The sequence below is a fragment of the Bos indicus genome, chromosome 28 (genome assembly GCF_029378745.1).
Source record: "Bos indicus isolate NIAB-ARS_2022 breed Sahiwal x Tharparkar chromosome 28, NIAB-ARS_B.indTharparkar_mat_pri_1.0, whole genome shotgun sequence".
Taxonomy (NCBI): domain Eukaryota; kingdom Metazoa; phylum Chordata; class Mammalia; order Artiodactyla; family Bovidae; genus Bos; species Bos indicus.
The window spans coordinates 18,786,228-18,930,406 of NC_091787.1; the positions used below are offsets into that span (position 1 = coordinate 18,786,228).

The window sequence follows — 144,179 nt, forward strand, 5'->3', positions numbered from 1 at the left end:
GGAGACAGATCCAGCCAGTAATCAGTTCCCTAAGTGTTCTCCACCATCTGGAACTCACAGAAATTCACAGAGTTGGGTAGAGTAGAGAGGGATTAGGGAGGAGACACAGGTGACCTGGTGGAGAAAAAGGAGAGTCCAAAGGGAGAGAGAGCAGTTAAGCCAGTAATCTCGTTCCCTAGTGAAAAATGGGTACTGAAGATTGGGTTCTTAAAGGCACAAAATTGGTAACAAATACATAAAAGCAAAAATTAAAGACAGTAGAGTTTTGAATTTTAAAAATATGATGTTAAAGAAAAGAAGAAGGAAAAGAAAGAGAGAAAAAACGAACAAACAAAAACAAACAAGGTCGCAAAAATTATAAAGAAAATATAGGTACAAAATTGATAACTAATACCAAAAAGCAAAAGTTAAACATCTAGAGTAGAGTTTGGAATTTCAAAAATACAATGTTAAAAAAAAGAAGAAGAAAAAGAAAGAGAAAACAAAAACAAACAATGTCGCAAAAATTATAAAGAAAATACAGGTACAAAATTGATATCAAATACCAAAAAGCATAAATTAAAAATCTAGAGTAGAGTTTGGAATTTCAGATATACAATGTTATATAAAAGAAGAAGAGAAAGAAACAGAGAAAAAAAAAAGTCACTGAAACTATAAAAAAACTATAGGTACAAAATTGATAACAAATACCAAAAAGCTAAAATTAAAAATCTAGATTAGAGTTTGGAATTTCAAAAATACAATGTTAAAGAAAAGAAGAAGAAAAAAAAAAAAAAACAAGGTCATAAAATTATAAAAAGTATATATGTGAAGTTTGCTGAAGAAAAAACAAATAGGGTCTTTTTTTTTTTTTTTTGCAAAGTAATAGGTTATAAAAGTGAAAATTAAAGGAATAATAGAGGACTTAAATTTTTTTTTTAAATTAAAAAAAAAAGAAAAGAAAGAAAGAATGTTCGTAAAAATAGTAAAAATATATTGAGGACTTTCTCTGGTTTTTTGTATTTTGTATTGTGGGTTCAGCTCATTTTTGGCTAGTTCCTTGGTCCAACTTTTATTTCTCAACATCTATAGGCCCCTTCCTATGTAGACGGTACTAACCACAGGGTTTTAATCTATTGCCTGTAGCTTCCAAGGCGGTTCCCTCTATTATAGCTTCTTCTGTTTGCTGGTCTCTTCAGTGTCTGGTTTCCGCCCTGACACAAAGGGGACAGTGGAGGACACCTTTTTTTTTTTTTTCTTTTTAGGCTCACTTGTTCAGTCGCGCTGAGGGGAGGTAGGGAGGGATGCTGCAAACAAGTAACACTGGCGTGAGCTCGCAATGCCTCAGCCACACTGGGTCTGCCCCCGCTCACGGCACGTGTAGCCTCCCTGCCCACACTGCTCAGGCTCTAGGTTGTTCCGCCAGAAACCATCCGTGGCTGGCCCTGGGTTGCCTGCACCTCCCAGGTCCAAGCCGCTCAGGTTCAGGCACTCGGGTACTCCTCAGAGGCGCAGACTCGGTTGGGCCTGCGTTTTGTGCCCTTCCCAGGTCCGAGCAGCTCAGGTGATGAGGTGTTTAGCGAGCACGATTGCTGCGACTTATCGCCTCCCCGCCACTCGGTTATCTAGGTGTACAACTGGTGCACCTTCTCAGGGAGATGTTGACCGTCCAGACTCCCAAGAAGTTTTAGTTAGCAAAGAAGCCTGCTTACAGTTTTATAGATAATGTCTCTCTGGGGCTGCGATTGCCCCCTTCCGGCTCTGGCTGTGTGTCACCAGAGGGGGAAGGTCTGCAGCCGGCTATCTCTGTTCCGTCCTTTGTTCTGAGCGTGGGCCTGGTGGTGTCTTAGGTCAGGGCTGGCTTTTCACGTGATAGATATCCCACAGTCTGGTTTGCTAGCCCAGATTATTTCGCTCAGATAGCGCTCAGGGTATTCAGACCAGGTCCTTACTCTAAGCGATGCAGCCCACGCCGTGCCTCCCTGCCCAGCCCCCGCTTGCTAATGGCGTGTGCAGGCGTCTGCGCTGCTTCTCCGCTGGGGGTGTTACCGTAGGGCTCGCAATCTGTGAGTTTTAATTGTTTATTTATTTTTTCTCCCTGTTATGTTGCCCTCTGTGCTTCCAAAGCTCAGCACAGATTCGGCAGTGAGAAGGTTTCCTGATGTTTGGAAACTTCTCTCTTTTTAAGACTCCCTTCCTGGGACGGAACTCCGTCCCTCCCTCTATTGTCTCTTTTTTTTGTCTTTTATATTTTTTCCTACCTCCTTTCGAAGACTTGGGTTGCTTTTCTGGGTGCCTGATGTCCTCTGCCGGCATTCAGAAGTTGTTTTGTAGAATTTACTCGGCTTTTAAATGCTCTTTTAATGAATTTGTAGGGGAGAAAGTGTTCTCCCCGTCCTACTCCTCCACCATCTTGGCTCCTCCCCCATACCCATTAGTTTTTTTAAAGTCCCTGAAAATATGAAGTGCTTCTAAGTATGTCAAACAACTGGAACTCTTATATATTTATAGTACAGCCTATTTGCAAGACAATTTGGCCATTTTTTGTATAAAGTTAAACATATGCTTACCATTCAGCACAACAAACCTACTTTAATGTGTTTACCCCAAAGAAATGAACACTTATGTTCACACAAAAACCTGTACACAAAGATTTACAGTGGCCCTGTTCATAATAAACAAAACCAGAAAAAAATCCAAATGCTCTTCAACTGATGAGTGAATAAGCAAATTCTGATGCATCATACAATGAGATACTACTCAGCAACAAAAAGGAAATATTATTACATACTACAGCATGGATTAATCACCAAAACTTTATGCTAACAAATTTATAAATACAGAAAGTAGATTGGTGGTTGCCTGAGGCTGGGGGTAAGAATGGAGGCTGATGGCAAACAAAAATGAAGAATAATTTTGGGGTGATAGAAATGTTCTGAAATTGGATAATGGAGATGGTTGAACAACTCTGCAAATTTACTAAAAATCACTTACACTTTAATGCTGTACACTTACGATGGATGAATTTGTCGATATTTCATATAAATAGAATTATACAATTATAGTTTCGTGAAGCTTTTTAAAAAAGCTACCACTGGAATTAATATGGAAATTTTTGACCTTGAAATTCTGCCAAATTAGACAAATAACTAATGCTTTGCTTTTGTCTTCTATTATTAGTCATACAACAGTTCAAGATAAGATTATTGGTATAGTCATGTACCAGTGTAATACTAATTTTGGAGGTGCAAAACATGTAAATCTTATCTAAGGATTTTTTTTTTTGAAATTATCAAACAACTGTAGCATAACATTGGTGAGAATAGATGCCAATAGCATAAGCTCAAAAGAATTACATGAATAACACATCTGAAGTTCTTCCACTTGATGCGGAAGTTGATATGATAAAATATTAAAATGTTTTATTTATACACTATAACTAGATACACTGAACCATTTTGTGATTTTATCCAACTACCTTGCAAATAAACTCAATTATTTTTGAATATAAGATTTTCAAGACTAATGCCTATCCTTGAAGGATTTGTTGTTCAGTCACTCAGTTGTGTCCAGCTCTTTGCAACCGCATGGACTACAGCATGCCAGGCTTCCCTGTCCTTCACCATCTCCCAGAATTTGCTCAAACTCATGTCCATTGAGTCAGTGATGCCATCCAACCATCTCATCCTCTGTCATCCTCTTCTGCTCTTGCCTTCACTCTTTCCCAGCATCAGAGTCTTTTCTAATGAGTTGGCTCTTTGCATCAGGTGGCCAAAGTATTGGAGCTTCAGCTTCAGCATCAGTCCCTCTAGTGAATATTCAGGATTGATTTCCTTTAGGATTGACTGGTTTGATCTCCTTGCAGTCCAAGGGACTGTCAAGTGTCTTCTCCAACACCACAGCTCAAAAGCATCAATTCTTTAGCATTCAGCCTTCTTTATGGTCCAACTCTCACACCCATACATGACCACTGGAAAAACCATAGCTTTGACTATACGGACCTTTGTCCTTGAAGGACAGCAATATTTCAACTTCTTTAAGGTTAACTTTATCAGATAAAAATAACTGAATGGGTCATAAGAAAATTTTCAGAGATCCTGAGTCATAATTTTTGGATTTGTTGCATTGATTAGATCAAGCTAAGTGTTGTAACAGTCTCCAAATCTCAATAGCTAAAGACAACAAAGGGGCTTCCTAGGTGGCACAGTGATAAAGAATCCGCCGGTCATTATAGGAGATGAAAGAGACATGGGTTTGATCCCTGGGTGGGGAAGATCCCTGGAGTAGGAAATGGCAACCCACTCTAGTATTCTTGCCTGGAAAATCCCATGGATGGAAGATCAGGCTACTGTCCAGAGGGTTGCTAAGAGATGGACATGACTGAGCACACACACACAAAGACAATAAAAGTTTCTCACTCATGTCATGGTTCAGGGGAGGTCACTTCTTTGAGATAAAATTAACATTCCATGAAATTTATCCTTTTAGAGTGTACAATTCAGTGTTTTTTGTTTTCAGTATATCCACAAAGTTATACAATCATCATCACTATCTAATTTCAAAGCCCCCAAGAAACCCCATATCCATTACCCCTCAGACCCTGGCAACTACTAATATATCCTCTGTTTCTACAGATTTGACTATTTTGAATGTTTCATATAAATGGAATTACACAATATATAGCTTTATGTAACTGACTTCTTTCACTTATTCCATGTTTTTTAAGTTCATACATGTTGTAGCTGTAATATGTGTACTTGTATATTTCTTTATTATTTTTATTGCAAAATAATATTCTATTATATGGATATACCACATTTTGTTTATCCAGTCCTCAGTTTATGGACATTTGGATTGTTTTTACTTTTCAACCATTATTAATTACATTGCTATGGATGTTCTTTTACAAGCTTTTGAGTGGACATTTGTTTTCAAGTCTCTTGGATATATATCAAAGAATGGAATTGCTGGGTCATATGGTAACTCTATTTTCACAGTTTGAGAAGAAACTGCAAATTGTTTTCCAAAGTGGTTGCACCATTTTACAATCACACCTGCAATGTATGAAGATTCTAAAACTTCCATAACCATAACAACATTTACTGTGTTTTTTAAATTTCAGCCACTCTAGTGGGTGTAAGTGGTATCTTGTGGTGCTGCTGATTTACATTTCACTGATGCTAATGATGTTGAGAGTCATTTCATGTACTAATTGTTCATTTGTTTATCTTCTTTGGAAAAAATGGCTATTCAAATCTTTTGCCAACTTTTGAATTGGGTTATTTTTCTTTGTATTGTTGACTTGTAAGATTTTACATATTCTGCAAATAAGTTACTTACCAACTTCTTTGACTTGTAGATATTTCCTTCCATTCTGTAATGGTCTTTTCACTTTCTTGATGGTGTCTCTTTTAAAAATTTATTTTATTTATTTATTTTAATTGGAGTATAATTGCTTTACAATGTTATGTTGGTTTCTGCTATACAACAATGTGAATCAGCTATATGTTACACATATATCACCTCCCTCTTGAGCCTCCCTCCCATCTCCCCTCATCGCACTCCTCTAGGTCATCATAGAGCACTGAGCTGAGCTCCCTGTGCTGTACAGCAGCTTCCCACCAGCTGTTTTATACATGGTAGCGTGTATATATATATATATATATATATATCAATGCCACTCTCTCAGTTTGTCCCACCCTCTGCTTCCCCCTACCTTGTCCACAAGTCCATTCTCTACATCTGTATCTCTAGTCCTGTCCTAATTGGCTCATCAGTACCAATTTTCTAGATTCCATACATATGCGTTAATATACGATATTTGTTTTTCTCTTTTTGACATACTTCATTCTATATGACAGACTCTAGGTTCATCCACATCACTACAAATGACCCAATTTTATTCCTTTTTATGTCTGAGTAATATCCCATTATATGGGATATTATATATATATATAAAATTATATATATATAATGGGATAATATATATATATATATATATATATATATATATCTTCTTTATCTATTCATCTGTTGATGGACATTTAGGTTCTTCTGTGTCCTGGCTATTGTAAATAGTGCTGCAATGAACACCGGGGTACATGTGTCTTTTTGAATTATGGTTTTCTCAGAGCATATGTCCAGTAGTGGGATTGCTGGGTATATGGTAGTTTTATTTATTTTTAGTGTTTTAAGGAACCTCCATACTATTCTCCATTGTGATTGTATCAATTTACATTCCCCCTACGGTACAAGAGGGTTCCTTTTTCTCCACATTCTCTCCAGCATTTATGGTTTGTAGATGGTGTCTTTTGAAGGACAAAAATTCTAATTTTATTAAAGTGCAATTTATTTATTTTTGTCCTTTGTGCTTTTAAAAACCAGTGCCTAAATCCAAGGTCACAAATATTAACTGTTATGTTTTCTTCTAGGAATGTTATAGTTTTAGCTTTTACATTTAGGCGTATGATCCACTTTGAGTTAATTTTCATATAAGCATGAGTTAGGAGTCCAACTTAATTATTTTGCAGGTGGTTATCCCAGCATTATTTACTGAAAAGGTTATTCTTTCTCCATTAAATTTTCATGGTATTCTTGTCAAAAATTTTGTGGTCATAAACGTATAAGTGTTTCTTTGTAGACCCTCAATTCCATTCTATTGATCTCTGTGTCTGTATCTATGTCAGTACCACACTATCTTGATTATTATAGTTTTATTGTAGGTTTGGAAACAAAGAAATGTGAGTCCTCCAAGTTTGTACTTTTTCAACATTGTTTAGATGAGTCTGCATCTTTACCATTCATTTTTACAGTCCAATTCACAAAATTAAAGAGGGAAAAGGGCAGTAAGGCAATGTTCAGATGGAAAACAGAAAATGTTGACCCTGGAAGCCAAATATAAGTATGTATGCTGGTATAAGAATTTTGAAGAGAGAAGCTTATTTTTGTTTTACAAAGTAAAAATTCTCTAAGAAATTTTTTTTTTAATTTTCAAAAACATTTTAATTAGTACATAGTATGAGCTGTGATCTATATGAGGTGATAGAAATACAAAGATGAATTGTGAAAAGGTGATTAATACACAGCTCCTTAAATATGTCACTCTGTCTCTTTGATGTCTTTGCTTTGAATGTTCTCCCCTATAATAATCCATACCCATTTCAAGTGCGTCCTCCTCTGAGAGGCTTTCTTTAACAGCAGGACCTAGTTGGATGGAGTTTATTTTTTAATTATACAAATATATATGTGTGTGTGTGTGTATTTAATTGGAGGATAATTACTTTACAATGTTGTATTGGTTTCTGTAAATATCCTTGAAAAGAGCTGTAAAATTCCAGATTTCATGGTGATTACTCTCAATAACAATCTCCTCAAGAAAGAGGGGATATATGTATACTTAAGAAAATTGTTATTGATAATAACCACCATGATCTTGAATTTTACAGCTCTTTTCAAAGATATTTTATATTAATAGTTTTAATTATGAAGACCTTGAGGCCATAAAACTTACTGCTGCTGCTGCTAAGTCACTTCAGTCGTGTCCAACTCTGTACAACCCCATAGACGGCAGCCCACCAGGCTCCCCGGTCCCCGGGATTCTCCAGGCAAGAACACTGGAGTGGGCCATTTCCTTCTCCAGTGAATGAAAGTGAAAAATGAAAGTGAAGTCACTCAGTTGTGTCGGACTCTTATCGACCCCAAGGACTGCAGCCTACCAGGCTCCTCCATCCATGGATTTTCCAGGCAAGAATACTGGAGTGGGGTGCCATTGCCTTCTCCAATAAAACTTACTAGTCTTCATCAATTATCCTTGTTTTATTTGGATGCAAAAAGCCCTGAATGGAATAATCTAAAGGAAAAAAAAATTGTTTTTCTTGCAAATCTTAAACTGCTTTATTGTAAAAATCCTACTGTTAAAAGACTTTGTGTCCTTAATATAAGGCAACATGGTAGTCAATTTGCACAAGATAACATTATCAACAGAACAGAAGATATTAGCACCTAAAATACTGGCATTCCAATATTCCTGAATGCTAAATCAGGTAATGTACACACTTGTTGCTTCAGTTCTGAACAGAGAGTCAGATAACTCCCTGGTGACCTTTGAAGTGATAAAATATCACTTTGGTTTTCCTAATGATTACTCAGAGATGTGCCCAAAGGTGATTGCAAAGAACTATGAGCAAATAATATTGGGCAAGTGGAGAGGCTGCACCAAGTGGTAGGGAAAATACAGATGGGCTTTAGGATTAGACAGCTGTGTATTTCAAATGTGAACTTCTTACTGGCTCTATGAACTTTGGGAAGATATTAACCTTTGATTTTGCTATCTTTAAAAATTGATAAATAGCTCTTGCAGGATTGCTCCGAAGCGTAAGTGATTAAGTGAAGCAAGAGATGAAAATGAATGTGCCCAGAAGAATACCTGTCACAGAACAGGCCCTCAATCTTAGTTTCTTTGTTTCAAATACAAACAAGTGGATGGAAGATGAAAAAGACCATACAAATAATATGTTAACTGAATGATTACAATAAATTTTTAATTTCTTCCTGTGAAATATAATTCTTTTAAATTAAAAAAAAATCTGTCAAGTAAGATTCACAAAACATGATACTATTTTTATATATTTCAGAAGAATTTTCCTATAAATAAGTTATTTTTAAAAAGCTTATTTTGTCAGCTCAATTGCCCTAATTCCTGATTAGGAAAATTACATTCCTTATGGCAGAAAGTGAAGAGGAACTAAAAAGCCTCCTGATGAAAGTGAAAGAGGAGAATGAAAAAGTTGGCTTAAAGCTCAACATTCAGAAAATGAAGATCATGGCATCTGGTCCCATCACTTCATGGGAAATAGATGGGGAAACAGTGGAAACAGTGTCAGACTTTATTTTGGGGGGCTCCAAAATCACTGCAGATGGTGACTGCAGCCATTAAATTAAAAGATGCTTACTCCTTGGAAGGAAAGTTATGACCAACCTAGATAACATATTCAAAAGCAGAGACATTACTTTGCCAACAAAGGTCCATCTAGTCAAGGCTATGGTTTTTCCAGTAGTCATGAATGGATGTGAGAGTTGAACTGTGAAGAAGGCTGAGCGCCGAAGAATTGATGCTTTTGAACTGTGGTGTTGGAGAAGACTCTTGAGAGTCCCTTGGACTGCAAGGAGATCCAACCAGTCCAGTCTAAAGGAGATCAGCCCTGGGATTTCTTTGGAAGAAATGATGCTAAAGCTGAAACTCCAGTACTTTGGCCACCTCATGCTAAGAGTTGACTTATTGGAAAAGACTCTGATGCTGGGAGGGATTGGGGGCAGGAGGAAAGGGGGACGAAAGAGGATGAGATGGCTGGATGGCATCACCAACTCGATGGATGTGAGTTTGAGTGAACTCCAGGAGTTGGTAATGGACAGGGAGGCCTGGCGTGCTGCAATTCATGGGGTCTCAAAGAGTTGGACATGACTGAGCAACTGAACTGAACTAGCTGAACACTTTGGGAGTCTTTGGACACCATATATTTAACAATTAGGCTTCAAGTTCTTACAAGGAAATGAGACTACCAGAAAACAGGAAGTTAAGTGTGTATGAAAGTATACATCTCAGTTGCCCATCTGAAGATTAAGATATGGTCTCTGTGTCCAAGGCCAAGTCTATGGTGGAAGGTCGAATGCCACTGATATTAAATTATAGCTTATACAGCAAAGAAATTTGTTTTGTTTGTTACTTGTTAATTTTTGGCCATGCCACATGGCTTGTGGGATCTTAGTTCCTCAATCAAGGATGGAACTCAGGGCCCGGCAGTGAGAGCACCAGGTCCTAACCACTGGACCTCCAGGGAATTCCCAGGAAATGTTTTTCCTTTCCGCACCACTGTTTTCTTGACAACAATACCTGGCATATAGCAAATGGTCAACAAATATTGTAGATGATATAGCCAGTATCATCTGGTCCAGTAGTTTTTAAACATGTTTTTAGCTGTGGGCTCTTTGTTCAAATAAAATATTCAGTGGACCCCCAGTATGATACACATATGTAAGAGAAGACTTGCTGGTCCATGAGACAGACTGAGGGGACCTCAGCCCAAGATCCTCTAGATTCTGCAGGGCATTCCTGAGAAGCCCTAATGTTGCGAACTTCTCATTTCAGAAATGGAAAGAGTGAGACTATGGAGGAGCAGGATTTTCCCAGTGCTACACAGCGGAGCCCCAAAGTTTACCCTCAACTTCAGGAATCCCTGTGCTATGGGGAAAAGGGCACATTCCACTGAGATTCAGACTTATGGGAAGGGCATGTAGACACCCTTAGGCCATCCAGGTAACCTCAAGATAGAAGCTAGTACTGACTGCATATTCAATTTTTGGAAGTATGACTCATTATCTGGTGCAATCAAGGGCTTCAAGCTGTATCACTTGAGGGCCCTCTGACAGTAAAATTCTGCTTCTTGGCTATAACTGTATAACCTCCCAGCTCTCCACATAGGAAGGAAAGTGGTCCCCAATACATACATACTAAAGTTATCCCTACAACAAAGAGAATATGAATTATTTGGAGACTGCTTGGTCTCAGATGAGTGGATGAGAATTTAGGAGCTGAACTAGGAACTGGATTTGGTAACTCCAGACTTCTTCCTCAAAAGCGATTTCATGCACATTCAGCCAATGATATGAATTAAAGTGTGAATGAGATATCTCAACCTGTGCTCTTCCCCTTGGGTCTCGTATTTGCTCAGGTCATGCCATATTTGCTCCTCCACCCTCTCACCCCTCCCCTTCCAGTCCTGTTCCTTATATGCAGCGGAGGGTCTGCCCTACAGAGAGCCCACACCCAACCACTTCTCTTCTTTCTCTGTTTGGTCAGCAGTGGGCCAACCTGCCCCAGTCTGCCCCTTCCCTTTAGTCTGACACTTACTCCCTCCCTCTACAATCATATCCCGCCCCTCCTTCTTATTCTCCATTACCATGGAGAAAGAGAGAAAGACACAATCTTATTCCCTCACATGTGGGCATTACAATGTCACTGAGCTGATATTAACGCGTGACTTAATCCTAGCCAGCTAAGTCATTTTTCGACTGCACAGTCCTAAATAATATATGACCTTTTAATAGACACACAACAACACCCTAAGTCAAGCTGTTTGGAGGTATCCACAAGGTACCTGGGAGAGTTTTACCATACCTGCTGTAGTTGGAGCTTGGGGGCTGTGAGTCACTGCTGTTCCTCCTGTTGGCCTAAAGGGGGAGCTGTTTCCTTAGAATGCCTGAGGCAGAGGCTTGGCCAGCCAGCCTGGGGGTTTACAGGACCAAAGCAGCTGGGGCCATTTCTAAACTTCCTATGTCACCAAACAAACTTCATCTGAGGTTTTCTTATCTTTTTCTTAAAAAAAAAAAAAATTGTGTCCACTAAACTGACAGGAATTCTAGTAAATCTAGTAGACTGCTGAGTCAGGAGACAGATCAGGAGATCTGAAGTCCTGTCCCAGTGGTACTAAGCAGGTGTCTTTGGGCGAGTTCTGATACCACTCAGGCTTAGTATCCTCCTTTGTGAACTAGGAACATGGGAACAAGCCCAGCCTATTTTACTGAGTAATTAAGAGGACTGATTGTGCTTAGAAAGGGTGTCATGTTTTAATTAAGAGGGTGAGCACTAGAGGCTGAAAGATCAATCTTGAAGCAATTACTAGCCACTTGGCTTTGGCTTGTTTTCTAGCATTTTCACCTCAGGTTTCGCATTTGTAAATCTAACTTGCACTAAACTCTTAGGATTGTTTCATAAGGAATAGAGGTTAATAGAGCTGGTACTTTAGTAACCGTTTGATAAATGCTAACTTTATTTTTTTTTTAAAAGGAAAAAATTCTTCATACATCAGTGACAAAAACAGGTGAAGTATACCTCTGCTTGCTTTAGCTCTTATGTTTTTTAAAAACTTTATTTATTTTTAATTGGAGGATAATTGCTTTACAATATTGTGTTGGTTTCTGCCATATATACACATGAATCAGCCACAGGTGGAAGGTGGGAGTTTCAAGAGGAGGGGGACATATATGTACCAATAAATAGTAACTTTAAAAATATACAACTATTGGAGCAAAAATGTTTTCTAATCCTGTTAACTAATGCACAGGTGAGGTACATTTTCTACTCCCTGATTTGGTTCTCCCACAAAATCTCAGAAGGAAAAAGCTATTTGCTATACAAATGGAAACATTACTTGGACATATCTCTTCAGGGTGTTTCACTGGAGGAATGTTTCACTGGGCCACGTGTGTGTGAAAGGGGGAAACTGATATTCCAGTCTCTACATCTTGAAGAGAGTCACTATCAATGTGTTTTCTCTACCAGCACCGATCTTTCCTCTAATTTATAACAAAGTATTAATTTATTCATTCAATAAACATGCATGGAGCAATGACCAAACATACACTATTAGAGTCTGTAGAAATAGAAAGCTGAATAAGGCTCAGTCTTTGCCCTCAGGAATTTAGTCTACCTGAGGAAGATGAAAAAGCAAATAAAAAGTAGTCATAATACAGAGAGATAATAAACATGGGGTGCTGTGAGGACACAGAGAAGGGGCCCCTGGGCTTTATAGAAGGGGTGTCCCAAATCTTGCTGGAAGAGATGATGAGCTGAATTTTAATAGGGAAAACCTTATATTTGCTATTTGAAGTGGGAAGGGAAGGTGTTTAAGATGCGAGTCCTCCAATTCCCTCATCTATAAAATGGAGTTGGTTCCCTGGAGAAGGGGTAGTGGGAAATGGTGAACAAGGAGTCTCCCTGCAACAAATCCTGCTTATGGAATCCTCATGGTTCACGAGGACGTGAAGGAACATTAACACTTCAGGCAACTGCTGGGTTATAAGAACAGGTTTAAAAACAAAGATGAAACTGGACTGTGATGTGGTCATAAGTATTTCTGGGCTTCCCAGTTGGCTCAGCAGTAAAGAATCCGCCTGCCAAGCAGGAGACAGAGAAGATATGGTTTTGATCCCTGGGTTGGGAAGATCCCCTGGAAAAGGGAATGGCAACCCACTATAGTATTCTTCCCTGGGAAATCCCACGGACAGAGGAGCCTGGCAGGCTACAGTCCCTGGAGTCACAAAGACTCGGACCTGACTTAGCAACTAAACAATGACAACAACATAGGCATTTAGAAAAATCAATCTAAAATCAATCTGGCATGGAGAATGGGTTGAGGGACAGAAGAAAAGAAATGGGTGGCAAAGCAGTCAATCGAGGGAAATGATGAGGACATGACAAAGACAGGGTCAGAGGCAGATGAAAAGGTGATTTAGAAGAGGAGGCTGACTGCAAAGATGTTTAGAAGGTCAGACACATTTGCAGTCAAACACCTTGACAGGATTTGGTAACCTGATGGAGAACAATACAGAGATGTCAAGAATAACCCCCAGGATCATAGCTAGATCCCCAGAACCATCTCAGAGTTCCCTCATCAAACATTTAATGAATGCTTCCTTTATGCACACAGAATCTGTGTTTCCTGTTCTTTCCAGAGTGAAACTTAAGATTAAGTAGGGGAACCAAGACACATTCGCATCAGATGGCCTCTATCTTTGTTTCCAGTTGGGAGTTGTTCTGCTGTTGTTCTGGAAAGGAGGGCAGGCTAGGCCCTTGGAATGACTGGCTCACAACTGAAACCTTCAGAAGGAGAGAGCACGCACCACTGGAAAGATGTAGGCTTTCTGTTTGTGACTGATGGAAGCATAGAGCAACATGCCTTTCTGACAGTTAGACAACACTCACGGGAAACCTTAAGAATGAGCATAGCCTTACACCTAGCATTTCTACTTTTTGGAATTTAGACTAAGGAAATAATCATTAAAATGCAAAGGATGAACCCAAAGATTTATTTCAATGAGGTTCATTGCAAAGTTGTTCATAATAATGGAAAGCTTGATAGCACAAGCATGACATACAGGAATAGTGTGTGTGTGCTAAGTCACTTCAGTAGTGTCTGACTCTTTGCGAGGCTTTGCCAGGCTCCTCTGTCCATGGGATTCTCCAGGCAAGAATACTGGAGTGGGTTGCCAATGCCCTCCTCCAGGGGATCTTCCCAACCCAGGGAGCGAACCCATGTGTTTACTTCTACCTGCATTGGTAGGCCGGAGAAGGCAATGGCACCCCACTCCAGTCCTCTTGCCTGGAAAATCCCATGGAGGGAGGAGCCTGGTGGGCTGCAGTCCATGGGGTCGCTAAGAGTCGGACACGACTGAGCAACTTCACTTTCACTTTTCACTTCCATGCATTGGAGAAGGAAATGGCAACCCACTCCAGTGTTCTTGCCTGGAGAATCTCGGGGACGGGGGAGCCTGGTGGGCTGCCGTCTATGGGGTCGCACAGAGTCGGACATGACTGAAGCGACTTAGCAGCAGCAGCATTGGTAGGCAGTTCTTTACCACTAGCGCCACCTGGGAAGCCCACGGAAATAGTGCCTGGCCTTAAAGGAAGCAAGACTGAGTCCAGCCTTGTGGCTGAGGATTCTCAACTGGAAAAGGAGAAAGAGATGTCCCAGGAACCTGGTGATACTTTTGAAGTGTAGTGACTAACGTGCTTTTTTTGAGTTAGGAATAGGCGTCCCAAGGACAACGTACATGCCAAGAAGGACCCTACTATACCTTCCTCCTAGCTCCGAGGCATTGCTAAGCTGAGAGTTGCCAGCTGGGCAGTAAGCATCTGTCTGAGACCCCGCCGATCACTTCTCCCTCTGTCGTTCCTTCACACACCCAGGAAGCCTTGCTTCATGTCTGAAAGGTCAAAGATGTGCTAAGTCATACTGGGAAAACATCATTGGTTGAGGAGTCAGAAAACTTCCTTTCTTTCTTAGACTTTTATTTACTGAGTATCTACTATGAGCCATGCCCTATGCTAAGCCCCAGAGAGAATGCTAAGTGAAACATAATCTCTGTGTATGGTTAAACAATGATACTTGTCTACTCAATATTAATTCTCCCCGTTCTGCCTTACTAACCAAACCCCAATTATATTGTGAGTTTCAATACGTCCAATTAAACAAATATGTCTCCCATTCTTTTTTGATACTATGGGTTATCCTTCAAATATCATTCTGACCAAGGAGATAAAAGAGTCACTAAGTGGGACTTCTAGAAATGCTCTGTAAAACGAGCAGACTTGATTAGTGAATACATCATTATCCTTTACCTCTACTTTTTTTTCAGCCTGGAATATAGACACAGTGAAACAGCAGCCATTTTGTGACCACTGGGTGACAAGCATGAGGGAAAAAAAGCCACAGTAAAGACGGGAAAACTGGGTCTCTAGTGGTATCATGGAGTTCTCATGGCCAAAAAGAAAAATTAATTCTCTAATTTGTCTAAGCTATGAATTAAGTGCGCTTTTTGTTACTTGCAAGTGAACATAGCCCTTACTGATGCTTGACTCCATGGCCTATGAAAGCAAATACTAGACTTCTAACAAGTGATGTAATCCCAGGCACTGGGAGTGATGGGAGTACGGCGCAGGCAGCACAGAGAACAAAGTGAACAGCTCTGCTCTGATGAGGAAGGGGGCGTGCTGGGGTGTGACAGCTGGTCAGGCTTTGTGAAAGGACAGGACGCTTGAGCTGGACCTTGTAGAGTGAGTTGTCCGCTACCCTGGAGGAGCAGAAACAGCATTTCACGGCGAGGGAACACACGTGCAAAGGCAAGAGAAGTGAAGTAACATCGTGCACTCAAGGAGCTATCGTGACTGAATTTGACTGGGAAAGAGGATACATGTGGGACGAGGTGGGGGATAAGTTAGGAGAGGGTAGGAGCCAGGAGTTTCATGAAAAAGCTTGTGAGACCATGTGCAAGTCACTGAACCAGCTCACCCTCGATTTCCTCAGCTATAAAGAGAGGGATTTACCTAGGAGATGGGGTAACTATGAACAGGGAGCTGTCTGCAACCATCCTTTGCCGAACCCTGGCTGAGGCTCTGGCTCCCTTGTAGGACATGGATGTTTCCACGGGAAGTGCCATCCCACCCAGCCCCACCTCCTCTGGTTTCACACTGCATGGTGTATTCCAAGGACCTGCACTGGCATTTCAGTTTGAACACTAAGTGGTGACTCAGAACGAACAGAAGTGTGGACAACTGTTTACTAAGAAGGCAGCCTTTGGTGTGACAAATCAGAGTGGGCTGCTGGATTGTGCAGTACTCATGAGCTAGGCAGCTTAGAAATAGCACATACCATTTCACTGGGCAATTGATTCATTTCTTGTCCTGTCTTGCCAGGCAGGGTGTCACATGCCAAGCCAGTCACAGCCAGAGTCCATCCAAGCCAGGGAAAATGTTTGTCCTTCTGGACAGTACCCCCAAATACCCCGGGATGTCCCCCCAGCATCCCTTGAAGCTTATAACTCTATCATGCAGGAATACAACACTTTCTTGAGATTATTCATCCTTTGAGTTTACTTAACCTCTCAGAGCCAAGAGACTGTAGTCTGTAGAGAATACCATAATATTTTACAGTCAGAAAATGAGCTTCCAGATCAAAAGCCCCAATACTGTTTTTTTAATAGAGTGTTAAACAACCAACAAATGTATTGATGTCTGTTGGGGACAAAGAAGCAAGGGACTAGATTCTCTTAAAGACACAGATAAGTAAGACATCCTTCCTGTCTAAAATATTAGAATTCATAGAAACAGAGAGTAGAATGGTGGTTGCCAGGGGCTGAGGGCAGGAGGAAATGAGGAAATTTTGGTCAAGGGTACACACAGTTTCAGTTATGCAAGATGAATAAGTTCTGGAGATCTAATGGCATGGTGACTACAAATAACAGTGCTGTATTGTATACTTGAAATTTGCTTAGAGGGTAGATCTTAAGTGTTCTTACCACAAAAAAAGAGAAAGAAAAAAAGAAAATTGTAACTATGTGAAGTGATGGATCTGTTAACTAGTTTGATTGTGCTGATCATTTCCCCATGAGTACATACATAAAACCATCAAGTTGCATACTATATATATATATATATATATGATTGCTAGTTGTCAATACACCCCAAGAAAGCTGAAAATAAAACAAGAGAAATAAAACATAGCAAAACCTTAAAAAAGTGTGATTCCTGGCCTTGAGCATAATCTTAAGAGCGTAGCCTAAGCTTTGCTGGAGGCTAGGAGGCCAGCAAAGCTGCATGGCAGACAAATCAGGATTCAATTTGTGTTTTTGACAAAAGAAGCATCCCAAATGGCAGTGCAAGATAATTACTGAATTTGTGGTTTAAAGTGCCAGGGACGTCCATGCCTATATGCTTGTCCTGTGGTTCTCAGTACAAACCTGGGAGGAGTATTTCCATTTGCAGACAAGAAAATTGAGAGTGGAAAGAGACTAAATGACTTGGAAACATGATAAAAGGCAGAGCCAAGATTTCATTCTGTGTGCTTTCCATAGTGGAAAAGCCTCCTGCCAGGTCACTAAGGGCTTCAGTTCAGAGGAGAAATCATGAAGCTGAGCTGGGCTGGAAGGCTTCAGAGGGCAAGCCCATCATTGGGTCCACCCATAATTATTAAGCACCCACTCTTTGCAAAGTACTATTCTGAGCAAGACAGAGAAGATCCCTGTCCAGGTCGGGCTTGTGGAGGAAGATTTAAAGAAACAGGGGGAGAGGAAGAAGGGAAAGGATACTGCAGGAGTATAACTTGTTCCCTTAAGGATCTCTGAGGATCTTGGCTCATCCTCATGTACCTGCCTGAAATGCCATCACCTCTCTGTCTCCCGTCCCGTCTGGGACAGCTTTCCATTTGCTGTTCTACCACTCCTTGCTGTGCTGTCCTGGTTTCTGGACTTCCACTTTCCACGCTACCCTACGGCACTTTCTTTTCCTCAGCCTCTCAGATGGTCGTCTCATTTGGGTCTGCTGTGTGCCTCCTGACCACATTCCGTTGCAGCGCCTGCAAGTAAGAGGCCCCGGGACAGTGCACTCCCTAAGAGCCTCATGGGAATCACACCTCACCCCCGCCCCGCCGCCAGCTAAGCTGGCTCCACTCACTCGCCATCTCACAGGGGCAGAGCAGTTAGATGAAGAAAATGCCAGACAGATTTGTTAAGAATGACTGAACTTACATGCTGGAGTGAGAATGACAGAGTGGCCTGTTAATTTACACACACACATGCACGCAAATCAGTCACCAAGCATGTGTGTGCACATGTGTGTATCACATAAAACTTTATTTCCCCCTATTAGAATGGAAGCCCTAAGAGCAGAGATTTTTATCTGTTTTGTTTTCCAGAAGAGGGTCCTAGCACACACTCTGAATGATGGAATCTGTGCAGCCTGAGGAAGCCTTTCAAGGGAGAGATGCCTGCACTGACACCTGCTTTGATGAACTTACTTTGGAGCAGAAGAGAGCCTCCTGGGCTGGGCACCAAGCTGATACCCCAACTCCATGAAGTAGTGGGGAGCCGCTCTTCAAAATAAGGGAAGGGGAGGATTTGGATGTTACAGGAAAAAAAAAAAAAATTATCCAGGAGAGAAGGAAGGAGGTACAAGTTGGGCTGAGAACTGCTTTGGAGAAGAATCACAGGAAAAGAAGGGCTCATAGAGGGCCCTGAAGGAAAGGGGTTAAGAGGAGAAGACATCTGTCTAACACATTTTATGAAGCAGGTTTCTAGTATTGTGTGGTGTAAACCTCTTCTTGTGACTCCCTTGGACCACCTGGCACGCCTCCCTCTGCTTCCTGCTCTTGTGCAGGTGGAGTTGTCATCAGTGGAGAGTGGAGAAGAGCTCAGAGTGGAAGGCAGTGACAGCTGACAGTGGGGTCCCATCATTGCTCTGGGTTCTGCTGTAAACTCAGAAGTGCTCCCCCCAGGGGGCAGGGACCACGAGTCAGTGTTTACAGAGCAGACTCTGTCAGAGCCCAGCTTGACCCTCTTCTTCCACACTCTTCTCTGTGTTCCATACTGTTCTTGTTCAGTGCTGTTAGACTGGGGTGGATATTGTTCTTGTGTTAGAACCCTTATTAATATTTAAATTCATTAACTCAGTCTCTGTTAATGTGGTTGGGGCTTCCCTGGTGGCTCAGTGGTAAAGAGTCTGCCTGCTAATGCGGGCTACAAGGGTTCGATCACTGGGTTGGCAAGATCCCCTGGAAGAGGAAATGGCAACCCTCTCCAGTACTCTTGCTGGGAAATCCCATGGACAGGGGAACCTGGCAGCATACAATCCACAGGGTCGCAAAAGAGTCAGATGTGTCTTAGCAACTAAACGACAACAACAATGTGGTTACTCTCAGGAATCAAGTGTTTATCAACTCGATTTGAGGTTTAGATGGTTCTTCAAATATATTCTGAAAGACACTGGCTGGTAGTCTGTTATATAACCCAGGAATGGTTTCTCTCTCTAAGAGGACTTCCCTGTGTCTTTTCATTGCCTGCCGTCTTGCAATGGTTAGAGAGAAGATACTGTCTTATTTTGGCAGAAAGAGTCCTCTCCAGATCAGAGTCCAGTGGAAACCTGGACCTCCATGATACAGCTCTATAACTCTTCCTGCTTAAGCTCGGAAATGTATTGGGTTGGCCAAAAGATTCATTGAAAAGTTTGGAAAAATCCAAACGAACCTTTTGACTAACCCAGGATGTCCCCAGAGCATAAGCCGAGGGGAGGTACCCTAACCATTGCAGGCTCAATAAGGAGTGAGGCCTTCAGAACCTGCTTCAAAGAATACCTGAAGATTCACCACTTTACTTTGGCGCACTTCTGGGACTGAACACCAAATGATAACTGAGTAGGCCAACTCAAGTTATAAACTTAAGTTTTAGAAAGGAGTAAATGTTGAATTAATAGGTAACTTGGATTAGAAGTTCTACTGTTCTTGCGCTGGCCTTCATTTTTCCTGTGAGTGTGGGGTGTCATGGTCTGAGATGTCACTGAATAGGCGTCCCACCCCACTAGTCTCTGGATCTAGACCTGAGCCAGCATGCGTAACTGCCAAGCAGAGCCTTCTCAGAATTCATACTCCAGTCTCTTCAACATGATAAAACCCTGCAGTAAGAAGAACGGAACCCCAGAGGAAGCCACTTGACTTTCCAAGTGTGGCAGGCCAGAAAAAATGGGGTGTCTTCCACAGAAAGATAATGGATGAGGTGTCTGCATTTATCCTTCCTGTGTTCTAACTTGTAGAAATTGCTCTTTTTTTCTTCCTTCTGAGAGTTACTTAAATGAACTTCATTTTCCAAGTAGGCAGAGTCTGGCTGCCTCTTTTATTAGGCCAGATTATTTCATTGCCAGGACTCTGAATAGCCAGGGCAAAAGGTTAGCTTTCGCCTTCAGAGTCTTAGTAATGTGTTGGCAGCTGGCAGAGATGCTTCACATACATGGGGAACTCAAAGCGTCATCTTGCGATGAATTCAGACAGTGGGTTAGTCTTCATTCCGGAGTGGCTGGAGCCTCCTTGCCTTACAAAGCTTCAGGTACATTGTCCATTATAGCTAGTGGCCTTCAGCTGAAGTCTATCTAACCCCCAGGGAGTCTGTGTGTGTGTGAGGAGCATTTAAAAAGCTCCCAGTAAGCTCCCTTAACTGCTATGGAAACCTGGACTCTCATTAGACTGGCTTCTAACTATTCTGTCTGAAGAAACCAATCAGACCAACTCTTCTCTGCTGTTGAGAAACAGCTCTTGGCTTTGGGTCCTTTAGGTCCATCCTTTCTCCTCCCTTATCTTAGGTTAGGTAACATTTTCATTTATGAGGACTTGAGAACCACAGTTTATGATGACAATACTGAATCATTACAAGACAACCACTGTCATGGGTAGACAGCCCTTCCAAAGAACCCAGGGAATGCTTTCAGAAAAATAATGACTAACATGCATTGAACACGTACTGTATGTCAGGTATAAATGCTCTATTGGAGTTATCTCATTTAATTCTCACAAGTCATACAAGTTGAGCTGTTGCCTGAGACCAAGAAAGATTGAGTAGCATTCCCACAATCACAAGGCTAGTCACTGGAACTCTAACACCCAATTTCTTTTATTCTAGATTTTGCATTCTTTTTAAAAAAAAAAAAAAAACAAAACTTTTTATTTTGTATTGGGGTTAAGCCAATGAACAAACAAGTTAATTGTGATACATCTAAGAGTTGTGATAGTTTTAGGTGAACAAGGAAGAGATTCAGGCATACATATGCATGTATCCATTCTTCCCCCAAACTCCCTTCTCATACAGGCTTCCACATAACATTGAGCAGAGTCCCATGTGCTACACAGTAGGTTCTTTCTGGTTATCCATTTTAAATATAGCAGTGTGTACATGTCAATCCCAAACTCCCTAATTATCCCTTCCCCCCATCCTTCCTGCCCTGGGCAACCAAAAGTTGGTTCTCTACGTTTGTGAGTCCCTTTTTGTTTTGTAAGTAAGTTCATTTGCATCATTCATTTTCAGATTCAACATATAAGGGATGTCATGATATTTCTCCTTCTCTGTCTGACTTACTTCACACAGTGTGACAATCTCTAGGTCCATCCATGTTGCTGCAAATGGCATTATTTCATTCTTTTTAATGGCTGGGCAATATTCCATTGTATATACGTACCACATCTTCTTTATCTATTCGTCTGTCGATGGATATTTAGGTTGCTTCCATGTCTTAGCTATTGTAAACAGTGCTTCAGTGAGCATTGGGGGTGTATGTATCCCTTTGGATCATGGTTTTCTTTAGCTGTATGTCCAGGAGTGAGATTGTACGGTCATATGGTAGCTCTAATTTTAGTTTTGGTGTTTTTTTTTTAAGGAACTTCTACACTGTTCTCTGCTTCCCCGACAGCTCAGTTGGTAAAGAATCTGCCGGCAATGCAGGAGACCCTGGTTCGATTCCTGGGGTCAGGAGGATCCACTGGAGAAGGGATAGGCTACCTACTCCATATTCTTGGGCTTCCCTTGTGGCTCAGCTGGTAAAGAATCTGCCTGCAATGAGGGAAACCTGGATTTGATCCCTGGGTTGGGAAGATCCCCTGGAGAAGGGAAAGGCTACCCACTCCAGTATTTTGGCCTGGATAATTCAGGCCAAAATATACAGTCTATACAGTCCATGGGGTCACAAAGAGTCGGACACAAGTGAGCGACTTTCACTTTCACTTTCATACCATTCTCCATAGTGGCTGTACCAATGAACATTCCCACCAACAGTGTAGGAGAGTTCCCTTCTCTCCACATCTCACCAGCATTTATTTTTTGTGGATTTTTTAAAAATTATTATGGCCATTCTGGGTGATGTGAGGTGACAGCTCATTGTGGTTTGCATTCATTTAATAATTAGCGATGTTAAACATCTTTTCCTGTGCCTCTTGGCCATCTGTATATCGTTTTTTGAGAAACACACTGGACCTACTTAAACTCAAAAGTTTTTTGTACAGCAAAGTAAACAATAAACAAAATGAAAAGACAACCCACATGTCAGGAGAAAATATTTGCAAACGATATGATTGACAAGGGATTCAGATCAGATCAGATCAGTCGCTCAGTCATGTCCGACTCTTTGCGACCCCATGAATCGCAGCACGCCAGGCCTCCCTGTCCATCACCAACTCCCGGAGTTCACTCAGACTCACGTCCATCGAGTCAGTGATGCCATCCAGCCATCTCATCCTCTGTCATCCCCTTCTCCTCCTGCCCCCAATCCCTCCCAGCATCAGAGTCTTTTCCAATGAGTCAACTCTTAGCATGAGGTGGCCAAAGTATTGGAGTTTTAGCTTTAGCAGCATTCCTTCCAAAGAAATCCCAGGGCTGATCTCCTTCAGAATGGACTGGTTGGATCTCCTTGTTGTCCAAGGGACTCTCAAGAGTCTTCTCCAACACCACAGTTCAAAAGCATCAATTCTTCGGCGCTCAGCCTTCTTCACAGTCCAACTCTCACATCCATACATGACCACAGGAAAAACCATAGCCTTGACTAGACGAACCATTGTTGGCAAAGTAATGTCTCTGCTTTTGAATATGCTATCTAGGTTGGTCATAACTTTCCTTCCAAGGAGTAAGCGTCTTTTAATTTCATGGCTGCAGTCACTATCTCCAGTGATTCACTGGAAGATGCACCACTGCATCTTCCAGTGAATCTGGAGCCCAGAAAAATAAAGTCTGACACTGTTTCCCCATCTATTTCCCATGAAGTGGTGGGACCGGATGCCATGATCTTCGTTTTCTGAATGTTGAGCTTTAAGCCAACTTTTTCACTCTCCACTTTCACTTTCATCAAGAGGCCTTTGAGTTCCTCTTCACTTTCTGCCATAAGGGTGGTGTCATCTGCATATCTGAGGTTGTTGATATTTCTCCTGGCAATCTGGATTCCAGTTTGTGTTTCTTCCAGCCCAGCGTTTCTCATGATGTACTCTGCATATAAGTTAAATAAACAGGGTGACAATATACAGCCTTGACGTACTCCTTTTCCTATTTGGAACCAGTCTGTTGTTCCATGTCCAGTTCTAACTGTTGCTTCCTGACCTGCACACAAGTTTCTCAAGAGGCAGATCAGGTGGTCTGGTATTCCCATCTCTTTCAGAATTTTCCACAGTTGATTGTGATCCACACAGTCAAAGGCTTTGGCATAGTCAATAAAGCAGAAATAGATGTTTTTCTGGAACTCTCTTGCTTTTCCCATGATACAGCGGATGTTGGCAATTTGATCTCTGGTTCCTCTGCCTTTTCTAAAACCAGCTTGAACATCAGGAAGTTCATGGTTCACATATTGCTGAAGCCTGGCTTGGAGAATTTTGAGCATTACTTTACTAGCGTGTGAGATGAGTGTAGTATCCAAAATTTACAAAGAACTCATGATGCTTAACAGTATCAAAACAAACAACACAGTTTAAAAAATGGGCAGAACCTATATAGATCCTGCATTCTTGCTCTCATTTCTGGGAGATGGGCTGCTGCCACTATGAAATCTCTTTTATAGATAAGGGAACTCGGGGTAAATGACCAGGCTGACAGATAAGGTCAACCAATCTTTGTTGCTCATTAGAATCAACTAGAGAGTTAAAAACACAGCAACAACAAAATGTCCAGGCTGCATTCTTAACAAATCTGATTTTCATCTGGGAAGGGGCCTCAATATTTGTATTTTTAGAAAGTTTCCCATGGCAGTATAAATAATACAGTCAGGTTTGAGAATCTCTGACAGATCCACCAACTCTCAGTGCAGAGTTTAACCAACCAAAAAGCTTCACTGATTTCACATCCCCACCAGTCCAGCTGGAACGTGCCTAGGGGGTGCAGTTAGGTCACCCTAACATACCTCTGAGAGAGCTGAGAACATTTACTACTCAGTGAATGACAGTGGGGAGGAGACAGTTATAACCGTCTTAGGGTCAGTGGTTTCTGAGCCTAGTCCAGATCTCACAGCCCAGGGACAGAAAGAACCACATCAGCCAAAAGCTCTTGGAACAAGTGCCATCACTTCAGTCAAACACTGACTGCTTCAAGTCAGTCCTGAAAACACACGCACACACTCTCACATCCCAGCATCTTCACACCTACGTATGTGTGCAGGAAGTGGCCCCCTCAGAGACGTTCTGTGTGGATAAGCCATGATGACAGATAAGTGAGGCATCCTGGGGTTATCAGTGCAATTATCGCAATTTGCACTGTAGGTCTGAGTGTGCAGAGGTCCATGGCAGAACCTCCCAATACAGAGGAAACACAGAGAGGAATCTCTTACTACCCGCTTGCCTAATCATTTCCACTTAACACACAGTGAAAGCAGAACTTTGTGACACACTTGCCCTGTCTGGGTGAAGGTTCTGCTTTTTCTGGAAGATCTTGGAAAAATAAAAAGCCCCAAAAACTTGACCGTGAGGGAGGGAGAGATGCTCAACCTTTCATCCACTCCACAAGCGCCCATGGTCGGTTTCCTCTCCTGTGTGCCAGTCGTCTGTGTGCCTGGCACTGCCCTTGGGACCAGACCCAAGCACGAGTTAGAGGTGTCACTGCCCTGGAGTTACCAACGATCCTGGGGAGAAAACAGGTGAAGAGGCCACCCCAAGCCTAGCAATTAGGGTCCCTTTTTCTGGATACCAAAAGATTTTCCATTTTGTCAATGAGCACCCTGTTTCAGGAAGCTTGTGGCAATGTTGATATTCAGGCAGTATGCCAGAATGCTTACTGAACTATATTTGACAGTTAACTATTGTCCTGACCACTTCCATAGCCCACCTGCCGCCATCCCCTCGAGAGTGCAACATGGAAAGGGTTAACTCCTGACACAAGCGGTCTCCAGGACACTGCTCCAGCTCCGCCCCCACCAAGCCTCTCTATTGGTTACTGTCTGTGGTGCAGGTGTTGTTCTAGATTCAGAGCTTGACCCCTGCCTCTTGGAATGTGGCAGCTCTAGAGAGACAGAGCTCTAGAGAGCTTATAGAGAGAGTTCTTAAGGGCTGTAATTTACTTGCAAGTTAGAGTTAGGGACCTGTCTTGAAGCTGCACACACACAGCAAGTTCAAGGATTTGATTATATGTTTATTTGGGATAGTTTAGGGTTGCTGGTGGCTATTTTAAGGGACTAAAGTCCTTATCTCTACAAACCACTTCTGGGGAATGCTTTCATCCTAAATTAAAAATTTTAGCATGCCAATATAGTTCCAGGAAGAGCCCCCCACCCCACCCAGCCTCCAAAGACAAAGAAAACTAACTCAATATATGGAAATCCAAGCAAACATACTAAGAAAATGTTTGCCATTTAGAAAGATTGCTAATGGGTTTCTATTAAATATAAACCATTCTCTGACGGGAAAACCGATCAGGAATTAGCAAACTATGACACAGCCCCGATAGTTTGCACATGAGAGGCAGCTCTGATGGGTGCCTCCAAAGATTACTATGTCCTACCAGGACAGTACCATTGCCCAGGGGAGTGCCCAGGAAATGATTGTTTAATGATGGATGCTGTGGTCCTCAAGTCTGAACTCTCAGGCCCACTCCTTACTCTTTCTCTGCTCTGCTCTGTGTCACATCCCCTCTCCCTACAGTGTCTCCTGGCTTCCTACTGGGCCTATTTTGGGAAGTCAACTGAAGGTACTTAAGACAGCAGAGTAAGAAATAAGCCAAGGTATTTCTCTCCTTCCTTTCTGCCTCGGGCAATACCACAGGCTACAATCTATAACAGGGGAGGTACCAGCTCCCACAGGACAAAGCTGCCACTTTCTATAAGGGGAACGGTCGCAAGGTTCTTGCAGTTCTACGTCCCCTGCCTTGTCCTCTCTGGCTTTCTGCTGTTGGTAATCTTGGCGTGCCTCACTGGCTGGCTCCTGCTGACTTTTCTGCATACGCATCATATGTCCAGTCAATTCCCTGAATAAAATTCCCTCTATTCCCTTCTGTGTGGTTTCTCTTCCCAGATGGACTCTGACTGATACATTGACTAGCTGGGCTCTTCAATGTTCCTTCCCCTCCCTAGTCCTCAGTTTCCTTGTTTCTAAATGAGACTGGAGGAAATACTTAGCAAGTTTTATTTCAGCCCCCTGGTTTCTAGCAATGTGGGGCCCTGAAACACTGGGGGACCTCCAAGACTGAAATGCCCTTTGCAGTTTAGAATGGTCTAGAAAGAGGTACCTCATTTCGTTTTTCCTTAAATAGTTTTCATTTTGAACTGCAGCTTTAAGTCTTTTCTCTGGAAACAGGGTGAAAATACTAAAGAATATATTTTGAATTACACCATTTTAAAAGCAATAGATTCATTGTCTCTTTCTTATGCATTTGTCATTTGGTATTTCCTTATCTTTTCTTTAAGTGCTAGAAGTTTAAATGGTTTTCCTCTAGTCTTAATACTCTGTCATTTGGTGATGTGATATGCTGTGGTTATGTTTCCAAATTTTCTTTTTGCTTAAAAATATTTTTTTTTTTTTTTACCATTTTAGATTTTGGCCATATAAGTTATCATCTTTCTGGATTAAGAGATTCTCATCATTTAGTTTTGCGTCAAGTCCTCCTTTGTGTCCTGGATCATTTTAACTGTCTTTCTCTACATCCTTGAAAATCCTTAGAAGTCTTCTGAGGCTGCTGTACAGGTGAACACTCAGAAGGTATGCATGGCCATGTGGTTTAGGTGGAAAGCGCTTCTGCTGGTTTCCCATTTTCCTTCTCTAAACACTATGTGGTATGCGGCCCCTCACCTCTACATGGACCCCATTCCCCAGGCGAGGTCCCACTAAGCCTGGAGTGGAACAGCCCCTGTGGTCCTTGTTGGACCCTCTTGAGCAATCTTGGTGGCAAGGCCTGAAGCAACCAGAGAGCAAGAAGCACATGTTGTTCATAGCAGATCCCTGTCGGGAGTGATTCAGCAGGCAGTGACGCATCAGCTTCTTAGAACTGTATTCTGAGAGGAAGGTTGGAGGGCTGCACATGTGGCCTCATAGAAGCATCCCAAGGGCTTTGGAATCGAATATGGTTCCAATGAATACTCTATGTGAAAACTTCTGCAGTGATAATGGTTCATAGTATTTATTAAGCTCTGACTATGTGACATGAACTGTGCAAAGTTTTCCTGCATACGTTATCTTATTTAATTTGAATGTCATTGGCATTAATTTTATAAATGAGGAAATAGGCTGAGAGCAATTAAGCAACTTGACCAATATCATATAACTAGAAAGTGATGAGGCAGGAAATCCCCCAAGTCTATCTGCTTTGGCTGTCTCTCTGCCACACTTCAAGTGAATTACATTTTCCAAGCATCACCTTGTTATCTTATCTTTCATATTAGGATATTAATATGACTATCTTACAGTATTATTTCACATCTCCACCCCCTTCCTCTCCCCTTTCACATTTATTGAGTTTCTATTTTACCTATGCACCAAGTTACATCTGGGTAACAAGAAGATTCACTAGCCAAAAAACTGAAAAACAAACAAACAAAATCAGTATAGCTTCAAATAATTCAATAAGTGTGCAAAATTTCCCGGCTGGGTGGAAACTGTTTTGGAAGTCTGTCTTAGGTGGTATGTGGGCCTGGACTCAAACAGGTCCTCAAAATACACATAAAGAATTAAAAACAGGTTCATATGGTAGGTCTATTGTTAGTTTTTTAAGGAACCTCCATACTGTTCTCCATAGTGGCTGTACTAATTTACATTCCCACCAACAGTGTAGGAGGGTTCCCTTTTCTCCTCACCTTCTCCAGAGTGTATTTTTTGCAGTCTTCTTGATGATGGCCATTCTGACCAGTGTGAGATGATACCTCAGCGTAGTTTTGATTTGCATTTCTCTAATAATTAATGACGGAGAAGGCAATGGCACCCCACTTCAGTACTCTTGCCTGGAAAATCCCATGGATGGAGGAGCCTGGTATGATGTTGAGCATCTTTTCATGTGCTTTTTGGCCATCTGTATTTCTTCTTTGGAGAAATGTCTATTTAGATCTTCCACCCACTTTTTGATTAGGTTGTTTTTCTTTCATTTTGAGTTGTATGAGCTATTTGTATATTTTTGAGATTAATTTCTTGTCTGTCACTTCATTTGCAAATATTTTCTCCCATTCTGCAGGCTGTCTTTTTGTTTAGGTGATGGTTTCCTGTGCTGTGCAAAAGCTTTTAAGTTTACATAGGTCCCATTTGCTTACATTTGTTTTTATTTTCATTACTCTAGGAGGAAGATCAAAAAAGATCTGGCTGCAATTTATGTCAGAGAGTTATGCCTATGTTTTCCTCTTCACTTGTGCCTCTTGTATATATGTACTTCTAAGTGGTACATATATACAGTGGAATATTACTTAGCCATAAAAAAAAAAAAAAATAATGTCATTTGCAGCAACATGGATGGCCCTAGAGATTGTCATATTGAATGAGGTAAGTCAGACACAGAAAGACAAATATCATATGACAGCACTTATATGTGGAATCTAAAAAAATGGTACTGCTGCTGCTAAGTCACTTTAATCATGTCCGACTCTGTGCAACCCCATAGACGGCAGCCCACCAGGCACCCCCGCCCCTGGGATTCTCCAGGCAAGAACGCTGGAGTGGGTTGCCATTTCCTCCTCCAATGCATGAAAGTGCAAAGTGAAAGTGAAGTCGCTCAGTCGTGTCCGACCCTCAGCGACCCCATGGACTGCAGCCCACCAGGCTCCTCCGTCCATGGGATTTTCCAGGCAAGAGTACTGGAGTGGGGTGCCATTGCCTTCTCCAAAAAAATGGTACTAATGAACTTATTTACAAAACAGAAATAGAGTCACAGATGTAGAAAACAAACTTACGATTACCAGCGGGGGAAGCTGGGGTGGGTGGGAGGGATAAACTGGGAGACTGGAATTGATATACACATACTACTATATATAAAATAAACTAGTAAAGACCTACTATGTAGCACAGGGAACACTTTTGAATACTCTGTAATGACCTGTATGGGAAAAGAATCTAAAAGAGTTGACATAGGGATATGTATGACTGATATACTTTGCTGTATAGGAGAAACTAATGCAACATTGTAAATCAACTGTATTCTAATTTAAAAAAATTAAAGAATTCAAAACACTGTAAAACAATGGAGGCGGAAACAATGTCCCCTTCTCAGATACACATTGTTTGCACCGGTGGAACAGAGAACAGCTTCAGGACAGGGTCCTAGTCAGCAACTCTCAGCAACTCACAAGTGAAGACATCTTGTCTGTGTCTTATTCAATCCAAAGCTTGATGAAGAAATAGTTAGGAGCAGGTCCTGAGGAAGCAGGCTGGCACCAGTAAGTTATTTGGAGGTCGTTGGGACCAGGCCAACTGTAGCAAGATAATCCTCCCTTTCCAGTTGAGGATTTATCACTCAAGATCTTGAGAGTTCAAGGGGCATGCTGAGGGGTCTTGAGGGAGAGGGATGGGAGGTTTGGCAGAGTTTGTTAGCAGTATTTTCAAGGCCATCATTTGACTCACTCTCACTTGAACATAAGTGCATCTCCTGGTTGTCTATGCAGAGGAAACCTTTAGATATGTAAAACCAAAACTGCGTATTAGTAGGGGGAAAAGCCACTGAGAAAAGAGATATAACCTGAATGAGGGAACTTGAAACAGACGTTGACAAGGGGGGTTAATGGATCCAGTGGGAGATGAGCTTGACAATGACTGGGGCTATAGCAGAGGCCAATGAAACATTTCTGTACTTAACTCTCTAGGCTTTGCTGCCTTTTCTGATTATCTGGGGGATGTTCCACTATTCTGCAGGAGAATGAGGGACATCTAGTTGCTTTCAGGATAGATGTGTCCCAGTGGGTGGTCACAGCTCTAGAACACAGACTGTAAATCCCTCTAAGCCCAAACCAGAGAAAAAGCATATTCAGTTTCTCTTCTCTGATCTTTGGAGATGGAGGTCTTCAAAGGGAAATGGCAATCAATTCACAGCTTTGGGAGCACAGTCAATGATACACTAACATGTGATGGTTTGACATTCATCTTATGGTGAACAGCATCACCACTTGAATTTCTTAAGCATTTTATCTTATTTGCTTTGCATCCAGCTCATAGAAGACAGAAACTGGAAGGAGAAGGCTTTTAAAAACAACCACGACCACCACCACAGCAAAAACTGAATAGGCTCTAGAAAGAATAGAAGCTAGGAAAAACAACATTTTAGGCAGGCTTTAACAACGTTTAGGCTATTGTCCACCAGTCTTCAAAGTAAACCCACCTTTCCACAACAGAAAATGGGAGTCTTTGGAAGGGTTATTGGGGGGCGGGGGGTGGTGAGAAAAGTGGGGACTCATAGAAACAGAAGATGAGAGGCATTATTCAGGGAAATATTCCTAGATTAGCAAACACATTCATATTCATACTAGCTCCCCTAAATGCCTCCTTCTCTGAGGAAACTTCCTGGAGTCTCTGGGGTCACTACTGCTTTCTTTAAAGGCCCTTAGCCCTCTCTCTCCAGTACTCTTGCCTGGAAAATCCCATGGACAGAGGAGCCTGGTAGGCTGCAGTCCATGGGGTCACTAAGAGTCGGGCACGACTGAGCGGCTTCACTTTCACTTTTCACTTTCATGCACTGGAGAAGGAAATGGCAACCCACTCCAGTATTCTTGCCTGTAGGAGAATCCCAGGGACAGAGGAGCCTAGTGGGCTGCCGTCTCTGGGGTCGCACAGAGTCAGACACGACTGAAGCGACTTAGCAGCAGCAGCAGCCCTCTCTCCAGTCCTCTATTCTCTACTGAATTGAAGCAGCTGATTCCAACTTCTGTCCTCATGTTCAGAGTCTGAACCTTCCAAGAACAGAGAAACACACTCTCCATGTGCCTGTGCCCATCACTGTGCCTGACACTAAAAAGGGCTCCCAGGTTGCCTGCTGGGTGTGCTCTTGCCGAGTGCAAATGACAAGACTATAATGTGTCAGTATGGAACAGGAAGGGCCACTGTCCTAGCTAAGTGAATACTCTCACCCAGGGAGATCTTTTATTTTCTCTGGAGTTCTTATCTTTGTGGCTTTAACTTCTTCATTAACATAAGCTACAGGTGTCCAACATCATTTTTACATTTTAAGGATCAATACAAAGGTATTAGAAAGTGTGCTTAAAGCCTGAGGGCTGTTTTCATCCTAATACTATGCAAAACACAAAGGCAGATGCCCACTTTGTATCCACAGAAGCATCATGTGTACACACTCTCACCTGCTGAAAACTCCCAAAATTAAACCGGTTGAATGAGTTAGGAGAGATCAGTTGCAGTTTTTCTCTTTAAGAAAAATTGCCTTTATGATGTTTAATTTGTTTATATCAAGTTAAATGAATAAGTATACAAAGAAATATAAAATAGATCAGGAGAGAGGGGAAAACAAAAATCTCACCTTGTTGTCCAAACTTCTGTTACTGAAAGAGCAAGCAATGTTCTCCTAGTTGCACAGAAAAAATGGATTGTTTAGAATAACACGGTGCTTGGGGGTCAGAGGCTTTAAGAGAAAGGGTCTGAAATTCATGCCACCCCACCCACTGGGGTTGTGAACTGGGCTTGTTCTTGCCCTTTCTAGTGCTTTGACTACACTGGTCAACTCGATATCAAGAAAAAGGCAAGAATTTTTTGTCCATATCTGGTTGATGATGTACCCATTAGTCATCTCGACTCTCTACATCTACTCAGAAACAGCAAACGTGTTGTGTTGCACAAGGTCCCTGGGAACCTTGGCAGGGCAACCGTTTACTGCTAGCTGGCCTGGGTCAGGGTGTGAATCCTGGATGAACTCCATGAAGCTCCGTGGTTGCTAAGAGACATAGTATCTTTAAATGTCGATTACAATTTTCCTCAACAGAGCTCAAATATCATCTGTTGTTTGAGCTTTAAAAGTTGCATTATATGTTAGATTTAACATGATGTGGATGAAAATCTTGACTTCATCATTTACCAGCTGGGTAATGATGCTAAGTTACTTCTCTCAGCTTCATTTTTCTTTCTCTGCTAACAAGAAGTGGTGATAGAAAACAACTTCATAAACTGCAAAACACTCTACCTGAATTAATTCGAACTACTTAATTCACATCAGATGTGAGAACGTATGTGAAAGAGAATGAACACAAAAAAGATATCAGAATATAAATATCACAGGAGTTCCTGTGCTTCTTTGATTGTATATTATTTTTACTATGTTTGAAGAAGATACTAAAATCTATGTGAAGTGAATGTGAGGTTATTTGACAATCAAAATTCATATTTAGCTCTTAAAAATAAATTTGGGGATAGTATATAAAATTATTAACAATGGTTTATTATTACAGTATCATGTAATATTATAATAAATATTATTAAAGGCAAAGATATCCTAGTTCATTTTAAGTGTGATTTAATCCACAAAATGTTCTGAGTCCAATTTGTTAAGGTAGGGTATTGTACATCATGTGTATGCTAAACTTTCTGGTGAGGACTGGCAATTGAGACTTAAAAGTTCAGATAAGGAGGAATTGGCCAATACTTTGGCCACCTGATGCGAAGAACTAACTCACTGGAAAAGGTCTTGATGCTGAGAAAGACTGAAGGCAGGAGAAGGGGATGACAGAAGATAAGATGGTTGGATGGCATCACCGATTCAATGGACATGAGTTTGAGCAAACTCCAGGAGTTGGTGAGGGACAGGGAAGCCTGGCGTGCTGCAGCCCATGGGGTCGCAGAGAGTCAGACATGACTGAGCAACTGAACAAAAACAACACAGAAGGAATTGCAATTGACCCCTCCATGGTCTGTAAATGGATGCTCCCAGCATGTATATGTTGACAGTAACAGTGGAGCCCGGCCATGTGTGCGTATAACCATATGCTAAGTAGAAAAACCCCTTCCTTTAGGGTTCCTTTCTCACTGAGCCCTCACTGGATTCATCCTCTGGGCTGTGCCCCTCATACCTAGTGGTCCTTGGCTCTGCCCCAAAGTACCATACCGGCTGGGCATGGTAATGACACACTCTTTGAATCCATGCTTTAGTGAATTCTTGCAGTATTCCTGTTTTTCCTGTCTGAGCCTTCCTGACTTTAAATAACCAAACAGCAGCTGCTTGGAATCCAAGTGCTTGGATTTTGGGATTAGACAAGCATGGCTAAAATCCTGACACTGACAATGGCCAATTATTCACCCTGGGACCCTGGGCAAGATTACTTCAACATTCAATGACCTACCTGATTTTGCTCATCTGTAAATGAGGATAATAGCATCTAACATGTAATTTTTTTATATTAAAAAGATACAAGCTTTTAGTATGGTGCATAAGGGAAAGCTCTCAGAAAGTTATAGAGTGTCATTGGCGCTTCTGAAGTTTGATAGGCCATCATAAAGAGTAAAGAGTTTGTTCTTTTTTGTTCCCAAGGGATAAACTGAACCAATAAATGAGACTGCGAGAGAGAGCTAGTTGGGTTCAACAGAAGGAAGAAATTCGGAACCATTTCCGTGGCCCCCAGAACAGGAGAGATTGTTTCTGGGTCCCGGAGTCTTGAAGGGCTCAAGCAGGAGACAGGTGCCAACATCTCAGGGATGCTAGAGACAATATTTTGTTGGTGAGGTGGCAATGGTGGTAGGGAGACTGGTGGCAGTGAGCTCTCTGATTCTCTGTAAGATTTAATGAAATTTTACCAAGATATAGAATTCCTATGCTTTGTTTTCCTGAACATTAAAACATATATAATGTCATTTGCTAATCTCATCAAATGGACTGCTCCTTATTAAAGTGTGCAAAGAGATGGAATTTGCAACTATGCTATATAAATAAATATTATCTTTGAATATTGCAAATATATGAATATAGAGCAAATATTATTTTCAACTTTCTGAAATAGCTTTGTAGGAGCTATGTAGGAGACGAATCTCTAAAAATATCCTTTAATTCTTTAAAGTTTTTTTTTTAAAATAATATGGCCATCTCAGAAACATGAGAGAATTACCCATTGTGAGTTATATGGGACAAATCCTTCAGAAATCCTGATTTATAATAGTACATTAGGAACAATGAAAAAACTCCCATTTGGGGGATCTATATGCCATACGTGCTAACATCTCCCTATGAGGTAGATATTTTTAGTACTCCCATTTTATAGAGGAGAAAACTGAGGTTTGGAGAGATCTAGAAATTTGTTCAAGGACACCTAGCTAAACGTGGACCGTCTGACTGACTCCCAGCCCCTGCTTTTTCCACTGTGTCATACTTCTTTTCGACCACTTCCTGTCGTGCCTGAACAAACACAGTTTAGGTCAAACGTCCAAACAACGATGACGTGCCCCCGTCACGCCTTCCAATTACACCCTATAATTTCCAAGTCTGAGTTGGAAATCCTTTGGCTCTGTGCTCTTGTCTGGCCTGCTCAGGAAAATGTTTATTTTGAGATATACCTCTCTCAGAACGGCTGGATGTTTTTGATGGTCATTCATACATGGACAGTGTTAAACTGGAGGTACAAGAGTAGCTACTTTTTCTCTCAACTGAGACTGCCCCTTTGTCCCCTGCTCCTAATTTGGGTTATGTTTCAAGGAGGGTGTTAGGGTTATTAGTGGGTCCATAGAGACTATAAATAGCACCCTGGGCTTTAGCCAACTCATCGTGTTTATGGGTTGCGTTGCAACCGTTGTTGGTAATTATAGACGCGTGGGTGAGGATGGGTACTGATGAATAGTTCCTCCTCTTAGTTTCCTCTTTGCACAAGCCCAACACTGAGAGTGTCCAAACTCACAGTCTCATCATAAGGTCCCTCGTGTCTAGCCACTGCTGTATTTCCTGGCTAACTGAAATAACCAGGGAGGATGAAAGATTTTAAGGTATTCCATATTACCAGCCAAGCTACAATCTGTGTAGTCAATGCCTTCTTTAAAAGAAATAATGTTATTTCAAGCTCAGGTGGTAAAGAATCTGCCTGCAATGCAGGAGACCTGGGTTCGATTCCTGGGTCGGGAAGATCCCCTGAAGAAGGGAATGACAACCCACTCCAGTATTCTTGCCTGGAGAATTCCATGGACAGATCATGGGGTTGCAAAGAGTCGGACGTGACTGAGCGACTAACATTTTAAATTTCAAAAGAAAGTTGCTTCTTATCCTACCTGTAGACATCGTACCTTCAAGAAAGATTTCCTCCTCTTTGTGATGACAGAGCATTTCCCACAGTCTTTGCAGATAAATGTGTAGACAGGATTCATGGGCCTAGTTGAAATGAAGATCCCCAGGAGAACTCAGTGAAACAACACGTACGCTGCATCCAGTAAATTGTTGTAGTCTGTAATATAAGCTTTTTTAATACTCCACATACAAAAGAGGGCAGTAAAGGGAGGTGGGGAGCGGTCACCTTTTCCAGCTTTTCTCTTTATTCTCTCATGTGTCAAGGGGACGTGTTGGTCACAGACCAAGGATGCTCCCTGAGCTGACCATGCAGCTACCAGAACAGTCAGGTACATCTGATTATAACCAGTCACTGAACTTAGACTATGTGAAAGAATGGAGTATAAATAGCTGAGAGAAAGAAAAGAAAAACTGCTGTCATCTTCAAGGTGGAAGACATTCTTTCCCACTCACTAATTTCAGTCCATGCCTTTGGGTAACAGCAGCATAAAATCAACTAGTGGGAAAGAGAAAATGGGGCCATCTAGGCGGATCCATCCAATTCCCTGTTATATGCCCCTGCCACATCCTAACTTTGCCCTGGCTTGTCTAGTTCATGTACTCTGATGCAGGCTAAGTAGGTAGTTCTCAAGCTGCCTAGAGGATCTGGCCAGGGTTGGTATAACATGGTGCAAGAAGCCAAGAGGAATACCCATTTAGTATCCAGGGACAAGATACTGAGCTCATATAAGTATGTGACAGTTCATTTAAGCAAAAGGTAAGGAGTAAAAGAAGCCATTCACAAAGGATGACATACTGTGTAATTCCATTTATACAAAATGTCTGCTGCTGCTGCTGCTGCTAAGTCGCTTCAGTCGTGTCCGACTCTGTGCGACCCCAGAGATGGCAGCCCACCAGGCTCCGCCGTCCCTGGGATTCTCCAGGCAAGAACACTGGAGTGGGGTGCCATTTCCTTCTCCAATGCATGAAAGTGAAAAGTGAAAGAGAAGTCGCTCAGTCATGTCCAACTCCGAGCGATCCCATGGACTGTAGCCTACCAGGCTCCTCCGTCCATGGGATTTTCCAGGCAAGAGAACTGGAGTGGGGTGCCATGGCCTTCTCCGCACAAAATGTCTAGAATAGGCAAATCTATAGAGACAGAAATGGCAACCCACTCCAGTACTCTTGCCTGGAAAATTCCACGGATGGAGGAGCCTGATAGGCTACAGTCCATGGGATCGCAAAGAATCAGACAGGACTGAGCAACTTCAATCACTTTGATAGAGACAGAAGGGGCTTCCCTGGTGAGTCAGACAATAAAGAATCTGCCTGCAATGCAGGAGACCCAAGTTCAATCCCTAGGTCAGGAAGATCCCCTGGAGAAGGAAATGGCAAACCACTCCAGTATTCTTGCTTGGAGAATCCCAAGGACAGAGAAGCCTGGTGGGCTACAGTCCATGGGATCACAAAGAGTTAGACATGACTGAGCAACTAACACTGTTTTTCTATAGAGACAGAAAGTAGTGGTGCCTAGGGCTGAGGGATATGGGAGGTTGGAGGGTGATGGCTAAGGAGTAAGGCATTTATTTTTTTCAAGTGGTTAAAATGTTCTAAAATTGATTGTGGTGATGAATGTACAACTCTGTAAATAAGCTAAAAGTCACTGAAGAGCATTCATTAATTGGGTAAATTGTTTGATATGAGAATTATATCTCATGAAGCTGTTAAGGGGAGCTAAGCTGTGGAATACCACAAACACTGAGTAAGGAATAGTGAAGTGAAGAATGCTACCCAGAGATGGTCTGCTGAGTGGTCCTAGGAGGGAGGTCAAAGGCATTACACAGTTCCAGCTACAGCTCAAGCATTAATATTTCGAAAAGGGCTGTGATGGCTTCTCTCCTCATGTAAAAGACCACTGGAGATCATGTCATGATTATTATAATCTACTTCTCCCATTCCAGTGGGATGAATCTGTCTAAAGTTGACCCTGGTGAATCTTGGTCCTTGGTTTATAGCTATGGAGAAATCAACTTTTCATTTCTCAAAGCCTAGTTAGAAAGTTAGTTTGTGCACTACGATCCTCGGAGATTAACTGCTCTTCCAGGTGTCAGTATTTTCCTATGGTTGCATTTTTTTTTTTTCAGGGCTCACTCAAAGAGTTTCAGACTTGGCCAGTCATTGGAGTAGGAAGGTGGTTTTAGTTATCTTTGAAGAAAAAACCAAATTTCTCCAGTATGTCTGTAACAAATAATGAATGAGGAGCCACTTGTACAAGGTCCAGTCCTCGATACAGTGATATGAGACATTTAATCCAGTATTTAGATGCCCTGATCCTTCTACAGCTCTCCAACCTCATCTCTCATTGTCTGTCTTACAGAGATTCAGAACAGTGGCCCAAATGCACGCCTGCATTTTTGCTCATGCTAATCCTACTATCCAAAATATCCTTCTTCCTTTTCCACATTTGGCTGCTTCTGACCTGGTCTTCAGCTCTCTTCCAGGAAGACGTCCCTAAATTCTCAGAATGATCTGGGAGTCCTTTCTACAGTCCCATGGCACCCTGTTATACTTCATCAACACATTTGCTGCATTGTAATGGGATTATCTATTCATCTGTGTCCCTACTGGTCTGGAGTCTCCTTAAGCTCATCAGTGTATCTTTGTCCTCAGCTTGGCTAGTTTCCAGCACCTAATACATTCTTAATAAATGTGTGTGGAACCCCTTTGCTTCAAAGAGGCTAGGCAGCAGTCACGTGGGAAGTTTGACCAAAGAGATTTGGCACCATTCCTCTTAACCCCAAATATCATTCTAATAATCAGGTCCATTCAAAAGATCACAGAGTGGCAGGTCGTTCTAAGAGTTCCCAAAACCTAGCACATGGCCAAGCATACATACTAGGCACCCCTTAAATGTTTGCTAAACTGATGAATATTTACAGTCATATTGACTGTCATATGCTAACTGTCTTACTGACCACACTTTACATACCTTGGACAATCCTACCCTAAATTATTTACTCACATGCTAAGTTCATATGTTCATTCACTATTTGACAAAAGAACACTATGAGTTTCCCACAATGGAGCTGAGCAACTCTTCCCTTTTGATAAAAGCACCATCTTGGAAATGGAAGATTCATGTAATTGTCTGAATATTCAAATATTAATTTATAAAAGCGAATGGGAAACAGAAAAAGAAAAGTGCTGATATTAGTAAAAATATGCAAAGAGTTCTCATTAACTAAATAAAATTAAGACAAAAATAGAAATAATTAGATGTGCTAAAAGTGGCCAGTCTTCAGCTGTGATTGGATGCTCAACGGAAGAGATGTTGATTGCATGTTCAATTACTAATAAAAAGAACAAATTAAAGAGCATGGGTAAAATTCTGGGACCGTAGTATCAAATATAGTGTCCAAAAGACAAAGAGTAGTTAGTCAGCATATTTATAATTACTTTTTAAATTTCTGGAAGTCCTCTTACCTCTTAACTAAACCAAATAGTGTCTGTCTTTTGCTTGATATCTATATCTGATTTTCGTGTTTTTCATGAATACATTACATATCAAGGCAGGAAGTGACATGTCATATTGGAGATTCTTGAAGGCTTTTCCACTCCCAAAATCTTTGGGAGGAGTAACACTTTAAAAGGACATAATAGCCAACTGAGGACAAAATTCAAAGATTATATCCTAGCTGCAGCTTTATTGCTAAGTTATTAAAAGCACAGACATAAGAGTCAGATACAACTAAGTCACCTAGCAGTGTGTCTCTATCAAGTTACTTAATCCTTCAAACTTCAGTTTCTTTATCCAAAATGAGGATGATAATAGTACTCAGCTTGTAGGGTAGCTGCAATATTCAAATGAAAATATTCAGTGTGGTTAGTCCAGTGGCGGGTACCTACTCTGAGCTTCTAACATAAAAGTTGCTGCCTAGGAGGGAAGAAGGATGATGGAAGAAGGGACAGGATAGGCTAAGCTTGGCCTACTTCACAAATTGTCTAGGACCCCACTGGGTCTTCCTACTGAAAACTCAACACAGAGACATTACAACTTCTATTTCTACTCCTGATCTACCCACTGGGCCATTCTGGCTTCTGCTGGAGTGAGTGGGAGTGTGCTATTTCTTTACCTAATGACTCCTTCCAAATTAGAGAAGTTGGAAACCCTGACAGTTTGTTCCACCCATTGCTTTTTTTGTTTCACCACCTCTGCACTCAGGAAGGTGTGTCTCTGATACTGTTGTCACATCTGCATTTTGATTTTTCAGTTGTCTGAGGCTCCCAGCTCTTTGAAACAGGTAAAGATTACAACTCTACAATTATAGAATTAAAAGCGGCTCAGTTTAGGACATGCTGTTAAAAACAACACAGCAGCAGGCTAACCCTGTGTGATGGATACTGGGTACCACAACCCCTGAAACTCATATTCACCACCCAGGGCCTCTGTGCTTGCGCCCCTGACATGGCTGGGACTGCAACCTCACTTCCATTTGGACAGCATTCTTGCCTACATTCTTCTTTAACAGTTTACAAGGATTTAATGCCATTACTTTTTGCTGTTTAACATTTATTATTTATTATTTTTAGCCTTGCTTATTAAAATATTTTGAGAAAGTCTTGTACTTCTAATATTGTACCAAGAACTCAAACATCCTTGAGGAGCAAGCAGGCCTAGGTAGAGTAGAGAGAGAATCAGAAGTTGGGGGTGGGTGGTAGCAAAAAACTCAAAGGAAAGGAAAGAATGAGATAAAAGAAAAACCAAGACTATCATGTCAAAGTACCCAACCCAGAGCCTAGAAAGTAGTGGGAAGTGTTCCGTAGTTGAAGAGTCTGCAACCTTTCTTGTATAATGAGGCTGCCCTAGCATATTGCTTGTGAAATGACTTCCAGACAAAATCAGTAGTCATATCAAAATTCATTCATTCATTTCATTTCAGTCGCTCAGTTGTGTCTGACTCTTTGCGACCCATGAATTGCAGCACGCCAGGCCTCCCTGTCCATCTCCAACTCCCAGAGTTCACTCAAACTCATGTCCATCGAGTCAGTGATGGCCATCCAGCCATCTTATCCTCTGTCATCCCCTTCTCCTCCTGCCCCCAATCCCTCCCAGCATCAGAGTCTTTTCCAATGAGTCAACTCTTTGCCTGAGGTGGCCAAAGTACTGGAGTTTCAGCTTTAGCAGCATTCCTTCCAAAGAAATCCCAGGGCTGATCTCCTTCAGAATGGACTGGTTGGATCTCCTTGTTGTCCAAGGGACTCTCAAGAGTCTTCTCCAACACCACAGTTCAAAAGCATCAATTCTTCGGCACTCAATCTTTTTCACAGTCCAACTCTCACATCCATACATGACTACTGGAAAAACCATAGCCTTGACTAGACGGACCTTTGTCGGCAAAGTAATGTCTCTGCTTTTGAATATGCTATCTAGGTTAGTCATAACTTTCTTTCCAAGGAGTAAGCGTCTTTTAATTTCATGGCTGCAGTCACCATCTGCAGTGATTTTGGAGCCCCCAAAAATAAAGTCTGACACTGTTTTCACTGTTTCCCCAGCTATTTCCCATGAAGTGGTGGGACCGGATGCCATGATCTTTGTTTTCTGAATGTTGAGCTTTAAGCCAACTTTTTCACTCTCCACTTTCACTTTCATCAAGAGGCTTTTTAGTTCCTCTTCACTTTCTGCCATAAAGGTGGTGTCATCTGTGTATCTGAGGTTGTTGATATTTCTCCCGGCAATCTCGATTCCAGCTTGTGCTTCTTCCAGTCCAGCGTTTCTCATGATGTACTCTGCATAGACGTTAAATAAGCAGGGTGACAGTATACAGCCTTGACATACTCCTTTTCCTATTTGGAATCAGTCTGTTGTTCCATGTCCAGTTCTAACTGTTGCTTCCTGACCTGCATACAGATTTCTCAAGAGGCAGGTCAGGTGGTCTGGTATTCCCATCTCTTTCAGAATTTTCCACAGCTGATTGTGATCCACACAGTCAAAGGCTTTGGCATAGTCAATAAAGCAGAAATAGATGTTTTTCTGGAACTCCCTTGCTTTTTCTATGATCCAGCAGATGTTGGCAATCTGATCACTGGTTCCTCTGCCTTTTCTAAAACCAGCTTGAATATCAGGAAGTTCATGGTTCACATATTGCTGAAGCCTGGCTTGGAGAATTTTGAGCATTACTTTACTAGCATGTGAAATGAGTGCAATTGTGCAGTAGTTTGAGCATTCTTTGGCAATGCCTTTCTTTGTGATTGGAATGAAAACTGACCTTTTTCAGTCCTGTGGCCACTGCTGAGTTTTCCAAATTTGCTGGCATATTGAGTGCAGCACTTTCACAGCATCATCTTTCAGGATTTGAAATAGCTCAACTGGAATTCCATCACCTCCACCAGCTTTGTTCGTAGTGGTGCTTCCTAAGGCCCACTTGACTTCACATTCCAGGATGTCTGGCTCTAGGTGAGTGATCACACCATCATACTTATCTTGGTCATGAGGATCTTTTTTGTACATATCAAAATTACTAGTCCTAAATACTGACATTTTGCTGAAGCTCTCTTCTTTCACAGGTAATCCTTCTGAATGCCTTGTCAACATGCACAGTATCCATTTCCTTACACTCATATTCTCCCCACCTCCTCTAACCTGACTTCACACCCTTGCAGGAGCACAGGCACTGCTCTCCTTCAGGGTCAATGGGTGCCTTTATTCTGTGGGTGAGTTTTGGCCTCACTGGCCTTCCTGAAGTATGTGACACAGTCAACCAGGATGATCTGGGAGTCCTTCCTATGGTCCACAGCAGCCTGTTTGTGTGTGCATACTAAGTCACCTCAGTCGTGTATAACTCTCTGCGACCCTATGGACTGTAGCCCACCAGGCTCCTCTGTCCGCCATGCCCTCCTCCAGGGGAATCTTTCGACCCAGGGATCAATCTTGCATCTCTTATTGTTTCCTGTATTAGCAGGCTGCTTCTTTACCACTAGCACCACCTGAGAAGCCCCATAGCTCATGGTCTCATAGCACCCTGTTTAGACTCTTTCAACACATTTACTATGTTGTAAAGGGATTATCTATTTATCTGTGTCCCTACTGGTCTGGAGGCTCCCTAGGGCCCATCGCTATAGCTCTTTGTCCTCAGCTGGGGTAGTTCCTAGCACCAAATCTATTCTTAATAAATGTGTGCTGAACCCCTTTGTTCAAAGAGGCTAGACAGCAGTCACCTAGGAACTTCAGCCAAAGAGATTTTGGCACCATTTCATCTTGAAACCCTCTTCCCTGCCATTCTTGCCACAGTTTCCCTTTCTTCTCCTTCAGTTTCCCTTTCTGGCTCCTTCTTCTTTGCTCGCTACTTTTGGTTGACGAGTTGAAGGAAATATCCTTGGTTTTCTGTCCTCACAGGACATAGCTATCCCCTGCCATGATTTTAACTACCACCAACATGCAAACGACTTTCGTATTTTTCTGGTCATCTCCGACCTGTCTTTTGAGCCTCAAGCCCACATAACTGACTGCACGATGGGCATGTCCACTTGGATATCCCACAGGCATCTCAAATCCAACACGCATATACCTGAATTCATTCTCTCTCACACCCCCTGCTCGCCACATCATCTGTAGTCACTCAAACTAGAACTCTGGGCGTCATCACAAGTTTCTCATTTTCCTTCAACTTCCACTTCCTTCCCTGCTACATGTCCACCGAGTTTTGGAAATTATATCTTTCAAAACCTCTAATCCACACACCCACTACCTTAAGTTGCAATTCTCACATTTTTCTTGAATTCTTTTTACAGACTCTCAATGAGTTTTCCTGCCTCCTGTCTTGCCATCTTCAGACGCATTCTCCTCACAAACACCCAAGTGATCTTTCCAAAATGAAACTCTGGTAAGTCCCTATCTTCCTTAAAGCCTAGTGATCAACTTCCCATTGCTTATACGGTGGAATAAAAACCCATTTTCAGAGCCTACCAGGGGTTCTTTGATTTGACTACTATATTTTATTACTACTATTCTCCCTCCCTCTCTCCAACTTATATTAGAACTTAGAACTTCTAGAAATTCTCCCAAAGACCACGCTGTTCCATACGTTTCCATATATTTTTTTAAATGCAAAAGAATTTTTTTCTTTTGTCTTTGCATCTCATTCTCACCTAGATAAGTGTCTATTTATTAACAAAGGGCTATCTCTTTAGCCTTCTCTAACTTTCCCTCTCCTTAGGAAATTGACTACTTTCTCTGATCTGCCACAGGATATCTCTGTCAGGTATCTACCACACTTATTTACATGTCTGTCTCTCTGCTAGACTGAAAAAAGTTCAGGGTGAGGAATGACATCTTATTAGTCTTTACTCTCACTCCTGTGCGCAGGGCCTGCCGTAAAACAGGCACTGATTCCGTGTTTGATTCGTAAGAGAAGACAGCACCTCATCATCCTTCATATCAACCGGAATTGAAAATCCAAGAAGCCACTTTTGAGAGCGTCAGTCAGTTTCAGTCTCAGTTGCTCAGTCTGAGCAGCTTCGAGCAGCTTCCTGAGCCCTCCACCAATACAGAAAGTATCCAACCTGCCAGGAGGTGTGCGCTGCATTCACTGATCCTGCTGATTGGATGGCCTTCTCCTCCCTTCGCCCCAGTCTCACACCCCACAAACTGTGCATCTTAAAGGTCATGGTCATAAACAGTCTTTATCAATCAAAGCATCAGTAGAGAAAAAAATTCCCACTCTAGGATATGGTGAGACAGTTGGTTTCAAAACATTGCTGATCGTTAAATGAGTAATGTTAATGTGATCTCAGAATAGTAAACACACCCCCACATGGATAATGATATTACTTGCATTATCTGGAAAGGAAAAAAAAAAAGCAACATTTGGCTGCAAGGACCATGGAAGAGAAGTCTATACGGGTAATTCAAGTTCTATCAGGGCAGGTAAACTGCAGTTTTCTAAGTGCCTCCCCCCACAGGGTGGGCACACACATTCCCAAATCAAATCTTCCTTCTAGGGTAGAGGGTGTGAAGTGGGGGAAGTTCAGGGAAGTGGGGAGACACACATAGAGGAAGAAAACAAAGGCCTTCATTTTCTAAAACTGTCACTCACTCTGGTTGAGAAAGAGTTTCTTAAGAATTGTGAATGTCCTGTTCAGGAAGTAACACTTCATCACACGGCTAATAATCAGCCCTGTGCTTGTCAGGGATTGGTTTTTCCCTTCTATGGTGAGAGAATGACCTAATGAAAGCTTGGATACCTTCCCCAGTGGCCTGATAGTCATTTGAACACATTCAGCATCCATCGGTATTACTTTAACTCACCTGGGAGACTCACAATGGTGGGGTGGGGTGTGAGAAGGGTTCTTCTGAAGTTTCAAAAGATTTGTATGGAACCAGGCCAACACCCCACACCAAAGCAGCTTATGGGGGTGGGGGGCCCTGTGCATGTATCAAGTCAAACCAAATGTACTTTATTTTCCCCCTCCAGCTCACTTGCCTTTGCCTCTTCTCTCTCTGAGTTCTTCCCCAGAATTCAGTATCTTGAGGGTGTCTTAATCCTTAAAGAAAACAACCCAATCAGCTTATTCTCTCTGAAGTGTTGGCAATTCAGTACAACCAGTGTTTACATTTAGAGGGGATGAGTACTTTACCCCAAGGAATGACTCTCTAATGGTGAAGTTTCTGGTCCTATCACGGGAGCTGATGGGACTTTCCAGTGCCCCTCAAGTCCTACAGTGACTACTGATGATGAGGGCATGGAAGCATGATCCTCATGCTTCCTTCCCTGACAAGAGGCTGATAGCTTTCCTCATGGTTATCAACCTTACTTTTATGCAATAGTTCTGTTTCAGCTTTTTTTCAGAAACACTAGGCAGAAGTAGTTAAATCCCAAAGGCCTTTGCCTCTTCTCCAGTGATCCTTAGCACACTGGCACTCTATCTGGGACTTCTTCAACAGAGAAGACAGCCTGAGGAGGGACAGGAAGCTGGCATCATGTGAGCCCTTAGGTTGTATCCATTTTTAAGACCCACGTCATTTGGTGATCTTACAGCAGATACATGAAGGTACTCATCCATTCATTAATTCAAAAATTACTTATTAAGCTCCCCCTGCATGCACTAAAGAACAAAACTGACCAAGCCCCTGCCCTGGGCAAGCTTTAAGTTGGAAACTGGTTTACACTATTTCTATCTGTCTCCAGAAAGCAGAACTGGGACAAATGGCTCCAGGAAGCAGATTTCTGTTTCACATAACAGACAACCAAATATGGAATAGTAATGAGCTCCTGGTTACTAGAAGGGTCTGAGAAGAAGATGCACGACTGCTTGCTGCAGAGATTCATGCATGCAGCTGGACTAGACCCTCTGTCTTCAGTTGTTGCTTTTAGCAGCAGGTGTCTTTTCTCAAACAAAATTTTAACCTGCATCTCCAATATATTAAAAAAGCAGAGTTGCTGCGGTTGAAGTGGTAAATATGGATCTAGAGGATCCCCTAAAGGCCACTCTGTCCAATAAACCCCAGATATCCACAAGCCACTGGATGAGATAGTCATGAAGCTCTCAGCCTACTCTGGAATCATGGGGGTCTGTGAATCTAAGTAGGATGGCATATGTTTCACACCAGTCTCCCTCTCCCTCTTCCCCATTTCCACCTCTTTCTAGGAGAGAATCTGGTGAAGCTAGAGAAAAGAGGCAGAGGCTCCAGGAATATAACAGAACTCTTAGAGAATACAATCTGAGAGTCCATGTGTATTCTTTGTCTTTTAAAACAAGATTTACTTCCTAGCAATGGACTCCCTCGTCACACCCACTGGGATGTAACAGGTGTGACTAAGGGATTGCACACTATTCTACAATCTGGAGCAGGAAGCTGGACATTCAGTCTCCCTTCAGATCACTGCCAGGAAAGTTCTATTCCCATTGGGCACACTGTGCTTAGAAAGGAAAACCTTCAGCAGGTCAAAGACTCTGGGAACTCACTGGCTTGGGGCTGATGATGGGATTTAGAACAGGAATCTGGCAACCTGAAAGACAGCTTGAAGTCTTTGACAGGATACAGCTACCACACAGAGCCTCTCCACCCAGCTAGAATTGTCTTGATAGTCCCTAAAAATTTCATCCAAACTGGACTCACATCATCTTAGCTTCAGAGTCTACAAAGTTGTGAGCTGAAATAAATGAGTCAGTTGAGCTTTTCTTAAGCCCATGATTTTCCAGTTTGTCACATACAGGAAACATGATTTGTGCAGAGATGTTAATAGGTGTTATTCAATAGAATTCTGAAGAGTATTACTCTGAGAAACCCTCTTTAAACAAAACTAAGCAGGTTTCATTACTGTTGGACTTTTCAGAGCCTTGAAAATGTTAATGTGAATTGTGAGTCTCTAAGCAGGGAAAAAGTTGACTTAAAGCTCAACAGTCAGAAAACTAAGATCATGGCATCTGGTCCCATCTCTTCATGGCAAATAGATGGGGATACAGTGGAAACAGTGTCAGACTTTATTTTTGGGGCTCCAAAATCACTGCAGATGGCGATTGCAGCCATGAAATTAAAAGACGCTTACTCCTTGGAAGGAAAATTATGACCAACCTAGATAGCATATTAAAAGGCAGAGATATTACTTTGCCAACAAAGGTCCGTCTAGTCAAGGCTACGGTTTTTCCAGTGGTCACGTATGGATGTGAGAGCTGGACTGTGAAGAAAGCTGAGTGCCGAAGAACTGATGCTTTTGAACTGTGGTGTTGGAGAAGACTCTTGAGAGTCCCTTGGACTGCAAGGAGATCCAACCAGTCCATCCTAAAGGAGATCAATCCTGGGTGTTCATTGGAAGGACTGATGCTAAAGCTGAAGCTCCAATACTTTGGCCACCTCATGCAAAGAGTTAACTCATTGGAAAAGACCCCGATGCTGGGAGAGATTGGGGGCAGGAGGAGAAGGGGACGACAGAGGATGAGATGGCTGGATGGCATCACTGACTTGATGGACATGAGTTTGGGTGAACTCCAGGAGTTGGTGATGGACAGGGAGGCCTGGTGTGCTGCGATTCATGGGTTCGCAAAGAGTCGGACACGACTGAGCAACTGAACTGAACTGACTGAAGAAGGGAATACAGTATACAGTATTCTCTAATTGTAGTTGAACTCCAAATGCTTTTTTCTCACAAGACAACTTAAAGTTCTCCATTTACCTGAAACACACTTGGAAAAATGCTGCCATAAGCCGAACACTTAAACCAAGTTAAATGAATCTAGTTTTATCTTTTATTCAAGTAAGCTAGCATTTCCAAAGTATACTAATGTCTGATCCACCATTTTGGGAGAAAAAAATTTCATGTGGATGAACTGTCTACATAACTGAAGCCTCAGACACCTAAACAATTAAATCATTTTATCTGAAAATCTTTCTAAAGTGTATGTACATCTCTACTTTTTATTATGAAAAACAAAACAATTCTGAGTATAAAAGTAAACATATGCCTATTTTTAAAAGCTTGAACATTTGGAAAAGAAGAAATAAGGCAAAAGTTACTCACAAACCTATAACTTAACATTTGATGTAATTTTTCTCACCTTATTCTGTATAGAAAGTGTTTCTTAAATATAGAATAAATGATACAATTCACTTAATATTTTCTATATCACTAAACATTCTTTGAAAATATGTTTTAATGACTCTTTAAGGGTCTATCATATAAATGCATCATACTTCATTTAACCATTACCTTCATGGGATAAATCAACTGTTTTATTATAAATAACTATGAACATCTTTTGTCATAAATAGTTGTCTCTATTTCTTCTGAATAAATACCTAAAAGTAGAACTAATAAGTCAAAATACATAAGTACCTATAAAGCCCTTGTTACATATTGTCAAATTGCCTTCCAGATGATTTGTACTATCTATATGAGGGTCATATTTTACCACACCCTCACCAACATTAAATATTATCATTTTTGAAAAAAACAGTGTTGGGACTTCCCTGCTGGTCCAATGGTTGAGAATCTGTCACCCAATGTAGGGGACAGGGTTTGATCAGGGAACTAAGATCCCACATGCTGCAGAGCAAATAAGCTAGTGCCACAGCTCCTAAGCTCTAGAGCCTGTGAGCCACAACCAGAGAAGCCCACATGTCGCAGCAAAGACCCAGTGTAGTCACACACACACAAAACAATAATAACAAAATTTTTAAAAGTGTTAATTTGATAAGTTAAAACTGCCATACTGTTTTCATTTTTTATTACCAGCGAATTTGAATGTTTATATATACTAATTTACCACCAATATTTTATTCTTCTATGAACTGTCTACACATAACATACCCATTTTTCTCTGTGGCCTTAATATTTTTCTCATTGATTTGTATGAACTCTGTTAAGGTTACTGAATGTCATATTTGTGACAAATAGTTTTCACAGCTTGTTATTTATCTTTTAATTTGACATTGTTTTAAATATGTAAATATTAGTATCTATTTATATTAAAATATGACTCCCTTTCTGTTTTCATTTCTTTGTTTTCATGCTTAGAAAATGCTTCTTGTTCAGAAATCAGATGAATACTCACTAGATTTTTCCTGGATATCTTATGGCTTCATTTTTTAAAATCCTCTTTTAAAAAATATGGTGTGCCACTTGTTTTTAAAACTGAATAAAACATTTTCTTAATGACTCAGGCAGGGTTATATTTATAAACAGTGTTTAAAGTTTTGTGTCATAAGACAAAATATTCCCAGGCACCACTGAAATGGTAGAGAGAATTTTCCCCCATTCTCTGAGACCTCAGACTCTATGATTTGCTAATTCTGTGGCTAATTTTCAATTTTGATCTCTTCTCTGACATTAGGCTTTTAGCTTTCCTCCGCTATTGTAGATGCAATTGTGTGTACTGTCCACCAGTCACAATGTTCGCTACTTTAAAAGCTCATACTTAGAATAACTGTAATTGTATTACCATGAACTAGAGATATGTATAGTTGAGCCTGGGTGTGGAAGGCAGAATAATGTCCTCGCAAAGGTGTCCATGGGCTTCCCAGGTGGCACTAGTGGTAAAGAACCTGCCTGCCAATGTAGGAGACTTAACAGAAGTAGGTTCAATCCCTGGGTCAGGGAATATCCCCTGGAAGAGGGCACTTCAACCCACTACAGTACTCTTGCCTGGAGAATTCAATGAGCAGAGGAGCCTGCTGGGCTACAGCCCATAGGGTTGCAAAGAGTTGGACACGACTGAAGTGACAACACAAGGTGTTCATGTCCTAATTCCTAGAGACAGTATATTCAATATACTGTGCTAAACAGCAAGTGAAAATTATGATTTCTGATCAGTTGACCCGGAGAAGTGGAGATTATTCTGAATTACTGGTTGGGCTCAGTGTAATCACAGGGGTACTCGGAAGTGAAACATGGAGGTAGGAGACTCAGTGTCAGAATGATTTGATAAGAGAAAGACTCGATCAGCCATTGCTGGCTTTGATGATGGAAGAGAGCCACAACCCAAGGAATTCAGGCAGCTAGAAGTGAGATGCTAGAAAAGGCAAGCAAGTGGCTTCTCCCTGAGAATCTCCAGAAAGGAATGCAGTGTTCCTGACAGCTTGATTCTAGCCTAATGAGACCCATTTCAAACTTCTGACCCCCCAAATTATAAGAATAAGAATAAATTTGTGTTGTTATAAGCCATGAAACTCTGTGTGATTTGTTACAGCAGCAATAAGAAAATAACATGGGGCCTAGAAGTTTATTAAACAGAAAAAAATCGCATGGGTTTCAGTGCATGACCTTGACATCTGCTATTTTGGCTGCTCTGAGGTTTTATATCCACCACTCTCCCTCCCAATTACTTCCATGGTTGCTGGAAATCCAACCTACATCTAGATCAGAGGCTAAGTAGGGCATTTTTATTTTACAAGAATTAGCCCCTATGAATTAAGTTGCAAACATTGGGTCAAAGAGTGAAGTAGAAGGAAGCTGCAGAGACAAAGTATTTTTTTTTTTTTATATTTTTATTCTTTTTTTTTTTTAATTTTATTTTATTTTTAAACTTTACATAATTGTATTAGTTTTGCCAAATATCAAAATGAATCCATCACAGGTATAGACACAGTATTTTTGAAGTTTTTCAGAGAAATCACAAGGCTGGACTGTCTCCCCAGTTTGGAAGAAAGACCATCCAAGAGAAGGTCATGACCTGGGTGACAGCATCATGGTTTAATTAGCATCTGCACTGAGTCAGATAACCATCTCTGTCTTTAGGTAAAATCCCCTCTGTCTCTAAAATACTGGGTACTTCAAGAGCACGCAGTGCAAGGACTCCACATAGCAGAGTATTCTGGCAGTAGGGCTGGGAGATTAAATGGATTCTGCGCCACCAAAAGCGTTGGATCCAGACTGAATGACAGAGCACAAACTAAGTCAATAAAAACTCAGGTGCTCCTCAAGAATAGTTCACAAATAAGAATAAGGGAGGATCAGGGAAGAAGGACCTGCATTGGGCAGAGGGAACTTGCCTCTAAAATGCATCAAGAAATTTCCCCAGTGGTGTAAGTAAAGACTGCACTTAGATAATGTGTTGTAATAAATGTTGAATAAGAATCTGGAGCATGTTATCTCTGTATTCCTAATGTCTACCAAAGTGTCCTACTTGTAGTAAATACTCAATAAATTCTTGTTATAAGAATGAACAAATGCATGAATTTAGTAATCCTCTGTCATCTTTAAATCCCACTCCAGGGCTAGTAACAAAGACCTAATAAAAGTTTTCAATCTTAACATATAAGACTAATATTTACATGAAGGCCTATTCAAGTTAACTTAGGATGTAAAAAAAGTATTAATATATTGGAATTCTTTTTATTCCAAGGGAGGGAAAAAATGGACTTTCTCTGAGCTATAAGCTTTGGGGTGACAGCTAAGAAAGAAAAGCAAAATGGTTAAAAGTAGAGGATAATAAGTATAGAATAGTGTCATAATTTCCCACTCCAGTACTCTTGCCTGGAGGATCCCATGGACAGAGGAGCCTGGTAGGCTGCAGACCATGGGGTTGCGAAGCGTCAGACACGACTGAGCGACTTCACTTTCACGCACTGGAAAAGGAAATGGCAACCCATGCCAGTGTTCTTGCCTGGAGAATCCCAGGAACGGTGGAGCCTGGTGGGCTGCTGTCTATGGTGTCACACAGAGCTGGACACGACTGAAGCGACTTGGCAGCAGCAGTGTCATAATTTAAAATGTAGTTTTAATAACTTAATGCATGTATGGCATTTAAAGATTAGTATCTGATGTAAATGCCCTCAATAGATTATGACTGTGATTTTACTCTTTAACATTTTTACATGCTCTCCAATAATTAAAAGGCAACGCTCAGAAAAAAATAACCCAAAAAAGTATTAAATAAGGTCAAAGAATATATGGGTTTGTTAATTTATTAGAAAGAAAAGTAACTAATGGATGATGACAAGACTATCTTTACATGTATATACTGACATATAAGATATGGACAGTTACAAAAATGAGAGTATTGATTTAATATATTTTCTTGGCTGTGTTCATTACTTAAGGGATCACATAGTGAATCTACTACTAAAGTAAAGAATACTCTAAGTTTTGAACATGTTGTTTTTTTTAATATAAATAGGACACTTTAGGATAAATAAACCAAAGAAGAGGCTTAACTCAGGTCAAGAAACATTAGCACCAAGATGAAAGGTAACATACAGATCAGATACATAAGGAAATGCTGATTAAGCCATATCCTTAAGGCAATACAACTCACTTTCAAAGTACTTATTGGGGCATTTGAAGACTCATAAGGAACTGACAGCCACCCTTACCCAAAAGTAAGAAAAGATCAATCTTTCAAAAAAAGAAAATAAAAAACATAAACCAATTAAGAAAAGAAAACTCCCTCCCAATTAGAAGCTTTGATTCCATGTTTGCTGTGATGAAGGAGGAGAGCTGTCAGATCCATTCGCTGTCATCAAGAAAGTAACAGGATGGGTATAGACCCAAAGGTGTCAGTGTAGACTAACTAAATGATCTATATTGAATATGAACGACTGGGTAGCTTTCTCCTGTCTTGATTATCAAAGAAAGGTGGTAAATGTACAACTTTAAGACCACTGGGTCAGAGTTATTCCAGTACTTTCTTCTCTCCAAAGTCCCAGACATGCCAATAACCTGAGCCCTTTTTCTTGATAGAAATGTTAATACTGAGACCTAAATGATGCCATTTGGGGCTCAAATTGATTTTATAATTAACTGATGTGAGCACCATTTTCCAGCTCACATTTGTGGAAACTTACAAAGAAAAGAGTAGGTTCTTTTGTTTCTCAAAAAAAAAAAAAAAAAAAACCTTTTGGGCCCTTGGAAAAGAAGTTGCTGATATGGCAGCTTGTATGGGTTCACTGATAGTTATGCCAACCAAATGCACTTTGCTTGGTTGGTGCTTCTAGAGCGTTTAGTGAAAGGAGCAGCACAGACACTGTGTATCTTGATTTCAGCAATGTTTGACAAGGTCTCTCATAATGAGCTTGTATTAACAGAAGTTGTGGCCCAGAAAGTAGAACAGCTGATGGACTGTTCTTTCAATGGCCGAGGAATGTTGAGTAGTGAGCTCACCAGGAGGGAGTCTCTTCTCTTAATGTTTCAAGGGAATATCATCTTAATATTTTTATAAAATATTCAGATGAAGCCTGGATTAGATACCCCAGCATGCTTAATACCATTGGGAAGAGTTATCCATTCATGATCGTGGTGGCAACCAGGCAAAGGGAAAAGAGGAGTCCCAGGGAGCATTATTATTAATAATTTGGGCCCTTGGGAGGTGTTTTCCAAATCTGCCTGCATATCAGAAACACCTGGGACCGTGTTGAAAAATATAAACACTCAAGGCATTGCGTCAGACCTGCTTAACTAGAATTTCAAGTGATAAAGTCCTGGCATTTGTATTTTAAAAAAAAAAGACTACCAAGGAGATTCAGAGGCAATCAGTCCAACTCCCAACTTTCAGAACCACTGTATCAATGGTATTTAGTGATAGTTTTTCCAGGGTCATAAACGGTCCCTACCTGGTAGTCTAGAGATCTTCATGGGCTTTTGAATTATGAGAAAATCCTTCCCTACACTCTGGTTCCATCCATCCTTGTCTCTTCCTCATGGGGCAGGGCAGGGGAGAGGAGGAGCACAGCACCTGGTAAAGAAAGCACAGGCTGATGTCAGCCAGATTTGGAGTCAAGCCTTGCTTCTGTGACCTACTGCCTGTGCAAGGGGGTCTATGCCTCCAATGCCTCTCTTAAATTGCAAGGATTTAGCGAGACACACATGTAAATTTCTGCCTGGTACATAGTTGTCAGTTAATGCCAGCTATTATTGTTAATAGATTGTTCAGCAAAGTCCTCAGTTCTGTTGATCTGAAGTCTGCACTTTTAGAAAAACATGCCTTTTTAAAATATTTATTTTTCTTTATTTATTTGGCTGTGCCAGGCCTTGGTTGCATCATGTAATATCTTTGATTTTCACTGCAGCATGTCAGATCTTTAGTTGCAGCATGTGAGATCTAGTTTCCCAAAAAGGAATCAAACCTGGGTTCCCTGGAATGGGAGCTTGGTCTAGCCACTGGACCACAAGGGAAGTCCCAGAACTGCCTTTTATGCAGCCCTGTCCAGAGAAGGGAAGAAGCCACCATATATTGACCATCAACTGTGTGCTGGGCACAAGGTCTGTCTCAGATCTAATCTGATTTCCTTCCTTGTCACCAAAACCCTCATTTTCGCACATGAGGAACTTGAGGCTCAGAGAGGTTAAATGACTTCCCCAAGTCACCCAGCTAGAAAGGGTCAGATACCAATAATTTGGCTAATAAACTTGCACTGAGGTTTCCCCATGGCATTTTTTTAATGGTTAATATAAGGAGTGGAGAAAGCGTTGCCCTTTAAAAAATCTAAAGAAAGACATTTAGAAACTGCGAGGGAGGGGGGAAGTCACACCACCTACATTCTCCATTATCTGAACACTCAGCAATTAGCCAGAGGAAAAGCCCTACAAACAGGTGGTTATTGCTCACTGGCTTTCCCTGTTTTTCACACACATGCACACACACACACACCCCCCACAAAGATCCCTGGCCACTTTATTTAAAATTACAATATCTCCCTCATACCACTCTTATTTCTTCCCTTGCTTTATTTTTCTTCTTATTCCTTAATCACTATCTCACATATTGTCATTTTGGTTATTTATGTTCTTTACTGGGACTCTTCCCCCCTAGAGGGTTAGCTCCTTGAGGGAAGGAATTTTTGTCTATTTTGTTTATTCCAACATACACATGCCTAGAACAGGGAGGCACACATTGACACTCTATAAATGTCTATGGCATGAATGAATGAAAATGGATGGATGGGTGAATGAATAAAAAGTCTTAAAGTATCAATCATAAGAGTTGAAAGTAATTATAATCTTTTTAAATAGCTGCATTGTTCTGGTTTTCTTTTTTTTTATTGTCACCCTGTTTATTTATTTATTTAATTTTTTATTAATGTTTTTATTTTTTTTAATTTTATTTTATTTAACTTTACAATATTGTATTGGTTTTGCCATTATCAAAATGAATCTGCCACAGGTATACATGTGTTCCCCATCCTGAACCCTCCTCCCTCCTCCCTCCCCATACCATCCCTCTGGGTCATCCCAGTGCACCAGCCCCAAGCATCCAGTATCGTGCATCGAACCTGTACTGGCGACTCGTTTCATATACGATATTATACATATTTCAATGCCATTCTCCTGGCTTTCTGTTATAAATATGTATTATTTGTATAATAATGGTTTTCAAAAATGTTACTTCAATTGTCCAGGTTATTAATGATTTAAAGCTGAAGTGAGAACAAAGATAGGACTGGGGTTGTCTTCTCGAGGCCAGATGTGATGGATATTTTCCACAGGCCCCTCAAATCCACACTCCATCCTTCCTCACTGTTCTATGCCCTGAGATGTTGACCTCTTTGAACTGCATCAACAGGCTCTGGACCTCTGGTTTCCAGCTGGGTAAAGAATGAGGCTGGGCTATTTGTCACCAGTCTCTCTGGTTGCTGCAGATGGACTGTGTCCCTCTACTTGGAGGCCCCAGTACATCAGGCACCTTCTCCTTACCCCTAATCTCTCTAGGTTCTATAACTGCTCCCACTCTTGTCTCCCTCAGGCCAAGGAATGTAACAGCTCACCATTTTGCATGACCTGAATGCATCGCTTCCTTTGCTGGATCATCTCAACTCTGCCCACACCTTTAAAATAGTGCCTTTATTAAATCTTCCTCAATTACCCAGTTAGGTATGCCACCAGTTCTTTATTGGATTTCTGACTGATAGAAAATGGGGATTGTGCTCACAGTTAGAGGAGCTGAATCCTAATACCAGTTTCACTACTGGTTTGCTCAAGGCTACCAACCACAGTTCCTTCATCTGAAAACAAAAAATTAGGGAAGACAACCTTCAACATGCTGTGATTCTTAAGCCCTTTGCATAGAGAACCAAGTAGTTACTTCCCCACTGGTTAGAAAGTGTTAACTTGATCCAGATTCTGAAAAGGACCAGTCTTCCAGGAACTTAGTCACAAGGGTTGTAGCTATACTGCTCACGATAAAGCCGAGCTCAGCAATTATAAAGCCAGAAAAATCCAGGCCCATCTTTGCCCTCACTACGGCTTAAAATCAGTAATTTCCTAGAAAATTGAGGCTACAATCTTTAAACTATTATTATACAAATAACACATATTTATAGTAGAAAAACAAGAATTTGCAGCTATATGAGGATATCAAGCCAGTCAATCCTAAAGAAAATCAATCCTGAATATTCATTGGAAGGACTAATGCTGAAGCTGAAGCTCCAACACTTTGGCCACCTGATGCAAAGAGCTGACTCATTGGAAAAGACCCTGATGTTGGGAAAGACTGATGGCAAAAGGAGAAGTGAATGGCAAAGGCTGAGATGGTTAGGTAGCATCACTGACTCAATGGACATGAATTTGAGCAAACTCTGGGGGATAGTGAAGGACAAAGGAGCTTGGTGTGCTGCAGTCCCTGGGGTCACAAAGAGACACAACTTAGCAGCTGAACAACAACAAAGAATTGATAATTACTTTCAACATTTGCAATTGACACCTTTCGAGATTTTTTCCTATTCATTCCTATTCCACAAATCCTATCCTATTCCAAATCATATCCTATTCCACAAATATTTACTGAATGCCAGTATATGCCTGGCTTCTAGGCATGTGCATAGTGTTGCATTATTGTGAAGTAGTTGTGTAGCCAAACCTGAGTTCTGGAGGCTGCTTCGGTTCTCCTCTTTGCCTAAGTATAATATCTGAAGAACTATGTAATTCCTGTTTTTCGGGCAGTGGGTACACATGACACTTAAGTTCCCAGAAGGGTGAATTTCTTTTTGTCTTGGTCTGGTAGGACCAAGTTGAACCTTCCTGCCATTTGACTTAGCTTCCTTGTCTTAGACACAGCTTTTGCCAGAAAGCTTTCTCTATCACCAAACCAAAATTGTCGACAATAAAAACAAATGAGGAATAAAAAGACCCTTCCAGGAAGTGGGAATTATTTATCCAAATAACACTGGAGGTTTTGAAGTAGTATCTTTGAAAGTCAGAGTAGCTTCAAGGTAGTGAAAGCCTTCATCTAGTGTGACTAGAAAAGTAAACCTGCCCAAGCCGAAGAAGCCACACACACACTAGCTATGGACAGAAGTAGGATAGGGCTCTCTAACTCCTGTCTTCACTTCATCTCATCTTCACCAGTGAAGAACAGTTTTGTTTTATTTTGAAAAACACTACAACAACGTTATACTCTGAGAAGCAATAAGGTTAGCAAAAAGTGCATTTGTCTTTCTTATTGACAGTCTATTAATCTTTTGAAGACTATCAAAGACCTAGGCTTACTTTAATGAGAGCAGAAAAGAGCTAGCATGGTCCCACAAGGATGAAATCAGGACTGATCATCACTTCATTTCGACCATTCAAGGCTTCTCAGAGGGCAAATATAGTCACTGCTGGAAAGGTGTCTGTAACATAATAATGGTTCGTGAAAATTTGTTAATAAATTAATGAGTGAATAAATTATTCTTAGTTCAGTTCAGTTTAGTCATTCAGTCATGTCCGACTCTTTGCGACCCCATGAACCGCAGCATGCCAGGCCTCCCTGTCCATTACCAACTCCTGGAGTTTACACAAACTCATGCCCATTGAGTCGGTGATGCCATCCAACCATCTCATCCTCTGTCGTCCCTTTCTCCTCCTGCCCTCAATCCTACCCAGCATCAGGGTCTTTTCCAATGAGTAAACTCTTCGCATGAGGTGGTCAAAGTATTGGAGTTTCAGCCTCAACATCAGTCCTTCCAATGAACACCCAGGACTGATCTCTTTTAGGATGGACTGGTTGGATCTTCTTGCAGTTCAAGGGACTCTCAAGAGTCTTCTCCAACACCACAGTTCAAAAACATCAATTCTTCGGCGCTCGGCTTTCTTTACAACTTTCACATCCATACATGACTACTGGAAAAACCATAGCCTTGACTAGAGGGACCTTTGTTGGAAAGTAAGTTCTCTGCTTTTTAATACGCTGTCTAGGTTGGTCATAACTTTCCTCCTAAGGAGTAAGTGTCTTTTAATTTCATGGCTGCAATCACCATCTGCAGTATTTTGGAGCCCAAAAAAATAGTCTGACACTGTTTCCACTGTTTCCCCATCTATTTCCCATGAAGTGATGGGACTGGATGCCATGATCTTTGTTTTCTGAATGTTGAGGATTAAGTCAATTTTTTCACTCTCCTCTTTCACTTTCATCAAGAGGCTCTTTAGTTCTTCACTTTCTGCCATAAGGGTGGTGTCATCTGCATATCTGAGGTTATTGATATTTCTCCCAGCAATCTTGATTCCAGCTTGTGCTTCTTCCAGCCCAGCGTTTCTCATGATGTACTCTGCATGTAAGTTAAATAGGCAGGGTGACAATATACAGCCTTGACATACTCCTTTCCCTATTTGGAACCAGTCTGTTGTTCCATGTCCAGTTCTAACTGTTGCTTCCTGACCTGCATACAGATTTCTCAAGAGGCAGGTCAGGTGGTCTTGTATTCCCATCTCTTTCAGAATTTTCCACAGTTGATTGTGATCCACACAGTCAAAGGCTTTGGCATAGTCAATAAAGCAGAAATAGATATTTTTTTGGAACTCTCTTGCATTTTCGATGATCCAGCATATGTTGGCAATTTGATCTCTGGTTCCTCTGCCTTTTCTAAACCCAGCTTGAACATCTGGAAGTTCATGGTTCACGTACTGTTGAAGCCTGGCTTGGAGAATTTTGAGCATTACTAGCATGTGAGATAAGTGCAATTGTGTGGTAGTTTGAGCATTCTTTGGGACTGAAATAAAAACTAACCTTTTCCAGTCCTGTGGCCACTGTTGAGTTTTCCAAATTTGCTGACATATTGAGTGCAGCACTTTCACAGCATCATCTTTTAGGCTTTGAAATAGTTCAGCTGGAATTCCATTACCTCCATGAGCTTTGTTTGTAGTGATGCTTCCTAAGGCCCACTTGACTTCACATTCCAGGATGTCTGGCTCTAGGTGAGAGATCACACCATTGTGATTATCTCTGGGTCATGAAGATCTTTTTTGTACAGTTCTTCTGTGTATTCTTGCCACCTCTTCTTAATATCTTCTGCTTCTCTTCGGTCCATACCTTTTCTGTCCTTTATTGAGCCCATCTTTGCATGAAATGTTCCCTTGTTATCTCTAATTTTCTTGAAGTGATCTCTAGTCTTTCCTATTCTGTTTTCCTCTATTTCTTTGCATTGATTGCTGAGGAAGGCTTTTTTATCTCTCCTTGCTATTCTTTGGAACTCTGCATTCAGATGGTATATCTTTCTTTTTCTCCTTTGTTTTTTGTTTCTCTTCTTTTCACAGCTATTTGTAAGGCCTCCTCAGATAGCCGTTTTGCTTTTTTGCATTTTTTTTTCTTGGGGATGGTCTTGCTCCCTGTCTCCTATACAATGTTATGAACCTCCATCCATAGTTCATTAGGCACTCTATCAAATCTAGTCCCTTAAGCCTATTTCTCACTTCCACTGTATAATCATAAGGGATTTGATTCAGGTCATACCTGAATCACCTAGTGGTTTTCCCCACTTTCTTCAATTTAAGTCTGGATTTGGCAATAAGGAGTTCATGATCCGAGCCACAGTCAGCTCCCGATCTTGTTTTTGCTGACTGTATAGAGCTTCTTCACCTTTGGCTGCAAAGAATATAATCAATCTGGTTTTGGTGTTGACCATCTGGTGATGTCCATGTACAGAGTCTTGTCTTATGTTGTTGGAAGAGGGTGTTTGCTATGACCAGTGTGTTCTCTTGACAAAACTCTATTAGTCTTTGCCCTGCTTCATTCTGTACTCCAAGGCAAAATTTGCCTGTTACTCTAGGTATTTCTTGACTTCCTACTTTTGTATTACAATCTCCTATAATGAAAAGGACATCTTTTTTGGGTGTTAGTTCTAAAAGGTCTTGTAGGTCTTCATAGAACCGTTCAACTTCAGCTTCTTCAGCATTCCTGGTCAGGGCATAGACTTGGATTACTGTGATATTGAACGGTTTGCCTTGGAAATGAACACAGGTCATTCTGTTGTTTTTGAGATTGCATCTAAGTACTGCATTTCAGACTCTCTTGTTGACTATGATGGCTACTCCATTTCTTCTAAGGGATTCCTGCCCACAGTAGTAGATGAAATGGTCATCTGAGTTAAATTCCCCCATTCTAGTTCATTTTAGTTTGCTGATTCCTAGAATGTCAACGTTCACTCTTGCCATCTCCTGTTTGACCACTTCCAATTTGCCTTGATTCATGGACCTGACATTCCAGGTTCCTATGCAATATTTCTCCTTATAGCATTGGACCCTGCTTCTATCACCAGTCACATCCACAGCTGGGTGCTGTTTTTGCTTTGGCTCCATCCCTTCATTCTTTCTGGAGTTATTTCTCCACTGATCTCCAGTAGCATATTGGGCACCTACCAACCTGAGGAGTTCATCTTTCAGTGTCCTATCTTTTTTCTTTTTCATACTGTTCATGGGGTTTTCAAAGCAAGAATAGTGAAGTGGTTTGCCATTCCCTTTTCCAGTGGACCACATTCGGTCAGACCTCTCCAGCATGACCTGTCCTTCTAGGGTGGCCCCACATGGCATGGCTTAATTTTATTGAGTTAGACAAGGCTGTGGTCCATGTGATCAGATTGGTTAGTTGTCTGTGATTATGGTTTCTGTCTTCCCTCTGACGCCCTCTCTCCGCGCCTACCCTCTCACTTGGGTTTCTCTTACCTCTCTTCATGGCTGCTCCAGCAAAGCACAGCTGCTGCTCCTGACCTTGGACGTGGGGTAGCTCCTCTGGGCAGATCCTGCACCACACAGCTGCTGCTCCTGCGCCACGCAGCCATATTTTAACATCTAGTATTTAACAATATTTGACATTTATCAACAATGTTTTGAATTTATGGGGTATAAACAGAATAGGAAAGAAACAGGAGAAGGTGAAGGAGAAGGGGAGTCCTGGAGTACAAGTTGGACTTCACAGAACACAGGACAACTTGCTCGGTCTTGTGCCAGACTCACCTGTAAAGTGGGATGACGGTAACTCCCCATACGTCTGTTGTGAGTTTTATTTATTTACTTATTTTGGCTGTGCTGGGCCTTTGTTGCAACATGTGAGACCTTTAGTTCCATCCTGTGGGATCTAGTTTCCTGAAAAGGTATCAGACCAGGGCCCCCTGCATTGGGAGCATGAAATCTTAGCCACTGGACAACAAGGTAAGTGTTGTGAGTTTTAAATGAGTTAATTATGTAAAATGCTTATAACAGGACCTGGCACATGGTAAATTATCAATAAACATTAGCTATTACCCACCACTCCTCCCCCTTCTCCTCCTCCTTCTCTCCATACACTCAAGGAAATTTCCTGATCTGCCCCCTAGAAATTTTGTCCTCCTGCTGGTAATCTACTGTGTCTGTGGACCCTTCTACATATTACAGGATATACTGATGGTGTTTCACAATATCTACATTACAGACATTTGAAAATTTTAAATAAACTTGATACTGAAATAAGCTTCACTTGACAATGATCCCATCTCAGACATTCCTCTCAGGCCAAATATTGTCACTGAGCAAAGAGAACAGTGAAGCAACATGGCCACAGTCAATCTGGTGACTGAAAAGGTTTAGGTTCTTACTCTCATTCATTCAACAGATATTTATTAAATGGCAGGAACACCAGAAAGGAACTAGACATTGATCTTGTCTTAAAGAAGCTTCCATCAGAGGATAGTAAAAAATCAGACAGAGATTGTCAATATGGGTAGAAAATGATGTGGGCCACAGAGAAGCACAGCTAGATTGCTATGGACCTCTAGTGTCAGGAGAGGCTGGCTTCTGTTGGGGACTCAAGAAAAGAGAGTGCCATTCACACAGATACATGTCACCAATGCCTGCCGTGCGTAGTGACTCAAACCATCCTAAAACAGTTACCTTGAGCATAAGGATCTGATCTTTGCCTAGGCGGTTTTACTCTCTAGAATTGTAGTGCAGGCCAAGTATGTCATGCCATATACCTTTATACCAGCCATCCTACCACCAGCACCACAAATCTCCCAGCCACTGCAGAATGCATCCAGAACTGGATCTTGAATGTTCCCATTGCATGCCCCTTGTTCTTCAGGGTCCATGGGTGGCAGCAGGCCAGTCCTCAAAGGAGAGCTCACCAACAGCATGGGCATCACAAATTTGACACAAGGGACCTCTGAAGTCATGAATGTGTTCTGCCTGTGTTTAAAACTGTGGCCCTTGGCATCGTGTATACTCAGTCAATGGTAGTAATCAGTCAGTGGCTTTAACCAGCTCAATTAAAACAAAACCTCAATAACTGACTAGGCAACTGCAAAGGTTAATGAAGCTTCACTTTGGTCAACACATTGAAACTTCTATGAATGGCATCAGCTAGAATTGTGCTGAGTGTAATCTGTTCACCAAAACTTGGAGGGCCTGACTAAGAAAGCCACAGGGCTTTAACAGCTTGACTTACCAGGCAAAAGAACAAACATTTTTAGATAAAACATACTGCAAAGAAATAATGAAATTTGTTTCAGGTTTTAAGCATGCCAATTGCAAAGATGTATATATGTGGTTTTGTGCACATCTTTCCAAGTTGCATCTTTGTCAATATAATATCATCTTACATTGGTAAATGATTGTGTGATTTGGGTAACACTTTAGTCTCTTACAAGATGATATTCTGGAAAGGTCAGCACTGTGCCAACTCACTCACAACCTCTTCTGAGGGGATCCACCCTGCTCACACTTCCTGCCAAAGGGGCAGGCCCAGGAAGCCATGCTTAATACTCAGAGCCCTACCTCCTCTGTCCACAAATGATTGGCTGTAGCTCAGGCACCAGTACACAAACCATAGACTGGTCAGGGAGTTCTAGTTTGCCCTTGAAGATGGGACCAATCAGATTCTCTCTTAGGGCCCTGAGCATGAAGAAAAATAGCCATCATTTAGTGCTAGGACCAGATGAAGTGGATATATAGCATGTTACTTAATCATAGAAATCAAAGATCCATGAACTCCTGCTGCTGAAGGCCTGGGAGCCTTCTTGAATCTAGAGTCAACTTTGAGCTCCAGGCTCTTTGAGGCCAACATTTAATACAGTTCTGGTTCTTGGATTTCCACATTCCTTCATCATCTTAAAATAAAGTGATGTAATACAATATGCTAAAGCCCTTCATCTTGAGTTGGCTTAAATGGCTATCTGTTCTTGCAAGTAAAATAGCCAAACCAAAACCAATGGGAAATTAAAACTGGGTCCCAAATGAATGCTCAGGCCACAAGGCCTTCTAAAGAAATCTCAAGAAGAAAGGCAAACTGACAATGTCTTAGCCATTACTGGGAAGGCAATAGAAACCAAAAAAAGAAAAAAGGGAACTGAAAGCCTTTAAAGACGATTTGGAAAGTTTGTGTATGCCACCTTAATGTGTATGCAGTGACTTGTAGAAGCAGCACCATGAATGGAGAAGACATAGTCTTACTGAGTTCTCTCTCATGAGCGAAACCAACCAAACTTAAAATAGATGATGAATGACTGCTGGTTATGAGACATGCTAAATGCACAGGAATCACAAATGATTGAAGCCAATTCACAAGAAAAACAGGACAATAATATTTGACGCAGCCTCAAAAGCAGGTGCTTGGTTTAGGGTGTGTCTATATGGCCCTCGTTTTTGTTTCCACTCAACTTTGGAAACTAAATGACACTGCTGTCTATTTTAAAATGGAAATGTATTGGTTCATATAGACTGTGTCTAAATAAAAGGCAGTTTCCACATAGCTCCTCAGTGGTAGCATTTCTTGTCCAAAGATATTTCATGGTTTGGGATTCAATATAATTTAGCCACTGTCTAAATATTCCAATTGATTTAGAAAGTGAATTATTATCATTTTTTATCTATGAAGACATTCCACTAGTTAAAAAAATAAACTACTTGTGAACTGAAGTTTTCACTACTTGAACGTGCTTTTCTATACCTGTATTAAATAAATTGTGTCTTCTTTCCTGGGGGAAGCAATGTGGGGAAGTAGCTAACTGATGGACTTTGGAAACAGATCAGCCTGAGTTCAAATCCAGGTTCAGTGATTTTCTTTTTTTTTTTCTTTTTTCCTAGTCTTGTGACCTTGGGCAAGTTAGTCCTGCAGTTTCTTTATCTGTCAGATAAGTATGATGATAATAATAGTACAAACTTTACAGGATGTACAAATTAAATGAATTAAGATAGATAAAGTGCTTAAACCCATGCCTGGTAGTTTATTTTCTATAAATAATCTAAAAATGTTTACTACTATTATGTGTCCAACTTTCACCAAACTCAGAAAATAAGTCATTGAGTGCATGCAAATATTGTCCTAGGAATGTACTTTTGTAATCTTGTTTAAAATTCACAATTGGAGGGTAGAAATTACTATCCCAATTTTATAGAAGTAGAATAAACCTCATTCACTGATTTGCTAAAGGTTGCCTGGTAATATATGGTAGAGCCAGTATCTGTGAATTTACATGTTAATCCAATCCACATGTTTTTTTTATTGAGTACTGGTTACACACTGGGAACTTCCTAGGTGGCACTGGTGGTTAAAAAAAAAAAAAAACCTGCCTGGCAATGAAGGAGACAGAAGAGACCTGGGTTCAATTCCTAGGTTGGGAAGATCCCCTGGAGGAGGAAATGGCAACCCACTCCAGTATTCTTGCCTGGAGAATCTCATGGACAGAGGAGCCTGGCTGGGGTACAGTCCATAGGGTCACAAAGAGTCGGGACATGACTGAAGCAAACCCCTTGCCTGGGTGCTGAAATATAGACAGGCATCAAGCAGACATAAATCCTTGCCTTCATGGAGCTAACCTTCAGTTAGAGGAGACAATCAAAAATGGGAAGAGGGGAGGAAGCAGGACTGTGTGTTTGTTGCAGGGTGGATGCAGTTCAGAATGCAGTTGTGGATATAACAGATAACCAGGGAAGGTCTCACTGAAGAGAGGATGTTTGAGGAAAGGCCTAAGAGAAGAAAGGAAACCATGGAGTAGCTAAAGGGGAAGCTTCTGGGCAGCATAAAGAGTATGTGCAAAGTCTCTGAGGCAGGAGTGTGTCTGGTATGTTCCAGGAACAGCAAAAGGTGACTGAAAGAGGAAAAAAAGAGGAAACAACAGGCAATGTATCTGCCTGCTAAAGCAGGAGATGCAGGGGACACGGGTTTGATCCCTAGGTTAGGAAGATCCCCTGGAGAAGGGAATAGCAACCCATTCCAGTATTCTTGCCTGGAAAATCCCATGGACAGAGGAGCCTGGCAGGCTACAGTCCAGGGGCCCACAAAGAGTTGGACATCACTGAGAGCAAAAGCAATGATAGGAGATGAGGTAGAAGAGGGGAGGGCTTGACTGATATTGATATTTGCTTAAGAGACCCCCTCATCTCAACCATGTTTATATTAACTAGGGTTTTGCCTCCACAAAGGCAGCATATATTAAGAGGCCACTGATGGAAGAGTCCCCCCTTTGGAAAGGACATCTCCATCCTGTAGAGAGGAAAACCCAGGCCTTGTGTTAGTAGTCAGGTAGTTCGTCAGAACTGAAACTACATAACCAGCATGCCCCCGCCCAATCCCTCCACTGGCTGGAAGCAACCATGACGATGGTGCTCAGAGCCCTTGCAGAGGTGTGCTGTGGTCTCTCTGAGCTCATCACAGCACCTTCCTATGCAAGAGTTTCAATTCAAGGTCATTTTTGGTTCCTTTTCAGTAGCAGACTCAACCAGATCTATTCATGTATAGGAACAGTGCAAACACATTAATAGCCAGACCCCAGTGGGAGTTTTATTTTCCATTTCCTCCTCCCCCATATTTATTTGTTTCTTCATCTCCTCTGTGCAGTAAAGGTGACCTTGCATGACATTTTCAGATGAAACTTACAAAGGTAGGGGGAGAATGGGAGGATGTTACCCTGTGTTGGAACTACTTCTTCCCCAAACCCTTTCAGGCTCTGGAGTTGAGCTGCCTGGGTTCAAATCTGTATCACCACTCTGAAAGCTTAGCCAAAATATTCAAACTCAAAGAACCTTAGTTTCCCTATATTTAAATTGGGGGTGATGATGATAGCTGCTTAGTTAGGCTTAGAGTGGGAATTAAATAAAATCATTTAATGCTATTTTAGAATTTAGTTATAATAGGAGGCTTGCCTCCCATTCCTGGAATGTTTTTCATTGCAACGAGAAGGATTTTTCAGGACACTAAGAGGCAGGTGTCCAAATGGATGTGGTTGTCTCTGCAGTTTCACTCAAAGCGTGAGTCACATATTTGCCACATGCTTCCATCTCTCTGATGAAAGTTCTATTCTTCCCCAACTGGTGGTTCCAGCCCCCCTAAGCCGATAAGCCTCTTGAGTTCTTAGAAGCAGACAGAGGTAGGCATAGCCCTCTCTGTGGTCTAGGCGAGTAACTGGTCCACTGCTTCCAATGGGCAAGGTGGTCTAACTACTTACTACCTCCCCTGGGGCCAACTCTGAGCTTTTCTTACCTTATACAGGGCACTAAGGGAAATTTTTGCAAATTCTCCCATAGAAAATTAAACAACATAGAAGAGTCCTTCAAGGGAAAGCAAGAAGGTTTTGGCAAGAGAATCTTCGGGGATAAAGTTCTTCCTCCTACAGTATAATTTGAGTGAGTGAATGAAGTCACTCAGTCGTGTCCAACTCTTTGCGACCCCGTGGACTGTAGCCCACCAGGCTCCTCCGTCCATGGGATTTTCCAGGCAAGAATACTGGAGTGGGTTGCCATTCCTTCTCCAACAGTATAATTTATCTTTGGGGAAAAAGGCACACAGAATTTGGTGGATATTATTTAATGGTCACAGCTTATTAGCCCTATGTGTTCCTACAAAAAGGAAAAAAATAACTACTTAGTTATGTCAGAAAATCTTCCACACTGATATTATAGCAAACAGTAAATATTACTACTGGCCTTTAGTATATATCAGAGGGTAAATGACCTGTTAGCTACAGTGCTTTATAGGAATGGCCAAAGCAATCATCTTAGGATCAATATAATTGAAAAAAATGTGTCCTAGAATGCTTCTGTAGCTCAATGATTTAAACAAACAGAATAACATTTTCTTATTGGCTTAGATGACAAGTTTTGAATTAACTTAATATGGTTCCTGACTTAAGCTTCAATAGACAGACTCCCTTTAGAGAACAATTTTAAGTTGCTTGGAACTATCATCCCACTGGCTTAGTATCAAATTATTAAATGATATTGACACAAATCCCTGAATGCAATTAATAAAAAGCCATAGGAAGGATTTTATACAAGTAAGAAGCTTGGAGCTACATGGATAATTACCCCTAACTTATCTCAGTTTTGAATTCAGATTGAGATATGCCAGAATTTTTTGAAGAATACACCACAGACCAAAAGAGCCAGTTTAAAGATAGAAACCCACAAGTTCTACTCTTCATTCTATCCCCAAAGACATGTCCACCAAAAGATGAACCTGGAGGAATCAGTCTCCCTGACTTAAGACTATACTACAAGTATAGTCTTATAGTCTTGTATCTTATAGTATATACTACAAGTATATACTATACTACAAAGCTACAGTGATCAAAACAGTATGATACTGGCAAAAAAATAGAAATTAGATCAATGGAACAGGATTAAAAACCCAAAAATAAGACCATGCACCTATGGTCAATTAATCTATGACAAAGGAGGAAACATTACACAATGTTGGAAAGACGGTCTCTTCAACAAGTGATGCTGGGAAAAACTGGACAGTCTAATATCGTCACTAGATCATTCTTTAACTCCACACATAAAAATATGCTCAAAATGGATTAAAGACCTAAATGTGAGACCAGACACTGTAAAACTCCTAGAGGAAAACATAAGCAAAACACTCCCTGGCATAAGTCACAGCAATCTCTTTCTTGATCCATCTCCCAGAATAAAGGGCATAAAAACAAAAACAAACAAATGGGACCAACTTAAACTCAAAAGCTTTTGCACAGCAAAGGAAACAATAAACAAAATGAAAAGACAATCCACAGATTAGGAGAAAATATTTGTAAATAATGTGACCAATAAGAGATTAGTCTCCAAAATTTACAAACAGCTTATGATGTTTAACAGCATCAAAACAAACAACCCACTCAAAAAATGGGCAGGAGACCTAAATAGACATTTCTTCAAAGAGACAAACAGATGGCTAATAAGCACATGAAATTATGTTCAACATTGCTAATTACTAGAGAAATGCAAACCAAAACTATAATGTGATATCACCTCACACCAGCCAGAATGGCTATCACCGAAAAATTCACAAACAATAAATGCTGGCAAGGTGTGGAGAGGCTGTAATTGTGACCTGTAAATTTACACTGTAAACTGGTACAGCCACTATGTAGAACAGTACAGAGTTTCCTTAAAAACTAGAAATAGAGCTACTGTATGACCCTGCAATCCCACTCTTGGGCATATATCCAGAGAAAAACATAATCTGAAAGGATACATGGATCCCAATGTTCATTGCAGCACAGTTTACAATACCCAAGACATGGAAGCAACCTAAATGTCCATCAGCAGAGGAATAAAGAAGATGTGGTACATATATACAATGGAATATTACTCAATCATTAAAAAGAATGAAATAATGCCACTTGCAACAATATGGATGGATCTCGAGAGTGCTGAACTGAGTGAAGTAAGTCAGAGAAGAAGAAATATCATATGACATCGCTTATATGTGGAATCTAAAAAGAAATGATATAGTTGAACTTACTTATAAAACAGAGACTCACAGGCTTAGAGAACAAACTTATGGTTGCCAGGGGAAAGGATAGTTAGGGATTTGGGGATGGACATGTACATACTGATACATTTAAAATGGATAACCAACAAGGACCTACTATGTAGCACATGGAACTCTGCTCAATGTTATGTGGCAGCCTGGAGGAGAGAGGGGTTTGAGGGGACAATGGATCTACGTGTATGTATGGCTGAGTCCCTTCACTGTTCACCGGAAAATTTCACAATGTTGTTAATAGGCTATACTCCAGTAAAAAATAAAAGTTCAATAAAATAAAATATTGAAAAAAAGAATGTATCACAGACCAAAGGAGCCTGGTTTAAAGACAGAAACCCAACAATTCCACTCCTTGTTCTGTACCCAAAGACATGTCCACCAAAAGACATGTGCATGAATATTCATAGCAGCTTTATTCATAATAGTCTAAAGTTGAAAACAACTGAATATCAGACAATGGTAGAATGGATCAATTGTAACATATATATACACACATATATATATGTGTATATACATATATACACACACATATATGTATTCAATGAAATACTACTCAACAATTAAACATATAATTTAAAAATATATATTTTATTTATTCTTTATTTGATTGTACCAGGTCTTAGTTGTGGCATGTGGGATCTAATTCACAGACCAGGGATCAAACCCGGGCCCCCTGCAATGGACCACAATCTTAGCCACTAGACCACCAAGGAAGTCATTACAGATAAAAAAAAAAATATATGTATATATATATATACTGCTACACACAGTAACATGATTGAATACCAAAACATGTTGAGAAAAAGAAGCCAGACAAAAACATACCAACTGTATGATTTCCCTGACATAAAATTTTGAAGCAGACAAAACTAATCTTTGATGATAATATAAATTAGAAGAGTGATTAACCTGGCCAAGTTGGGGAAGGGGAAGAAGGGGGGTTATAGATTCAGAAGGGTACAAAGGAGCCTACTGGATGCTGGGATATTCTGGATCTTCATCTGGGTGGTGGTTCCATGAGTGTATACTTATGAAAATCTCACCATCTGCACATGTAGTATTTGTGCAGTTTACTCTGTGTAAGTTATATCTCAGTTTAAAAAAGAAAAAAGAAACAAAATTAAAAAGAGCCAAACAGGATCTGTATTATCTTGGTGGCTTTTGTAAGACTCTGAGATCACAAGCTCAAGACCATGACCTTGTGGAAGAGAACATGCGAATCACATGCAGACAGATTTATCCCAGTATACTACTTTATATTCATTCACCATGAACCAGCACTGAGACCTCTGCATTAGGGGCAGCGTGCTAGCTGCTGGTAATGCAGCAGGGAACGAGACTATTGTGCTCCCACTCTGTGAGAGGAGACAACACTCAGAAAGAAACTATACACAGAATTCTATAATTTTGAAACGTGACAGACTATAAGAAGAAAACCATAGAAGAGCTCTTCTATGAGAAAGATAAGAAGTGGGCCTGATTTTGTTCCATTGGAAAAGCTTCCTAGAGGAAATTACATACGAACAAAGATGTGAAAGTTGAGTAGAAGTCAGAAGAATGGGGGTGAGGGGAGGGAAGGGGAGAGGGACAGGGAGGACAGAGAAGAGGAGTGGAGGGGAGGAGGGATGAAGGAAAGATGGACAAAGGCCTTGAATTCAGGGATCCAAGATTCTGGGAGACTTCTAGCGAGGCTAAAGTGTAATAAGCTGGGGGGAGAAGATGGAAATTAAGTTGATGGGGGAGGGGTAGACTGGGGCCAGGATGTGGAGTGCTTTCCAGGCTAAGATTAGGATTTAGATCAGATGACAAGTATAATTTAAAGAATCAATGAGTTTTAAGGATTTAAAATAAATTTTGATTTGCACTTTGATAACTGGTTTCTAAGAACAGTATAAACTAAAAAGAAATAAGAATAGAGTCAAAAGAACCAGGTAAAACTATTGAAATAACCTAGGAAATAGAGGACAACTTGAATTGGAACAGTGGCAATGGAAGTGGAGAGAGGTATCAATAGATGGAAATGAACCAGTTTTTCCAAACTTACTTATCTTCTGGTCTTCTGGTGACCTTTCTCTCTTCTAAAACACACACACACACACACACACACACACACACTCCTAGTAGACTCTTAACACTCACCCACTAGATCCTGACTGTGAAGGTACTGCAATAATGGTGATGAAGACACAGTACGCAGAACTTAAGAATTCCAACGTATAACTTACCTCGAGAAAAGGAAATCAGGAGTAAATGCTAACGTTTACTCAGCATCACCTATGTGCCAGGCATTGTGCTAGGTACTTTCATATATGTTGGCTTGTATACTGCAATGGAATATTTGTATTCCCCCAAAATTCGTAATCTCCAATGTGATGGTATTAGGTGATGGGGCCTCTGGGAGGTGATTGGGTCATGAAAGTGGAGTTATGAATGGGATTAGTTCCCTTATACAAGAGACCCTCCACCATGTTGAGAGCACAGCAAGAAGATGGTTGTCTATGAACTAGGAAGCAGATTCTCAACCAGCCTACAGGACTGTGCATATAAATTTATGTTGTTTATAAGCCACTCACTCAGTCTAAGATACTTTTGTTATAGCGGCCTGAACAGACTAAGGTATAGCCTGAACTGGGTATTATTGTTACTCCTATTTTAATAGGCAAGAAAACTGCACTGTGAAGAAGTCAAATAACTATCTTATTGCAGTCTCACAGCTGTTTTAAATGGCAGAGATGATAGGATTTGATAGGATATGATTCCAGAAACCATGTTATTTCCACTATACTCAGCAGATGACCCTTTTATCAAAAATGTATGTCATTTTAATGACATCAGGAAAACTAATCCAAAGAAATGACTCCCTAATGGTGAAATTTTGGACTTTAAAACACCTGGATGAAGACATCAGTCTTCAGAGCCTCTGGGAACACAGCACTCACTATAGGCAACCCCTTCTGGTCTGACTGTGACGAGTCCCAAGCCCAGCTCTCTGCACAAGATCATATGCACCAGTGACATCTGAGAGCAACCACAAAGGGGTGGAGGTGCCCCACAGCCTCCAAAAGCAGTGACAGCAAAGCTGAGTTCAGCTCAACTTTGCATGGGCAGATACAGCCTTGAATAACTCCAAGGTATCTTACATTGAGTTTCACTACAAGTCAGATCTGATTTAGCTCCTGCCTCCAGAAACAACACCAGACTGTGGCAAGGGAAAGAGAAAGGGTGTGAGAGGCTCACCAATCCTGCTTTGATGGTGACTTTGCCCAATCACCAGGAACAAATTTCTTTGGGGCAGCCATGTGATCAGAGAGCCTGGGGGAAACGGCTGTAGGACCTTGGATTTGATCAGAGGAGCAGAGCTGCTGTGAGTGATGCAGAAATAAAGATTTGTTATAAAGATTACACTTTGCACAGCTGTGGGAGCTGGTGGACTCAGCGGCAGGCAGGCTGTTGTCTCTGCATCCGGTGGGGAGCTGAAGTCGCTGTGAGTCAGCAGCTTTGATAATCAGGAAGGAATGCAGCACCTAAAGTGGGGCAAGCAACATAAACTGGAAGCGTGGGAAACACTAGAACCAATGAGCAAAGGGCCAGAAACCATGGTTGTCTCTTATTACCTCCAAATTAGACAACACAGGGGACCTGCAAAAGCTGGCACCTTCTCCATGGAACTGCAAACACAGCAAGCTTGCAGCTCAGAGAATCTGAAGGAGGAGACTGTGTGGGAGCCGAAGGAACTGCAGGCCCAGGTGCTGCTCCATGCCAGTAGGATGAGCCATTAGATCAACATGAGCTAAGGTGGCTTCCCTGGCACCCTACACCAATCTGCAGAGTTGTGGCTACTTCACTTCTGACTTCCCCATCTCAAGAAAATTCCTCTGTGGCCAGCCCTGACCTGGTTCCATACAGGGAAGAGGATTCTGGGAAATACTATCATTTTAGCTAAGTCAACACAGTTCAAAGCCTCATCAAGGGGAGAACTCTAGAGACAAGTAATTAGATAAACTAAAGGTTTTATGATATGTGTGGAATGGAAAAGTAATTCCTGTGAAAACCAATGGTGCAATCCTGGCCAGGTCCTTCCACAAGACACACTTAAAATTCAGACTTGGAATGGGTTAGAATCAATTAAAAAACTATTAATGAGTGCTGCTGACGTGCAAGGCACTGTCCTCAGTATCACCATTTACTCTTGTTTTATACATTCATATATGTTTGCCACTTTAAGAAGTATTTCAAACATACCTGAATGTATAAAGTAAGAGTGAATGCCCTACATGGCTTGACGCTGCAATATATACAAAACTGTGTGCATATATTAAAAAAATAGTCCCTCATGTTGATTATAAGCATTAAAAGAGATCATGTATGTGAGGCACTAGCACAGAACAAGTACTCAGTGAATGGAAATGGTAGTCATTTTTATTTTATCACCTTCATCATCATCCTCGTCATCAACGTCACTGTTCCTTTTTAGACCCAGAGCCTCTCTGAGTAAGCATGTGACGTTAGCACCACAGACCCACTAATAGTCAAAATACATGTGAGTGTCCAACCCCTTAATGATCAGCAGTTTGAAAAAGCTAACTTCCTCCAGGTACTTATTTGTTCATTCAATAAATAGTGAATCTTAACCCTACTGTGCAAGACACATGTAACCCAAACATGATATATCATTCTTAAATGATAAGTGCAAACAGTGCCCACAGGAATTGAAATTCAGGTCAACAAATATGTTCTGGGACTTTATAGAGGGTTTGGCAGGAGAGAAATACCACTGTGGTTCACAGTGGTCAAGGTGTCATAGAGCAAGTAGCATCAGGGTTCATTGTGACAAATAGGTGGTGTTCACACAATTAGGCAGGAGAGCTAGCTCCTAAAGCTGGGTCCAAGGTGAGCACTGGATTGGAGGCTGCAAAACCCCTGGTATGGTCAGAAGGGAGTGAGGAGAGAAGAGGGTTTGTCAGGGAATCAATAGGTCAAGAAGCAGATTGTGTATTGCTCTGAGTGCCATGATCAGGAATCCAGATTCTGTCTGGTAGGCAGCAGAGAGTTAGTGAAGCCCATACAGAGAAGGGGCACAACCAAAGCCAAGTTTCAGGAAAACTAGCACAGTGAGTCTATGGACGGTACTAAATTGGAAGAGACTGTAGAAAGGAAGGCCAATTGGAAATCTTGGGACAGAAATTCAGGAAGTACAGAGAGGTCTGAACTGAGACAATGAGAGTACAAAGAGGAATGAAAGAAGTATTCAAAAGAAAGAAGCACTAGTTCATGGTAGCTGCTTGTACATAAGGAGCAAACAGAGATGCTAAGGATGAGCCAAGGTTCCAAGCCTAGGCAGTATGAAGAAAAACAAGAAAGCTGTGGGCAAGGAGTGAAAAAGAGAAAAGAGGCTGTGATCCACGTGGCGATTCAGTGAGCACCACTAAAGACACAGGACCAGGAGGAGAGGCTAGAGGTAAAGGTCTTGGATAAGCTCCCTGTATGCTCCCTGAGAACAGAGTGGATGAACATGAGAGAAGGACTGACCGAACTCGGGGAGCACCTAAACTCAGGGAGTGACAAGGAGTACCAGAGAAAGCACAGGCAGGAACCTAGCCTCCTAAATCTAAAGAAAGCATCCATTTCCCATTTGCTGATGGGAAATAGCAAAGACCTCCAAATCTCAATAATCCTTCAAGATACAAAGATGCTCATTTCTATAAGAGAAGAATCATTCTGCAGACCTGCCCAATGGCTGAAGACAAGAGACAACGTAGTCTATCTGAGAGAACAGAAACAGTCATTCACTCATAAAAAGGAGATAGTGTCCACATTCTGGTCAGGATGGCTACAGTCAGGGGCCCTCAGGAATAAGATGGCACATTCAAAGGGCCGAAAAGTAGTGAAGAAGAGACTGTTTATAGAGACAAGGCATTAGGATCAGTCACAGTGGTAACTGTTATCCTCCTCAACCTAGAGAGGAGGAGAGGTGTTACCTGGAGTCCAGTGAGGGCTAAAGGAGTGGAAGAGATGTCCAGTCAGAGCTGTGGCTGTAGGGGAACAGAGCTACTACTGAACATTTAATGGCCAAGGAGAGAGCAAGAGGCATAAATACCCCCAATCTTTCTCCCCTCCTACCTTCTCATTTCTGACTCCTCATCGGTCAAACTCAAACCAAAGCCACAAGATAAGGAAGGTCTAGTTAATGCAACCTGTAGCATTCAATCTCCCAGAACACAGAGCAGAACAGAAAAGGGTAGAAGACAGCTCTTGGGGAGAAAATGGAGAATCATTAGAACATTTTTGCCCATTATAGTTGCTTAATTAAATATTATCTGCTGAGCAGAAGTAGAAATAATTACTTTTATCATTAATAATACACATTTGTACATTTTCTGCTTCATAAAATGTTTTCACATAGGTTATCCCTTTTGAGCCACACAGTATCCCTGTGAAGTAGATAAGACCATGTTCTTCAAGTCTATTTAACTCTGAAGCCCAGAGAAATTAGATGATTTATTCAAAGTTACAGTCACAGGGTGAGTGAACTGTGATGCTCCTATCAGAAACAAAGCCCTCTGAATCCTAATCCAGTGGTCCTCCCAAGGTGTGAAATTAATTTACCTGGGAAGATGCTCCTGCCATGAAAGGCATCAGGACATAGCTGTCCCCAGTATGGCATGCCTTGTGGCCCTGGCCTGGTTGCATATCAGGGCCTTCTGGAGTTGTTTTCAATAAGCAAATATTCCTGACACTTCAATTATCCCAATCCAAACAATGAACACACTGTGCAAAAAGCTTCATAAATTTCATTCAGTTGGATGCAGTGAGAATAATATAAGTCAAAGCTTTGTGTGTATTCCCTCAAAAAAATGACCTAACAAAACAGAGATTGTTGTAATGGAAACATCTAGGCCAGAAAAAAAATAAAGGCAACACAGACTCTGTGTTTCAGGAACCTGGCTCTGATTCTTTCAACTCATCACCGTGTCTCAGCCAAGAAACATGTCTTCTGTCAAGAACCCTGTGCTTTCCATTTTCCTACAAATTAAAATAAGGCCTTCTTACATAGGAATGACTCCAAAACTGTGTTTGATAGAGTGTTTTTGTTAACTTTCCTATGTTTGCTGTCTTGTCATTTTCACATATACCCTCTCAAGCAACTCCCTCTACCCACACTGTTATGGAATGGCCTGGGTCCCCTAATAAAGATATGTTGATGTTCTAATGCCCAGTGCTTCAGAATGTGACCTCATTTAGAAATCAGGTCCATACAGAGTCAATCAAGTTTATAATGAGGTCATCAGAATGGGCCTTAATTCAGTATGGCCAGTGTCCTTTTAAAGTGGGAAATCTGGAAACAAAGACAAACACCCAGAGAGAGAAAATGATATGAAAATACAGGGAGAAAATGGCTATCTGCAAGTCAAGGAATTTCTGAGGCCACCAGAAACTAGGAGAGAGGCTGGGGGCAGAGCCTTCCCTAGTACTATCAGAATGTGTACACACTTTTACACTCAAGATGAAGCCAGGAAAATGCTGGCTATTTTCTTGGCAAAACTCAAGGTTTTATAGAAATATATCCAAAGAAAATGTTAGGAAATGTTGTATAGATTAAATATTGCTTCTCTCTTCCACCTCTTGAGAAGAGTTCTAGTGACATTAGTCACTAAAGTCTGAGATGTTGAGACCTAAATTAATTAGGACACTTTTGGTTATAAGTAAGAGAAAAATCCGTGGCTTCCTTGGTGGCTCAGTGGTAAAGAATCTGCCTGAAATGCAGGAGACCACCTGCAATGCAGGAAACTCAGGTTTGATACTTGGGTCAGGAAGATCCCCTGCAGAAAGAAATGGTAACCCACTCCAGTATTTCTGCTTGGGAAATCCCATGGACAGAGGAACCTGGCAAGATATAGTCCATAGGGTCACAAGAGTCAGACACTCTTTTGTGACTAAAGCACCAGCAAGAGAAAATCCATACCAAAGTGGTTTAAACAATAAAGGCGACTTCTTGGCTCCCATACCTGAAAATGCAGCTGTAGTCTGGGCTTTCCATATGGTTTGACCAAGGCTCTAGACTATGTGATTCTTTCAATCTTGCCTCTTCTGTGTACTGATTCCATCCTCAGGATGGTTTCCTTCACGCTAGCAAAATGATTGCAAAGGTTTGCAATATAAACCCACTACTCTCCAGAAGAAGAATGCTTCTACGTTGGAGAATCCCCAGCAAAAGTACTACACATATTGTTGATGATACCATCCCTAACCGATTGTAGGGGAAAGCCAAGTGTTGACTGTCTTATGCTTGACATATGTGGTCCAATCACTGGCAAGAGGTCTGGGATTTCCTGAAGGTTTAGATCATTATAGCTTACTTCTCAAGTCAGAGGTGAATGATCAAACAACCAAGCTGCTCCTGGATGGGATACAAGGAAAGTGGGTACTGAGGAGTCACCACAATGTCCAGCCCAGGACTAAACCTAACTTTGCACACATCAACTTTAACATAAAACTTTACCATATCAACATTGTGAAAATCTGACTTCTGGAAAAACATGAACTTGTGCTAAAAACCATCTGCTAGAATCTGATATCCATAATATGAAGGTTTCCTTTCATATCTTAGGAGGAATTGTGAGTAGAAGAGGTGAGATTGTTTATCAATCACTGTTCTAGTTACTATGGCTACATAAAATTTATCTCAAAATTTAGTGTCTTAAAACAACAATGACTGTTTATTTCCTCTCATGGTTTCTGTGGATTAGAAATTCAGGTCCAGCTTAATTGGGCATATCTGGCTCAATGTCTCTCCTGTGACTGTGGCTGTAAGACAACTGTGGCTGAGATAATCTCAAAGCCTTCTTTGCTCACCCAAAAGGCACCTGATCTGGAACAACTCCAATAGCTGAGGCTCCTTGGCTATTTCTCTCTGTTCCTATGTCGTCTCTTAATGTGATCTCTCCAGAGTGGTAGCTTCAGGGTGAGGCTCCCAAGGTGTGTGTGTGTGTACATATTCATATACAAAAAGAGACAGACAGAGATAGAGTAACAGGCAGACCCATATGACATAGCCTTGGAAGCCAGAAGCTTCACTTCTGCAGCACTGTGCTCATCAAGGCAGTCATAAAACACCCCCTTCATTTCTGCAGCATTGCCTTCATCAAGGCAGTCGTAAAGTCCAAGGGAAGGGGAAGTAGACTCCAGCCCTTAAGAGGGAATAGCAAGCTTCTTGAAAAGCATATGGGACCAGAAAATTTCTGTGTCTGTGTATGGAAAATACAATCTGCTACAGTCAGAGCATTTGTATACCACCCAGTGTTCCAAGTGCACCACAAATATCAACTCATCGAATGGACTGGGTATTCGGGTATTTGTCTTTCTTTTCCAGATGGCAGACACTGTCTGTGCCCCACCCATGTCTCCTTGGTCCTCACCATCTCAGCATCTACCAACTCAACCTCCAAACGCCAAAATTTGACCTGAGAGCTTCTACTCTCCTCTGGAGTCTGCTGTGTTCTGGCATGCCAGATGAGTTGGGGGATAAATATCCACGAGGAGCAGCCGTCAGCTAGTAACTGGCAGGAGCTGGTGTACAAATTCTCTGCGGCTCCCTTGGTAGCAGGGTGGGGATTTAATTCTGAGGCATGTGTTCTACCCTGATCCCTGGAGTTCTGCAAGGGGATTAACTCCAGTGGCCCACAGTGGCAACCTGCTTGATAACACAAACTGAACAACTGTCTTCCTTTCCCTGTTGGCCTCCCACCACCATATAGGTGTTTCCTGCACCTCCCAAATAAACTACTTAGATCTGAAGCTTTCTTTGGGGACCCAAACTTATAATTTAACTGGCCCAAGCTCACTCAGCTAGGGTTTTGAACTCAAATTACAACTTCAGGTAGCTTTGAGAAGCCATTTCTTAGTTCTTTCAACTGTGTGACATTGGAGAAAATGCAGTGTTGAAGAGAATAATGAGCCCTGGGAGAAGAGTCAGCTACTTGATCTTACACATAGAATGCTTCAAGGTTACGTCCACCAAATATTTATTGAGCTTCTACTGTGACTGAGCATTGGGCTAAATCCTAGGGAACCTCACTTCTCTGATTCTGGGATGCACATAAAAATTCCTGGCCAGTTTCCCTTGCAAGGCTGTGATGGAAATTGTAGTGAGAGTTTCAGATGAGACTCTTTTTGGTAGCACTTTTTTGGGACTTCAGTATGAACCATTAGGAAAGGGACTAGAGTGGTTATATTAGTCAGTTGGGCTACCACAACAAAATGCCACAATCTGGGTCACTTAAACATCAGAAACTGTTTTTCTCTTAGAGTTTTGAAAGGTAGAAAATCCAGTATCAATGTGCCAGCCAATTCAGTTTCTGGTAAAGGATATCTTTCTGGCTTGTAGGTAGCTGGCTTCTTGCTATGTCCCTACTGTTGGGGATGAAGGAAGCAGAAGGGGAAGAGAGACAGAGATAGAGAGGGAGAAAGAAAGAGGCAGAGACACAAAGAAAAAGAGAGGCAGAGAGAGACAGAGAGCACCAGCAGTTGTCTGTTCTTTTAAGGACACTAATCTATCAGATCAGGGCCCCTCTCTTATGGCCTCATTTAGCCTTAGTTACTTCCTTATAGAGGGCTTCCCAAGTGGCTCAGTGGTAAAGAATCTGCCTGCCAATGCAGGAGACACAGGCTTGATCCCTGGGTTGGGAAGACCCCTGGAGAGGGACATAGTAACCCACTCCAGTATTCTTGCTGAAAATCCCATGGATAGAGGAGACTGGTGGGTTATAGTTCTTGGGTTGCAAAGAGTTGGATACGACTTAGCAACTGATCATGCATGCACACACACACACACACTTCGTTTATCTCCAAACATAGTCACATTGGCGTTTAGGGCTTCAGCATATAAATTTTGTAGCGACATAATTCAGTTCATAGAAATGAAATTCTGGTACAGGTTACTAGAGGGGTGCACATCTTTTAAAGCAGTTTTATTTTGTTTAGTTGGCACTTATCCAAGCAAGTTGAAAGAGGAGGTGCTTTTGACTTCAAAGGATAGTTTTAAAATATAAAAGGTATACATATTTTGTGATCAGATGACCCAGGTCTCCATCTCAAGGATGCCCTTTCAGAGGCCTCCCAGGACCATTCATCCTGCCCCATCTGCAGGACAGTGCAGTCTCTAAGTGCCTTCATTAAATCATCCCCCATATTTTCTTTGAGCCCAGTGTTTTCATGGGAGCGTGCTGTCTGGTTTTCTGGACTTCTGAGTGGTGTCTGTGTGATGAAAATGATCTAGATTAGCATGCTGCTTTGGCCAAATAGCTGGATTTCACAGGAGGTGATTCAATCTGCACAATCTTGGGCTTTAAACAAGAAACTGCAAATGATGAATCTAATTGTCCTCCCTTTTCTCTCTTCACAGGCTAATCAACAATAATTGACTTTATACTGACTGAATATTTTTTAGGTCTTAGGCATTGTGCATAAGTTTTTCCTGGGACTCTGCCTTCAAGCAGCTAACAGAATTAGAAGAAAAGCACTAGGAAAGCAGGGTGACCAGGCCATTGGAGCAGACCTGTGGATGCTCAGCCTATCTTCGCTTGGCTTCACCTGGGAGAGACCCTTTATCACATTCTGTCAACTTCTCACTCAGGTGTTTGAATTGCACTTGTTTTCTGCCTGAGGTTTTGCTCTGGCACCCCTGGGGGCAACCGTCAGTCAACAGTGGGTGAGAGTGGGTAGATCAATGCCCAGGCTCCCATACTCCAGGGGAGGGTGCTAAGGCAGACAACAGTTTTCTGGAGAGTCCTCAGAAGTAGAATACTCCAGTGGTAACCCACATTTTCCTTCTCTCCCTCTTTGTCTCATCTTCTGCATTGTGTCATCTGTGGTTTTAGGATTCATTTCCCAAACAAATTCCCTGCACCCAAACCTTTGTCTAACCACCTTCTTTGGGGGAACTCAAACTAAGAGAGTCATTTATTGTGGCCAGCAAATATCCAGCACATGGGCCGCATTTCCACTCCAGAGTTCTTGACAGACATGCATATCAACCATGGCTTCTTCCCATTGGATCTGGAAAATGTCTTAGATTTCTTCTCTGAGCAGCCACTGGGAATTGACCAGTACTGGAATGTGGGATGAAATCCACTTCCCATCCTGGACATAAACAATAAATGATTAAAAAAAGCAGTAGTCAATAAATGCTTTAGGAGTTTAGAGGCAGGAGAGGTAGATTTTGGTGGGCTGGAGATGGGAGAAAGTATTCACAAAAGTAAGACTTGTACTGGGCCTGGAAGGACTGTTACCATCTTGGTAGAGCTTCCTGGATAGTGAGTAACAGCGCAGAGAGGGGAATGTGCCAGGGATGTTCAGAGAGGGCAGAATTTACATTGACTCTGGCAGGTAGATTATGTTGAAGGATCTCAAGGATTTTTTTTTTCCTTGTGACAAAACAAGTGTAGGTTTTAGTTTCTTGACCTAATTCTGGTGATTCTGACCTTCACCCAGCTTCATCCATTCATCACCCTGTATCAACTTTGAAGCTGCTCTCTCCACAGTTTTGAACTCTGAATGCTGTTTTTCATTTTTTCCTCCCTGTGCTCTCCTTCACAGCTCTCATCTCCTATCTACACCTACAACGATGGACACAAGCCATGAAGATGGTTCAGTAATTTCTGTTATCCCTCATTTCAGTTACCAGATGGACATTTTCAACTGACTGTCTCAACAGCATCTCAAAGTCAACACGCCCAAAGTCAAATTCATCTTTACCAACAAAACAAGCTGGTGTTCTGCTTCCCTGATTTTCTGAAGGACAACACCATTCCGCCATCAACCCCACTTGCAAAAGCCTGGAGAGAAGGAAAGAAAACTAATCCAAACAGGATGGCAGGCACCACACTGGGTATTTTCTTTCACATCTTGCCTCATTTAATCCTCACAATATGCAAGCAGGTTCAGTTTAGTTCAGTTCAGTCGCTCAGTCATGTCCGACTCTTGCAACCCCATGGACTGCAGCATGCCAGGCCTCCCTGTCCATCACCAACTCCCGGAGTTCATTCAAACTCACGTCCATTGAGTCGGTGATGCCATCCAACCATCTCATCCTCTGTCATCCCCTTTTCCTCCCGCCTTCAACCTTTCCCAGCATCAGGTTCTTTTCAAATTAGTCAGTTCTTCGCATCAGGTGGAGTTTTGGAGTTTCAGCTTCAGCATCAATCCTTCCAATGAATATTCAGGACTGATTTCCTTTAGATGGACTGCTTGGATCTCCTTGCAATCCAAGGGACCCTCAAGAGTCTTCTCCAACACCACAGTTCAAAAGCATCAGTTCTCCAGTGCTCAGCTTTCTTTATAGTCCAACTCTCACATCTGTACATGACAACTGGAAAAACCATAGCTTTGACTAGACAGACCTTTGTTGGCAAAGTAATGTCTCTGCTTTAAAAAGTATATTAAAATATGCTGTCTAGGTTGGTCATAACCTTTCTTCCGTGGAGTAAGCATCTTTTAATTTCAAGACTGCAGTCAGCATCTTCAGTGATTTTTATTTTGGAGCCCCCCCAAAATTAAGCCTGTCACTGTTTCCACTGTTTCCCCATCTATTTCCCATGAAGTGATGGGCCCAGATGCCACTATTTTAGTTTTCTGAATGTTGAGCTTTAAGCCAACTTTTTCACTCACCCCTTTCACCTTCATCAAGAGGCTTTTTAGTTCTTCTTCACTTTCTGCCATAAGGGTGGTGTCATCTGCATATCTGTTATTGATATTTCTCCCGGCAATCTTGATTCCACCTTGTGCTTCATCCAGCGTGGCATTTCGCATGATGTACTCTGCACAGAAGTTAAATAAGCAAGGTGACAAGATACAGCCTTGAGGTACTCCTTTTCCTATTTGGAATCAGTCTGTTGTTCCATGTCCAGTGCTAACTGTTACTTCCTGACCTGCATATAGGTTTCTCAAGAGGCAGGTCAGGTGGTCTGGTATTCCCATCTCTTTCAGAATTTTCCACAGTTGATTGTGATCCACACAGTCAAAGGCTTTGGCATAGTCAATAAAGTAGAAATAGATATTTTTCTGGAACTCTCTTGCTTTTTCTATGATCCAGTGAATTTTAGCAATTTGATCTCTGGTTCCTCTGCCTTTTCGAAAACCAGCTTGAACATCTGAAAGTTCATGGTTCACATACCATTGTAGCCTGGCTTGAAAAATTTTGAGCATTACTTTACTAGCATGTGAGATGAGTGCAGTTGTGTGGTAGTTTGAGCATTCTTTGGCATTGCCTTTCTTTGGGATTGGAATGAAGACTGACTTTTTCCTGTCCTGTGGCCACTGCTGAATTTTCCAAATTTGCTGGCGTATTGAGTGCAGCACTTTAAAAGCATCTTCTTTTAGGATTTGACATAGCTCCACTGGAATTCCATCACCTCCACCAGCTTTGTTCATAGTGATGCTTCCTGAGGCCCACTTGATTTCACACTCCAGGAGGTCTGGCTCTAGGTGAGTGAGCACACCATCGTGATTATCTGGGTCATGAAGATCTTTTTTGTATAGTTCTTCTGTGTACTCTTGCCACCTCTTCTTAATATCTTTTGCTTCTGTAGGTCCATACATTTCTGTCCTTTATTGTGCCCATCTTTGTGTGAAATGTTCCATTGGTAAATAACAGGGAAGGAACACAACTCCACCCATCAACAGAAAACTTGATTAAAGATTTACTGAGCATGGCTCCACCCATGGACAAGACCTGGTTTCCCCCTCAGTCTATCCCATCAGGAAGCTTCCATAAGCCTCTTATCCTTCTCCATCAGAGGCAGATAGACTGAAAACCACAATCACAGAAAACTAACCAATCTGATCACACAGACCACAGCCTTGTCTAACTCAATGAAACTATGAGCCATGCCATATAGGGCTACCCAAGGTGGGCGGGTCATGGTGGAGAGATCTGACAAAATGTGGTCCACTGGAGAAAGCAATGGCAAACCATTTCACTATTCTTGCTTTGAGAACCCCAAGAACAGCATGAAAAGGCAAAAAGATAGGACACTGAAAGATGAACTCCCCAGATTAGTAGGTGCCCAATATGCTACTGGAGAAGAGTGGAGAAATAACACAAGGAAGAATGAAGAGACGGAGCCAAAGCAAAAACAACAGCCAGCTGTGGATGGGACTGGTGATGGAAGTAAAGCCCAATGCTGGAAAGAGAAATATAGCATAGGAACCTGGAATGTTAGGTCCATGAATCAAAGCAAATTGGAAGTGGTCAAACAAGAGATGGTGAGAGTGAACGTCAACATTTTAGGAATCAGTGAACTAAAATGAACTGGAATGGGGGAATTTAACTCAGATGACCATTATATCTACTACTGCGGGCAAGAATCCCTTTGAAGAAATGGAGAAGCCATCATAGTTGACAAAAGAGTCCAAAATGCAGTATTTGGATGCAATCTCAAAAATGACAGAATTATCTCTGTTCATTTCCAAGGCAAACCATTCAATATTACAGTAATCCAAGTCTATGCCCCGATCAGTAATGCTGAAGAAGCTGAAGTTGAACGGTTCTATGAAGACCTACAAGACCTTCTAGAACTAACACCCAAAAAAGATGTCCTTTTCATTATAGGAGACTGGAATGCACAAGTAGGAAGTCAAGAAATACCTGAAGTAACAGACAAATTTTGCCTTGAAGTACAGAATGAAGCAGGGCAAATACTAATAGAGTTTTGCCAAGAGAACACACTGGTTATTGCAAACATCCTCTTCCAACAACACAAGACAAGACTCTACACATGGACATCACCAGATGGTCAACACCGAAATCAGATTGATTATATTCTTTGCAGCCAAAGATGAAGAACCTCTATATAGTCAGCAAAAACAAGATCGGGAGCTGACTGTGGCTCAGATCATGAACTCCTTATTGCCAAATTCTGACTGAAGTTGAAGAAAGTAGGGAAAACCACTAGACCATTCAGGTATGACCTAAATCAAATTCCTTATGATTATACTGTGGCAGTGAGAAATAGATTCAAGGGATTAGGTCTGATAGATAGCCTGAAGAACTATGGACGGAGGTTCTTGACATTGTACAGGAGACAGGGATCAAGACCATCCCCAAGAAAAAGAAAGGCAAAAAGGCAAAATGGTTGTCTGAGGAGGCCTTACAAATAGCTGTAAAATGAAGAGAAGTGAAAGGCAAAGGAGAAAAAGAAAGATATACCCATTTGAATGCAGAGTTCCAAAGAATAGCAAGGAGAGATAAGAAATCCTTCCTCAGTGATCAATGCAAAGAAATAAGAGGAAAACAATAGAATGGGAAAGACTAGAGATCTCTTCAAGAAAATCAGAGATATCGAGGAAACATTTCATGCAAAGATGGGCACAATAAAGGACAAGCAAGGAGGTAGGCAATAGTATCTCCATTTTTAAATGAGGAAAGAAAGAAAGGCTTAGAGGAGTTAAAGAATTTGCCTGAAATAGAAAGTAGAGCTAAAAGTAAACAAAAATTTTTTAAATAAAAAAAAATATAGAACTGGGATTTACTCAGGTCTGTCTGACTCCAAAGTTTGTCCTCTCTCCATCCTTTACTGATTTTTTATTTTTCCTGATATACCTCTTGCATCTATCTGTTCCCCACCACCACTACCACTCCTATTTAATATCACACTCAGTGGAGGGCCTCTCTAACAGGTCATGCAGCTGATAACAGACAAAGGGGAGGTACCTACACAGCAGTAGGTACTGGCTGTGAGGAGCTGACATTTAACCTGTACAAGGGCCCCAAAGAATTTACAGTTCAGCAGAGATAATAGGAAAGAGGTGGTGGGAGAAAAGTGAGAGGAAAGGGTAGGAGGTGGAGAGAGGGGAGGAGAGCAATTGGGGGTGGGCTGTGGAGAGAATCTGCAAGTCTCATGGTTTTCCATGGAAACCTTCTGTTGGCTCCACCCACTCTGTTTCTGGGTGCTGTCCCTCACCCCTCCCTGCTATATCCAAGCAGGTACAATGTGAGCAATCACGATTGTAGATTGTGACCCTCTTCCCCTGACACTGTCCTAAATGTAAAACCAAGCATCCTAAAGAAGTTCTTCTGGGAGTGAATGTTTGTAGATGTTGGTTGTATATCTTTTCAATACTACTAGCTAACACTGTTGAGCTTTTACTAATGGGCTAGACTCTGTATTTGTAGAAGGCAATGGCAACCCACTCCAGTGTTCTTGCCTGGAGAATCCCAGGGACGGGGGAGCCTGGTGGGCTGCCGTCTATGGGGTCACACAGAGTCGGACACGACTGAAGTGACTTAGCAGCAGCAGCAGACTCTGTATTAAGCACTTTCTCGGCCTTATGCTATTTAATCCTCATAAGTATCACAATGTACTTTGCAGAGAAACAAGCTTGGCTCACAGAAATATACCGGAGGTCGAAGTATTGAGGTGGGGGGAGTCAAAACCGAATCTGACATTTCTGGAGGTCCCTACACTTCACTACTATATTAAACTTCCAACCTAGTATAACCTTTAAAAAAACAATGTTTCTTGTTAAAAAGTAACAGTCATACTGTCTGTTTGTGTGGTCACTGTAAAGTATGAACAAAAGAGAAGAAAATGAAAAATCCTATTATACCACCATCCAGAGACAACTACTGTTAACAGTTTAGCAAATGGTCTCCCACATTTCTCTATGCCTATTCATACTATCTTTCTTCAGTAAAAACAGGATTGTACAGTGCTTTTGTTGTTTAGTCGCTAAGTCATGTCCGACTTTTTGCACATAGACAGTAGCTCACCAGGCTCCTCTGTCCATGAGATTTCCCAGGCAAGAATACTGGAGTGAGTTGCCATTTCCTCCTCCAGGGGATATTCCCAACTCAGGGATGGAACCCAAGTCTCCAGCGTTGGCAGGCAGATTCTTTACCATTGAGCCCCCAGGGAAGCCCGTTACAGTTGTGTAAATTTTATTCATGATACAATATATCACACATTTCTTCTATGCCACAGGGGGCTATGCACAGCTATTTTATTGCTTTGAATAGTTGCATCATAACTTATTTAATTAGTTCTTTATTGTTAGACATTTAGTGTTTTGTTTTTGTTTTTCAGCTATTCATTCTTATAAATAATTGTATGATGGACATATGTGTGGTTGAAGCTTTCCAACCAGGCTCCTCTCACTGTCCTCCAAATCCTTTGCCACATGGCAGTTGGAGGGATCACAGCCTTGTCATATGATTCTTCATCTGCTTGAAGTGCTCCTTCAAGCATGCTGTCTCTCAGGTCTCAGCCAAAATGTACCTTCATCCAGGAAGCTTTCCTAGACTGCCCAGGCTGGATCAGGCCTCTTGGTTGTTTGTTGACACAGTCCCTACACAGTTCTGCCATTATATTTAACATACTTATGGTTAATTAATTTGTTATGTAATTTTTTGTCTCACAGTGATCTTCCCTTTTAGATTATTAGTTTCATGAAAGTTGTGTTGACACTCCATTTTCCTCTATGCTATCTCCAGAGCCTAGTAAGGACATATAGTAAGCAGTTAATAAATATTTTTTGAGTAAATAAACTGAGTGAATCTTTGTGGACATCCTTGACTGTTTACTTAAGTAAAGCTAAACCATGGATCAAATAGCATACACATTCTTAAGATTTTTCATATATTGCTCAATTGTTCTCTGCTGCTGCTGCTGCTGCTGCTGCTAAGTCGCTTCAGTCATGTCCGACTCTGTGCGACCCCAGAGATAGCAGCCCACCAGGCTTCCCCGTCCCTGGGATTCTCCAGGCAAGAACACTGGAGTGGGTTGCCATTTCCTTCTCCAATGCATGAAAGTGAAAAGTGAAAGTGAAGTCGTTCAGTCATTCCTGACTCTTAGCGACCCAATGGACTGCAGCCTACCAGGCTCCTCTCTCCATGGATTTTCCAGGCAAGAGTACTGGAGTGGGGTGCCATTGCCTTCTCCGATTGTTCTCTCGAAAAGTAGTAAAAATTCTCATTTCTATCACTAGTGTGTAAAGGCAGTTCAGCCTGTTTGTTAAATGATTGGCCAAATTGCATCAATCGGTATTATAGCTTCCCCCCAAAATCAAGTTGTGTATAGACAGGATAGTAAATTTCTATTTTAGAAATGTACCCTGAATCCACAGAGCAGATCTTTCTGCTTTTGTATTTATTATTATTGTATAATATAAGTTCCACTCTCAGACTCTAGGTTTCCTAATTTTTAAAATGATGACTATCATTTGCTGAGAATCTACTGTGTCAATACACCACGCTCATACTTTTCCTGCATTGTCTCATGTAATCCATGCACAGCCCTAATGAGATAAATATGATTACTCTCAATCACAGGCGAGTGATTGAGGCACAGATAGATTAGTGACTTGCCCGAGGTCACAAAGCTATCCAGTGATGGAGCTGATACTTGAATGCATAGTCTTGATTCTACAGCCTGAGCTCTTAACTAAACATTACGTAACTTCCAGTTTCAACAAACAGTCCTGCCTTTCCAAATCTCACTTTCAAGCTAAACTGAGTTAGAAAAGAAGTCTTGGATCCAACACTATTTCAAAATCATTCTTCTAGGGACAGATAATTTAACTACCTACTACATACCATTTGGCTTATATTAACTCATTTTCAGTATTTTTACGCCAGTGTTACATTATTGCCATTTTACAGATGACAAACTGAGGCTTGTGTAACTTGCCCACACAGCTAGGAAGTGGCAGAACCAATCCACAACCTATAACCACTGTCTACTTCCCTAGCTGACTCTTGATTTATTCATGTGTTGCTTATTCATCTAGCAGTTTTTTTAGCTAAGACTTTTATGGAACAAACTCATCTGCTAGAAAACATACTTGACTGGGAGATAGATATTAGTTCTAATGTTGCCAGTAACTAATTTTGTGATCTTGGGCACAGAGAAATTATAAACTGTAGTGTCCCTTCTAACTCTATGCATTGGGAGGTGGAAAAAGAACAAACTTTGATAATATCAGAAAGATCTGTTTTCAAAATGTGACTTTGCCATGTTCTGGCTTACAAATCTTGCTCAGGACAGTTAAACTTTCTGAACTCTAATTTTCTCATCATTGAAATTGGGATAATATCTTCCTTGCTCTATGACTATGAGAAGGAGACCAGACACATCAGGTAATTCCTGGCATGTAAGTGGCATCAATAAGGAGAGTGCAGCAGGTGCTGGCACTCATGGGTATACTGGTGGTATGACAGGGACTTCCTGCATTGCCTGTGTTAGCCTCCGTCTCCCTGTAGGACTCTATACACACATTCATCTCTGAGTAACATCTAAAACCTGCTTATACCCTTGAATTTTCCTGTGACTATGATAGAAGAATCTCAGTTTTTCTGAAGGTGACCTTCACTTGCATGGATATTCAGAAAACGTACAGTCAAAGTTGCATAACTGTGAGGCTGGCCTACAAAGGAAGCAGCTCTTCTCTTTCTCCTTCAAATACATATATATATATTTTCAGCAACTTGAGGCATTCCCCTTGTGGGCGTGTGATCTCCCCAACAGTAGCAATAGCTCAGGCAGCCACAACCACAGCCCACAGCCACCGCTGCAAGTGAGCACGCAGAGCACCTGGCCTACCACAGGCCCAGAGCCGAGCAGTTCCACCTGGTGGCTGCCTGAGAAAAGGCTGGCCCAGCTCAAAAGGCCTAGAGGCTTGCCCAGAGCAGTGCATACACAGGAGTTGGTTGCCCCTCCCTGGGGCAAAATGGACCATGGGAGAACCTCGGGTCAAATTCTGACAGCTCAGGACCCCAAAGACACGGGGAGAACCAAGGCACTCATATTCCCTGCTCAAAATGCGCCCTTGTCTGTGATCCAGGTAGGAAATAATGTTACCATGTCAGTGCAGGGTCATGTTATTGGGACAGCAGACCATCTCAGAAACAGAACAGGAGCCGCAGAAATGGGCCTCCTTCTGTCCGATGGCCCTCAGCCCTAATCACTTGTCAATAACAATGGGAGAGAAAAGTGGACAAATGATGTAGGCAAATATGATAGCTAATTTTTACATCAAACTCACTATACTCATTATACGTTAGGTGTGTCTAAGCACTTGGGTGCATGTGGGCTAAGTCACTTCAGTCGTGTCTGACTCTGTGATCCTTTGGACATGTAGCTGCCAGGCTCCTCTGTCCATGGGGTTCTCCAGGGAAGAATACTGGAGTAGGTTTCCATGCCCTTCTCCAGAGGTCTAAGCACTTACCAATCTCCAAAACCCCAAAGGGTAGATAGCCTCATTTCCCCAATTCACAAATGAGGAATGGAGGGAAATAACTTATCTAGGGTCACACAGCAGATAAACAGCAAAGACAGGGTCTGAATTCACAAAGCACTCTTGGCTTCCAACACTAGCTGTAAACCACTATGTTTCACACCAAAAAATTACAAAGGACTGGTCAACATATGGAAAGATGCTTAACCTCACCAGAGACCAGGGAGAAAGACGGTGTGGTGAAATGGACAAACTCAAATACTTGAGAGCCTTTTTGGAGTGTACATTGGCCTTTTTAGAAAGCAGATTTGTCTATCAGAATGTGAACTGTGAATTCCCCTTGGCACAGGATTCCACTTCCAGTAATCTATGCTACTGGATTATGCAGAGAGCTTTCTGTACAAAAATGCTCACATATGGCTTTGTCTCTGAGGAATCTCTAGCCATCTTTGTCCGTGACTCACAGTAAAGCACCTAGCACTTGTTAGGAATGTCAGAGCTACTAGCAGGAATATATAACCAATGAATATCTATTTAGCTAGATAATGATATGCCTATGCAGGTACTTCAATATTGCCACTAGTAATTCAGTAGTACAAGTGTGATGAGATCCAAGTTCTGCAAAACTAAAAGAAATCAAAAAGAGGCTCCTCTTTTCCTAGCTCTGTGTACTTGAAAGGATGGCCACTACCCACTGTGAGTCCTGGCTTCCCTGCTCTAAGGCTCCTGATGAGGGTAAGTCAATGGAAATGCCAGCAGGTCAGAGGGAAGGCGTTAGGGGCTGGTGCCTGTACTTTCCCATTTGCCCCTCCTGCCGTCCTCCCTCCACACTAGGCTGCTTGGCCCTAGGGCTATTCCTCATAGCCCTAGCTCAGCCCCTGCTCTTTTGTGATTCCGACTCACACTGGGCTTAGTGACACCTTTCCCCTCCCTCAGGTTGAGAAGAGAAGAGGAGACATTTCCACCACTGCTAGTATCTGGTTGCGTCACCATCCCCAGTGCTTCCACTCACTGGCCCTCACCTCTGTAACAGACCCTCTACTAAACAGACTGTGAAGCCCTTGAGCATACCATCTATTTTTGCCAGGACCCTAAGTGATTCTACCTCAGATTTTCATCCAATGCACACTTGTTGAGCACCTAGTATATTCCGGGAAACCAATCCGTTACTGAGTGTACCAGCATGGTGAAGTCAGTCCCTTCTACCCACTGGCTTGGGGAAGTAGCTGTAGCATTGGTTTCCCATGAACCTTTGGGGGATCTTTTCCTCCAGATTTATGTAAGGCTTGGCTCTTTTCTGGATGAAAATGAATTAGGATGGTGTATACTCTATTAACTTAGTTCTTGTTCAGGTATCAGTATCAGATAAAACTGAATCCAGTCAAAACATCTATGTCTTTAGAAAGCTCCTAACAGTGTTATCTAACAGGGCAAAGGCAGTTAGTTCAAGGGGGCCAGGGAGGAGCTAAGTGGAAGCAAACCTACTACTCTTGGAGTATTCCCAGTTCAGAGAAGGGCACCATCAACACCTGCCCCAAATCTGGTGCCCTGAATCTCCAACTCCATCTCTCTAAACCTCTCTTATCCATTCTCACTTCTACAGCCGTGGTCCAGATCCTTTTCTTCTCTTGTCTGATTTACAGGGGTTGTGAGGAGTGGACTGTGTATTCATCACTGAGTTCCCAGCCTGCTGGAGTGTTGACCTTTATTGAGTGAGCCCTCATTAAAGGTTAATTGCATGACTAAAAGTCTATTGATATAGGTTCCTACCTTTCTTCTCCAACAACTCTAGCCTCCCTCCTACTCCATGAGATCTTTCTCCAGCAGACATATGTTTATACTATTACTTAAAGCCCTTCAGTGTTTCCACCATGACTTTTAGCCAGGCGTCACCAAACTTTCTCTGCAAAGAAAGAATAACCATTTGAGGGTTTATAGGCCATATGTAGTTTGTATTATAACTACTCAACTCTGCTGTTGTAGTGTAAAAAGCAGCCATATATGATACATCATGAGTGAGTTTGGCTGTATTCCATTAAAATTTCATTTTTCAAAAACAAGTAGTAGACTGGATTGAGCCCATGGGCCGCAGTTTGCCAACCCTGCAGATATGTCCAAGCTGGCTTGCGTGGCCTATGGGGTCATTTCTGATTTGGCTCCCACCACTCCTGCTTCACACTCTGCTCTCCATCAGTGCCACACTTCTTAACAATGCCTCCAATGTGCTGTGTATTTCAAGTATCTGTGACTTCACAGTTACGGTTCTCTCCTTGCAGAATCCTTGCCCCCATCTATATGTCTATGAAATATTGGTCTTTCAAAACTCCTTGATTGAAACCCTCCCTATCCACTCTCCTAGTCACTGCCCCAGAAGGTAACCTCACCCTCCTTTTGTGGTCACTGCTCTTGTTCATCATTACACTTAACACCCTATCATGTTATTTATTTGTGGACATGTCTGTGCCCAATTACAGAAGGGGACAATGACTGGTGCAAAGGTGCTTAAGAAATGCAGTTATCTCTGCCATATCTATGACCCAGAACAACTCTGACCAAAGCCAGGGAAGTGGAGAGACAGCAATAGGACTTCATTCTCAGAGTAGGAAATCCTTCAAACTCAGGTCCCCACCTAGGGACAGGCCATTTGTGGTGCCTTTAAGCACAAAGGGGCGGATTTCATTATAGTGACCATCCCTCATCAAGGATCACAGGAATGGCTCCTAGACAAGGTACTCAGGGGAAAAAAAAAAGATAAATGGTGAATAGCTGTTCCCCTGGCCCTTAAACACCAGCCCCCCCACCCCCCCCTCCCCCCCCAGCCAAAACTCCCCACCTCCTCCACTTGTTTGACAAGCAGTCTGGTTATCCTGGACTCTTTCCTGAACTTCCTCCCTCCTCCCCCGCATCTCAGACACTTCCATCTCTGTTCCCTGGGCCCCTCACAAGAATACGAAATGGCCACCCGGAAGTGGGGCTGCATAAGGAGCCCTTGGTTCTTTGAAAGCCATCTCAAATCCGGGAGCAGCATTTTCCCACAGCTCTTGCAGCTCTGAAATCAGAGCAAAAGGCAACTGAATGCATTTACCAAAAATGTGTCCCTCTGCACTGAATCCTGAGGTGTTATCTACATGGCCATCTCCACAAAGCTGCTCTCTTAAAAGGTCAATCTTATTATTTCCAATGGAACCAAGCTCCTTCTGACCTCAAGGCTCTAGCTCATGACCTTGAATCTATGCTCCTGACTTTTTGTTTAATACGTCATTTGAGTAGTTTTTGAATAATTCCCACCCAAACTCTGGCTGCATTAAAATTTCCAAAGAGGCCTCCCTCATTGTGTACTGGGCAATGCCCTGCTCTTAAAAAAGAATATGCCAATATACAAAACTTCAAACGTAGAAAACAAAGTGATCATTAGCAGACCTTCAGGAGTCTTTGCATGATGAATACTCACTGCAGTTTCTTTACAAATTCATAGTGCTCTTGAATTCAAGTGTAACTCTTTAAAGCAAAAACTTCAGGAACCACTGTCAAGCTAAGATCATCTCTCAAACTATAACAGAAGGAATCCAGGAACCAATTTATGCTAGTCTTTTTAGAAATACTCCTTCCTCCCTGTCAACCTTCCCCCCATTTACATTACATAGAACACAGGCATATGCTTGATGTGTTGTTGTTGTGCTAAGTCACTTCAGTTGTGTTTGACTCTTTGTGACCTTATGGACTGAAGCCTGCCAGACTCCTCTCTTCATGGGATTCTCCAGGCAAGAATACTGGAGTGGGTTGCCATGCCCTCCTCTGGGGATCGTCCGAACCCAGGGATCAAACCTACATCTCTTATGCCTCCTGCGTTGGTGAAGGTGGGTTCTCCACCACTAGCACCCACCTGGGAAGCCCAAATATACTTGCTATATAACCAATCAAATAAAATCCACCACAGAATAAAGCAAAACAATCTGGTGCAAAATATGTGAATTCTGAGACTTTTCAGCAAATTGGTGATTTATTACCCACCATAAGCCTGGATCATAGCTGAACAAGGAATGCTCCTTGCTCTCAGTGAGCTACCCATTCAGAGGAAAGAAAAGAGGATACACAAGTAATTTATATAAGATAGAAAATGAGCTCCATGATATTGAGCAATTTCTGTCACCTCATGAAGTCAGCTTTCTCATCTGTAAAACAGAAAGTTCATATCTCAAATGAATTTATGAGGATTAAATGAGATGATGTGAATAAAGAGCATAGTATACACATTGTCATAGGACAGGATAGGTCATCATCAGTGCCAGCTGTCCTACTCTGCAGCTCTCATCCTTATCCATCCGTGCCTTACCCAGTCATTTCAGAAAGCGGAAGAAGAGATCATTCAACTCAGATAAACAAGAAAGGTGGACAGAAGAGGTGGAAGTTGAGTTGACTCTTAGGCACTGGGTGGGATTTCAGGGAGAGGAGATGGGGCTGGGCAAGAGGAGTTCATGATAAGAAGGTGTGCCAGCTTTAGCAGGAGGAAAGACAGATTCATCAGGAGTACAGGCGTGGCTGGCATCAAGGATACCTAACAGGCATGGCTGGCATGAAGGTACAGGAGGTAAGGCTAGGAACATATCTGAGATCAAATTCTGAAGAAAGCTGTATCTTCCCAGCTGAGATATTTGAATGTTACCCTATAGGCAATTGGGAGCCACCAATAGTTCTTGAGGAAAGGAGTAATATTCTCTGAGTTATATTTGAGACACATTTTTCCAAGAGCAGTGTACCAAATGGACAACAACAGAGAGCCCAATCAGAAGGCTATTTTAATAGCCTGAGCAAGAAATAGTGAGGGCCTAAACAAACTCACCCACTGTAGCAAACAAATGTAGGGGACAGATGGGAGAAACATTTTGGAGGAAGATCAGCAGGCCTAATTTAAGGGAGAAGGAGATGGGGGAGTCATCTTTCAGTGACTCAAAGATTTTGAACTTGGGTGTAGATCCCATTTAAAAAGTTAGGCAACAAGGGAAGAGAAACTAGTTCAGGGCCTAGGTGATACGATATCTATAACTAAGAGTGCCTGATTCTAAGGCTTCTACCAGCAAGAGACCTTGGATGAAAATCAACCTTTCAGTTTCCACATCTGCGAAATGGGGATATCCGAGTATGGTCCATAACTTCACACAAATAGCTTTGCTGATTTCTAAGTTTGGGCTTCTCAGGGGCTGGAGTCTCTCTAGTCATGATTCACTGTAATTTGGGGAGTAAATGAATGAATCACCCCCTGAGAGCTTATTTATATCTATTACTACTTAGCCAGGAAGCCTTAAATAGACTGGCAAAGTCAACTATGGACCCAGCATTCTAAAAGCATCAACTTGGAAACCAGAAGATGAATTTCATCTGTTTGCTAAATGCCAGTTACTTTGGTGTATAAAATTTCAATAGCAGTTATTAAGTAAGACCCTACAATTTCTTGGTAACTTCATTGAAAATTAAAGTGCTGTATCAGTCAGGGTCAGTGAGGAATATAAACCATATTAGGTATTTTAACAAAGAAAATATAATGCAGGGCTTTGGTTAAATAGGTGTTAGAGGAAATCAAAATGAAAATATTAAGCTAATGCCAAGGAATAACTGCAGACATTGACACTGCCACTAAGGAGAACAAAGAGAAGCAAACACGGTTATTAAAACCTGCAAGCTTGGAAGAAGGTCCCACAGAGCTGGAGCTTAGACCTCCATGGAGAGAGTACTGCCCACCTAGTGCTGCTCTCTGATGGGTACATTGAGGCTGGCTTTGGAAGTTCTGGGAGAGGCTGGACCAGAATCAACTGCCAATGCTGGGTGGATGCTGACACCAACAGATAGGAAGCAGCAAGTCTCCTCTTCCCTCCTCCTGCCCCTTGATATAACAAGAAGCCAGGGTGGACTGGAGATGAGAACTACTAGCTGAATAATTAACATGAGGACTTTTACACAACACATGACTTGAGAAATACCAGATTGCTATGCTTATAACCACAAAATATAAAAACTGATTTAGATAATGAAGCACAGGCTAGAAATAAACTACTTTCCTGCAGCCTCAACAAAGGCTTTTGGTGGAGTAAAAGTGCTCATGACAGTGGAATGGATTATGCAGAGACTGAGGCAGACCCTCCTAACCAAAAGTGACCTCCATTGGCTTAGGCCCTTGTATAATCCCATCCCTCTGAGTGTGGCGAGACCTAGGAATTGCTTTAAACAAATAGAAATCTAACAAAGGTGATGAGGTGTCACTCACTTGATTACATTATGTTATGTGAAATCTGTTTCAGCCAACTACAGTGACCGAGATTCTCCTGAAAGCCTTGAAAAAGCAAACATCCATTGTGTGAGCTGCTGGTGGCCTCTAGACTCAAGGGTGGCTTCCAGCCAATAGCCAGCGAGAAGCAAGGATCACCTCCCCTCTGCTCCTGTCGCTGCCAGTACAACCATAAGAAAATGAATTCTTTCAACAGCCCCCAGGGGAGACCACAGCCCAGGTCAACACCTGACTGCAGCCTGCTGAGACCCTGAGTATAGGACTCCACTAGGCTGTGCCCAGACTCCTGACCCATGGAAACTAACATGGTAAATGCGAGTTGTTTTAAGCCACTAAGTTTGAGGTAATTTATTACATAGCTTGTGGTAATTATTACACAGCAATACAAAACCAATACAGGGATAATCCTTATTTCTCTCTTTTCCATCTACATTCAACACTGACGTAAAGTTTATTAAGCATCTAATGCAGGCCAGGTATCTTCAGTCTTCAAGAAGCCAGTTTAGTAGAAAGACAAGTAACCAGGCCATTCTGGCTTAGTGTGATGTGTTCAGATGTAAGTGTGCCTGAGGAGCCGCAGAGCCCGAAGGAGGAGAGCCTGGCCAGAAGAGGGGCACAGGAAGCCTTCAGAGGAGGAAGTTCTAGTTAAATGAAGATTAACTAGTTAACTAGGAAGGGGAGCTTTAGGCAGAAGTCCAAAATATTACATTCTTCTAGATTGCTAATCAAATGAATTTCTTCAACTTCATACACGTAGCAGACATCAGAAATAGTTCTTCCTTAAATTGTTTTTCTTCCATCAAATTTATACTCCTATTACAGCATTCAATTGAAAATCAAAAATCCAGAAGAGTCAAAAAGAAAAAAAAAAAATGTGTGCTTGAACTTAAATATGTCTCCTGATAGAGATTAGATTAGCAATTGTTTGTCTTAATAACCGGCACTTCCTCTTGAAACTGTGCCCAAACCAACCTTGAAAAGCTCCGATTTCATGAAACGTGTCACTTCCTCTCCACTCACAGCCCCCTTTTTCCTTCCTTCCCTTGGTCTCACTTTTTTTTTTTTTTAATGCAAGGCTTTAGCATTTGGAATAATACTCTTCTTTGGCAGCCTGATATGATATAACTCCCATTTTTTCTGGGGAGAGTTTAGAGCTCAGCCAAGGTCACAGAGAGGGTTAGAAACAAGAGCCGGGATTCAATTCCTCACACCTCAGGAACCTCTAGATGAGCCCCATAGCAGTTTTCTTGTCATCGTCTGAACTTGGAACGGCCTCCCACCCACACCAATCTTCTCAGACGCTTCCTTCCCTTCCCATATCTTCAGAGACAGTTCTTCAGGATCCACATACATGACTAGCTCAGACATGTTACTCATTTTCATGCTAACTGAAACTCTGGGGCAGAACTTTGATGGTGGGACAAGCCCTCTCAGCTCATTTAGGACCTGATTGCTTTGAATAGAGGAGTAGAGGAGAGACCAAAGGAAAGAACAAAAAGCGACAAGGTGAACGCAGCTGGCTTTCAGCAGCACGAGTGACCATTTGATGGATTTCTTGAGTGTTTGGGCAAGGACATACATTCCCAAGCCTACTCCCGTCTATGTCACATCAGGCCCCCAATCTTCTGCGGATCAAGTCATCACCTTATCTGTCTCAAGTCATTGTGGAAGTTGTTTTGGGAGGAACTCTGTCTTTTGTGGGTTCCCTGAAGCGCCATGTACTCCTCCCACAAGTGCAGTATAATTAGTAACATAGAAACACTGCAGGACTACCATCTCCTTTAAGGTGGGCTATTAACTTTTCAGAGGGCGTGGAAGAGCTACCACTGTATTTTAAATAAAGCTAATGCCAAGGAACCCACATTTAAAGTTCTAAAACAGCAGCTACTCACCCACCACCACCCACAGATCTAACGATTGAGATTTTTTTTTTTTCAGCTTGGCCTATTATTTATTTAGAATCAGAACTGATTCCTTCTGGATGATGCACTCATTCAAGCTGACATCTCAAAAGCTCTAATTGTCTCTCTCCCTTAAAAATGTAACAGTGACCTCCATACCTGTGGGCATACCTGTCCCCAATACAACGGCTCATGGGGCCGACCTGAACCACCTGCTTCTCCTTACCTTGCTGAGACCCTGCTCATACCAAAGACATCTCAACTGACAGTTTCAAACTAGAAGCAGAAGCGGCAATACCATCCCAGACAGTGAGAGATTATTTCTGTTGAAGCGCTGGCCTTGGACATGTTAGTCGTCATTGGCAGTGCCTTTGGATTCAAAATGATGACTTAACGCTTGGTTCAGGTTTCCTCTTAATTTCTTACATGGAAATATTGGGGAAGGAGGTTAAGGGGAGGAAGATGAATGGGTAGAGGGGAAAAAAATAGTCTCCCTCAAAAAAAATACAATTAACTTAAAAATTAAAAATTTAAATTTAAAAAAGCAGGCACTGAAAGAAGTTTCCTTAAAGAACATCTTTGCTGTGTGTCAATTAGTGAGCCTGTTCTTGCTGTACGTTTTCTCTGCTGCCTCAGAGCCAAATCTTCAGCCTCCCACGCAGATCTGTGAAATCAATTGTCTTCCCCAAACATGTGGTAACCACAGAGAAGTGAAATTAATAAAACTGCTCCAAAAGATGATTTCTAAAGTGACATTCCTACTCTAGTTTTAGGCTTTCTTTCCTGCAGCCAAGTAGGGACCTGGAGGGGGAGTAGGAGTAGTTAGGAAAAGATACGGGGCCTTTTTTTTTTTCCCCTAACCTTAGAGTTCTTAGTTTAACTTAGTTGTTTTTTATTGGAGGTAGTGGGCATGGAGAAGACTTAAGGGTGGAGGCCAAAAATCCCAAAAGCTTGCACTTATGAACAGATCAAATGAGGCCTGTCATTCCTGACAAACAGGCATGTCAGAGCCCAGGGGAGGTGTTGAGGCCTGCACTCAATGCCACACAAACCCCCTCTGTTTGTTTCTCCCACCACCCCCACCTTGGTTGAAGGCTGCCACTGTGGGCAGCGTGGACACCATACCCAACCTGCCACAAAATGAAGAGGGCCCGGCTCAGCCCCAACCCTAACAAAGCCAGAAAGACAAGCAGAGGCCATCAGTCTCCATTACGAAGACAGTATTTTCCTCCCATATTATTCTGTCTGTCATGTCCTCCTTGGGCTCTAAAAGCATCGCTGTCTCATACATCATCATTCTTTTCTCCCCACAAAAGTAGAGAGCCCCAGGGAGGGGTCCTTGTTACCAAATATCTTGCCCTGGATGGCCAAGACCCTTCCTCTGGTGACAGAAGCAAAGCTTGGCTACCGGGGGAGACATTTGCATCCCAATTAGGCCCCAGCTTTGAAGAGTCTAGGAGGAGGGCACTGACAGCCAGTGTGTAAATCAGAAGTTTAAATAAACTTCCACAATCTCTGGAGGCCTGGACTGAGAGAGGAGGGAGAGAAAAAAAAACCCAAATCTAGAGCTCAAGAATGTGGATATACTTATTCTTGACAGAGCAAAGGCATGCTGTCACTGAAAACTGGAATGTTATTAATAGTAGTTCAGTTTAATTAAGCATTGGGTGTACTATTTTACTGAATTCTCACAACAGTTTCATTTTACATTTATAGGACATTTTTCTGGGGACAAAATTGAGGATTAGCAGGTCAGCCAAAATTAGAAGAAATCTATTTGTCTGATTCTAGATCTTGATACTGACTACTACAGAGTATTAATTGATCATCTATGGATCACTCTAGAACTTTGCATATTTCCTAAAGTGAAAAGTGAAAGTGTTAGTTCTTCAGTTGCTTCCATCTCTTTGTAAACCCATAGACTGTAGCCCGCCAGGCTCCTCTGTCCATGGAATTCTCCAGGCAAGAATACTGGAGGGGGTTGCCATTCCCTTCTCCAGGGGATCTTTTCGATCGAGGGATTGAACCTGGGTCTCCTGCCATGCAGACAGATTCTTTACTGTCTGAACCACAAGGGAAGCCCATATGTCCTAAATAATAATATTAATAGTTACTATTCCTTGAGGTCTAATAATATCAAACCCTGTTCTAAATATTTTATGTATACATCTTCATTTAAATACATATAGGTAATACCACTCTGAGAGACAAATACTACTATTATCTACATTTTATAGCTGGGGAGACTAGGATATAGAGAAATTAAGTAACTCTCAAGCCTCCCACTAGTGGCTTGTGGGTATTAGGATTCAGACTTAGACTGCGGTGTTTATTATAGCCTATATAAATACTGACTTTCTGTCCAGAAGTCTAGACAATTGTAGTATATAGAAGGAACCAGCCATGGAGCATAGGAATGAGGCATTCATCATTGGGTTCCTTACCAATGATAACCTGGATGAAAGTTGAAACTGAACCTCATGGCCAAATCTCAAAGAAGAAAACATGTCACCAAAGTGGGGTGAGGAAGACCCATCTCCTTTCCTGGTTTTTAGAGTGAGAGCTTATCAGCTATTGGAGGTTGTGAGTTCAGTTCTTTCTTGGCATCAGTTTGTGGGGCCACTGCTTGCTCTCCAGCAGGCACTGCCACTGGGCAGAGCAAGAAGCACCAGGAAACTGCCGGTCAACAACCAGCATGAAGGGCTCCAGCTCCTGGGCCTACCAGTTCGGTGGGATGATCCACCCTGCCTGCCCTGTCTCAGCTTGAAGGAGGCACTAGCTCATCCTGAGCCCCTAGAAATCCACCTGGGTAATCCTACAGCATGCAATCTGACCCATTTGCTCAGGGAAGGGTTTCTATCATGCTCAGTGGTAAGGCAACAACAACAGAAACTCAGCCCATCTCAAAATGGTTTTAAGAGGCCCTGCTGGTTTTCCAATGACCTGTCAGTCATTCCCCCTTCTTTCTGTTAATGGAACCCTGATTTTGTTCAGCTAAAATACTCCTCACAGTTCAGTGTTTCACTATGCCCACAATGGTAACCCCACTTCCCTTGCCAGTGAGTGACTAAGGAATAGACAAGTGACATTATTCTGGCCACTCAGTTGTGAGGGATGTATGCAGAGGGTCTCTGGAAAGGTTTCTACTCTGGATTTGGAAATAAAAGACACACAGAGAGAAAATAATGATCTTTTCTCTTTAACTAGAAATTGTCATGACAGGATGTGATGGCAGGAACTTCAGCAGCCATGATGATAGCTACATCAGGCTATCTCCCTTGAGGACTAATCTAACCACCTGAGAAGGGCAGCCTGGAATGACATGATGAAAAGAACTTGAGTTACTCAGGACACTGTTTTTACACCAAATTAACCAGCCCTATAGCTGTCCTTCTTGGAAGGAAAGTTATGACCAACCTAGATAGTATATTCAAAAGCAGAGACATTACTTTGCCAACAAAGGTCCGTCTAGTCAAGGCTATGGTTTTTCCTGTGGTCATGTATGGATGTGAGAGTTGGACTATGAAGAAGGCTGAGCGCTGAAGAATTGATGCTTTTGACCTGTGGTGTTGGAGAAGACTCTTGAGAGTCCCTTGGACTGCAAGGAGATCCAACTAGTCCATTCTGAAGGAGATCAGCCCTGGGATTTCTTTGGAAGGAATGATGCTAAAGCTGAAACTCCAATACTTTGGCCACCTCATGTGAAGAGTTGACTCATTGGAAAAGACTCTGATGCTGGGAGGGATTGGGGGCAGGAGGAGAAGGGGACGACAGAGGATGAGATGGCTGGATGGCATCACCGACTCGATGGACGTGAGTCTCAGTAAACTCCGGGAGTTGGTGATGGACAGGGAGGCCTGGCGTGCTGTGATTCATGGGGTCGCAAAGAGTCAGACACGACTGATCTGATCTGATAGCTGTCCTACATTGGAGCTTTGATTATGTTAAGATATATATTTTCCTTATGAAGTAACAGAGTTCAGTGCAGAAAATACTGGTTACATGGAAATAAAGATAATCCACACTAAGGCTTTCAGCAGTACCTGCCATATAGAAAACTTTAACTATTATGATAGCCATCATATGTGTATATAGCTCCCAGTTCTGTGTCTTCTTCCCTGTACCTAGAATAAAAAGGCTAAACATGAAGGCAGTTGGTCTAAGCAACCTATTTCAGGTCCTGAAGAAGTCTCAGAAATGTTCAGCCTCAAAACATATTAGCTGAACTCTGGCAACAGTCTGAATGGAATCTACATAAAGCAAAGAAGTTCAGAGATCTGAGCTAAGACTAACTGCCTGATCTCACATGACTACAGAATCACAAAAACCCACAATAAAGGACATAGTTTAGAGGCTTGTGAATTTCCTGGCCTTGCTCATTAACTGAATCAAAACTGAAAGTAACATCTCTCCTCTTCCTTATAAACTGTACACTTTAGGAAGAAAAAGCAATAATATTTCTGGCCATCATGTGCATGTTATATAATAAATACAAGTTATAGATTCTTTGAAAAGGATGTGATTTATGGTTGGGTTCTGGCAGCTGCTTTGAAGCATACAATTTTTCACTCAAGCCTAATTAAGAGGATTCTCAATTAGCAAATCTTCCCAGCCAACAGATTAGACAATGAAGATTTTTCACAACCACTAAAATATTTAGTTCTCTTTTTCTCATTTTAACAAAACAACATAGAAAGACATCATTTCTAAAAACCTCTACTCAAAGCTCACAAAGCTTATAACCAGGAAAGGGTTAGGGAGAATTGAGCTATGTGCCCTGTCCTCTGACCCTTGACTCTGACTTGCTGTGTGATCTGGAGCAAGTCAAGTCCTTTCTGATCTCAATTTTTTAATTTATGAAATGGGGAGGCTAAATGAGATAGGATTTTCTCAACCTCACCACTATTGACATTTTGGATCAAGCAATTCTTTAGATGTTAAGCAGCATCCCTGGCATTTATTCTGGGGGAGGGAGTAAGGTGAAAAATCACCTCAGCTGAGAACCACTGAAGTAGCTCTGGAATCATAAATGTCAACAGGGATCAGTTGTTATACAAACAAGAGACAATCAGATGAAAGAAAGGCAAATTTAAAAGCCTGTGTCTTATGAAAAAATGATGCTCCTCATCTCCAGTGGATCCTCAACATATGTTACAATTGTTCAAGAGAGGGCACGAATACCATGATTATGTAAAAATTTCTCGACTTCTTCTTTTTTTTAAATGTTGGTAATTCATTCTTTGAGGCAGATAGGCAAGTGGGCTCTGGAACTAGATTGCCTGAATTCAAATCCCAGGTTTACCTCTCAAACTAACCTAAATATCAGGCAAGTTCTTTAATATATCTAGATCTTGGTTTTCTCATATAAATAAAAACAATAATAATACTCACCTCATAAAAATCCTCCTCCTCCAATGGATGGAGGAGCCTGGTAGGCTGCAGTCCATGGGGTCGCTAAGAGTCAGACATAACTGAGCAACTTCACTTTCACTTTTCACTTTCATGCATTGGAGAAGGAAATGGCAACCCACTCCAGTGTTCTTGCCTGGAGAATCCCAGGGACAGTGGAGCCTGGTGGGCTGTGGTCTATGGGGTCACACAGAGTCGGACACGACTGAAGTGACTTAGCAGCAGCAGCAGCATAAGGTCGTCAGAATTAAATGCACAATACAGCAACTATTATCCCTGGGTATAAACACACATACATTAAGCCAACCTAAATATATCTATAGGGCAGATTCAGCCTAGAGGCTACAGATTTACAACTCTGAACTACAGGATTTTAAATGCATCTTCAGATTTTCTAAGGTTTTATAATTCCAATCTGTGGAAGCAAGAACACCAATTAGCCTCTAACTCCATAGAATCTAGCAGAGCAGACAGAGCCCTGACACTGGCAAAAACAGGTTATCAGAATAGAATTCTAATCAAATACCAACGTATGTGTTCTCAGAGGTCAACAGAGAGGGTGAAGAGCATTCTATGCTTGCCATTTAAGAAAATCTGGGTTTTTGTTTCTCTTTTTAAAAACCATACATGAAAGAGAATAACACCAAATTTGGAGCCTGCCATCCTCAACAGTATCCTTATAACAGATACCATGACAATACGATGAGTTATTGTTTACTTTCTAGCTAAAATAAATCGACAGTTATAAGTTGTATCATTAGCCCAACTGCTTTCCAGGGAGCTAGCTGATAGAGGCATAATAGATTGGCTTCTCCACCTTTATCCTCCCACTGGAAAACAACATATCCACTCCTGATCAATACCTTGATCTGCGTTACTTTGACACTGTCAGACATGAATGTCTGCTTTCTTCCAGGGTGGAGAAATGAGATAGTTTCAGAAAATTCAGGTCAGACATTAAATTGTCTTAGGTGAGCTGTTATTCTAGTCTAAATCCACATAACCAAATCAGCACTACAGAGGATTACCAGAAACTAAAGGACTTATGTGAATAAGACCCACTGCCTTTATTAAAACTATGTCATGGAGGCATGGAGAAGAATGAAGTCATGGTAGTCCACACATGTGAATACCTTTCAGGGAATTGTCCTGGGAACATGTCCTAAAAGCTTTAAAATAAAACTTTATACCTTTTGACCCATAATTCTTTCCCAGGAATCTACCATAAAGAAATATTCAAAAGCTGGAATCAAAATGTATGCATAGAGATGTTCTATGCAATGTTATTTAATTAAATAGAAAAGGTGGAAACCAACTCAAATGACCCACATTCAGTTCAGTTCAGTCACTCAGTCATGTCTGACTCTTTGCGACCCCGTGAACCACAGCACATCAGGACTCCCTGTCCATCACCAGCCCCCGGAGTCCACCCAAACCCATGTCCATTGTGTCAGTGATACCATCCAACCATCTCGTCCTCTGTTGTCCCCTTCATCTTCTGCCCTCAATCTTTCCCAGCATCAGCATCTTTTCAAATGAGTCAGCTCTTTGCATCAGGTGGCCAAAGTATTGGAGTTTCAGCTTCAACATCAGGCCCTCCAATGAACACCCAGGACTGATCTCCTTTAGGATGGACTGGTTGGATCTCCTTGCAGTCCAAGGGACCCTCAAGAGTCTCCTCCAACACCACAGTTTCAAAACCATCCATTCTTCAGCACTCAGCTTTCTTTATAGTCCAACTCTCACATCCATACATGACTACTGGAAAAACCATAGCCTTGACTAGACGGACTTTTGTTGGCAAAGTAATGTCTCTGCTTTTTAATATGATGTCTAGGTTGGTCATACCTTTCCTTCCAAGGAGCAAGCGTCTTTTAATTTCATGGCTGCAATCACCATCCGCAGTGATTTCGGAGCCCAGAAAAATAAAGTCAGCCACGGTTTCCACTGTTTCCCCATCTATTTCCCATGAAGTGATGGGACCGGATGCCATGATCTTAGTTTTCTGAATGTTGAACTTTAAGCCAACTTTTTCACTCTCCTCTTTCACCTTCATCAAGAGGCTCTTTAGTTCTTCTTCACTTTCTGCCATAAGGGTGGTGTCATCTGCATATCCGAGGTTATTGATATTTCTCCCAGAAATCTTGATTCCAGCTTGTGCTTCCTCCAGCCCAGCGTTTCTCATGATGTACTCTGCATATAAGTTAAATAAGCAGGATGACAATATACAGCCTTGACGTACTCCTTTTCCTATTTGGAACCAGTCTGTTGTTCCATGTCCAGTTCTAACTGTTGCTTCCTGACCTGTATACAGGTTTATCAAGAGTTAGGTCAGGTGGTCTGGTATTCCCATCTCTTTCAGAATTTTCCACAGTTTATGGTGATCCGCACAGTCAAAGGCTTTGGCATAGTCAATAAAGCAGAAATAGATGTTTTTCTGAAACTCTCTTGCTTTTTTTGATGATCCAGAGGATGTTGGCAATTTGATCTCTGGTTCCTCTGCCTTTTCTAAAACCAGCTTGAACATCTGGAAGTTCACGGTTCACATATTGCTGAAGCCTGGCTTGGAGAATTTTGAGCATTACTTTACTGGCATGTAAGTGAGTGCAATTGTGCGTAGAACAGAGATGTTCTATGCAATGCTATTTAATTAAATAGAAAAAGTGGAAACCAACTCAAATGACCCATATTAGAAGACTGTAAATAAATTAAGAAATTGTCCAATGATAGACTATTATGTGGTCAATTATAAATGACTTATCAAAGAGTATTTCACTACCTAGGAACATATGTAATACATAATGCTATGCAAAAAGGGTGATATGCAATGTGATACCAATTGCATGTGTGTGTATGTGTATGAAAATATTGTAAATCAAAATGTGAACTCTGGTTATTTTGGGGTGGGATTATGAATAATCTTCATTTCCATTTACAAACCTCTCTGCATTTTCTAAATCCTTACATGGACCTCGGATTGCCACATGCAGTTTATGGGATGCATCCTGTGGAAGAGGGCCAAGTACATGGGACGCTCCAAGTTATGTACTCATGTAGTACATCTATTCAGAGAAGGTGTCATTTTAAATACATACAATGACACCATGCGAGATACTGGTGACCTGTTGTATTTTTATAGTCAGAAAATAAACCATAATATAAATGTTATTTTTGATATTATAATATTAAAAAATAATTCTCTGTATTAGGTGTGGATAAGAATCTATGAGGCTTATACAGTTTAGGGAGCCCTCTTTGTGAATAGAATACAAACTTTAAATTATTAAGTTAGTGACACCTATGAATTTCAATGTGGAATGAGAAAATAAATCACATAGACATACAAACACTGGAGATTTAGAGATTAGATCCTTTCTCCTGAGGTATTTTACCAGAAATGCTTAAATGAAAAGCATTCTGATTATTACCTGGCTCTTCTCCCCATCAGAACACTCTAAAACTCCCAGCAACTCTTAGCTGTCTTGAGAATGCAGGTAAGGGATGCTGGGGCTTCAATTTCATCAGTGCTATAGTAAATCTGGCCCTGATCTTTGGATAAAGTAAGAACTGGATAATTTGGAGCCAGGTTCTATTTTCATAGGTAAATTTATCTAAATAATATAGTTCCAAATCAAATAGTCCAGAAAGCAACTTAGGTACCCAGCACTCTAAAGGAATAATTTTATTTCAATTTAGCAAGAGCAGTCAATAAATGTTCATTAATATCCCTGGAAGTTCAGATGGTAAAGAATCTGCCTATAATGTGGGAGACCTGGTTCAATCCCTGGATTAGGAAGATCCTCTGGAGAAGGGAATGGCTACCCACTCCAGTATTCTTGCCTGAAGAACCCCATGAACAGAAGGGCTACAGTCCATGGGGTCACAAAGAGTCAGACACCACTGAGCGACTAACTTAACTATGTTTATTAAAACTGGGGACGTTTTCTGCTTTAAAAAAAAAAAAAAAGTTATTTGGCTGCAATGAGTCTTAGTTGCGTTATGTGGGATCTTTCATTGTGGAGCACAGACTCTCTAACAGTGGTATTCCAGCTCAGTAGTTGTGGCACATGGGCTCTCTAGTTGTGGCTCGGGTTCAGTTTCTCCTCAGCACATGAGATCTTCGTTCACTGACCAGGGGTTGAACCCACATCCCCTGCACTGCAAGCTAGATTCTTAATCACTGGACCACCAAGGGAGTCTAATGTTTTCTGCTTTATCCAGGGGTACAGCCACCTTCTGCTAAATATTAACTTGACTTTTTAAAGTTCTATAATCTAAAAAAAGTTAATCTCAAGAGCCCTTTGCCATACCTAGAGTTCTTCACTAGGTCAGGAAATTTTAAGAAAACCTTCCTCAAGAGTCCACACCAGCTTCTTAGGGCAGAGAAACAGCCTAGGATGGAGAGCAGATGGGTCTGTAGTGAGCCACTGGGGATACTGAACTAGGTTCCTATCATAGAGAAGTAGCAGCAAAAGTGTGCTCCTTCAATTAAAACAAAAGTCTAAACAATGATCAAAACAGATTTTCATATAAATACTGATACTACCAGTCAGAACCCAACCGCCAAAGTATCATCTCAGTTCAGTTCAGTTCAGTTCCTCAGTCATGTCTGACTCTTTGTGACCCCAAGGACTGCAGCATGCCAGGCTTTCCTGTCCATCACCAACTCCTGGAGCTTGCTCAAACTCATGTCCATCAAGTCAGTGATACCATCCAACCATCTCATCCTCTGTCATCCTCTTCTCCTGCCTTCAGTCTTTCCCAGTATCAGGGTCTTTCCAGTGAGTCAGTTCTTTGCATCATGTGGGCCAAAGTACTGGAGCTTCAGCTTTGGCATCAGTCCTTCCAGTGAATATTCAGGACTGATTTCCTTTAGGATTGACTGGCTTGATCTCCCTGCAGTCCAAAGAACTCTCAAGAGTCTTCTCCAACACCACAGCTCCAAAGCATCAATTCTTTGGCACTCAGCTTTCTTTACAGTCCAACTCTCACATCCATACATGACTACTGGAAAAACCATAGCTTTGACTAGAAGGACCTTTGTTGGCAAAGTAATGTCTCTGCTTTTTAATATGCTGTCTAGGTTGGTCATAGCTTTTCTTCCAAGGAGCAAGTGTCTTTTAATTTCATGGCTGCAGTCACCATCTGCAATGATTTTGGAGCCCAATAAAATAAAGTCTCTGTTTCCATTGTTTCCCTATTTATTTGCCATGAAGAGATGGGACTGGTTGCCACGATCTTAGTTTTTTGAATGTTGAGTTTTAAGCCAACTTTTTCACTCTCCTTGTTCACTTTCATCAAGAGGTTCTTCAGTTCCTCTTCAGTTTCTGCCATAAGGGTGGTGTCATCTGCATAGCTGAGGTTATTGACATTTCTCCCAGCAATCTTGATTCCAGCTTGTATCACCTAGACCGGTGACTTTTCAACAACTTTATAAAGGTATTTTTGTTTTGTTTGGAACAAAGTCTTATACTGAGTTCCAATAAATAAATGAATAAGCATTTTCAATATTACCGAAAATGTAAAAGATACTCAGAATTAAAACTGCCTTCAGTATGTCACTACAACATGGCAGGCTATGTGTTCATGTCTCAACTAACTATATTAAACTGTTTAAAAGTTGACAGTGGCATATATATGCTACCCAATTTTACATGTTGGACATTCATAACCCTGAGGTTTTTTAAAAGTCCAGTAAAGATTTATAGTATTCTTACTCAATGATATCTATGTTCAAATCTGTGTACAGAATTAAAAATGACACCATGAATAAGATCAAAAGACAAATGATATAATCTAGAAGGAAATATTCACAACACAAACAACACACACACACACATAATTGGGATTTCAGAGAAGGGACAAAGAGATAGAAGAAATTTTTAAAAAGATAATGGCTGAAACTTTTCCAAAAGTGTTGAAAGGCATCAACTCACAGATACAAGATCAGCAAACTCCAAACAAGCTGAAAGCAGAGAAATCTACACTTAGACACATTATAGTCAAATTGCTGAAAACAAATAAAAACAGAAAATCTTGAAAGCAAATGGGCTTTCAAAAGGGTGGGTGAGAGGACCTATTTCAAATAAGGAAATAATAATAACAACTAGCTTCTCATCAGAAACAGTGGCCAAAAGATGTTGGCATGACATCATTAAGTGCTAAAAGAAAGAAAAAAAAAAAAATCCCTGCCAACTCTAAATTCCATATCCAGTGTATAAATCCTTCAAAAGTAAAATATATTTTGGACCGACAAAAGCTGAAACAATTTGTCTCCAGTAGACCTGCATTAAATGAAAAGGAAAGAGAAGTTCTGCAGGCTGAATAAAAGTTGCATCAGAAGAAAATCTGCTTCTGCAGGAAGGAATGAAGAACTCCAGAAAGAGAAAACATGTCAGTATATCCAACATTATTTAAAAACTTTTTCATATATGTGCATATATGTATAGATTTCTTTAAAATACTTTTAATCATTTAAAGAAAGTAATGACAATGCATTGTGGGGTATATAGAATAGGTAGTGCAAGTCGCTCGGTCGTGTCCGACTCTTTGCGACCCCATGGACTTTACAGGCCATGGAATTCTCCAGGCCAGAATACTGGAGTGGGTAGCCTTTCCCTTCTCCAGGGGATCTTCCCACCCCAGAAATCAAATCCAGTAGGTAAAAGTACTATAAATGACAACAAGAACATACAGGGTTAAGGGATAGTAACTGGAAGTTTACTATTCTAAGAAGAGAACAGAGAGAATGGAAGGAAGGCAATGTTTGTAGAAATTATCTCCCGGAACCAAAGAAACATAAACAACCTCAGACTGAATATATGCCACCACCACAACCACAAATTGCCCAAGTATCCAATAGGATATTTTAAAAACTCGATCTATAGACATTATAGTGAAATTTTAGAACCTCAAAGCACAAAGAAAATACAAAAAAAAAAAACAAAAAACCCACACCCAAAACCCTACTTTTTTAGAGCAAAAAAAAAAGTTGTTTTAATCTTCAGACATTCAAGCCTCAGAAAATTTAGCACTCACAGATGATCTTCTAAAGAAATACTACAGAATGTACTCCAAACAAGGGACAAGTGAACACAGATGAAAGGAGTGGGATATAAGAAAACTTTATAAGAATACAGTAAGCAAATTAATCCTAAATAAGTATTTATTTTTTTAAAAAGCTGTCAGAGGTATTAAGAAGTAACCTTCCAGATTACATGAACACTGAAAGCGGAGTTAGTTCAAGAAGAAATAAAGATTATTATCTTCATCCAAAGAGGAATGTAGACTGGTTAACCCTTGTCTTTATTAAAAAAATATATGCTTATGTGTATGTTATATAAACTGAACTGTAAAGAATAAAAGAATAGAATCGGAGTCTATAACTTTAAACCAATAGAAGAAACAATGAAACAAAGAGGACTAATTGTGTTTGTTTTTAAAAGCATAGAAAATTATATATTCAGTAGAAGTCTAATACTAGACTTACCCCTGTGTCTACGTGTATGTGTCTGTGTAAATAGAATGCGTGTCTGTGCGTATGTGTTTGGTATGCATCTATGTGTATACACTTGTTATATGTCTGGGTACAAATATTGTTATATAGCTTTTTTTTCTCCTTCACATAAATAGAATCATACTGTACTATTTTGCTTTTTCTGTGCCATAAATGTTGTAGTCAACCTAAGTGTCAAACAATCTTGAGGAGCACAAAGTCAGGAAGATTGATCATCCTGGGACCTCCAGCTCAACACCAATGGTCCTGGGAGAAACAGTGCAAGTGGGAAAGCTGTCTCATTTACTCTGAGGAGCAACACTGTAGATAAGCTGCCAACACTGGGCTTGAATCTTGAGCTGAAATACCACTAGCTCCAGTCCTTTCATAGGAAGCTGAGGCCGTGAAGGAAAAGAAGGTGGTTCGAGTTCTCAGAGCTTGATCAGCTAGGCAGTACAGTCCAATGATTCATGAGCATTCTCTCCAGAGACAGACTGCACTGTCTATTGGAGTCAAGTACCAACTCTATCACTTCCTAGCCTGTGACTTTTGGGCAGGTCATTTAATCTTTCTATGGCTCTGTTTCCTCATCTGTAAGATGATGATAATATTGGGTTGTCCCTAATAGGCGTATGGTGAGGATTAAATACATAAATCACTCAAATAGTGCCTAGCTCGTAAACAGTTTTCAGTAATGAACTTGATGCCTAGGACTCAGGCGAAGCACACAGACAGAGGTGTGAATGAAGCAGGACCAGACATGAATTGATGTTTGTTGGAGCTGAGTGATGGGCAAACAGGGCCCCACTTTTAAGGTTTGCTCAAATTCTGTATAATATAAGTTCTCTGTAAAAAACAGTCTATATATAAAGATTAACTGTTTTGATAGGGAATGCTTAGGAAAAAGCATGGCTTCATTGCAGTCACAATTTTGTTAGAACAACAAAGATAAGGCATCAGTCCACAAAGCAGCTGTTAGACAATGATACAAGTGTCATCTGTTCTTGCTATGGTGTGATCTTAGAGGCTTCGTCTAACTGTTGACCCTCCTGCCCCTCCCTACACTCTAAAACTCTGTCTCTCAAGCAGCCTCATGGATGCCTGAAATATTTTCATTGAAACCTTAGCTTAAGTTTTTATAACCCAGTCAAAAAGCAGGAGTGGGCAGGTGTGGGAGAGGAGTAGGAGGGAGAAGAACTAAATAGTTAAAGCAAAGCTGCTATCATTGTCCTTACAAAGCACACTTAGACGTTGATTCTTTTCAGAGGCTAACATTTGATGGGAAGGAAAGGGACACAGGAAGAAGAGGCAAAAAAAAAAAAAAAAAAGGAGACCTAAGTGCATAGCAGACGTCTTTGTCTAAATGGGCTTTATATTAGCACTGAAAGAAGCATAAGAAATTGCTGCAGGAAAGAGGAAAAGAGCCTTCTTAGTCTTGGTATTCAAAGTATGGTGCATGAACCAGCAGTTCCAGAATCCCCTGGGAGCTTGTAGGACACACAGAAACTCAGCCCCACCCCAGACCTACTGAGCGAGACCACGTGTCCCAACAAGGTCCCAGGTAATTCTCAAGCGCATTAAAATGTGAGAATTTCACTGCCTAACCTAGGACCCAGACATGACTGGTCCCTAGTAAATGTCTGAATTAGATAGCTATTGAACAGATGGAGAGGGAAAAAATGATGTAGTTCACAATACTACATTCATTCTGCATCCGTAGAGTATATAGCATTGTGTAAGATTGTGGTTCTTTGGTTCTCAGCCTTGGATGTAAGTTAGAATCACCCAAGATGCTATTAACAACAGCCGCTAATTAATATGCTATTAACAACAGATTCTTTTGCAGAATCTCCAGAGATTCTGATTCAATTGGTCTAGAAGGGACTTAATCTAAGATAACTTTTGTTTTTGCAAGACACTGTACCAAGTAATAGGACTCTCTGGTGAAGAATCAGGGATGAGCCACTGAGTCCACTCTCACTGAAGACAAAGGCAACCAAGATGTCAGGAGGCAATACCTAGAGGAGGAGAACATTTATTCCCAATGTGTATTGTCTTTGTTTCCTGCAGATGCCCCAGAATATATGAAAATACAGCTGGTTAGTGTGGGTGGTTAGAGGGGAAGGAAGCCGAGGTGTCTGTGATTGGTATTATATTGTTTGACCATTCTCCAAATGTATTAACCTATTGCCTGAGTCATGACCCCCTTAGGGATATGTTTCCTCTAGCCTCTTTGTCTCCCCATACACTGTGATGCCAACACACACACACATAGATGGGGGTCAAAAACCTGGATAGCCTCAACTCTAAGTGAGTCTCCTTTCTTTGGCTTCCTTGAGCTCAGGGAGGTTAGCCAGAGCAAAACTGCCAATCGGCCTTGATGCTGTTCCTTATGCAGCTGTCCCTGAACCAATCATCAATGTGTGGATTTTAATCAATCCCTTTCTGGTTGGGAATTACTTCGAACCAACGCCACCAGTAAAAAGGTGACCTTTAGCATAATTGGTCCAATTACACCTCTTAGCATTTACCACCAGAAAATCTAATAATTAAGTCTTCCCTCTCGCTCTCTCTAACTTGACTTAATTAAAATTATGCCCATTTCAGGATAAACACAATGGATAGGTGACACTTGGGCCATGGCCTGACAGTGAGTTGTTTTCTCACTAAAAACCTTTAGTGAAAAACTCAAATGTCTTCACAGTAATTCAGAATTGAGGCAATTCAGACAACTCAATCCTTTGTCTTTATGGGTCTTATTCCAGGAGAAGAAAAAGGGAGAAATGAATTATGAGTGAACAATCAAAGCTAAAGCCAAATTTAAAAGAAGTAAATTAATACACAAAAGGTACAACTCGTATTGAAGGCACATGTGTAAGTGAAATTAGCTCTGACTTGCAAACGCTTTGATCAGTTTGGACATTTGAAAACTTCTAAGGGCATGAAATGCCTGCACTGAGGTGGCATCACCTAAGGAAAAGATGTGATTAAGCTCCAGGCTGCCTGTCAGAGATGTTCCAGCTTCTCCTCACTTGTGATACTTGTATGAAGTTTTCACAGGAGAGCAGCCTGTCACGTTCAGGAAGAGACAGCACCCTTGTGCTAGCTCCTCCTCCCTTTGATGCCTATAGAACTTGGCCATTAAAATCTGCCTTGGGCTAAAACTCAGTAGGCAAGTTTCCAGTCCAGGAACAGCTTTGACAAAATTTTCACAAAATTAGAACCAGATTGGCATTGAGGGATTTGAGTTAGAGAAAAGTTTATCTTATACGTAGATAGACAGATGAGGATGGCCGAACCCCCACTGTGGAAAGAGTGCTACACAGCAGTGACTCTTGGCCTGCTGGCACTCTGCACACAACTGCTAGTGCCCTCGATCTGGGAACAAGGGAAGAGGCCTGCGGGCACTCTACACACAACTGCTAGTGCCCTCGATCTGGGAACAAGGGAAGAGGCTGAATTTTCTCAGGCACTGTTAAGGCATTTCACAAGTCCTATGTTTGGGTGAATAGTGTTAACTTCAGTATTGTTTTGTACCAGCTTCCTAATGAGGGTTCAAAGCACTGTAAAGAGCAAAAGATATTTCAAGTCTTTTTTAAGTGAGGCATTTGATTGCTTTCTTTTAAATTAACAGAATAATTGCACTATTTGAAAATGCAAAGGTATTTTCTTTTGAAAACTAAACTGTGTAATATTTAACCTTTCTACATGATTCTTGCTACCTTAAACAAGGACTGGCTTACTTCTGAATATGGGAGGCACACATACCTCTATGCCTACTATTAGAAATGTGACAGTGCTTATTGCACTTCACTCAAAAGCACAGGAAGAAAGATCAGAAAACCTCAAAATGTTTAACCTATCCATTCAATGCCTTTTGCCACTCTCCTTCCATATGCCTATACCAGGTACGGGAACTGAAGGTTGTAGTCCTGCCCCTTATTATTTAACAGGGATATTTTCATCACTTTGAGCTCTGTCCTACATACTCAATACATTACCAACACCTTATAGAGAGGCACTGGAAGCTTCCTCTCTAACTTAACCTTATCTAAAAGGTTAATAAACGGTGAAGCAACAGTGAAGCAACAACTTGACACCTACAGTAAGAACCTTCCAAGTGACTATTTCAAGTATGCCTTATAGATGTATTATGCCAACAAAGACTGAAAGATCCCCACAAAAATGCCTCATTTATGTCCTGTTCTCCTTAGCTCAGTTGTTCATTTCATGAAAGTCAAAGAGAGAACCTGTTCTAAGAATGCTATGCAAATTGTCTAAAATTAGTATGAGCCTATTTTTACTCTGCCAACCCCTATTCTACTAATACTAAAAAAAAAAAAAAACAAATCAGAGACTATAAGCAGACTGGCTCCCATGGATGCCTGCAGCCTAGTACCAATTGAGAAATATATATGTTAAATACTCTTCTTTTCATAACTAGAACCACGCAATTACTAGTTGATCCTTTGGGGATTCAAACTGGCATAATAACATTAAAGTGGGTTTTGTTTTGAATGCACAAAGGAGCCAACTATATTGTCTTGGATTAATCTATGTTTTCTTCTTGCACTAACAGATTTTGTGTATTTATGTATTTTTATTCCACTTTTCCTGATGTCATAGATTCAGGGAGTGTGCTTCATCTCTGACATGCTTTACAATGCCAGAGCTAAACAGCAGTGAAACCCTTCTAAGACAAGCTCTGCTAAAAGCACATCCTCACATTTTAGGTCAGCTCTTCTTCTTAAAAGTGTGTATTGACTTCTAAGGGAAAACGTTTGTTTAATGTTTCCTGGTTATTGACTCCAGGAGATCATTTTGTACGAATGCTGTAACTGCTTTGGTCAAGGTCAGGAAAATTCTCGTTGTGAGTCTTTCAGGTATATTCAGGTTCTTGGATATATTTTGAGAGCAGACTGTTTGGCTTGACAAAAGTCTATCAATTAGTTGCTTTTTTTCCATTGCATTTAGGACGAGAACCCTCAAGATCTCATGTGCCCTCTGGTATCTGCCTAGGGCCTAAGGTCAGATGACTTCCCTTGGAACCAAATTGGGAGAAAACAAAACAAAACACAACTCACTGAGCCCTACAGCAGAGGAAGAAGAGGGATGTTCCACTTTCAGAGCAACTTAAACTAGATTGTGTTCCCACAACACAGTAAGAACCCTTTCCACACACAGTAAGAATCTTTCCTACATCGTGCACATGTTCAAAAATCTATGGCAGGTGGTCTTCTGGAATCAGTATGCTTAGCTTATGGCCTACAGTAGATGAGACATGATCCCTGATTTTAGACTGCCTTCAATCTAGTTAAGGAAATAAGCTACAGACATATTAAATAACTAGCCAACTGCTGGCAAACAGGAGCTAAGATGTATGATGTCTGAGGTCAAGCTGATAAACACATGAAATATATCTTTTTTAAAACCCCTCAGTTTCTAATGATTCATCATGCAGTATCTACCATAAATACAGCATCCCTAATAATAGCCCTTGTCTCCAATTTTAATTCAACAAGCCTAATCATCACTAATTTCTCATTAACCTTGTGAAAAGTGAAAGAAAGTGAAAGTGAAGTCGCTCAGTCATGTCCGACTCTTTGCGACACTATGGACTGTAGCCCGTAAGACTCCTACGTCCATGGGATTTTCCAGGCAAGAATACTGGAGTGGGTTGCCATTTTCTTCTCCGGGGGATCTTCCCAACCCAGGGATTGAACTCAAGTCTTTCACATTGCAGGCAGACTCTTTACCCTCTGAGCCAGGAAGAAATCCCCATTATCCTTGTAGTCAATAAGATTCTGTTATAGACTGACTGAATGATTTTTTTAAAGATAGAATGGTGGGATGCCAAAAAGATACTATGCATTGTCATTATACTGTCTTCTGATCATTTTGACCTAGAGATGACTATTATGACTCAAAAAATCTATTATTGGAATCAAAACTTTTTTTTAAAGAAATGATTTACTGTTGTAACAGTAACACCCACAAATCCAGAAAGTCATGTGGCCATGGTATCACATGAGATGGTGAAATGTCAGTCATAGACATTCACTAAAAAACACTGTAATGTTCACTTGCACAATCAAAACAAACTTTTATGAAGCACTTATACTATTGCAAGACTAAAGTATACAAAGATAAATGAAAATAAATGATTAGGAAATACACAAAGGAACAAATCATTAAATACAGTGTGATAATTACTATCAGGAAAAAAATCTGGAAAGTATTACGGGAACACTGATAGAAAAGAAAAACTCTTTTAGAAGGAACCAGGAAAGGCACCACAGAGAAGGTAATTTTTCATGGGTCTTGAGTTATAAGTCTAAGTAGCAGGCATAGCACATACACCTAAACAACTATATTCACCATTTTGAACAAAATGAAGTTTAGAGGTATGAATATACATTTCCAAGTGAGTGGCTTGGCATAGCTGGAAAGGAGAGCATAGGGTAAGCCTAGGGGCCAAGATTGGGAAAATATGATTGGAAGGAAGATTGTGAGGGTTTTATATATCTTGCTAAAGATCAAGGAAGAGAACTACTAAATGCTTTTAAGGATAAAAACATGATTAGTAAGTAAAGGATATATACGAGGAATGATATGAGGTAGATTAGGATGAAATTATAGCCAGGACACAGATTGGACATGAACTATTTTAATGTTTGCTTCCTACCTTGTTCCAGAGAAAATTGAAACTAGCATTCAAAGATATATAAAACATTAAGTGGCATAAAATAAATGTGGAGCCAAAGAAGAATGGAATGGAAAAAAAAAAAAAAAACAAGTCAAAAGCTCCATTTGAGATGGAGTCACAAACCAAGAGTTAAAAATAAATGCTCTATATATTTGTCACAGATTGCCCAAGAGAAGTACGACTCACTCTTCTTGATATTAACATGAGACAGGAACATCTCTTGAGTGAAGGAGAACTCTGAAGTCATGAATAGCACCCTTGATAATCTAGCTCTCTGCAGATCTGGTTTGATAGAGGGTTAGATTTGATCTGGAGGAGCCCTCAAGTCATTCGCCCTTCATATTGCTTTTCTGGGTCAAGCTCTTGATACAGACTGGGTAGTTCAAAGCTAGAAAGGGCCTCCACTAACAAGAGTCTCAAGCTACTCTGTGCTGCTTTTGATCACAGGTCTTTTTGTCTTAGCAAATTACCAAGTTGGAGAAAGGACTAGTATGTCTTATAAAAGTTGATGATGGCTCTTCAGATAAAGGAACCTAAAGAGAAAAACTTTCTCCATGGGAAGTGAGCCAAAGAAGCAAACACAAATAGGGAAGGTCCTGAAAAAGAAACATGACTGGGCTTCCCTGGTGGCTCAGACAGAAAAGAATCTGCCTGCAGTGTGGGAGACCAGGGTTCAATCCCTGGGTTGGGAAGATCCCCTGGGGGAGGGCTTGGAAACCTGCTTCAGTATTCTTGCCTGAAAAATCCCATGGACAGATTGTAGCTTGGCAGTCTACAGTCCACGGGGTCACAAAGAGTCGGACACGACTGAGTGACTAAGCATGCAGACGCTGAAAAGAGGCAGAGGTGATGAGGATGAAGAAGAGAGATGTTTGAGAAATATTTCCAAGGCACAATTAATAGGGCTTTTCACCAATCATATGTGAAAAAATGAGAGAAAGAGAAAGGAGAATTGAAGCTGCTTTCAAAGTTTCTTGCTTGGGTACTTGGATGAATGCTGGTGATAAAAAGAAACAAGATAGGAAAGAAAGGATAGGATTTCTGGAAAAGGTGATTAAATCCAGTTTTGGTAATAAAATCACTGCAGATGGTGATTGCAGCCAGGAAATTAAAAGACACTTACTCCTTGGAAGGAAAGTTATAACCAACCTAGATAGCATATTCAAAAGCAGAGACATTACTTTGCCAACAAAGGTCCATCTAGTCAAGGTTATGGTTTTTCCAGTGGTCATGTATGGATGTGAGAGTTGGACTGTGAAGAAAGCTGAGCGCCAAAGAATTGATGCTTTTGAACTGTGGTGTTAGAGAAGACTTTTGACAGTCCCTTGGACTGCAAGGAGATCCAACCAGTCCATCCTAAAGGAGATCAGTCTTGGGTGTTCATTGGAAGGACTGATGCTGAAGCTGAAACTCCGATACTTTGGCCACCTCATATGAAGAGTTGACTCACTGGAAAAGACCCTAATGCTGGGAGGGATTGGGGGCAGGAGGAGAAGGGGATGACAGAGGATGAGATGGCTGGATGGCATCACCAACTTGATGGACATGAGTTTGGGTAAACTCCGGGAGTTGGTGATGAACAGGGAGGCCCGGCATGCTGCGATTTATGGGGTCTCAAAGAGTCGGACACGACTGAGCAACTGAACTGGACTGAACTGACCTGAACTGAAGTTAGGTGTTCTGAAAGCAGTTAGAAATAGCAATCTAAAGCTCTAGGGAGGGGTATGGAATAAAATTATAAATCTGTAAATTATTGAACTCTTGAAAGCAGGTAGACTTAGTAGTAAATGAAATCATCCCAGGAAAACCTAGAGTGAAAGAAGAAGAAAGAAAGAAACAGAGAGAAGCAGATGACAAAGAGCTATGAAGGGATCAAAAAAATAATTCAGAAGCTGAGAATTTCTACTAAGAAAAAAAAAAATGGTACTGCCGAAGCCCATGCATGGTCAATTGATACATCCCTATAAAGGTTTCAAGAGGGATAACAACCAAAAAGGATGCCATGAGGTCATCAATAATCTTAGTTATGCCAGTACTTGTGAAAGTTATCTATATATCAACTCTGGTGGCCTGGTACATGGGGGAAGGTGAAGGAGCAGAAAAAGCATGAGTGGGATACTTGTAAAAGAAATCTGACAGTGAAGTAAGGCAGTAACTTGAAGAGGAAGAGTCAAGCAAACATTTTTGGTTGGCAGTCATATCAAAACAGTTAGTTACAAATAAGTCTGTGAAATTCCCTCTTAAATCCAACTGACCAGCATTTCTATCTTCACAAGAAAGTAGCTTTACGAGTTATGGGAGCAACAAGTTACAAATAAAGGAAATCAAAAGTGATGTGCTGACTTCAAGGAAGAGGGATTTATTTATATCACATGACAAGAACATGTGACAAGGACAGTTTCCAGATGTAGAAGTTGAGAGCTGAGGCAGTGGCTCAACAATAGATTGGGGGCCCAGACTCTGCCTATTTTCTGTTCCTCACCTTCTGTGTGGGGGCCCACTTGGTGCTTCATACTGTCACTTAAGATTACAAGATGGTTTCTGCACCTTGAGGCTGACTATCTGCTTTGCAAAAAAAGGAAAAGAAGCAGGAAGGACAAGGGGTAAAAGGGAAATGATTGCTGAGTCTGTCTCTTTTTCTCAGGAAAGGAAAAACTTTCTCAGAAACCTCACTCAATTACTTCTGCTTAGATTTCATTGGCTAGACTAGTGTCACATAGTAACACCACTAGAAGGTGATTATGCAAAAGGCTGTTATGGATGAAAGTTAGGTAAACCTCACCATCACTCACAAAGTGTCTTTCACCCTAGTGAACAATGAAAAAGTAGAAGAACCATCAAAATTAAGGCAAAATCTGCCTGAAAGAAAAAGACAAATTATATACTTCCTCTATCTACCCACTTGATGAAGAAATATTCCAGAGACATAGCTGAAGAGAGTTAGTGCTAAAAAAGACCATTGTCACTGCCTTGGCAGGCAAAAGATCCTATCCCAGCTGTAAATATTATACCCTTCAGTTCAGTTCAGTTCAGTTCAGTCGCTCAGTCATGTTGGACTCTGTGCGACCCAATGAATTGCAGCACACCAGACCTCCCTGTCCATCACCAACTCCTGGAGTTCACTTAAACTCACGTCCATCGAATCGGTGATGCCATCCAGCCATCTCATCCTCTGTTGTCCCCTTCTCCTCCTGCCACCAATCCCTCCCAGCATCAGGGTCTTTTCCAATGAGTCAACTCTTTGCATGAGGTGGCCGAAGTATTGGAGTTTCAGCTTCAGCATCAGTCCTTCCAAAGAAATCCCAGGGCTGATCGCCTTCAGAACGGACTGGTTGGATCTCCTTGCAGTCCAAGGGACTCTCAAGAGTCTTCTCCAACACCACAGGTCAAAAGCATCAATTCTTTGGTGCTCAGCTTTCTTCACAGTCCAACTCTCACATCCATACATGACTACTAGAAAAACCATATAGCCTTGACTAGACGGACCTTTGTTGGCAAAGTAATGTCTCTGCTTTCGAATATGCTATCTAGGTTGGTCATAACTTTCCTTCCAAGGAGTAAGCATCTTTTAATTATGCCCTTAGACTAATCTTCTACTTGCTGCAGGTATCTAAAGACCCATGGTAACCACCACTCCTACTCTGTGAAGATTTGATTTCCAGGATTAATTATGACCAAAGTCAACTTTACTCCTGACCTAATTCTAATTCTCAGTGATTTCAGTATTCAAGTAGACAATCCTTCCAAGAGGCTCACCTCCTTTCCTCTGACGATCTTACTCTCCACCCTAAGTCAGCCCTTCTTTCTCATGGCCACACTTTAACCTAATCCTTAACAATAGCCATGTGCCTTCCATAATCTCTACTTAACCATCTTAGTCTTTGTCCCCCACTTCCTATCTTTTTAACTCTCTTCCTCTAGTGCTTTGACTCTGAAAATATGTCCCTCTACATTGGGTTCTACCACCTTTTTACTGTCAATACCACCTTCACAGGCTCATTACTTTATTTAAATTCCATAGTTAATCAAGTATTCCCTTGGGTCTGCCCTCAGTTCTCTTGCTCGGTTCTCTCTTCATCTTACTTACATGGCAAAACTCAATCCTGATTGACTCTAACTCTTCACCTACTTCAGGTCTATACCCAAAGTCTTGAATATAACAAGATAAAAATATAACATTATGAATAAATCCACTTGTTTGAAATAAATCCCAAGAGGGCCCTGAATGCTACCTGACAATTCCATTGCATTTTGTATTCCATTCAGTTTTCCACAGGTCTAGACAACCATTCAACTCCTTTTCCTCTCTTCTCATACCTCCATCCTCTTCTTCCCATCCATTCTTACTCTTAGTTGACTCCCATGCCTCTTATTTCTCTTGAGAAAATAGTGGCAATCAGAAAAGAAATTCCACTAGTTTCTTTATCAACTTTACCCTCAATACTCTGCCCATATACTCTGCCTTCCCACTTATTACCATGGGTTCTTCAGGTGCTATTTAAGGTCAACTCCTCTGCTCTTCCACTAGCTGCTACCCATCTCTTATCACCTAAGACACTGTTCAAAAATGGTGCTTGAATCATCTGTGTGGTCTTTTAAAAAAATCATTTCTTTCATCATTCAAATAGGCTGAAATGTCTCCCATCTTAAAATAATAATTTGATGCTCATACTGCTGTCCAGCTATCATCTGAATTTTCTGTTTCCCTCTGAGGGATTTTCTGAAATGGGTTTCCTATTCCCATTGTCTCCAATTCCTCTGTCTTTATTCTTTCCTGAACCCGTATCAACGGGTTTGGTCCCAGCCCTTGGCCAAACTATCTCTCACGTTGCTACATCCACGACCAACTGTCTCCTCATCTGACTTGACGTATCAGAAGCTTGTAGCAGTTAGCCACTCCTCCTTGAAACCTTTTCTTCTCTAGGGTTCAGGGGACATCAGACTCTCCTAATTTCCTCTTCAACCACTGGCCACTCTGCCTGGCTGATTCCTTCTCCTCCTCACAAAGCCTACATATTTACATTGCCCCAGGTCACAGCCATCAAAATTCATTTCTTTTTCATGTCCCATTTTCCACAATGACAACCTCATCCAGTCACACAGGTATAAATTGATGGTTCTCAACTTTGCATTTCCAGGCTGGACTGCTCCCAGTAATTTCAGCTTTTTATCTCCAGCTTGCCTAATGACATTTTCACCAGGATATATAATAATCATTTCAAACATAAGATGTCCAAAAGCTAAACATGATTTTTCTTTATCCCACTTCCTTGACTCCCCTGCATAGTTCCCTACCTCAGAGGAAAGCAAACTCATCCTTCCAGTTCAAGCCAAAAATCTCATGGTCACCCTTGATTTCGTTTCTTTCTCAGCTCTAATCCAATCCATCAGGAAATCCCATTTAAAATCTCTCTAAGATTTGACCTCCTCCCACTACCTACTACTACTACTTTGGTTCAAGCCGCCATCACATCTTTCCTGAGTTATTGTCATAACTTCCTAAATGGTCTCCCTGTTTCTACCCCTGTCTCTCTTTAATCTATGCTCAACATAGCAGCCAGAATGACTATTTATTATCTCACTCAGAGCAAAAGCTGAAGTCCTGCAATCACTTCAAGGCATTCTATCAAGAATTCTTAAACTTCTTTGTAATGTGAATCTTTTTGGCAGATGGTTGAAGTCTACAGATTCTTTCTTAAAATAACATTTTAAAATGCATAAAATACATAGGATTTAAAAAGAAACCAGCCATGAAATACAGTGAACAAAAATTAATAAGTTCAATCTTATGATTAGTAAGAATTCCTGTATTATATTAAATAACAATATTTAGCAGACCCCAAATAAGAGATTGTCCAATCTGGTCCCCACTACCTCACTGACCTCTGACCACTCTCTCCTCTAATCATTTGGCTTGCAGCAACCTGGCTTCTAGGACGGTCCACCAAGTTGCTTTTACACTAGGAGCTTGGCATTTTGCTATCCCTGCAAATACCTGCATGCGTTATCCCTGCACTTTCTTTAGGTCTCTTATCAAATGTCAACTTGACAGTGATGCCTTCTCTGGCCTCTCTGTTTAAAAAGGCAACTTTCTTCCCACTCACATACCCTGGCACAATCTTTCCTGCTTTATTGTCCTCCATAATATTTATTACCATTTAAAAGATAGAGGGATAACATATAGTGTCCTTGTTGATATTTTTATTGTTTGTCTACACACACACAAATACAATTTCCCTGAGGGAAAACATTTTTATCAAATGCTATGTTTATAGTATCTGGCCTATTACTGGTACTTAAAAATATTTATTGAAAGATAAATGAATAAAATGAATTCTTCCCTCCCTGAAGAGTGACTCCAAGGACTTTGTTCTTCTGAATCAGGCATCAGGCAGTGACCATGCTCAGGGACATGACTGCCAACTTTGTCCAAGATTTTGTAAGATCAAAATCCTTACTATCACATAGGCCCCCAATTGAGACTGATTACTTTGGAAGCCATACCATGGAGGGGCAGGCACTAGACTAGGTCCTTGACTTGGGTATTTGGCTAGCTGACCACTTTCCTTCATGCCCAAGGAGAATGGCTTGGCCATAGCCATTCTTTCTCATGTCAGGGCCTTTTAAATAAAGTTCCACTCCAGAGATCAAACATTAAAGGAGAGGAAAGAAAACTTGGTGATAGATAAGATACTACAAGAGACTGTCAGAATCTTCACAACAGAATAAAATAATGCTCGGGGTACTGTCAATGAACACAATCATGAAAGAGCACACCATTTTCTTAACTGGGGAGCCATCCAATCTATAAACAGAGGCACAACATATTTCTCCTCCAAAGATGCCAATTTCTAACTATGACTATTGATCTCTATCTAACCATGAAAATTAATGGTCCCAAAGAGAAAAAGTGACATTGAATCACTGGAGAATTTCAGACAATAAAAATAAAAATAAAGGGGTTGCAGCAAGGCCTGGACTTGATAAGTTAGGGTGTCACAGTTTTAATCCACTGTGTTTAGCATAACATATAGAGTTAAAACTAATGGGATTTGTTTCTTTTAGTTTAGTGGGGATTTGTTTATATTTTACCCAAATGACTTCATTTTAGGGTTCCATGGAGCCACTCTGGTTTTCCATGTACCTGTTAGTGATTAAGCCATGAGGACATATTGGGGTTGGACAAGAAATGAAAAAACTAAATGACTCTCTATTGTTGTTGTTGTTCAGTCACTCAGTCATGTCTGACTCTTTGCAACCCCATGGACTGCAGCACACCAGGCTTTCCTGTCCTTCACCATCTCCCAAAGCTTGCTCAAACTCATGTCCATTGAGTCAGTGATTCCATCCAACCATATCATCCTCTGTCTTCCCCTTTTCTTCCTGCCTTCAATCTTTCCCAGCATTAGAGTCATTCCTAACGGGCTGGCTCTTGACATCAGATGGCCAAAGTTTTGGAGCTTCAGATTCAGCATCAGTCCTTCCAATGAATGTTCAGGATTTAGGACTGACTAGTTTGATCTCCTTGCAGTATGAAGGACTCTCAAGAGTCTTCTCCAACACCACAGTGTTGGAGTACCAACACTTCAGCACTCAGCCTTCATTATGGTCCAAATCTCACATCTATACATGACTACTGGAAAAAGCATAGCTTTGACTAGATGGACCTTTGTTGGCAAAATAATGTCTCTACTTTTTAATATGCTGTCTAGATTTGCCATAGCTTTTCTTCAAAGGAGCAAGTGTCTTTTAATTTCATGGCTGCAGTCACCATCTGCTGTGATTTTGGAGCCCAAGAAAGTAAAGTCTTGGGCTCCAAAAATAGTCTTCTTGACCTTCGAAAAGAAAGTTGCTGTTTCCATTGTTTCCCCATCTATTTGTCATGAAGTGATGGGACCAAATGCCATGATCTTAGTTTTTTGAATGTTGAGTTTTAAGCAAGTTTTTTCACTCTCCTCTTTCACCTTCATCAAGAGGCTGTTTAGTTCCTCTTTGCTTTCTGCCAAAAGGGTGGTATCATCTGCATATCTGAGGTTATTGATATGTCTCCCAGAAATCTTGATTCCAGCTTGTGCTTCATCCAGCCTGACATTTTGCATGATGTACTCTGCATGTAAGTTAAATAAGCAGGGTGACAACATACAGCCTTGACATACTCCTTTCCCAATTTTCATCCAATCTGTTGTTTCATGTCTGATTCTAAGTCAAAGGTTTTAGTGCAGTCAATGAAACAGTAGTAGATGTTTTTCTGGAACTCTCTTGCTTTTTCTATGATCCAATGGATGTTGGCAATTTGATTTTTGGTTCTTCTGTTTTTTCTAAATCCAGCTTGTACACGTGGAAGTTCTCAGTACATGTACTGTTGAAGCCTGGCATGGAGAATTTTGAGCATTACTTTGCTAGAATGTGAAATGAATGTAATTGTGTGGTAGTTGGAGCATTCTTTGGCATTGCCTTTCTTTGGTATTGGAATGAAAACTGAACTTTTCCAGTCCTGTGGCCACTGCTAAGTTTTCCAAATTTGCTGGCATATTGAGTGTAGCATGCTAAAAGCAGCATCTTTTAGGATCTGAAATAGCTCAGCTGGAATTCCTTCATCTCCACTAGCTTTCTTCATAAGGCCCACTTGACTTCACACTCCAGGATGTCTGGCTCTAGATGAGTGATCATACCATCATGGTTATCTGGGTCATTAAGATCTTTTTTGCATAGTCCCTCTGGGTATTCTTGCCACCTCTTCTTAATATCTTCTGTTTCTCATAGGTCCATACCATTTCTGTCCTTTTGTGAGTAGAGTTTAGTCTCAGGGAAGCATATGTTAGCATGATGGGGGTGCAGGTCACTGGGAAAGGAGGTTAACTTCTACCAGATGGTATTAGAAATACCTAGGAATACAGTATCATTGAGGAAAAGATCTTTCTCTCTTTTTTCTGAGACTCATATTCCTGTAAGGCTGAAAGTTTTCCTTTTGTGATGTTTTTCTGCCCCTATAAGATTTCGTTTAGTATTCATTAACTTAATCCAACACATTAGTATGATAGCTTTCTAGGAATACTTTAATACTTTAGGTTCTGGGCATGTATAGCATAAGGCATAAAATATTCTTTGAGGCTCCTTCTTGCTTCCTCAGGTTATCTGACCAGCCTGTTAGCCCCTCATTCACTGGTCAAGCAGAATTTATAGGAGTTACTGCAGACAGATGTCTGAGAGTCATATCCACTTAATCCCCATCAAGGTATGACCTAGGTAGAACTGAGTTGGTGGCTGTTCAACCTGGAAAATAAAAGCACCCAGGAAAGGAGAGGACACAGTGGAGCTTCTTGCATCTTGACCTTCCCCCCAGCAAACCTTGTGGTGGCATGGGAAACTGCAATTCCTGGACATTTCTCCCCTGAATTTAGGTGATTTTCAAAGTATTAGAGCTAGAGCCAGTTACTCATCTGAGGTTTCCTGGGTGACAGGATCTGCCAACCTGCCCTGGCATAGCAGCATAGTGAGAATTGGCAAAGATCACCCATGCATTTTCCATAGAGTCAAGTTGGGTGTGGAGGTGTTCCTAACATTCCCATTGATCCAGACCAGGCTGGGCCTATACATAAAGAAAAACAAGGCACTTGAGTACTTATTACAAAAGAAATTAAGAAGGGAATTGGTGTACAGGTGATGAAGGAGTCAAAAGTCAAACATACAAGTTAGAAATTAGCAAAATAGACATGAAAACTAGCTCTAGGATGGAGAGACAAAGTATCGATGTGGTGTTCTTGGTGTGCAGGGTCTGGGGACTACGGAGCATCCTTCCAATGGTTTTGGAGCCACAGAGGACAACCCAGGGTGGCCAGTGATGCCACAAACAACCTTCAGTCCCCTGTCAACACTCCCATTTGCTGACCTAGGAGCCTGGGCAATATAGCCTAGATGTTTGGCCCCTTGTGATAACAGAGGGCAGCAGGAGAAGGATGAGAAATGAACCCAAAATAAAATGCTTGAGACTGGCACAGGGTGACAAAGCAGCAGAAGCCAGCTAGCTATGTCCCAGAGACCTCCACTGTTGGAAGAAGAAGAGTGGTGGGATCCCTGGAGACTGGTCTCCAAGATTGGGGGAAGAGAAGTAGCACTATCCAATGATTCCCTGACACTTTCCAGCTAGAGTGTACCATCATGGATGTGTACACATCGTGTACACTTCAGTCAAACAACTGATGGCCATCCAACATGTTCAGTGAGAAAGCACCAGCAGGCATCATCTGGGTTAAGAGAGCTACCTGTCAGAACAGCAGGCGTCACCAGCATCTGAGATCAGACCAGCAAGAAACCAACAGCTGAGCCCTGCTGAGAAATGTGACTCCACCCCAGCTGATCAATTTCCTTTCCACTCATATCCTCACCTGCAGGAGCACTTCCTGCAGTGGAAGTGCACAGGCAAGCCCAAGATCCCAGAGGGGAGAAAGGAAAAACTTTGAGAAAAGGATAAAAACCAGGAAATTGATGTTTTAAATGGGACAGTGGCTAATTATAACAACACTTGATCTGGATTGAATACTTGTTTGAAAGAGGCTATTCTAAACCATAAATGACTCACAATGTTTAGGATCAGACCTAATTTCATCATTTGGATGAAATTTAGTGAAACATTAGTGCTTTCATAAAGATAATTAAGCAGCTCGCACATAGCTGAGGGGTGACTATAGGCACACTTCAGAGATATTTTGGATTCTATTCCAGACCACCATAATAGAGTGAATATCAAAATATCACAATAAATAAAATGAGTCACACAATTTTTTTGGTTTCCTAGAACATATGAAGTTATATTTACACTATCCTTTTAGTCCATTACGTTTGCAATAGCATTATGTCTAAAAACCAATGTACATGCTTTTACTGAAGAGTACTTTATTGCCAAAAAACTCTAGCCATCATCTGACCCTTCAGTAATCTTTTTTGCTGGTAGAGGGTCTTGCCTCAATATTAATGGCTGCTGACTGATCAAGGGTGGCTTGCTGAAGTTTGGGATGGCTGTGGCAGTGTCTTAAAATAAAACAAGCCTGAAGCTTGCTGCATTGATGAACTCTTCCTTTCATGACAATTTCTCTGCAGCATTCGGTGCTGTTTGATAGTATTTTACCCACAGCAGGACTTCTTTTAAAATTGGAGTCAATCTTTTCAAATGCTGCCACTGTTTTATCAACTAAGTTTATGTAATATGCTGAATCTTTTGTTGTCATTTTGACAATCTTCACAACATCTTCGCCAGGAATAGCTTGCATCTCAAGAAACCATTTTCATTGATCATCCATAAGAAACAATGCTTCATCCATTAAGTTTTATCACAAGATTGCAGAAATCCAATCACATCACCAGGCTCCACTTCTAATTCTAGTTTTCTTGCTATTTTCATTACATCTGCACCAAAGTACTGAACCCTTCAAAATCATCCATAAGGCCTGGAATCAATACCTTACAAACTCCTGTTAATGTTGATATTTAATATTTGTTATTAATAACTGTAACCTCCTCCTTCTTCCATGAATCACAAGAACTTTTAATGGCATCTATAATGGTGAATCCCTTCCAGAGGATTTTTTATTTACTTTGCCCAGATCCATCAGAGGAATCACTATCTATGGCAGCTATAGCCTTATGAAATGTATTTCTTCAATAGTAAAACTTGAAAGTTGAAATTACTCCTTGATCCATGGGCTATAAAATGGATACTGTTATCAGGTATAAAAACAACATTAAATTCATTGTGCATCTTCATCAGAGTTCTTAGGTGACCAGGTACATTGTCAATGAGCAGTTATATTTTGAAAGAAATCTTTTTTCTGATCAATAGGTCTTAACAAAGGGCTTAAAATATTCAGTAAAACATGTTGTAAACAGATGTGCTGTCATCCAGGCTTTGCTTTCCCATTTATAGAGCACAGACAGAGTCAATTTAGCATATTTTTAAGGTCCCTAGGCTTTTCAGAACCGTAAATGAACACTGGACTCAACTTAAAGTCACCATCTGCATTAGTCCCTAACAGAGAGTCAGCCTGTCCTTTGAAGCTTTGAAGGTAGGCACTGACTTCTCCTCTCTAGCTATGAAAGTCCTGGCATTTTCTTCCAATGTAAGACTCTTTCATCTACATTGAAAATCTGTTGCTTAGTGTAGCTACTTTCATTAATTATCTTAGCTAGATCTTCTATGTAACTTGCTGCCACTTCTGTATCAGCACTTGCTACTTCACTCTGCATTTTTATGACGTGCAGATGATTCTTTCCTTAAACATCATGAACCAACCTCTGCTGGCTTCAAACTTTTCTTCTCAGCCTTCACAGAATTGAAGAAAGTTAGGTCTTTTTTTTAAAAAAAAAAAGCCTATTTACTTATTCACATGTTTGGCTGTGTCAGGTCTTAGTTGTGTCATGCAGAATCTTTCACTGCAGCACACACTCTCTAGTTGTGGCACAGAGGCTCTCTGCTAGGGTTGCCCAGGCTCTGGAGCTTGTGGGCTCAGCAGTTGTGGCATGGGGGGGGCTCAGTTGCCCCATGGCATGTGGGATTCTAGTTCCCTGACCAGGAACTGAACCCACATCTTTTGCATTGCAAGGCAGACTCTTAACCACTGAACCACCAGGGAAGTCCCAAAAGTTAGGTCTTGCTCTAGGTTAGGCTTTGGCTAAAGGGAATGTTGTGACTGGTTTGACCTTCTATCTTGACCATTAAAATTTCCTCCATATCAACAGTAAGGCTGTTTCACTTTGTTATCATTCATGTTTTCACTGGAATAACACTTTTAATTTCCTCCAAGAATTTTTCCTTCACATTCATAACTTGGGTAACTGTTACAGAGGCCTAAGCTTTCAACCTATCTCAGGTTTTCACATGCCTTCCTCACTAAGTTTAATAATCATTTATATCTTTTGATTTAAAGAGTAATTCTTCCTTTCCTAAAGAGAGACATGTGACTCTTCCTTTCACGTAGAGGCCATTACAGGATTATTAATTGGCCTAATACCAATATTGTTGTGTCTAAGGAAATAGGGAGGCCTGAGAAGACAGAGAGAGACAGGGAACAGCCATTCAGTGGAGTAGTCAGAACACACACATTTATTAATTAAGTTTGCCATGTTATATGGGTACAGTTTGTGGTACTCTAAAGCAATTATAGTAGTGACATCAGAAACCACTGACCACAGAAAAGTTAAAGTGAAGTCACTCAGTCGTGTCTGACTCTTTGCAATCCCAGGGACCATAGCCCCCCAGGCTCCTCTGTCCATGGAATTTTCCAGGCAAGAATACTGGAGTGGGTTGCCATTTCCTTCTCCAGAGGATCTTCCCAACCCAGGGGTTGAACTCAGGTCTCCCGCATTGCAGGCAAACTCTTTACTGTTCGAGCCACCCACCAGGGATCATAACAAAAATAATGACAATGAAAAAGTCTAAAATATTGTGAGAATTACCAAAATGTGACAAAGAGACACAAAGTGAGCAAATGCTGTGGGAAAATGGCACCAATAAACTTTATAAACTTGCTTGATGCAGGGTTGTCAAAAACCTTCAAGTTGGTAAAAGCAATACAAAGCAAAACAAACAAAACAACAACAACAACAAAAAAAACTGCAATAGCTGTGAAGCACAATGAAGCGCAATAAATCAAGGCAAGCCTGTATTCAGTCATTCTGACAATAACAAATATATATATACACTTCACCACAAAGGAAACACAGCTGTAAAGTAAGGATTTCATCACTGTAAACAGTGGTAGGTAACGCTAAAGAGCAGTGTGTGCAGGACAATGCTCAAGGACAACCTTCCTTTTTCCTCCTGTCAAGAAAGATGTCATGAAAGAAATGTATATTTGAGATTTTTTTATGGGTTAGGAATAATGACTTGACAGGTTTTAGAGAATGAAAATTCTAAACAAATGATGCTTCTTGGAGAAAAGTTCAGAGATTACAGTAAGAGGGAATGGGTAATGGGCTGTCAGAGGCATGTATTTATTAAGTTCTTATTTGTTGTTGCAATCTATCTGTGCTTTGCTTTGCTCAGATCTGGAAAACCATATTTCACCTTTGCCAGCTGAAGTCTTTAAGGTGTGGCTCATGGGGGAAGAATAAGGAGACTAAAAGGAAAGGGAGAAGCAATTTTTCTTTCTTGTTTGAATTTCTGTGTCTAGTCTATGGCATTTATCCTAGCAATAGCTGCTAGTTCCTTCCCCAGAGTTTCTTCTACCCTTTCAGAACTCCCTCAGAGGTACCTGCCTCAACTGGCCACTGCCCTCCTCAGTGGCCTTGGTCTTCACTCCCCTTCACTAAGCTTCTAAGTTCCCAATCATTCTAACCTCTCCCCTTTGTTCTCTTAGCTACTTCCTGTGAGCAAGACTTCTGTGATACTTTGGTATTCCCTCTTTGTATATTTTCAGTCCTCTAATACCTGTTTAATTCTTTATCAAAGTCTCTCTATTTAAAGAATTGGTATAATTTTTTGTTTTCCTGACTGGATGCTAATACTGTCATATGGAAGACAGGAGAAGAGGGCAAACCAAGATTTAACAAAGATTTAAATCAAAGCAAAAGAAGTGAGTATTAGAGTACCAAGGTGATTCAATGTATAACTGAGATAAACACGGTCATTTCATCACAATCAAACAACTGGGGCACTGGTAGATTTTTAGAGCAAAAGTAAGGGAAGATATACTGTGCTTGCTTTAATTGATGGCAAAACTCTGTACAACGTGTGCAGTTACTAAATTGTGTCTGACTTTGCAACGCCATGGACTGTAGCCCACCAGGCTCCTCTGTCCATGGAATTCTCCAGGCAAGAATACTGGAGTGGGTGTCATTTCCTTCTCTAGGGGATCTTCTCAACCCAGGGATCAAACCCACATCTCCTGCATTGGCAGGCGGGTTCTTTACCACTGAGCCACCAGGGTAGCCCAAAAATCTATATACCAAATTTCAAACCATAAGCATAGTTCTATAGCACATTTATAGTTGGGCAAATGGTTATAAATAGATATGTGTGTCAAGCACTCTTTTTGAACAATCTTTATGCAGAATCAAATCATTTACAAAATTCTTAAGATTTCCCATTGAACCTATCTCAAGGAATTCCTGCATACTGAACACACTGGGACAAGTGGGATTGTTCAGGGTCCTGCTTTGTCATTAACACAGTCATCAACCTCAGTTGGAACCCTTAGGAGCTTCTACCAATTGTGAGAATTATCTTAGAAATGTCCTAAAAGAGAAGACAGCCCCATGGCAATGCTATTGCTTGCTGTAAAGGATGCTGCATACATGCTAAGTCACTTCAGTCGTGTACAATTCTTTGCGACCCTATGGACTGTGACACAACAGGCTCCTCTGCCCATGGGATTCTCCAGACAAGAATACTGGAGTGGGTTGCCATGCCCTCCTCCAGGGATCTCCCCACCCTGAGCTTCAAGAAGTGGTCCATCAGATCAGGCACCTTAGAGATCAGAAAGAGGCACCAAGAACTTCTGAGTAGCTGTAGGAGTTGGAGGATCTTCGGTGATCTTAGTAAATGTGGTCTCTGTGGGGCGGGGGTGGCAGAGGCTGGTGTGGACAGACTTCAGGAGTGACTCAGGGCAGCCTGTTGATGCATCATTTCATTAGAGCTTGGGAGTTGCTGCAAGGCAGGTGGGGAGCCAGATGGTGCTTGCCAATGCTGATCTCTAACTCTCATTGGCACTGACTGCTGTTATGTACAACTTGGTGCACAAACTGGATCTAATACGAGGCCTTGAAAATCACTCAAAACTCATTTTCAAATAGACTATCCTGCATTTTTCCCTTTACTCCTGGTGGTTTAATCCAGTTGATGTTCCAGAAATGTTGGTGCTATTCTCTCTTTCCTACTGCAAAAGGTGAAAAAAATGCATCCTAACACTACAGAAAGACAATTCCTCATCCAGGTTGTTTTCTGATGAAAGGCAGATGGATTTTCTCAGCATGTATAATCTTACAGAGAATGTAGCTTGATGGTTAATCCCTGGAGCTCTGAGGCTGAACAGGGTGGGGTTTAAATCCTTGCCAGGCCCAGAAAATTACTTATGGTCCCTGACCTGCAGTTTCTTCATCTTGATTGTAAAGGAGATGACACTATCTTCCCCAGTGGGCTGATCTGTTGTGAGAAATAATTGACCAAGCATCTAGCACCAAGCCTGGCACAGATTAGGCTTTTAGTCAATGAGAGTTCTTGTTAGTTATTTCCAGAAGCCAGTGTAAAAATTTTAGATTGCATAACTCTACACTCCAAAATTCCTTCAGAAAAAAAAATAACTATTGAACTCATTTTCATATGCTCTGGGAAGATTTGCAAGCAATCGGGAAATTTCTTTCAGAACAAACCTGCTGATTACATGCTAGTTTATCCCTCTCACACCCTCACAACAGGGTTATGGCTCTCCGTGCATGTCTGTGTTTAAAAGAATCTGTCTTTGGGGTTAGCTGGAAGAGATTACAGAGAAGGCAATGGCACCCCACTCCAGTACTCATGCCTGGAAAATCCCATGGATGGAGGAGCCTGGTAGGCTGCAGTCCATGGGGTTGCTAAGAGTCGGACGCGAATGAGCGACTTCACTTTCACTTTTCACTTTCATGCATTGGAGAAGGAAATGGCAACCCACTCCAGTGTTCTTGCCTGGAGAATCCCAGGGACAGGGGAGCCTGGTGGACTGCCGTCTATGGGGTCGCACAGAGTCGGACACGACTGAGAGACTTAGCAGCAGTAGCAGCAGGAACAGATTAAGGCAATATCTCAGGGCAAAAGCCTCATGGCTTCTATTATCCTTGGGGTCTTCAGATTATACTTAGAGGTGCCTCAGACTGTAAAGAGGTACAGTGGGCATTTGAAAATTTCCTCTCCAGCAACTATTTCCCTTTCTTTCTACACTAACACTGATTTCTTAGGACCATTTGTTTGCTGATTTGTTTTCGGTGACCCATCCTCCCTGACTTTCACCCCCACAGGGTGTAAGATTCCACCCTTACCTTGTACGTAAGCCAGTGAGATCATAGCCCTTCCTGGTCATAGTGATTCTTATAAGGGTGGGTGGGCAAGCGACTTCAGTCGATCCAATATGGTGAATTTTACAAAGGACAGGAATTTGGGGGTCAGAATATTTCCTCTCCTCTAATGGGTTTGGCCTTGTAATGGGATAAACCTGGAGCTTCTAGGGGTATGAGGTGGAAATGAATCTAACACAGGAGAGGGCAGAGTCACCAAGAGAAAAACTTGAACTCTGAATCAAGTCAAAGCAAAATGAGCATCTTGAGTTTTCAATAACCAGTACATTCTCCATTAGGCTTAAACCAGTTCAAACCTGTAAACTGTCACTGGCAAGAGTTGTGACTGATACTGGAAACAACTTGGGAGTATTTGAGCCAGTATTCACCATGAGAGAGAAAATTCGGATTCTCCCAAAGCTACTACAGAATTTGTGACTGATTGCTTTCTTTCAGACACTACATTATATAAATCTGTCAGAGGAAATCCTCCATTGGCTGCCTCCAACAGGCAAATGGAAAAGAAAGCAAAAATTTAAGTGAAAAGAATTCACATAAATTCATAAGGCACTTCCCTGCAAACTAAACTGCCATGGTGTTTCTGCAGGGAAACTCTGAGAATAGCAATACACACAATAATAAAAATAACAATAAAGTTTTATATCCACCAATAACATCTCAAGAGAACTCAAGTATTTTCAGTTAGATGCCACAACTATGAAGAGGGGAGCCCTCTCCACATTCCTACATTGAGCAAAGTCTCTTTCTTCATGAACTGGAGGCTCCGGCTTTCTGAGGACCCCAAGTGATACTGCTCTGCAGCCTAGAAAGGGTTTCCTTGGTGGCTGTCCAGATGCTAATTGCCTTGAAGAGTAAATGAGTCATAATTTGTATCAGAGATGTTGCTGTAATTACAATACAATGAAGAAGCCAGAGTTTTTCACTGTTTTCACTTCAACAATAGACCTTGGATTTACAGGCTAGCGGCTAAAAAGCTAAATCAGCTACAGACTCAAAATCTGACATCCTCACCTTCTGTGTTTCTGCCCTGAGGGCCAGTCAGGTAAATTGTTAATACAGACTGGTCCCTGGTGGATTCCTACTGGGTTCTGTGTGAAGGAGCATCAAACAGCTTCTTTCCCCTGAATGCTATTTGTAACAGCTATTCTATGGAAGACAGAGGCCAGCCAGTGGCAGAGGTTTAAATACCAATGGGGGAACACATGTATACCTGTGGCGGATTCATTTCAATATTTGGCAAAACCAATACAATATTGTAAAGTTTAAAAATAAAAAAATAAAAAAAAAGAAAATAAATAAATAAATACCAATGGGATTCTCCCTGCAAACCCATCCATTCCCAGGAATGTACCTTTCTATCACATGACTACCTGGGAAGATGCCTTATCACAGCATAATTGATAGAGCAATCAATCTTTCTTTTTCTCTCTCTCTCTTCTCTTTTCTTCCCTCCCCCCCTTCCTTCTTTTCTTTCTTCCTTCCTTCTCTTCTCTCTCTCTTTCTTACCTCTTACCTCTGAAGAGTTTAGAAATTTTTTGGAAGGAATTGTGGAAGATAAAGAGTTAACTTTCTAAACTTCTATTTATAGCTTCCACCATCGAATTTTTTCCTTGTATCAGTTAGGGTTTTGTAGTTTCAAGCTACAGCTACTGATTCTAGATAATAAGCAAAAAAGATTCCATTGGAAGAATGTGAGATAATTCACAGATCTGAAGGGAAAAACTATAGAACCAGCAGAAAAGTTGAGAACCAGAACAGGTCTGGGACCAATTCAGTAGCTATGAACAGTATTTAAAGGGCCCTGCAACAACCATTTTCCTTCTTTGCAATAATTGGGCTTAAAAATCAAATTTCTGGGCAAGAGTGTTCCACAGCCCTAGGTTGGCTCAGCTGCCTCAAACTTAGGTTTCAGGACTCTGGCAGTTCCACCAAGACTGTTTCACACACAGATGAAGGAATTCCCCAAAGAGTTTTATCCAGGAAAAGAAAAAGGGCATCTGGGTGGACAAAAAAAAAAAACAAAAACAGAAGATTCCATTCATAGCACCTTTGATCAGGCTGCTTCCTCTACTGAAATGCCTTTCCTTACTCCAAGACCTACTCAGCCTTTTGAATCCAGCTCAGAAATCATCGCCTCCAAGCAGTCTTCCTGACTAATGCATATACCCTCACCAGCTGCTGAGTTAAGAATCTCAGTCTCCTGAGTTCCTTTCTCTTGTTACCTTTAAAACATTGGAGTATAATTTATCTGAGTGTCTGACTTCCTTGAGAGGAGAAAAAAAAATATTATTCAGTCTTCTATAGCACCTAACAGTAGGGATTCAATGAATGCTTCTTGGATGATTGGTTGGAAGGAAAATTGGACCAGGGAATGAATCTGACTCTTTACCAAATCTGGACTGTACCAAATTTAAGTTACGGCTTTTAAGTTCCATAAAAATTTTATGGAAAGACCTGAATCTTTTGGCCAACCCAATGAATATGTTTGCACTCAATAGCTCATTGTTCATCTCATCTCTTGCCATTCCTACATATGAGTGAAGATTATTATCATCATTCTTTCAAGTCAGGGAATGAAAATTGAGGTGTGGAGGTGTGCTATGTCCCTAAGTACCATTAGTTAATTAGCTTTTTGAAGATTATTTCACAGTCTGTCTTATGTAATATCTAATCCAAAGCAGATGCTAAGCAAACACACCAGATGAAGTTAATTGTCAGAACAATTCACCTCAAATAGCTGTTATCCAGCACCTACATCTACCTTCCCAGCCAAGAACTAATTCATCATTCATCAACTATGCTTTCCCATTCAAGGTCATCAGAAAATGCCCACAAATTTTTTAAAAATTTCCTAGGTAGTCTTCACGTGAGTGCTTCTGGGTTAGAAGGGGAAGGTGAATAAGACCTGGTTTGCTCCCATGTGCTGCAGATTTCAGGAATGTTGAGGAATGCTAACTGAAGTACAGACTAGTGAACAAGTTGCATCCTCCTCCATCCTCTCTGGCTGTCTTGAGCAGAGTAAGCATGCTTTTGACCCGATTCTCTTAGTTAATACCTACCTTAACAGGGGTAGGAAACCCAAGGAGTGGCCTTAATATCCTAAGTCAGGTCTGCTTTTACTCTAGGATGCTTTTGTACAAATAGAAAAAGGCACCACCTACTACACAATCAAGTTAAAAAAGTGGCTCCTCCACAGGCATCTGAATTAGCAAGCACTCTGGTTGGATGTGGCCAGACAAGGGATGCAGCCCTGTGCCAGGGGATATAGCCTGGGAGTACAACATAGACCCTTTCAGGCCCTTTTGCCTCTCAGCCAGCCCTTTTGTGAAGGGAAGTGATACCCATACACGACATCCCTTATGTAGATAAACCCAGTCTTCAGCAAAGAAGAGAACATGACAAAGAGCTAAACTTCATATTGCAGATTCACAAGGTACAGTTGGAAACAAAATTGACCCCCGCACTTATTACCAATCTGGAAAGCTAATTGGAAAAGCTGTAGGGAAGGTCAGTCTCAGCATTAAGAAAGGGAGACAGTTCTTTTCCATTTGTTCTTAAATTTTAAAACATTAAACATAAGGAAATGTATACACATTTGTGTATATACTATCAACCACTTAGACTTAACAATAACATTTGATCATATTGGTGAAATTTTTAAGCCTTCTAACACCAAACCACTGCCTACTCTTTTCTTTCCTCCAACTCCAAATTGTCCCCTAGTTGATATTTGCCTTGTCTGGGCCTGTTTTTGATATTTTCACCAGGTGTTTTTACAAAGAAATAGAGGAAAACAATAGAAAGGAAAGACTAGAGATCTCTTCAAGAAAATTAGAGATACCAAAGGAACATTTCATGCAAAGATGGGCACCATAAAGGACAGAATGGTAGGACCTAACAGAAGTAGAAGAAATTAAGAATAGGTGGCAAGAATACACAGAGGAACTGTACAAAAAAGCCCTTAATGACCCAGATAACCATGATGGTGTGGTCACTCACCTAGAGCCAACATCCTGGAGTGTGATTTCAAGTGGGCCTTAGGAAGCATTACTATGAATAAAGCTAGTGGTGGTGATGGAATTCCAGCTGAGCTATTTCACATCCTAAAAGATGCTGCTTTTAGCGTGCTACACTCAATATGCCAGCAAATTTGGAAAACTCAGCAGCGGCCACAGGACAGGAAAAGGTCAATTTTCATTCCAATCCCAAAGAAAGGCAATGCCAAAGAATGATCAAACTACTGTACAATTGTACTTATTTCACACGCTAGCAAGGTAATGCTCAAAATCCTTCAAGTTAGGCTTCAACAGTACATGAACTTAGAATTTCCAGATGTTCAAGCTGGATTTAGTAAAGGCAGAGGAACCAGAGATCAAATTGCCAACATCTGTTGGATCATAGAAAATGCAAGAGAACTCCAGAAAAAAACATCTACTTCTGCTTCATTGACTATGCTAAAGCCTTTGACCCTGTGGATCACAACAAATTATGGAAAATTCTTAAAGAGATAGGAATACCAGACCACCTGACCTGTCTCCTGAGAAACCTGTATGCAGGTCTAGAAGCAACAGTTAGAATCAGATGTGGAGCAACAGACTGGTTCAAAACTGGGAAAAGAGTATGTCAAGAATGTACATTGTCACTCTGCTTATTTAACTTGTATGCAGAGTACATCATGCAAAATGCCAGGCTGGATGAAGCACAAGCTGGAATCAAGATTGCCAGGAGAAATATCAATAATCTCAGATATGCAGATTTCACCACCCTAATGGTAGAAAGTGAAAAGGAACTGAAGAGCCTCCTGATGAAAGTGAAAGAGGGGAGTGAAAAAGCTGGCTTAAAACTCAACATTTGAAAAATGAAGATCATGGCATCTGGTCCCATCACTTCATGGCAAATAGACGGGGAAATAATGGAAACAGTGATGGACTTTATTTTCTTGGGCTCCAAAATCACAGTGGATGGTGACTGCAGCCATGAAATTAAAAGACGCTTGCTTCTTGGGAATAAAAGCTATGACAAACCTAAACTGTATTAAAAAGCAGAGACATCACTTTGTTGACAAATGTCCATATAGTCAAAGCTATGGCTTTTCCAATTGTCATATTCGAATGTGAGAGTTGAGCCATATAGAAGGCTGAGTGCTGAAGAAGTGATGCCTTCAAACTGTGATGCTGGAGAAGACTCTTGAGAGTCCCTTGGACAGCAGGGAGATCAAACCAGTCAATCCTAAAGGAAATAATCCTGAATATTCATTGGAAGGACTGATGCTGAAGCTGAAGCTCCAATACTTTGGCCACCTACTGGGAAGAGTTGACTCATTGGAAAAGACCCTGATGCTGGGAAAGACTGAGGGAATGAGGAGAAGGGGGCAACAGAGGATGAGATGGTTGGATGGCATCACCAACTCAATGGACATGAGTTTGAGCAAGCTCTGGGAAATAGTAAAGGACAGGAAAGTCTGGCATGCTGCAGTCCATGGGGTTGCAAAGAGTCAGACATTACTTAGCGACTGAACAACAACAAGAGGAGTGTAAAATGGTATCACACTATGGTTTTACTTTGAATTTCCCTTATCATTAATGAGATTGAGCTCTTTCTTTTTCTGCAACTGTCCAATTCATATTATTTGTCCATTTTTCTTGGATTATCTTTTTTATTGATTTGTAGGAATCAAAAATTCAAATTTTTATAAAGAATTATTTGTTTCTTACAGGAATTATAAATATCTCCTTTCAGTTTGCAGTTCATATTTTAACTTTGTTATTGTTTCTTTGTTGGTACAGAAGTATAATATTTCAACTTAGTCATATTTTAAAACCTCTTCTTTTTGGTATATACCCTTTGAGACATAGTTCCCTATGCTTAAATGTTCTCTGTTTTCTCCTCAAAATTTTAAACTTTCCTTTTAATATGGAGGCCTTAATTATATCTGGAATTTGCTTGTGTATGTAGTGTGAGGTAGGGATAATTTTTTTTTTCACAGCCAATTATCCCAGCACTTGAATAGTTCTTTCTATCGCTGAAGATTTGTATTGTCATCTCTGTTATGATCCAAGTTTCCATGTATTCATGAGTCAACTTCTCGGACCAGTCTGTCAATCTGTCCCTACTTACATAAATATCACACTCTTTCATTACTTCCATAAAAAGCAGTTTTTACTGATACCTGAAATAACATCAGTCTTTGGGAGAGATATGAATATCTCCAAGAAGGATAATGGTCTAAATCAATGACAATATTACATGTGTATCTTGCTTGGATTCCTTCCAATCTGTCAATCTATTGAGAGAGAAGCTCAGTAGATTGAGCTTCTCTCTCTATTACTCTAATTTTTTAGAGTAATAAAAATTACTCTAATTTTTTCCAGGAGTGGCCCTGAACAGAAATGCATTTGCCTAGAAATACGGCATTTCAATATAAAAATGTGCCACAACATTCTCTACTTTTATCACAAAATAATAACCAGAATCATAAATTATACTTATTGACACATGAGCTAACCACTTAATGTTAATTATTTTATTAAATCCCACAATATGGGTAATTTCCTTGAAATATAGATGAGAAAACTGAAACTCACAGAAGGGAAGGGACTTGTCCAAGGTCATACAGACACTAACAAAACTCAGCTTGTTACATTCCTAACTACTAGATTATACTGCCTTCCATGTTGTAGAATGTACTACAGTGGGATTAAGTACTTTTGAGGGGAGAGAGTGAATCTTATTTTACCATTACGTCCTCAACACAAGCACTGTGTTAGTCATACACAAGAGACTCTCAATCAATATTTGTAGACCAGAATGAATAGATGCATGTTGGCTGTGGGGTCTGTGGTTTCTGAGTCATGAAAGGCCTAAGCGGTTTACTTACTAGGTTGGTGGGGAAGAATCTTCACCTTACTTCCTCTGAAAGCCACGCCAAGTCTCTCTTCTATTTACCCTCACATGTTGAGCTAGGTTATGAACACACAACAATGTACTTTCTGTATAGAATATTAGGAATCAGCAAATAAAATTGGGGATGGGGACACACAAAAGCCAGTGCCTGCTATACTTCCAGCTTGGGCATTTTCCAGAGGGCATTTCCAACCTCTAGAAACAATCTTCCCATTTCCCAGATATTTCAGCATCATTTGCTTTGGGTCTCATCAGAGACAATACAACCTTGCCTTCTCATGAGGTTGTGTGCTAAATCTGAAAAGCAGTTTGCAGCTCAGCCCCAAAGAGACGGCTGCAATGGGGATTCCCGGCCAGCACAGAGGCCCCTGCTGCTGAGTGGAGTTCCCCAACATGAGAAGTGAGTGGGCCACAGAACTCACTGGTCTCTGGGGGACTATCAGCACCATGACATCTCCCCTAAAAATCGTGGGGTTTTTTTGGAGGGGGGTGTCTGCAAGGTGGGGCTTATAGTATGTCAGGAGATGGTTTTGGAAGGCTTGAGTCTCTCCCTAGACCCCGCAGAATTAAATGGATTGATCAATGATGGTTTCATAGCAGGTAGGCTTCTATCTCCTCTCTCTTTGGATGAATCAGTTTACCATCTCTAAATTGAGCTCAAGCTCAACTTCAGAACCTACTCAGGCCCTATGCCATGGCCCTGTTTCAACTATAAGCATTTAGGAAGATTTCCATCTGAAATAGAAAGTGCCTCAGTGTTAACCTCTTTGTGTGAGGAACTCATAGCCACTGTTGTGCTCATTCACTTAGATTCTGGCATCGATTCACAATTCCCTGGAAGCTCTGTGCTTTCTCATGGCCTGGCTGCCTTAGAGCTCCTGCATCAGCCCATCAGTCTGGACCTGGCCAAGTAGATGCCACACTCCTTGCCAAGGATTGCTGCCTCATCCCCCCAAGTGCCACTATCTTGAGCATCCACATGACTTGATATGCAATTCCACGGCCTAAAGAAGATCCCTTACTTTTAAAAATCCATTCATCCTTTTGACAAATATTTCCTGTATACTTACTATGTTCTAGACATTCTTCTAGGCATTGGGATACAACATTAAACAGATAAAAGTCTCTGTCCTCAAAGACTTACATTCCAGAAAAAAAAGAGAGAAAATATTCACATAAACAAAAAAATTATATAATAGCCAGTAGTAATGAACAACAACAAAAAAATAAAGTTAGAAAATGAGGAGTAACATGGGGAGGGGGGTGTCACTTCAGATAAAGGGGCCAAGTAAGAAAGTAACATTTGACGGAGACCTAGATGAATGAGAGAGAAAGCCTCATGAAGATCTATGGGGAGAAATACCTGGCAAAGGGGCCACGGTGGAAATGAGCTTGATAAGACAGAGAAACAGAAAGTAAGCCAGGGTGACCTGAACAGGAGAGGGGAAGAGAGTAGCAGGAAATAAGGCCAAAGAGACAGGCAGGGGCCAGAGCATAGACTGTGTGGATAGCTGAGGCCATGGTGAAGCATTCTGATCTTACTCCAAGTGTGTTGCAAAACCACTGAGGATTTTATATGTTTTAAAAATCCGCATGGAGAACAGACTGAAGGGAGAAAGAGTGAGACCAAGAAGCCGGATGGGACTCTATGACAGCAAACAAGATAAGAGACAGCAGAGGGTAGACTGGAGTAGTGACAGTGTGAGTAATAAAAAGTGGTCATATCAGCATATACTCTGTCAGATCTTACTGACAGGTTGCATGGGGAAAGAGAGGAGTCAAGGATGGCTCCAAGGGCTTCACTCAGACTTGACCTAGTTTGGAAGTGTGAAATGAGAAACAAGCATATCAAGATATGCCCCTTATCAGCCACTCTTTTTGAAGACAAAGTCCCTTGGGCCATTAGACCTCAGCTGAAATCCCCAAACTATCCACTGCCATCTAACCCAAATTACAGACATCATCATAGGAATAAATGAAAAGTTTCATGCAAATATACCTTCCATGCATAAATTAATCCGGTGACAGTAAACTCCCAGGAGGCAAATACTAGGGATTCTGAAGCCAGTCTAAGGCCCCTGAACATCCAGAAATTAGATTTTTATTATGCATTAAAGGGGGGAAAGACCCTTGCTAGGCCTGGAAAATGTGCAGCACAGACATCACCTCCCCCTACCAAGCCCACAAGCCCATTGCTAATCAACAGTGCCCTCCCTATTCATTAAGACTGGATGCCACCTCACACTCCTTATCAACACGACATTTCACACAGCCACTATCAATTAGTTCATCAGCCTGACAGATGATTGCCATTCTGGCTTCTGATTTATCATACCAGTTTAGCTCTTT

General features: G+C 41.2%; 1 long non-coding RNA gene across 3 annotated transcripts; it reads right to left on the bottom strand.

Annotated features, from left to right (window-relative positions):
• Positions 1-29,211: 29,211 nt before the first annotated feature.
• On the bottom strand, positions 29,212-92,865 carry LOC139180413 (uncharacterized). Of its 3 annotated transcripts, none has more exons than XR_011564665.1 (3): positions 60,795-92,865; positions 57,369-57,490; positions 29,212-53,619 (listed from the first exon to the last, which is right to left on the bottom strand). It is a non-coding gene; the product is annotated as an uncharacterized lncRNA (long non-coding RNA). The 3 variants fall into 3 exon arrangements; XR_011564667.1 differs by having other exon boundaries at positions 29,212-35,632; positions 53,498-53,619; positions 57,369-92,865; XR_011564666.1 differs by having other exon boundaries at positions 29,212-29,891; positions 31,744-53,619; positions 57,369-92,865.
• Between the last annotated feature and the right edge of the window lie 51,314 nt (positions 92,866-144,179).